Source organism: Cydia amplana, chromosome 2, assembly GCF_948474715.1.
Source record: "Cydia amplana chromosome 2, ilCydAmpl1.1, whole genome shotgun sequence".
In the NCBI taxonomy this organism is placed as follows: Eukaryota; Metazoa; Arthropoda; class Insecta; order Lepidoptera; family Tortricidae; genus Cydia; species Cydia amplana.
This window is the reverse complement of record NC_086070.1, coordinates 15,745,372-15,870,185: the sequence shown is the minus strand read 5'-3', so window position 1 is coordinate 15,870,185 and position 124,814 is coordinate 15,745,372. Positions and strand designations below refer to the sequence as shown.

The following is a 124,814-nucleotide window of genomic DNA, read 5'->3' as shown; positions in this document are numbered from 1 at the left end:
GTAAGAATATGCCTGATTATGAGAATTTTATTGACGCATAGATTAATTGTATCATGTGACTATACTATGTTAAGCCATGTATGTTGTCTAACTCAAAGATTGAAAAAAATGTATGTGAACCATAATTTGTGAACCCATATTCTTATTGTATTATACATACGTAGTTAATTTATGATTGACAGGTGTTTTTATCCATTAGATATCCTGCATTAAAGCATTAATAAGATCGATATTTAAAACCCATTGTCCAATAGTATGAGGCTTGCAATATGTAGTCAAGTATAATTTTTTCTGACACATTTACGTAAAAAATGTGTCAATCGCAAATTAGATGTAACCACAATACACTTAGGTACGCCATTCTTTGTACAACATCGGTACAGTAAGCAAATATTTGACTTTATATTTAAAAAAAGTTACATGTATAGAATACGAGTTTATTTGTTTCATAAGATTGAACTAATCTATTGTTTCTTAGCAAATCTGCACCCCAATAAAGTTAATTGTATTCTGTCTCAAAATAAATGCTAAATTTATATTAGTTACTTTAACTAGGTCTGTTCGTTTTCTTACCAATTTATTAAAGGGCATGGTTATTTTTATTTGAAATTGTTTTGCCTGATGTTCAAAACTCAGACACAGTCCGAATATAAAAATAAAAAGTAAATGAAATTTATTTAGATGACTATTACTGGTGCAAAATTGTCTCTTAGTTTATAGTTCATACAATAATTAGTTGTATCTAATTTTACAAAAATACCTACAATAAATGGTTAACATTTCATATAAATAAGTAGTGAGTATTGTGTTTTTATCTGCAACGTTAATTGTTTATTAATCATGACACTTATAAATAGTTGCTATGCCTAGTTTGTATATGTTTGGATATAAAGTGTAGCAAGAATACAAATTATAACTTATATTTTCGATACAATCATTTCACTCATTCGGTGTTATGATGAAAGTTGCATTTATAAAAAAGTTTACAACGTGTTTCTGTTTCTGGACAAAATTACTATATGTTAGTGAATGTAGGAAGAACAATATTCATTCGGTATTTTTTCAGTAATTACCTAATCACTAGCACGTCTGCTGTGGATTTTTAATAAGCACTGTCACAAGAAATGAATACTGTAGCCCGTGTTACTACGTTAACACAGTCAATATATTCGATTTATCAATTATTTCATAAAACGTTACATAGAGTTTTATTGATTTCATTATTTGTCCAGAGGATTACGCTGTATACCTAGTTCAAAATATTTAAGATGTAGTTAATTAACTATCAACAAAACGTGCAATTAGTTATTTTTGTATATTCATTTGGTATGCAGGAACTATTGGACTATAATTTAATGTCAATATGTTAGATTTTAAGGCATTTGATTTTGTTGTAAAAGCATCATGAGAATGCAAGTTGTAAGTTTAAAATATATCTTGATGTGAGAAGACAGACGAGGACATTATGTCAACACAAAGTTAGTGTTATATTAGGATAACAGATGTAATACATAGTTGCTTCCACATGTAACCGCTGTTCAATAAACCATTATGTTCACTATATTGTTGTTATTTCTAAAGTGCCTACAGGTACCGTGCTTTAGAGTTTGGCGCCGGCTTGAAGCATCTGTCTCTGTCATACTATTAGTGTGACAGAGGCAGATGCTATTTTTCGGCCTTTGACGCTGATGGCCAGACCTGCAGGCAAATAAAATGTACAGATCTCAAATAAAACTAAAAAAGTTCTAAATCGTGTTTTTATTGTTATTTGACCCTGTAAATATGTATATGTACATAATAAGTTGTAATGGTTACGTTTGCGTCTTGGTGCACTAAATATGATCTTGAAATAGAAGTCGCAATTAAATGTTTCATAGAGATGATTTCTTTGGCCCCTTATACAGATGTGCAAGTTGCGGAAAGTTTCCATAAAATTCTATAAATTCTCGGAAATTTCATGAAACTTTCACTAGGAAATATGGGAAATTTAAATTTAAAATTGGAAAGTTTCAATTCGCATACAAAAATGTAAGAAATTTTCCGCATTTTTCCTACGTTAAATTTTCGAAACATTTCGCAATTTTGGAAAGTTTCCTTAGGCATATCAGTAGCCCCTTATATCTATTTAAAGGTCATTGAGTATTTCATTTTAGTTAAAAAGACTGAAATTTTAATTAAACATCTATATAATTCTTTGGACTTTTATTTGTTAAATTACTTCCCTGAACACATATAGGGTGACTGCTATGGTTACTGGTCACTACATAGTAGGCCACTCTTAACAATAAGGCTTCAATTGGCTTCTTTCTTTCTGATCTGTGGGGAGTGACCAATAAATATCGCAGTCACCCTCACTGCCAGACAAAAAGTTAACAATTCTCCAAAAAACATGCGATATCTGTTAAAATAGGCGCTAGGTGGGTTGGCGAGGCCACATAACGATCAAGTGTGCGCCGAGCGCTTAAATAGGCGCCAGGGGCCAGGGCTGTGCAAAGTTTCATAATCAAACATCCTGAACTTCGTTTTTAGGGTTCCGTAGCCAAATGGCAAAAAACGGAACCCTTATAGATTCGTCATGTCTGTATGTCTGTCCGTCCGTATGTCACAGCCACTTTTCTCCGAAACTATAAGAAATATACTGTTGAATCTTGGTAAGTAGATGTATTCTGTGAACCGCATTAAGATTTTCACACAAAAATAGAAAAAAAACAATAAATTTTTGGGGTTCCCCATACTTCGAACTGAAACTCAAAAATTTTTTTTTCATCAAACCCATACGTCTATGGATAGGTCTTCAAAAATGATATTGAGGTTTCTAATATCATTTTTTTCTAAACTGAATAGTTTGCGCGAGAGACACTTCCAAAGTGGTAAAATGTGTCCCCCCCCCCTGTAACTTCTAAAATAAGAGAATGATAAAACTAAAAAAAATATATGATGTACATTACCATGTAAACTTCCACCGAAAATTGGTTTGAATGAGATCTAGTAAGTAGTTTTTTTTTATACGTCTTAAATCGCCTAAATACGGAACCCTTCATGGGCGAGTCCGACTCGCACTTGGCCGCTTTATTACTTAGTCTCGTCACTACGTGACGAATTTACAATGCAATTATGTATTATGTGTTCCGTTCCACGTCTGAGATCTTCATTGAGAGCGTAACGCCTCCGGTGACCGATAGATGCCGCTAGCGTCTATGTAGTCGCTCCGCCGCCTCGCCGTGACGTAGTTCCGCTTCCCTTTCCTGCAAACAGACGCCCGCCCCCCGCCACTCGCCGCCGCCATGTCATTGTTTCGTCGACCGTCCTGACCGATGGTCCGCAAATTTTTTTGCGAACATTTTTGCAGCATGGTGCTTTAAAAATTTCCGATCCAAAGTTTGTTCGATTAAATAGCGAGATATAGCCAGAGATCGCCACTACTAGTCTTTTGGCGGTCTCGGGATCGATCTTCCAACGGTGCTTTTCGATTCTACCCACTTTTTTCTTGCTAAATTATCTTTTACATGCCATGCTGCTAAAATCGTTACCGTTAACTCGCATTTTCGAGAGTAAAGTAGGAAGTGCGTCAACAAGTCGTTTCAAGTGTCGTTTGTTACAACGCGTGGTAACGTAAGTCGCTCCGCATCGGAGAGGAACGTGCGTCATCGTGCCTGCCGCGGGGAGCGGTACCGGCCCGGCGCCCCGGCGCCTCGCGCGCGCGGTGGGGTGCCGGGGCCGCGCTGCAATAGGATAGGTTTGGATTGTCTCAAACCATCTGGTAAGCCAGTTTAATGATATTCTAGCTGTATTTGGCGTTCGGAAGCGCATTGTGAATGCCTACTTGGACGCTAAAGCCCCGGTTCTCGTCCGATTACCGCAGGTGTCGGCCGAGGTCGGTGCCCGTGCTCGGAGCCCGGGAGTATTACCTCGTGTTGTTAGTTTCCGACGCGACAGTTCGTGTCGTTCGCCGCGTCGGCGCCGTCGACTTTCTCTTGCCGTCCGAGGTGACTCCGAGACGCCGCGACGCTGCGGGCCGGCGCCCGAAGTGTCGCGGCGCAGGCGCTTCCGGTCCGCGGGACTCCGAGAGACGTCACGCGCCCGCTCCTGTTGCTGCGGTCGCGGCGGGGGTGGATCGCGGACCTCTCGGTCCCGTCCTGGCGCCGAGGTGAAGGCGGACCGGACCACGGGGAGCACGCTACTGCATCTCGACTGCTCAAAGTGGAAGGAAGGTAAGTTACGTGGAAGCCCCTCTGTGGAAACACTACGAGTACAGCGGCGGGGCCGTTCGCCGCGCCGGTTGCCATCTATCAAGGCGTCGGGCAACAGTGCCGCCGTGATGTTGCGTGCAACTACGCCACCATGGTGGCGCCAGTCGCCACGCGCACGCCTCCCCCCCCTGTGCCGGCGAAAGACGCTACGGTGGCGCTGCCCGCCACGCGCATCGGCGCCTCCTGAGCCGGCAACGTCCATCAGGCGCGATGGCGCGTCACGCACCGGCGCCTCCCGAGCTGGCGGTGGCTGCCGCCACGATTGGCGCCGCCCACCTCACGCATCGGCGCCTCTTGAGCTGGCCGCCACCATGGCGCCTCACGCACCAGCGAAACAGTGGCGGGCCGCCACGATGGCGGCACCCGCCTCACGCGTCGGCGCCTCTCGAGCTGGCCGCCACAATGGCGCCTCTCGCCTCACCAGCGCCTCCTGAGCCAGTGGCGGCCGCCACGATGGCGCCGGCCGCCACGATGGCGCCTCTCGCCTCACGCACCTGCGAGCCGGTGGCGGGCCGCCACAAGGGTGCCGCCCGCCTCGCGCACCGGCGCCTCTCGAGCTGGCCGCCACGATGGCGCCTCTCGCCTCACGCACCGGCGCCTCCCGTGCTGGCCGCCACGATGGCACCTCTCGCGTCACGCGCCAGCGCCTCCCGAGCTGGCGGTGGCTGCCGCCACGATGGCGCTTCTCGCGTCACGCGCCGGCGCCTCCATAGCTGTCGGTGGCTGCCGCCACGATGGCGCCTCTCGCGTCACGCGCCGGCGCCTCCCGAGCTGGCGGTGGCTGCCGCCACGATGGCGCCTCTCGCGTCACGCGCCGGCGCCTCCCAAGCTGTCGGTGGCTGCCGCCACGATGGCGCCTCTCGCGTCGCGCGCCGGCGCCACCCGAGCTGGCGGTGGCTGCCGCCACGATGGCGCCTCTCGCGTCACGCGCCGGCGCCTCCCAAGCTGTCGGTGGCTGCCGCCACGATGGCGCCTCTCGCGTCGCGCGCCGGCGCCACCCGAGCTGGCGGTGGCTGCCGCCACGATGGCGCTTTTCGCGTCACGCGCCGGCGCCTCCCGAGCTGTTGGTGGCTGCCGCCACGATGGCACTTCTCGCGTCACGCGCTTGCGCCTGCCGAGCTGTTGGTGGCTGCCGCCACGATGGCGCCTCTCGCGTCACGCGCCGGCGCCTCTGCCGCCACAATGGCGCTTCTCGCGTCACGCGCCGGCGCCTCCCGAGACGTCGGTGGCTGCCGCCACGATGGCGCCTCTCGCGTCACGCGCCGGCGCCTCCTGAGCTGGCGGTGGCTGCCGCCACGATGGCGCTTCTCGCGTCACGCGCCGGCGCCTCCTGAGCTGTTGGTGGCTGCCGCCACGATGGCGCCACCCGAGATGTCGGTGGCTGCCGCCACGATGGCGCCTCTCGCGTCACGCGCCGGCGCCTCCTGAGCTGGCGGTGGCTGCCGCCACGATGGCGCTTCTCGCGTTACGCGCCGGCGCCTCCCGAGCTGGCGGTGGCTGCCGCCACGATGGCGCCGCCCACCTCACGCACCGGCACCTTCCGAGCGGCGGCGGTTGCCATGATAGCGCCGGCAATTACGTCGATGCTGCAAGTACGACGCTGTCGTCCTTTGCAATGGCACCCATGTTCTGTTCGTAAGAAAACTTACCTGCTGCCGTTCCCAATGATATCGCCAGCGGCCGTGTCGATGCAGCCCGCCAAGCCGACGCCGGCCGGGCGCCACGCCGCTGCCGTCCGGCGCCACGTGTGCCACGGTACCAGTTTTCCCTGTCCACATGGCCCCATTGAGGTACGCAGGCGCTTATAGCTATGGTGCAACAGCACGAGCAGACCGCTAAACTCTTGCTTTCGGTTAAGGATTCCTCCGTCGCCAAGGCGACGGCAGACAAGGTCCCGTGTGCTCCGCTCAAAACCGAGGTTGAAGGCATTGAAAAGGTTTGCAGTGCTCACATAATTATCTCTCTGCTTTCCCGCGCTCTCCAGCTTAAGTTCCGTCTTACAAAGACGAACTCGTTCGCCAAGCCCCTAATAAACAAAATGGGACAAATAAACCCGCTGCGCCTGAACGAGCTTGTGTTTCCGGTGCCAAGAGAAAGGGGCCAGGAGGACTCCAGCAGTTGCCATCTGTCTGTCTTCGACTTTATCGAAACAGTTTTGTTATGCAAAGCGCCAAAATCGATTTTAGACTTGATTTCATCAGTGCGATTTCCTTAAAAGCATGCTACCATGCTCCTATACAAGTTTGACTGAAGGTTTTTCGTTTTCTCAACATACAGACCTGCCTTGCTGCCGAGTTTCTCACAGAAACTATACTCGATGCCTCCTGTTCAGTCTCAAATTCGCAAACCTTAGTTTATGGAGATTGCACCGTCGTAGTCCTCACCTTATACCTGTAGTCCGTTAATAATGGTAGACAATGTACGAAGTGAGGCCCTTCAAGTGGAGAGTAATCGTTAACGGGCCGCACCTGCAGCGCTGACGACAGGAGTGTACTACAAACATACAACCGTTACTACGGTTGTCGAAAAAACTGCTGATGCCAGCAGATCGTCTATAGTTCGCGCTGGTTCCTTGCTACTTACCAGGTCGGTATAACCCCCAAAGGCGACGGTTTATCAAAAAGTCACTGCGTCCCCCGAGTGGCTGCTGCGCCCAGAAGCCGCCGAGCTATCTTCGCCTGATAGGCACCTTGTTGGTCGGCCTCTCCGCTTTCGAGAGCCCTCGCACTGTACCACGGTATGTCTTAATCGACTCTTTGAATTGCTACCACGACGCGTTTGGCAGCTGCCGGTGATACGACTTGGCATGGATATCTCCACCTCCCAGGCTAGTCTGTTTACTGTGACGGCGTGATGAGGAGAGCTTTCTCGCAGCTGTGGTAAGCTTGCAATTTACTGGCGGTCCTAGTGAACACAACGTCAGACCACCATCCCTTACAAGTCAACGACCTTAATAATCGAGGTGTAGCTCCTGTCAGATAGGACGCTCCAACACCGAGCCGGCGATAACCGGGTATTTCCGGTTCCGGTACTGGTTGTCTAGAAAACCAGTACCGGGGAGCACTCCCTAGATCGTCCCCTCGTCGAGGTCGCTGTACGCCCACAATGTAGAAATGATCTTCATGGTGCATCAAAAATGAGATCGACTGCCAGGTACCTCTATTACCCAGTGAAGTAGCAAGCTATCTCGGACATCTATTTCTATTCTCCATGTTAGCTTTTAGAATGATACTTGTTCAGAAGCCTGTAACAAGTGCTGTATGTGAACCACTATCGGACATAGCGAGACCAGCGCCTCCCAAACCACCAGCTTGGGACGCGAGAAATCTTATTCAAATTACTTGCCCTAACTTGAATAATCCTGCAACGTACCTATATAGAAGAGCTGCCGCACCTTTACTGTTAGCATCAGGCCGCAGGGTCAATGACCTTACCCTACTACACTGTAGCCCAGGCAATTACATAGATAACTTTGACGCTATTATTTTGTGTCCGAAATTCGGTTCTAAACCAGATAACGTGTCTCATCGACTGGACTCTCTTAGAAGCTTCGGAATAAAGTATAGACCCAGTAGGTAGTCTAGGTACGTCAACTTGTGAGAATTACACAAAATGTTAGGGGACACTGCGCTTATTTCCTTCAGACACAGTAGTCTCATCCAATCCGGCCTCGCCTACGATTGCTTTCGATCCATGATGTACTTAATCACTAAATTAGCTGGAAAACTATCCAATTACTTAGCGATATTTTGGCTTAAGTTAATTGGGAACATGACTTTCTTTAGACGATCTTATCGCCGAGATTCTGCGGATCGGATGCGATTTCGAATGAGAAATCTCTCAAACCAGTTTAACGTCAGATTCGAACCTGGGATTACAGTTTAAATTCTCAATTTCCTTTAATGCATCATTATAACGAGTTATTGTGATTTCATGGGTTGCAATAAGGCGTATATATTTATTCTTTCTCTGAGTTATATGACAGTAGGTGTAGCCCTAACGCTTGCGCGCCCGCTGACTCGCCACCAGGAGATAATAAACAGGTCTCAATGAAGATCTCAGACGTGGAACGGAACACATAATATAAAAATTTTACCTTCCAATAAAATTATTATTATGTTTCCTTCCACGTCTGAGATCTGAGTAATGCCTTCCTGGCAGGCTACTAGGCTACTTTTATACCGACGGTACTTCTCCTCAACAATGACATGGCGGCGGCGAGTGGCGGGGGGCGGGCGTCTGTTTGCAGGAAAGGGAAGCGGAACTACGTCACGGCGAGGCGGCGGAGCGACTACATAGACGCTAGCGGCATCTATCGGTCACCGGAGGCGTTACGCTCTCAATGAAGATCTCAGACGTGGAAGGAAACATAATAATAATTTTATTGGAAGGTAAAATTTTTATATTATAGTAGGTACTAATTTAATTACAAATGGTTTTCGCTATACTATTAGATAGGTTGTAAAACATGTAATATGTTTACATACACGATTTCGAATGGCTTTATAATTTACGACATCTTCAAACATTGATGCATGTCTAAATAATATACCTAATAATTAAAACTTCTTGGCTGGTGTCAACCCTGCTATAGTTCGTTTTTTTAGCATTAGAAAGAACTTGCAAGAAGGTAAGCGATCTTGACATGTCTTTTAATTGAAAAACGCTTTTTAAAAATCAAAAACTATTACTTATGAAAGCAGAAGAATATAAATGATCGTATTAGATTCATAATTGTTAAATATTTGCCGTAACTTATTTTTAAAATGTGTTTTTCAATTATAAGACACATCAAGATAAAAAAAACGAACTATAGCCATTGCGGAGGCATAGGGGGGGGGGGGGCACTTTATGTGGCCGATTTCCCGATGGGGAGGGGGAGGGGCATATAGTTAGTTTCAAATTTTATTCTATAGGGGGGCAGCATGAATCTAGTATTAAACTGGATTGGGCATGAGTGGTGGAGATAACTGACAGAACGGGATAGTCTTATGTATCTTATAGTATAGTAGCGAAAGCGCTATTATTGTTTGTCCGTGTCACAGTCTCACATATTTTTTGTTCCCCACCGTAAATTTAGTATGGATTATGGTGGGCAACAAATAAATTCGACCAATCATAGTGCCGCATTGCGTATGTTTTATCCCTCACGGAGGCACTCGTATACCACTTCTATAGGATGCTACCTTCTATGGGGGGCAGCCTTCAAAATTACGTGCACAACCAAAACAGATATATACAATTTCATTCATTAGTCATTACCAATCACACAGGAGATAGTAGAACAAAGCAATTAAAGGTTTATTTATGTACCTTAATTAGTTCACAATTTAATTATCCATTGTGTTTTACGTACAAAAAATTGCTTACGGCTACATCTCACTACGAACAATAGTCGAATAGAATAGCTAGCAGGATGTAGTGAATAGTTCGTTCCCATCGTATTTTCCCGGAAATAGAACAGATAACTAATCTACAGTATGAAGGCAATCAATTGTCTGTAAAAGTACTGTTGATAGTAGTTTTGGGTGGTCAAAGTTGTACTTTATAATTACCAGTCGAAATTGTCCCGCTGCACCTTATACCTTAGCAATAGAGAAATATAGTAAGACAAGAGTGCTCACTCCATACATCAGTTCAGACTATTAATTTCAGTGTCTACATCTAGCATCGAGTAGCGGAACTATCAGTACTGCTACTTGACAATAGATGTTCCGATCGGAAAGTCTTATCTCAATAGCATAACACTTTCCGGTCGGTGCTACATCTATTGTCAAGTAGCAGTACTGATAGTTCCGCTACTCGATGCTAGATGCTAATAGTCTTTTGGTACTAAAACTGATGTATGGAGTGAGCACTCTATGTATTTTTTTCTCTATACCTTACTTAGGCGCAAGCTTTAGGCACGCTGGCATGGCGACAAGTACTGTCCTACTATAACATTACTATCTATCTCAGGCGGTTGGTAATGAAGTTACGCGATGATTGATTTGCAAGTAGAAGGTACCAGAGTTTGGGACTAGAACTATAGTTCGTTTTTTTGCATTAGAAAGAACTTGAAAGAAGGTAAGTGATTATGACATGTCTTTTAATTGAAAAACACTTTAACCTTTTAACCGCCAGCAATTTTTGATCGTGCGTGCTCGTGTCGCCACCGACAGTAATTGTACCACACAGAGTAAGGTTGGCATAGTTACGGGAGTTATAAGGGTGGATCAACTATTTCTTGTTGTTATTCTGTCCGGTCAGCCTAGAGACAATAGTAGCATAGTTTGTTAGAAGACATTGTACACCGCCTTCTTCTGACACGCTTGGTAGACGACCCTCAATGGAAAGGGTTTATAAGTATCACAAAAAAGCGCGTTTAGTGAATTTAAATGGGTAAAAATCAGGTTTTAAAGAGTGACCCAGGAGAACGTAACCATGGCAACGAGTGACAAGAAAAAGTTGATTTACCCATAAATGTGCTGTAAAAACCAAATCAGATCTTTGTCTTATTTATCAGACTGTGGCGAAATGAGCTCGATTTGTAATGTCTTATATATCAGACTCTGGCGGTTAAAGGGTTAAAAATCAATAACTATTACTTATGAAAGCAGAAGACTATAAAAGATCGTATTAGATTCATAATTGTTACATATTTACCGTAACTTATTTATAAAATGTGTTTTTCAATTAAAAGACACATCAAGATTGTTATTTCTAATGCAAAAAAAAAAAAGAATTATAGTTTATAATATATTACAGTTTTACTTAACATAACACAAATCAGCTTCACGCACACTACCTGACCAACTTCTTAATACGCCAAGGTTCAAATTAAAAATAGGACAATTTTGTATGCTATGCCTTACGAGGTTAAACGGACGATAATCTTGAATGCATAGTAGGGTAACCTGGGGCCTATTTCTCGAACGATATTAGTCTAATATTATTAGTGTGTTGTCATGGCAACCCATACGATTTGACAGTTCATGGACTAAGGGCTGATTTAGACGGCGCGCGAACTCGTATGCGATTTTAGTTACATTGCGGACTGTTGGTTACGTCCAATTCAACCGACCGATCATAACCCGCAATGTAATGAAACTCGCATGCGAGTTCTCGCATCGTCTAAATGGGCCCTAATAATATTAGTCTAAGGCCCTGGTCTCCTATAAACGCCATCGGCCGCTTACAGCGTCTGCGTCACGATGCTTACTATAGAGATGTACTGTTGTGGTCTGTTTTAGACGTCGACATCAGCGTCTTTTTTGTTCAAAAACGTTGACGCTGACGCCAGACGCCGCGTACAGCATAAAATAGGAGACCAGGGCCTAATACCGTTCGAGAAACGGGCCCCTGCTGGTACCTATATATCTAGAAGGCGTAGTTATTCCGTATGGAGAGCGAGGTGTCGATGTTGAAGTAGTCTGGCGCGGCGTGTAGCAGCTGCTGGTAGTCGCGCGTGTACAGCTCGGGGTGCTGCTTCTTGTGCGCGTGCTGCGCCAAGTCCAGCAGCGGCCGCGACTGCTGCGCCACCGGCACCTGCCAACACAACAATGTTCTGTTGGCAGGTGCCGCAAATGTGCTCGCAAATATCTGAACTAAGCCTCTACAGGGTCATTTTTGGACCGTTAAGCCCTTGCTACACGGTCGCCGACAAGCCCCTCAGACCGCGTGGCCTTGGTCTGGACGGACCGTGTAGACAGTTGTTTCCAACAAAATTTGACCGAAACTGACCAAGGACAGACGGTTAGAAGGCTTGTCGGCGACCGTGTAGCAAGGGCTGCATATTGTGCGAGGTGATTAGGTAGGTCATACTGAACAGCTTTTTCTATGTTTCAACCCCAAAATCCCAAATAAAAATTTGACCTTCCCATAGAAAACGTCGACATCCACTCGATAAAAATGTATGAAACGGCCAAAAAATTTGTAATTTGTAAAATAGGACAATTTTGTATGTTATTTTAGTATAGTTTGTATTGTATGTATGGGCCTTACGAGGTTAAACGGTAGACCTTTGTAATGATAACCTTGAATGTATAGTAGGGTAACCTGCTGGTACCTATATATCTAGAAGGCGTAGTTATTCCGTATGGAGAGCGAGGTGTCGATGTTGAAGTAGTCTGGCGCGGCGTCGAGCAGCTGCTGGTAGTCGCGCGTGTACAGCTCGGGGTGCTGCTTCTTGTGCGCGTGCTGCGCCAAGTCCAGCAGCGGCCGCGACTGCTGCGCCACCGGCACCTGCCAACACACAAACAGGGATGATGACACATGTTGAATTTTATAACTAAATCTAGTTAAATAGATAGAAAATTAGCAATTTATCACAATACATTGGACATTTAAAAAATATATGGGAATAATAAAAAAATACAAGGCTTTAAAGTTTCAAAAAAAAAATTTTTAACTTCCAAATAGGAAAATAATAATGATACCATTCAATTCCTTCCATTTTATTCAAAAAAATATTGTATAGCAACCATACACATAAACGCCATATTTCACCGACAAAATCGCAATTTCCTTGTTTTCCATACATTACATGATGACGTCACGATGTATTGCCATTTTCTAAGAAGCGTTTCGTCAGTAAAGTGCGGGTGCCAGACCATCTTTTGTGACTTTTGTATTGCTTTAAGACAATGGATCCCATACAGACATTTGATCCTCAAAACAAACCAGATCGATTGATACCATTCATAAAAAATTGTCAAATACCCTATTACAATGTCGTACAGTCGCCATTAGATATTGGGAGCGGACAAGGTGTTCGCTAATATCTGAACAAAGCCCTATTATCAAGACGGTAAAGTGCATGTTTTTGAGCGCCTTGGCCGCTCCGGTATATTTGTAGCGACTCTCTATTTTACTCAATTTTTATTATGGTCTGATCTAGCTAGCGCAGTGATGGTGTAACCTGTAAACTTGTATAGTTTAAGGTGATCCTGATGTCTCGAATTTTTCAGGACGGCCCGATTTTTAGCTACCTATGGAGTTTGGTGTTGTCCTTAAATTGGGAAATACAGAGTGCAGCTAGCTGCAAAATTGGATGGACACAGTATTAATTAATTTATACATAGAGTGGCCATGCAATTTTACGGCTGGGCTAACCATACCTACATCGAATTATGATTATGAAAACACGGTTACATTAACAAACCTTGTAATAAAAAAAGCGATGAGAAATCAAAGCAATAAGTTTACATTATTCGAGAACAATAGTATTTTCACAGTTCGATGAAGTAGCCTAAGAGCCATATTCGAACTTTAAGATACGTCAAATACTACCTACATATTGAAACGATATGGATTGGATATGTCAGTGTCAAACAAGTGTCAATAGTGACGTTTCTTCAAACAAATACGTCACTTTTGACACTGACATATCTTGGTGATGTCTAATAGATATCTAGTTCAAAATCAGAATCGGGCCCTTAGTTTCCAACTTGCCTCCAAAGTGATCCAGAAATACTGCGTGTCGAAGGGATCGCTGTAGGTGGCCGAGGCCTGGACGATCGTGTAGGCGGGGCGGTCGTTCTGCGTGAAGGACGGGTCGGTCGGCGCGTCGTACGACCACGCGACTATGGACCCCGAGCGGGGCCACAGGGTCAGCGTGTTGTGGGCCGGCCCTGAAAAATATTATTATTATTTGTATCTCCGTTACAAACTCTCGGGTTTTTAAGCCCGGTCATTTTGGCGTGCGTGGGGATATAGATCCAACACGTAGAGGCCGTTTGGAGAGCTTTGATGTCATGTTGTTATTATTATTATCTCTATTTATTTTTCATCACAAGTTAGGTTATTTATAATATGGATATAAAAATAAAATAGAAAAACATTTACAAAAACAATACAAAATACTTATAAACATATTATAAAAAACCTAACCTAGGGCGCCGCCAGCAGCGGGGCAAGGCCCAAGCTTATTATTATTATTCTCTTTATTTATTTTTGGTCTTAAGTTAGGCTATTTTATAATATGGATATAAAAATAAAATACAAAAACACTTACAAAAACAATACAAAATACTTATAAACATATTATAAAAAACCTAACCTAGGGTGCCGCCAGCAGCGGGGCAAGGCCCAAGCTGCCGGTGGTCAGGGCTGCAGAGAGAGGAACCGGCGGACTATCCGCGCCGTGTCCAAGATCACCGCCTTCTGCATCTGGCCCTTGATCCAACCACCTAGCGAGAGTCTCTCAAGATGTTGGTCGAGACTCTTCGCTATTAGACCGTTCACTGAAACGACTATCGGGACAATGATCGTCGAATCAACATCCCACATGGCGGTTATCTCGTGAGCCAAGTCTAGGTACTTGCTGGACTTGTCCTTCTCGGCTTTCACGAGATTCTCATCATGGGGGATGGTGATGTCAACGAGCACGGCCCGGCGTTGCGATCGATCTATTATCACAATGTCAGGCTTATTGGCTACAATAGTCCTGTCAGTGATGACAGATCGATCCCAATAGAGCGTGGCACGACCATTCTCGAGAACTGGCGCAGGTGAATACTAATTAAGCACATTTTTTTTTTTTAAACTGAGCCATTAGTATTTGTTATTTATTTCAACTTGATACCTCCACGCGTTTCTAAGAATAACCCTAAAACAATTTTAAACTGAATAAATACAAACACTTGGTTTTAATTTTGTTTACAACAATAATTAATACTTCTGCATATCATAACGGTGGTCCAGTACATCGTGTTGTTTTTATCGACATCGACCAAAGTGTGTGTCCTCGCACTATTAAGCTGTCAACGCATTTTTGCTCTCGCCGGCCGGGGTATGGTTATGCTTATGAACCATATGCGTAAACGAGGAGGTTAGGTGAACCTTCCGCGCTAAAGATAAGGTTCTATATCGTATGATCACCGTGACTCACCGTCGAAAGCGAAGTGAAGCGTGCAGTTGGTGCCAGAGCAGAGCCTGCTTTCGAGCCGTAAGCTGGGCATCGTGGCGAACGCCGTGGGCGGCGGCATTTCGATGAACAGGGCTTCCGCGCTGGAAATAAGGTTTAAAGTTCAAGTACACTAAAAATTGAAATAGATGTCATAAATATATAAAAGAAAAAGTGACAGGGCTTTGTCACTTTTTCTTCCATGGTGAAGGCCGGATCAAGTACACTGTTTACTTCCATTGGAACGTAAGATCGATACAACAAGATTAACGAGTTCATAATCTTCGTGCACAATTCATTCAAATTTTATCGAGACGTCGCCCTAACGAGTCTTACTCACCTACCACTACTATGAAACTTTAAATTATCACAAAATATATCTCAAACTGGTATCAGTCTGTCTAATAGGGAGTATTACTGCAATGTTCTGCCACTAGAGAGCAGCTCTAGCGCACATCCTAAACCATAGAGTAACTTGTACTTTACATTACATACTACACCTTAAACAGTTTTTTGACAAGTTTTCAAAGATAATTTATTGCGATTAAATATGACATTAATGCATCAAGGCGGTTTGTTTACAGGGAATTACCGCGAAACCCTAAAAAAATAATTTCGTTATCTGCTTAATGCAAGAATGATGCAGATAACAAAATTTAGATTTTCGTATTTCGCAGTAGACGCTCTGAATATGCTAGTGGCTCCCCCTACGCAGAGTTTTGCGTATTTTTCCCTATTCGAGCGAGATAACAGTCATACCAAGCCAAACTTACACGAGTAAAAATCCATTTTTTTATGAAATACACGAATAAAGTATTGAGTACGTATACATACTAGGAATTCGGCAACCTGGTCCTGAACATCGGCAGATTGCAGAAAATGTATTGCGCGCAGTCCTCCGCCAAGTCAGCTTTCACTGTAAATAAGAGAAAACCGTTAAGCTAAGTCAATTATTAAAAAAACTAGATAGAGCAGCCAGGGGCTAAGGCCCCTCATCATCATGATAAGCCATGATGTCCTTATTGCGATTCTGTTTATGACCTAAACTGAATCGCTGAAGAATTGAGCTATATAAGTTATATAGCTCCGTCCTTTAGGATTTACATATGTCCTAAACAGAATCGCAATAAGGACATCCAGGTAAGGCCCCAGATCACGTAGTTTTTACTCTAGGATAGACCGGTCAAAGCGGCTTTCAATACCACTCGCAGTTAACCGTCCATTAAAGAAACGACCGGGGTCTTAAAACCTCTCTACCTAACTTTTATTGTCGTAGCAAAAGTGAAAGAGATGCTTAATGTCACAGGTCAGTCAGGCTTTGTTTATTGGCGTATTATAGTTGACTTCAACACTTAGTAAAAGCGGCCAAGTGCGAGTCGGACTCGCCCATGAAGGGTTCCGTATTTAGGCGATTTATGACGTATAAAAAAAAACTACTTACTAGATCTCGTTCAAACCAATTTTCGGTGGAAGTTTACATGGTAATGTACATCATATATTTTTTTTAGTTTTATCATTCTCTTATTTTAGAAGTTACGGGGGGGGGGGACACACATTTTACCACTTTGGAAGTGTCTCTCGCGCAAACTATTCAGTTTAGAAAAAAATGATATTAGAATGATATTAGATGATATTAGAATTAATGATATGATTTTTGAAGACCTATCCATAGATACCCCACACGTATGGGTTTGATGAAAAAAAAATTTTTGAGTTTCAGTTCGAAGTATGGGGAACCCCAAAAATTTATTGTTTTTTTTTCTATTTTTGTGTGAAAATCTTAATGCGGTTCACAGAATACATCTACTTACCAAGTTTCAACAGTATAGTTCTTATAGTTTCGGAGAAAAGTGGCTGTGACATACGGACGGACAGACAGACGGACAGACAGACAGACATGACGAATCTATAAGGGTTCCGTTTTTTGCCATTTGGCTACGGAACCCTAAAAAAGTGCAACGATAGGAATACGATCTTCTTTAACACATTCACTGCCCCCGACGCACATGTGCGTCCACCGTCATACAAATCTCAAATACGTGATAGTAAACTTACTTGACAATAGGTACTTAACTGTTTGTAAACTGGAATAAATATACGTATATACTTTAAAAACAAGATCTGTATAAGTCACATATTCTCTATGGAATGGTATGTAGCCGCCAGTTTAGCCGTTTGGCTAAGATTGACCGTCATAGGCCCGGCCCGGCTATGTCCTGTGTCCCGGCCCTGGTCAATATTCGTCACCGTAACGCCAGAGATGTTAATGTTGGTCGGAGGGGTTCACGTGTGATTGTACCTACCTTTGTATTTATAACAATTTTTCTCAAAAATGGATGGCAAAGTCGACGTTGCCGGTTAAAAAATAGGTCGCGAAGTGCGTAGTTTATGGTCATTCAAAAAATTAAAAAGTTATAAATTTTGCATTGCATACAAATTCCATTATTTAACGAGTTCCAAACTTTTTAAAACTTTAAATGGCCATATCAAATGAGGGCATAGGTCCATTAAACAGCCTAACAGATGATCAGCATTTATTATGATAATGTTGGTACCGCGACTATTTAGGTGTCTCAAATACGTTGGTGTATTTTCAGCAGAAAAATACACTTCTTTTTTTTTAAAGGCGGCAAGCAAATTTTTTTAATGGTTTTACTTTTTTCTGTGAGAATTAGAACGTTGCTTCTGTAAAATATTTCTATTTCTTGCAACATTTTTGAGAAAAGCACTATATATGACTCGGCTGGAAGGCTACTTGCTGGTTTCGGATTCAATTAAACGGACTCCCAAGGTCGTCCGTTTAAACCGAATCCTCAGCCAGCAAGTAGCTACTTCCGAACCTCGACAATAATGTACTATACCTGTGTAGTTGAGGCCGGAGTCCGCCAGAGCCCTCCGCATCCGGTCGATGGTGTAGGTATCAATCTTAGTCACCGTAACGCCAGAGATGCTGGTCGGGGGGGTCACCGTGTGATTTATTATTTCTGTGTGCTGAAAGTGGGAAAGGAGATGAGAAAACTTAATATCAAAATACATTAACTTAATTAGAAATTTGGAATTTAAATCCCCGTAGTTTTTACGTAATAAATACGCATATTATTCGTCCACTAAGTGGCCTTGGAGGCTTGGACCTTGGCAAAGATGTCAGAATTTTGGAGAGCAGCGCATCATGGTATACAAGATCATAGAGAAAAAAATACATAGAGTGCTCACTCCATACATCAGTTTTAGTACCAAAAAGACTATTAGCATCTAGCATCGAGTAGCGGAACTATCAGTACTGCTACTTGACAATAGATGTAGCACTGACCGGAAAATCTTATGCTGTTGAGATAAGACTTTCCGGTCGGTGCTACATCTATTGTCAAGTAGCAGTACTGATAGTTCCGCTACTCGATGCTAGATGTAGACACTGAAATGAATAGTCTGAACTGATGTATGGAGTGAGCACTCTTGTCTTACTATATTTCTCTATGACAAGATGGAGGTACTCACAAACCAGTAGTGGCGCTGCAGGCCGGTACCCGCAGCGTCATAGGGCTCCAAGGGCAGGAACATGATGATGAGCGCCGCTAGACCCGCCACTGCCGTTGGCAGCCACAGGCGCTTCCGGGAAAACAGGAGCTCGATGCCTGACTGCAAACAACGGGTGTAGGGGCGAATATAATAACGGATAATTGATGGTAACTGATAATAGTTAAACGGACCCAAAAAAAAACATAGTTTTAAAAATTCTGCATAAGAAAAAGGTACAAAATAATACTTTATGGAGAACATTTTCGCCTTACAATACAGATGGCGCCCTTTGGTTTCTTATACCATAGAGAAAAAAATACATAGAGTGCTCACTCCATACATCAGTTTTAGTACCAAAAAGACTATTAGCTTCTAGCATCGAGTAGCGGAACTATCAGTACTGCTACATCTATTGCCAAGTAACAGTACTGATAGTTCCGCTACTCGATGCTAGATGCTAATAGTCTTTTTGGTACTAAAACTGATGTATGGAGTGAGCACTCTATGTATTTTTTTCTCTATGGTGCTACATCTATTGTCAAGTAGCAGTACTGATAGTTCCGCTACTCGATGCTAGATGTAGACACTGAAATTAATAGTCTGAACTGATGTATGGAGTGAGCACTCTTGTCTTACTATATTTCTCTATGCTTATACATACAGTCTCCCTCGCTGCAGCTATAACAGTCGTTGCTTTTGTGGCCATGAAGCTTATGAAACCTTCATTAATTCATAAAAACAGAGTTTAGGAACATGGGAAGTAAAATGTATGCAAGGAATTATACTCACCACAGATAAAATTAAACAAATGCACAAAAAATTAAAAAATATGTATGTCAAAAATATGAACAAACTTAAATAAATACATCAGAAAAATAAAAAAACTATTTGCGCCCAACGTGGGGCTCGAACCCACGACCCTGAGATTAAGAGTCTCATGCTCTACCGACTGAGCTAGCCGGGCTGTGGCTTCCTTGTCGAAACTTACTTCCTCCTGTTTTTATTAACAGATATTATAGAACGACAGAGTTCTAATTTCTAGGTAAGTATTTTTTCAGTTATAAATATACTCATCTCATAGTAACGGGTTCAAATGATAAGAACATACAAAACATCAGAAGAGTGCTATTTTTACGTTTTGGCTTTACGAATTACCGCCCGTGGTTTGTCTAAAGTTTTACGTCTTGCCTTGGCCAGGAAGTGAGATTTTCTCCTCGCGTAGCGGGGAGAAAATTCCACTTACGGGCCTAGGGTGACGTAAATTTTATCATGTAACTGCTAAAATGAATACCAAAACCAACGATTAGCTCAAAAATCATCATGTCAAAGAAAATAAACATATATTGCTTAGAAATAAAGGAAAAGTGCAGCGAGATTAGGAACATCAGAACCGGTACGGACACCAGCAGAACTTTGAACTTTCCGTAGAACAGTGATCGCTTACCACAGCGCTGGTGACGAGCGCTGCCAACCCAAGATTCAGCAGCCCCACGAGGAAGTCAGGGGTGTTGCTGGCGCTGCGGCCCATCACGGGCAGCATCAGCGAGTTGATGCGCAGGCACAGCGTGAACAAGAACATCAGAACCGGTACAGACACCAGCAGAACTTTGAACTTTCCGTAGAACAGTGATCGCTTACCACAGCGCTGGTGACGAGCGCTGCCAACCCAAGATTCAGCAGCCCCACGAGGAAGTCAGGGGTGTTGCTGGCGCTGCGGCCCATCACGGGCAGCATCAGCGAGTTGATACGCAGGCACAGCGTGAACAAGAACATCAGAACCAGAACGGGCACCAGCAGAACTTTGAATTTTCCGTAGAACAGTGATCGCTTACCACAGCGCTGGTGACGAGCGCTGCCAACCCAAGATTCAGCAGCCCCACGAGGAAGTCAGGGGTGTTGCTGGCGCTGCGGCCCATCACGGGCAGCATCAGCGAGTTGATGCGCAGGCACAGCGTGAACAAGAACATCAGAACCAGAACGGGCACCAGCAGAACTTTGAATTTTCCGTAGAACAGTGATCGCTTACCACAGCGCTGGTGACGAGCGCTGCCAACCCAAGATTCAGCAGCCCCACAAGGAAGTCAGGGGTGTTGCTGGCGCTGCGGCCCATCACGGGCAGCATCAGCGAGTTGATACGCAGGCACAGCGTGAACAAGAACATCAGAACCAGAACGGGCACCAGCAGAACTTTGAATTTTCCGTAGAACAGTGATCGCTTACCACAGCGCTGGTGACGAGCGCTACCAACCCAAGATTCAGCAGCCCCACGAGGAAGTCAGGGGTGTTGCTGGCGCTGCGGCCCATCACGGGCAGCATCAGCGAGTTGATGCGCAGGCACAGCGTGAACAGGAACATCATCGCCGGAACAGACACCAGCATTTCTACGAACAGCTGCTGCCATGCTGCAACAAACAATGGACACTAGAAAGTTGATTTCGCGAGAGGTTAAGTTAAATTGAAATTATATCACTTCATCAATAAATGACACTGAAGATTTTAATAATAAACGACACCCGACACCTATAGCACAGAATAAGTAATAGTATTATCATACAAAACGGCCACGCACCGCCCTGCCCCGACTCGCATTACCTCGCCCCGTGCTCGTCCCGCGACATGAATCTGGCGGACGTCTGGCGTACTCTCAGTAAAGCGACTTACCCACACATACACAACGAAGCGTGTACATAAGACGTGCCGTGCACACATATAAACGCAAATGATTTTTGATGTATGGCGTGTCCGCCCTGTGCCTACAGATAGTGCGCAAGGACGCGGGCAAAGATGACGATACTCACGATATAGCAACTCGCCAACTCGCCATTGGCAGTATGAATCGCAATGCAACTAAAACTTGAAGCGCGCGGAACGACCGGCGGTTTAGACAAGCTTAGCGCCCGCATACTGTCGCGGCGGACTCGTGCTAAGACTACTAATTAGGGTCGGTTGCAGCAAACCATTAGAAGAGCGTTCGCTAAATTTTATCGTATGAAAAGTTTCATACTACACTGCGGATTGGTTGCTGCAACTGGCCCTTAGAGATTCAAATATTATGACAGTTACCCGGTACTCGTAGATACCGCGCCAGCATGAGTGGGATCACGGAGAAGACAGACATGAGAAACAGCGGCACCGCGATCACGTAGCGCATGGTCGTCAGCGAGGGGACGCATGTCATGACGAGGAGCAGCACGGCGAGGATGGTACGCGTTGCCGCTGACGCTTGCAGCGCGCGGAACGACCGGTTAAGAGAAGGTTAGCGCCCGCGATACTGTCGCGGCGCACTCGTGCTAAAACTACTAGAGATTCAAACATGACAGTTACCCGGTACTCGTAGATACCGCGCCAGCATGAGTGGGATCACGGAGAAGACGGACATGAGGAACAGCGGCACCGCGATCACGTAGCGCATGGTCGTCAGCGAGGGGACGCATGTCATGGCGAGGAGCAGCACGGCGAGGATGGTACGCGTTGCCGCCGAGGTTTGTAGCGCGCGGAACGACCGGTTAAGAGAAGGTTAGCGCCCGCGATACTGTCGCGGCGCACTCGTGCTAAAATGACTAATTAGAGATTAAATATGACAATTACCCGGTACTCGTAGATACCGCGCCAGCATGAGTGGGATCACGGAGAAGACGGACATGAGGAACAGCGGCACCGCGATCACGTAGCGCATGGTCGTCAGCGAGGGGACGCATGTCATGGCGAGGAGGAGCACGGCGAGGATGGTACGCGTTGCCGCTGACGCTTGCAGCGCGCGGATCGACCGGTTAAGAGAAGGTTAGCGCCCGCGATACTGTCGCGGCGCACTCGTGCTATAACTACTAGAGATTCAAGTTACCCGGTACTCGTAGATACCGCACCAGCATGAGTGGGATCACAGAGAAGACGGACATGAGGAACAGCGGCACCGCGATCACGTAGCGCATGGTCGTCAGCGAGGGGACGCATGTCATGGCGAGGAGCAGCACGGCGAGGATAGTACGCGTTGCCGCTGACGCTTGCAGCGCGCGGAACGACCGGTTAAGAGAAGGTTAGCGCCCGCGATACTGTCGCGGCGCACTCGTGCTAAAACTACTAGAGATTCAAACATGACAGTTACCCGGTACTCGTAGATACCGCGCCAGCATGAGTGGGATCACGGAGAAGACGGACATGAGGAACAGCGGCACCGCGATCACGTAGCGCATGGTCGTCAGCGAGGGGACGCATGTCATGGCGAGGAGGAGCACGGCGAGGATGGTACGCGTTGCCGCTGACGCTTGCAGCGCGCGGAACGACCGGTTAAGAGAAGGTTAGCGCCCGCGATACTGTCGCGGCGCACTCGTGCTAAAACTACTAGAGATTCAAACATGACAGTTACCCGGTACTCGTAGATACCGCGCCAGCATGAGTGGGATCACGGAGAAGACGGACATGAGGAACAGCGGCACCGCGATCACGTAGCGCATGGTCGTCAGCGAGGGGACGCATGTCATGACGAGGAGGAGCACGGCGAGGATGGTACGCGTTGCCGCTGACGCTTGCAGCGCGCGGAACGACCGGTTAAGAGAAGGTTAGCGCCCGCGATACTGTCGCGGCGCACTCGTGCTAAAATGACTGATTAGAGATTAAATATGACAGTTACCCGGTACTCGTAGATACCGCGCCAGCATGAGTGGGATCACGGAGAAGACAGACATGAGAAACAGCGGCACCGCGATCACGTAGCGCATGGTCGTCAGCGAGGGGACGCATGTCATGGCGAGGAGGAGCACGGCGAGGATGGTACGCGTTGCCGCTGACGCTTGCAGCGCGCGGATCGACCGGTTAAGAGAAGGTTAGCGCCCGCGATACTGTCGCGGCGCACTCGTGCTATAACTACTAGAGATTCAAGTTACCCGGTACTCGTAGATACCGCACCAGCATGAGTGGGATCACAGAGAAGACGGACATGAGGAACAGCGGCACCGCGATCACGTAGCGCATGGTCGTCAGCGAGGGGACGCATGTCATGACGAGGAGCACGGCGAGGATGGTACGCGTTGCCGCTGACGCTTGCAGCGCGCGGAACGAGCGGTTAAGAGAAGGTTAGCGCCCGCGATACTGTCGCGGCGCACTCGTGCTAAAACTACTAGAGATTCAAACATGACAGTTACCCGGTACTCGTAGATACCGCGCCAGCATGAGTGGGATCACAGAGAAGACGGACATGAGGAACAGCGGCACCGCGATCACGTAGCGCATGGTCGTCAGCGAGGGGACGCATGTCATGGCGAGGAGCAGCACGGCGAGGATAGTACGCGTTGCCGCTGACGCTTGCAGCGCGCGGAACGACCGGTTAAGAGAAGGTTAGCGCCCGCGATACTGTCGCGGCGCACTCGTGCTAAAACTACTAGAGATTCAAACATGACAGTTACCCGGTACTCGTAGATACCGCGCCAGCATGAGTGGGATCACGGAGAAGACGGACATGAGGAACAGCGGCACCGCGATCACGTAGCGCATGGTCGTCAGCGAGGGGACGCATGTCATGACGAGGAGGAGCACGGCGAGGATGGTACGCGTTGCCGCTGACGCTTGCAGCGCGCGGAACGACCGGTTAAGAGAAGGTTAGCGCCCGCGATACTGTCGCGGCGCACTCGTGCTAAAATGACTGATTAGAGATTAAATATGACAGTTACCCGGTACTCGTAGATACCGCGCCAGCATGAGTGGGATCACGGAGAAGACAGACATGAGAAACAGCGGCACCGCGATCACGTAGCGCATGGTCGTCAGCGAGGGGACGCATGTCATGGCGAGGAGGAGCACGGCGAGGATGGTACGCGTTGCCGCTGACGCTTGCAGCGCGCGGATCGACCGGTTAAGAGAAGGTTAGCGCCCGCGATACTGTCGCGGCGCACTCGTGCTATAACTACTAGAGATTCAAGTTACCCGGTACTCGTAGATACCGCACCAGCATGAGTGGGATCACAGAGAAGACGGACATGAGGAACAGCGGCACCGCGATCACGTAGCGCATGGTCGTCAGCGAGGGGACGCATGTCATGGCGAGGAGCAGCACGGCGAGGATGGTACGCGTTGCCGCTGACGCTTGCAGCGCGCGGAATGACCGGTTAAGTCCTGACTGGAAAAACAGTTTCATTTTTAGGGTTCCGTAGCCAAATGGCAAAAAACGGAACCCTTATAGATTCGTCATGTCTGTCTGTCTGTCTGTCCGTCTGTCCGTCTGTCTGTCCGTCCGTATGTCACAGCCACTTTTCTCCGAAAGTATAAGAACTATACTGTTGAAACTTGGTAAGTAGATGTATTCTGTAAACCGCATTAAGATTTTCATACAAAAATAGAAAAAAAACAATAAATTTTTGGGGTTCCCCATACTTCGAACTGAAACTCAAAAATTTTTTTTCATCAAACCCATACGTGTGGGGTATCTATGGATAGGTCTTCAAAAATGATATTGAGGTTTCTAATATCATTTTTTTCTAAACTGAATAGTTTGCGCGAGAGACACTTACAAAGTGGGAAAATGTGTGCCCCCCACCCCCCCCCCCCCCCTTTAACTTCTAAAATAAGAGAATGATAAAACTAAAAAAAATATATGATGTACATTACCATGTAAACTTCCACCGAAAATTGGTTTGAACGAGATCTAGTAAGTAGTTTTTTTTTATACGTCATAAATCGCCTAAATACGGAACCCTTCATGGGCGAGTCCGACTCGCACTTGGCCGCTTTTTATTCATTGATCTGCCTTGATATGTCTGTAACCAGAATGGTGTGCGCTTACTTTCCGCATTCTTCTCCTTGAGATTGCTCCATGACTTACTTTAATTTAGACATTGTAATGTTTTATATAATTGATCTATACAAATATTGCAATGCGTGCATGAAGTTTTTTATACATTATTCGTATTCTGGATAGAGCATATAGGACATCGTTCACGTTCTATAATCGATCTGATTTTTTGATACAAAATATAGGACCTTCGTGGCTTTCAAAGTACAAACCTTTTTGCTACTCCAAGCATCATAGAGTTGTGATGTTATCATGGCAACAAGGACATAGGGTATCCAGTATATCGGGACAGTTATCCACTGATGAGAAAGATATCTGCAAAAATTTAATTCAAGATTCATTATTAAATTTTTTCTCGCGTTTCTATAGTTAACACGCAATGTCAACTTCTTCGGACCACCGATTTTGTATTACTTCCTTGCTTTAATTACCCATTTACGACCATCCCATATTAAATGTGTTCTCGTAAAAACTGTGACAGGCAACGTATCTACATCAGAATCCGACATATGCAGCAAGTAGTTTGAAAATTCGTGTATATAAGCAAATCAATGTGAAGATGCCAACTTCAATGCGTACGTATGTCTGGGCGTTCGTAGACTTATACTGTCAGAACTGCAAACTTGAATTTATAAAACAGTCGGGACATATCGTATACGATGCTAGTGTAGTTTTTATCAATAAAGTTGGCCAGCTGCGTTGACCGTGTCATAGAGAAAAAAATATATAGAGTGCTCACTCCATACATCAGTTTTAGTACCAAAAAGACTACTAGCATCTAGCATCGAGTAGCGGAACTATCAGTACTGCTACTTGACAATAGATGTAGCACCGACCGGAAAGTCTTATGCTGTTGAGATAAGACTTTCCGGTCGGTGCTACATCTATTGTCAAGTAGCAGTACTGATAGTTCCGCTACTCGATGCTAGATGTAGACACTGAAATTAATAGTCTGAACTGATGTATGGAGTGAGCACTCTATGATTTTTTTCTCTATGACCGTGTACACGTAGGAGGGCTTAGGTCCCTTCGTAACTGGCGTTTTGTGTCTAAGCTTGTGAGACGGTAACAGAGAGAAGAGACGGTGCGGGAATGCTTTACGCGTGCAATAGAGTATTTAAGACCAAGTTCGGCCTGGCCAGCCACATTAGGGCTCACGCTAAACAACGTCCATAATATTTATTTAGGGTCGCCGTCATCGAAAACGATGAGGACTATATACCACGTGTCCCAAAATTCAACGATAAGCTGGCACCAGAAGATGGACTTGCTCATGACTAAACTCCGAGTCGTAATTAGATTCCAAAAAAAGCAAGAGAATGTTGCCACTGCAATAATTTGATTGTAAAATAGTAAATTCCTTTTTATAAATAAACACGCTAAGATAATTTATTTATTGGTAATTTTACTCCTACTATTTAAAAAAGTACTTTTATTTACTTATTTTTACATAAATACAAGACGCGCTAGTAAAAAGTGGCAACATTGTCTTACTTTTTTTGGAATCTAATTACGACTCGGAGTTTACTCGAGGAAAAAAAAGAAAAAACATATATCTAAATTTATTATGGAATTACAAAAAAAAAAAAATCGACACCCCTAGTCCCTAGTGGTATTTTAACGACCATGTCTACAATTTTTCTTTTTTTTTCCTCGAGTAGTCATGAGCAGGTCCATCTTCTGGTGGCAGCTTATCGTTGAATTTTGGGACACGTATATAGTTTCATCAGTACCTGAGTTGCGTGGTGGTGGCGCTCGTGATGAGCACGAACGCCAGCCCCGCGCCGATCGCGGCCAGCGTACTCAGCAACCGGCCCAACACCGCCCAGCCTAAGCCGCGGAACGTAGACTTGCCTGCAATGGCATACATTATACTTTGTTTAATAAAAACAAGAAATTGTTACAAACTTTAAAAAGAATAGAACTCCAAATCTGTGGAGTATCGAAAAACGAAAAGGAAAGTTTATAGATCTGACAAGAGAAATTAATCTTCACCATTTTATCTTAGACTTTATAAAGTGTACCTCACACCTACAATCAATTATTTGCTTAAATACTTAGTCTTTTTAAAAGAAGCATTATCTATAGTACGGCCCTTCTGAGGTGAACTTTTCGCTTCGAACCTTAATCTTTCAAACAAAGGCCATTGTCTCTATTATCGCAAAACCGCTTGCTCCCGACTTAGCACGTGCCAGTACAACATTCATATTGAAAAACAACCGGTATCGTCATAGTATTAAGGTTCAAATTTAATGTCACTGATATTCTATATATTACGTTTTGGTAGTGTAGGACGATAAACCGCCCCGAAGCGATACGGCGATTTTTTATACTTTGTTTAATAAGCCGTGTTTGGTATCGTTTCCGTATAATCGGTATCACATTGTCACCATAGAATATTATAAACTTAAATAAAATACTTACATAGATTGGAGTATCGAAAAACGAGAAGGAAAATAAAAATTATCATCGGTTTGGGTTTATAGATCTGACAAGAGAAATTAATCTTCACCATTTTATCTTAGACTTTGTAAAGTGTACCACATCACTCCTACAATCAATAATTCTTTGCTATCCTTAAATCTTATTAAAAGAAGCATTATCTACCCGAAAACAACGTTCATAATACGTAATTCATAATTTATTCATTTCTTTTATGGGTTTTACAAGATTTTAAAGTATTTACATGTTCCAGCATAAACCCCGTTGGGGCACAGCAATAAACATAAAGACTTAAAAAACTAATACTTAGAAACTAGCACACACTAGCAATTAACATTATTAAGACTTATAATTAAGATACTCCTTTATATTGTAAAATGAGTTTTCAGCCAAGAACTTTTTTAGTTTGTTAAAGAATGTTGAATCTTTATATGTTTTAGATCTGACGTTTGTACGGGATAGAGTCAAAAATGCTGCTGCTTGTATGTCAGATATAAGTAATATGTATTATACTCACGCACGCCCACGAGGAACACATAGTAGCCGACACTGATGAGCGCCACCACGGCCACCAGCGCGTCCACTAAGTACGCCGCCCACAGCGGGTACGCGATCATGAAGCTGTTCAGGTAGTCGTAGTACACCATCGTGGTCGGCTCCGCCTGGCATCATTCAATAGGGATGATGACACATGTTGAATTTTATAACAAAATCTAGTAAAATAGATAGCAAACGAGCAATTTATCACAATAATGTGGATATTAGAATAAAATATTGAAAAATTACAAAATTACAGGACCTGAAAGTTTCAAAATTTAAGTTTTTTTTAACTTCCAAAAACGATAAAAGTAAGGGTACCATTCGATTCCTCACATTTCATCCAAAAAAATATTGTATAGCAACTATATACATAAACGCAATATTTCACCGACAAAAACGCAATTTTCTTGTTTTGTCCATACGGGCGATGCGGTCCAGATGGGCGATGACGTCACGGCCTCTATCCGTTTTGTATAGGGCGTTTCGCGAGTGAAGTGCGACTGTCGAACTTTGACTACAATTTCTGACTTTTGTGTTACTTTAATGCAATGGGTCCCATATAGACATTTGATCCTAAAAACAAACCCGATCGATTGATACCATAAAAAAAAATTAGTCATGTAGCCTATTAAATCACTAAAACTTGCAACACAAACTGATTACAAAGAGTCTGTAAGTAGAATTCTTACTACGAGCAACGAGTTATTAAATAGAATAGGTATAGTCCAAGAAAAATTCGTGCTTGAAATTTGATAACGAAATAAATGTCACTGTTGCATCCCGTGCATAATGCGGTAACTCTGGTTGTCAAAAGCTGAGCTGACATTTGACAAGTCTGTTACCCATAGAAGGTAGGATCCTATAGAACTGGTATACGCGTGCCTCCGTGAGGGACAAAACATAAGCAATGCGACACTATGATTGGTCGAATTTATTTGTTGCCCATCATAATCCATACTAATTTATGGTGGGGAATTAAAAAAAATGTGAGACTGTGACAAGGACAAACAATAATAGCGCTTTCGCTGCTACTCCTACTGAAAGATACATAAAGACTATCCCGTTCGGTCATTTCCCCCCACCCCTCATGCCTGATCCAGTTAAAATACTAGATTCATGCTGTTACCACATAGCAAAATATTGAAAATAATGCGCCATCTAATTGGTAATAGTTGCAATTTATTAATATGTAGAATAAATGTTTTATAACTACGTCAGTTCGAGGTTTATTTCCTGCGATCATTTGCGAGGTGAAGATGTTTACCTTTTCTGCAAGTTCAGGCATGTCGGCCATGTTGTTGACGAGGTTGAGGAGCATGTCCCCGGCTGCCTGGAGCACGCCCGGCTGCAGGTTGGTGGGGTTGTCGTTGCGCGTGTGGTACACGTTACCCCATTTCGTGAACGCGATGTCGATGCCTGCCAACAGGTCAAATCAAATAAAACCTTTAACACAAGGAGACACAGGAAAGGGTAAAACTCTGTTGCTATCCCATGTTGGCTTATCAATCCAGATACCGCATTAATGTTGCAATTTATTTTATAACTACTCATTTCGCTGTTATATGGTTTTTTAAGGAATCGGGATCTCGCCTACTGCATGCCATTTTATAGTTTGGCAAGTGTTGTGGAACTTATCAGTGGACAATAGGCAGAGTCATACTGCCATATTGTGCTAGCACATGCTACTCGTAGTATAATACTAGTATGTATCATAACTCCAAAAAGAAGGATGAATGTAGGTTTTTTGGTTCTACTGTCGCTGACAAATATAGTTTGCCAGACTACAGTTTATTGGCGTTATTTATAAACGCACTACAAGCCTCAATCGTTTGTATCTGTCATTTTGACTTAAGTATTTGGGTCGCTTTACTTCACACTCGGGTAAATCCATTCGACCCTCTCAGCAAATATCTACCCTATTACCTTTTCTTAATACCAAAATCGCATAATCTGACAGATGGATTTACCCGAGTTTGAAGTTAGATAAATAAGGTTTGTAAAGTTTTATGAATAAAGGGGTAAATATGTAACTTATTCTTATATGAGCTAGGTACCCATTCTTACCGTAGAACTGTCCGTAGTCCCGCCATATCCTGAAGTCGGTGTCCGAAGGCACGAGCCCGGAGCCGAACAGAAACTCTCCGAACGACTGAGCTGAGGGCCGGTTCGTGGACTTGGCGTAGGCCCGGACGAGCCGTGAGTCCAACGTCTAAAATTAACGTACAATTATATTATAACTATACTTCGTTTTTTTTAGCATTAGAAATACGGTAAACAATGTGACAATGTGCAGTTTCACACTACCCTCCCCGTCCCAAAATCATAACTCACGGCGATCTTTCGGGAACGCCTTTCTTGATGTGTCTTTTAATTGAACACATTTTAAAAATAAGTTACGGTATATCGGATCTTTTATAGTCTTCTGCTTTCATAAGTAATAGTTATTGATTTTTAAAAAGTGTTTTTCAATTAAAAGACATGTCAAAATCGCTTACCTTCTTTCAAGTTCTTTCTAATGCAAAAAAAAACGAACTATAGCGACCCGCCCCGGCTTCGCACGGGTTAACAAATTATACATAAACCTTCCTCTTGAATCACTCTATCTATTAAAAAAAAACGCATCAAAATCCGTTGCGTAGTGTTAAAAAAGATCTAAGCATACATACAGACAGACAGACAGGGAAGCGACTTTGTTTAATATTATGTAGTGATAACAATATCGTTATTCTCTACAAAACTTCCTTGTATTAGAGCTTCTGCAAGAGATTATTTAATTTCATTTTTAGACTATTACGTAAGTAAAAGAAAGAAAAATCGAGTCATAAAATTAAACAATTAGGTTTCCGAGTTTGCACTATAATTTAAGGTTTGGAAGCTTACCATGTGGCATGTCAGGACATTACATCACGACGCGATCATTCTTTAACACAAGAATGTGATAGAAATCAGTGCCCAAGTCTACAGTATGTATCATCTGGTAAAGTTAGACCAAGAGAAGTCTGCAACGATTTTGATAGCACACTAAGTGCAAGTGTTATTTAAGTTTGATGTTTAAAATAACACTTGCACTGCGTATGCTATCAAAATCTTTGCAGACTTTTCTTGGTGTAACTCTCAAATGAGACGTAAGTAATTAATATTGTGTTGTGGGGGAGGTGGGGAGACGCATGCGGGAGAGGGGTTTGGATCCTCGCTCTGGGTTCTTCCTGGTGCAAAGGTTATCCATCGCGGTTCAACGTGGCAACGCAGCGAGCGTGATGGGCACTTTTGCATCGGGGGGGTCGCGGAGCGATTTTATCGGCTAGTTAAATTTAGTCTAAGTGTAATTTGTGTTTAATTTTTTAAGTTTTCTTGTATCTTTAGTTAGTTTAGATCGTATGTTTTTTTTTAAGTTACTTTGATGTGTAAATCTGTAAATCTGACATTATATAATAAATATTTAATTCCCGCAAAAATAATATTGTAATTACATACTTGGAAGACGTTGGCTTTCCCGTTCATGCCGGCAGCGTCCAAGTTGACGACGGCGGTGATGTTCCGCGCCCACGGGTGCTGCAGAAACGCGTGCGAGCCCTACAAACAAACAAACAAACGTAGATCTTGTAGTTCTTGGGTAAGCAAAACACCCCTAGTAGAGAGAGTAGGTAATTATAAGGTCACGTTATTTTGGCCCTGGATTACCTCAATCAGCGAAAGATACAAACCTCTGTAAACGAGTTTCGCCCGTTCAAACCTCTGTAACAGAGATTGTTTCTCCGTTGGCCTCTATAAGACAGTCTTGTACGTTTATTTTTGGTTGTTTGTAACTATCGTGGAGTTTGAATATATTTTTTACAATGCACTCGTAACTTAAGTCTGCCAAAAAGGGGTCCTTTGAATCTAAAAACGCGACCGTCACTTTTAACTTATTTATTTAAGAGACATTTACTTTGAAATTGACGTTCTACATGTTGTCTTGTATGTACGAGTATTATGTGTATTGTATACCAGGAGACCACTCTCCTCGGCGCCGTTGAATAGGAAGATGAGGTTGTGTTTAAACTTGGTGGTCCTCTGCGCCACCCGGTGTAGAATCTCTGCCAAGATCGCGCAGAAAGCTACGTTGTCGGATGCCCCTGCAAAAACAGAACACTAATCAGTCACAGAAGTCAGTAAATAAAATCAATCGTGACATAAACATAATTGTCGTGGCTTCCAACCTCCATGGCGACCCGACGTAAACCAACTGACTGACTGACTGATTGACATACATATTTGGAACTACCATGAACTACGGACATTTAAATTCAAAATTAGACATAACAACCACACGACAAAATACCATCAGTTCACGACGGACAGCCAGACAGACTGCTCAATAATCTTGAATAGGCATCCCCAGACGTGGCTAAGTAAACGGGCGAGGCGAAGTGTTTCAAATGATATAAGGTCAGGTGGGGTAAGAGAAAAATAGTTTATTTTGCTCGGGGCAAGAAAACCAGTAAAGTGTCATTCTATGGAACTTGCTAACTATGTAAACAAAAGTCACTAGTAAATTCATCATTCAGAGACAATTTCAATATGACGGTTTGTTTACATAGCAAGTTTCTCATGCCCCGGAGTTTCTCTTACCCCACTTGATCTCTTACCCCACCTGACCTTATACATTCAGTTACTCATCTATTGGAAGATTGGAACGTAACTTATTCTCTGATCCCCATCGTGCAATTCAAAATAGACCTTCTTACCCAGCGCAAAAGGCACAGAGTCGTAATGGCAGTTGAGCAGCAGGGTAGTGCCGAGCTCGCCGTTCGCTCGCACCCCGCTCTCGCCCTCCAGCAACGCGGCGATGTTGGACGCGTTGTAGTACCACGCCAAATAAGGTATCTCGTGGTCTAATTTGAAGGCACCTGGAAGAAAAACAGACAAAACCTTTAGGTTTGAAAATTAAAGTTAGCAAAGTAAAGTTTCAGATCAAACCGTGCCACATGGTAAAATATATCTCAATAAATAATGTGGTATAATCTGTGGTAGGCCTACAGCGCTAAAAAATATTGCGTGGCATATTGGGGGCGCGCCACAGAGTTATTTTCGTTCCTCGTGCTCAATGACTTGACACGCCAAGAAAACATGCCTTAAGCGGGAACGCGTAAAACCTTTAAAAAAATAATGAAAACCACTTTTAAATGGTGCTATATCGTACGGCGGGACAGTAGGTATTAAGTAGGTTTTAATATAACCTCCTGCGTACAAATTTTTGTACATATTCCAAAAAATATTTTGAACTTTCATTGAGTAACTAAGGCCACTAAGGGTTCCAAATTCAAAAACAAAACAAATGCTTCTGGGTTTCAGGAGGATAAGTACCTACTTCTTTTTTTCGAAGCATGCATACAATACAATGGTAGGTACAAAGTACAAAAGGGCGACTCACCACTAGCCGTCTGCCACAGCACCGTGACCGGGAGCGTGGCGTCCCTGGTGGCGTTGAGCAGCAAGTCTCGCAGCACCTCGGTCTGCTGCAGGTGGTACTCGGTGCCGGCCACGCGGGGCCTGTCACCCATCATTGTGTACAAAAGGGCGACTCACCACTAGCCGTCTGCCACAGCACCGTGACCGGGAGCGTGGCGTCCCTGGTGGCGTTGAGCAGCAAGTCTCGCAGCACCTCGGTCTGCTGCAGGTGGTACTCGGTGCCGGCCACGCGGGGCCTGTCACCCATCATTGTGTACAAAAGGGCGACTCACCGCTACCCGTCTGCCACAGCACCGTGACCGGGACCGTGGCGTCCCTGGTGGCGTTGAGCAGCAAGTCTCGCAGCACCTCGGTCTGCTGCAGGTGGTACTCGGTGCCGGCCACGCGGGGCCTGTCACCCATCATTGTGTACAAAAGGGCGACTCACCACTAGCCGTCTGCCACAGCACCGTGACCGGGAGCGTGGCGTCCCTGGTGGCGTTGAGCAGCAAGTCTCGCAGCACCTCGGTCTGCTGCAGGTGGTACTCGGTGCCGGCCACGCGGGGCCTGTTCCCCATTATTGTGTACAAAAGGGCGACTCACCACTAGCCGTCTGCCACAGCACCGTGACCGGGACCGTGGCGTCCCTGGTGGCGTTGAGCAGCAAGTCTCGCACCACCTCTGTCTGCTGCAGGTGGTACTCGGTGCCGGCCACGCGGGGCCTGTCACCCATGATGGTGTACAGGTACTGCAGAGCTGTCTCTTCGCTGAAGGCTATGTTCTGTTAATATTACGATAGTTTAACGCGACGCAAACTAAATATAATATTGTGTATATTTAAGCATTTTTCAGTGGTCAACTTTCATACCATTCAGTGCAATTTTCGTGTATAAAGGGTCAAGATTACGATTACGCGCAAATAATTCGGATATATTTCTTAAAGAATTTTATATATATAAAAATAAGTAACTGTTAATTCCAGCATAATGCCCGAAAGCACACCAAAAAGCACAATCGTCAAGAAGTTGCCGACGATCCTCCATTTCAGCCAGCCTATTATGGATAGCTTTATCCATCTTTATCCACGTGATAAAATAACTGTCACTGTTTAACACCGTGGGAAAGAAAGTGACGGACACCGTTTTATCACGCTGTCACGTAGACAAGAACGACCATCATATCCGTACTGGTGCCCTAAATGCAGATGCGAATGTCGAATCCACATATGTAGGCTTAAAATGACTCTCGCCAAGTCTAGCGTACAGGGCTAGATATATAACCGCGAAAATCGAAGTTCGCAAATTGTGGGCATTTTTCTCTGTCACTCTAATTACGCCTTCATTGAAGTAAAAGAGAAGGATCCCCGAAATTTGCGAATTTCGGGTTTCGCGGTAGCCCCCCAGACTCTTCTTAAACATCTGAATGAGGTGCTGAGTGAGATTCGAACAAGGCCTTTATCCTTTGCTCTTGAATATTGAACCGTCTTAAACTTTATGCAAGTACACTCACGTCTTTATTGAGGTCAGCATCCATCACGGGCCGAGGCATGTCATCCTCCACCCGCTGCGTCGAGTACGCCAACAGGAGATAGAAACCCAGCACGAGGATGATGAAATAACTGGGGACCTGATTCAGAAATTATATGCTGTCTGAGATTCACTATTTATTGTCAATATTATTAGTCGCATCTGCAAGGCTACCGCGAATATCGTAAATTCGATGATTCTCTGTCTGCATTCCAATAATTTTAGAGCGATAGAGATGAAGATTTCGATATCACGGTAACCGTCCGACAAGCAACAAGTCTACTTAGTATTAACTTTACCGATGTCAGCGTCATTTCGTGCAAAAGTACCTAGCAGTTAGGTACCTACTTAATAATATATTTCACGTCATATTATAATTCCTCATTTACACCTTATCAAGTTATACCAAACAACGTTGATATGCACCTTTAGCACCAGAGCTAAGTAAACAATAAACATTTAAACAAGTAGCTACCTAAAATCTACAAAAGTAAGTAGGTGTGTAAAATACACACAACTTTTACCTGTACAGTAGTCAGAGTCACATATTTTACGCATGCGAGACAATATGCATTTAGATATTGAAATAATATCGTTCATTGAACACGACCCTTATACCTAGGATATACACCTAGTGACTAGGAGCTCTGTTGTAAAATTGTGATGAGTGATTGTCCTAGACATATCTTTAATAGCAGGAGATGGATGATGGTGAACACTACATATGTATGTAGCCTGAAGCTAATACGTGGTGAACGTACAAATGACCAAATAATATCTACCTACATATACATACACGTATTACATTCAAAAACCATGATGGATGTATTTTTATAAAAGTGCTACCACACAGCACATATAAAACGATAGTTTACAATTACACGTTTTTTTTTATAAAACCGTAAATACCTAATTGTGAACTGCATTGCCAAATGTATATCCATATGTTTAATACAAAACATATAGAGTGTAAACTTAGCTTAAGTATTTTTATTATGTAACAACACATTTGTAGTTGCCTTAAAAATTTATATGGCAACCCTCGCTCTCTTCCTTCTCGATCCGAACTAACCGACACGTCCCGCAATCACTTTTTAAATTTAATTCTAAACTTCAATAAAAGTTAATTTAAACATAAAAGCGCATTTTTTTATTAATAAACATTTACAAGACTTATCAACACCCACCAGGGTGTAAGGACTATTGAGATTTGATGACTGAGGAAATCTATAGTGTACTAGGCTATTGGGTAAACGCGATAGATGGAAGGACACCTTATTTAATGAAACCGATACGTATGAAGACATGCAATGAATGAACAAGCATGCTGAATGTTTAATAATACCGGTCATTCTTGAATCATGCACGGAGTAAACACGACAAAAGCAAACTAGGTATTACAAGTACAGGCAGCTTCATGCATAATCAGAGATCGCTGTATTTCGCCCGAACACGCATACAACCCTGCGTTACATTACTCATTCAAATGGAGTAATTTAGGGTAATAATATCTAGTACATCGACAGTACAAAACTAGAAATACCTTCACCAGGACGTGATAGCACGGTATTAGTCAGTTGGTACCGTATTAATGAATGGAGTATTATTAACCCGCTGCCATGGCTTCTCCTGACGGTCCTCCGGATCCGGGACCTCATAGTTAATATGTGGACGATTCTGCAAAAATGGATCTTGTCATTTATGAAGTACAGTTGGCAGACACTTGTATTTAAGTATGTTCAGTTTTGAAAGAGATGAAGTGAATAGATTATTAGTTCCTGTAAAACGAAATCATATGATTAGATTTAGAGCGGACTTGTGAAATCAGTGGAAACCGTGCCATGTAGACCAGGGATCGGATACCGGTATTTTTTGTATGGGAACGGAAACGGTATTTTTTCGTTCTTTGCTAATTACTTCATTTCTAATTGGGCAATCTAATAATACGAAGCCGTAACCTAAAAACACAACTGAGTCCTACATTTCGAGTATAAAATAATTCGAAAAATATGGTTATTTCTAAGTTTTTGCAAAAAACCGGTTCCGATCCCTGATGTAGACCACGCCGTTATTTGACAATCAGAATATTAATTTTCTAGTAGGTACACAAGTTAACAAGAGAATTAAACCGAATCAAAATAATATTTAGGATAGATAAGGAGCTGCCTGTAACTGTTGACTCAAATACAATAGAAGCAACAGTTCAATAAAACAATAAATCATTAATGTATTGCTGTATAATCAAGGGCGCCGTGATGCCCGTGATGCATCATTACAATTCGAGTCTTTTCGTTTGAACGATAAAACACCGCCCATATCAGCCGTGGCGGATAAGATAGCACTCAAAAGGATGATCCTAGTTAATTCCATAATTATTTGAAGATCAATGCAACACAAATTCGGTATCACTTAAGGAATTCATTGACGATTTGATTATTGTCTAGTTTACACTTTATTGTCATATGCATAAGTATCATCGACGTGAATAATTTTACGCTATTTGAATCAAAATAGGTATATCGACACAAAACAGGTATGTACCATTCACGTAATAAAAGTATAGATTTTATCAATTGCAAAGGCCATAGGCAGGTATTAATAAAACGTGACGGTTCCAACGTTAGTCATAAATTTCAATTTCAAAGTGATTAAAACAACTAGCGCTAAATCACAAAATAAATCATCTTACATGTTTATACGCCTTGCCCATTTTTATTGCGATAAGCGTTAATTGTACGGTCTTAACAGCTTACGCTCACTGACTGACTATCTTTGAACTTCCTAAATCAGATTACAGCACGATATCATGAAAATCAATATTAGCCAATCAAATGAGATCCTACAAAATCATTTTGAGGAATGAATTCATTGAATTCCCAGCAAGCTGGAAATCGTTTTAATACCTTCATTTGGTCCTAAATGTGTGTAAACCATAGAGAAAAAAATACAACATTTCTCTATTGTATAAACTTGGTATAATGGTATAAACTGAGTCTGTTCCATCCCAGGAGGTGGTTAACGCAATTAGGACCAAATGAAAGTAATTAAAACGATTATCAGCTTGCTGGGAATTAATTCTTCGAAAAAAATCTAATTTGATTGGCCTACCTATATAAGTATGTATAGATGGTCAAGCAAATCTTGTCAGTAGAAAAAGGCGCGAAATTCAAATTTTCTATGGGACGATATTCCATCGCGCCTACATTTTTCAAATTTGCCGCCTTTTTCTACTGACAAGATCTGCTTGACCATCTATATTTTTTTACATTTTTGCCAAACGGAGATTAACACTTCCCTCGCCCGTTTAAATTTAAATTCAAAAAAAGTTACAATGATGTTTTTTGTTCTATTTATACTTGGTCAACCAGATCTTAGAAGAGAGAGATCCAGAGAGTAGAAAAACGCGGCAAATTTGAAAAATGTAGGCGCGAAGGGATATCGTCCCATAGAAAATTTGAATTTCGCGCCTTTTTTTACTGACAAGATTTGGTTGACCAGCTTTACCATCTAATCTTAAAAAATGTATTGGTATTTATAACGACCTACAGAGCCCGTACCATGAGTCACTGACAGTGTCAAAACTGACATTTACGCTATCGAGAACGTAATTTACTTTCTATACATCTCGTTTGCACTAATATGCGAGTACGAGCGAGATGTATAGAAAGTAAATTACGTTCTCGACGGCGTTTATGTTAGTGAAAAACTGGTAGCTGTACAGTGCTCGAATAAATTCAAATTTAGAATTGTGTGCAATCCTAAGAAGCAGAATGACGATATAGATTACATTTTGTGACTTATGTAGGTATAGGAAATACTGAATACGAAATGAATCACTGAAATTCTTACCTGCATTAATGAGTAGGTATACGCAAAACCTTAGGCACGCCTCTAGGTATAAGGAAGGGCCTTTGTTTATTTTATGTTACTCAGCAACATATTCTGACAGTGAGTCAAGTATTCCTTGATAAGTAGGTATGTATAATATTTATTACTAGGAATTCGTCAAAAATTTACACCCGGTAGAAACAAAGTAATAAGTTCAATATTTTAACATAATTGAAATCTAGGTAATATGTACATACCTACACGTAAGTCATTTAGTAGTAAAGAATAAAATTACTTCAGTTTACCTATTTACCTTCTTTAATTGGACAGTGTTATGAAATAAGCGATCAAGCGACAGTTAGTTCGCTAGCGCTTAGTTCGCTATTCCATAACACTGTCCAATTTAAATTCAATAACCTAGAATACGGTAGGTAATACGTTGTAAGTACTTCATTTGCAACTTGCAACACAACTCTTCGGACCCGGGTATGTCCTTAAACAGCGTCCAAAAGAGTGGTATGGGCACTGTGAATTTCATCTCGCTTTGTGTGGTAGGGCCACAGACTAGACATCCTCCAGACTGAGCATAGTAGCACTACCCCCTCGGCCACAAATATACGGTAGTTTTACTCCATTTTCGAGTCAAAGTGTCTTTGTGTGACGTCCGTGTCTTTGAACGGACCAATCACGGCACGGAACTCGCTCACTTCGTCCCCCGCACCCCAGTATTTTTGGCAGCATCGGTTTCATGAAATAATTGCTCTAAACTCCGTCTAGAGGATTCCTAGTCTATGGGTAGGGCACAGCACAGCAGATCTCTTTCCAGATCAAGAGCACAACCTAACTGGAAGTACCTCCACCTTACAGAAAACCGCAGCCAAATAACACTAGACCCTGCTCAGAGTGTTGTGTTCCTGCCGGTGAGTAAGGTTGCCAGAGCTCAACGAGGGTACGAGTGTTAAGGTCGGCAACGCGCATGCGCATGTAACACCTCTAGAGTTGCAGGCGTCCATAGGCTATGAAGACTGCTTACCATCAGGCGGGCCGTATGCCTGTTTGCCACTGACGTAGTGTTAAAAAAATTGAATTTGTATTTTCATTGTCATTACCATTGCACGCAGAGTGGCTCAATTTTTATCGATAACTATCAATAAACCCTGAGCCATGCAGAGTTAAGATAGGAAGGTTGTTAAAATTTATTGCACTAACGTAATCTATTTGTGACAGTTTTGAATCAACATATCAAAGTTCCGGGACCAAATTAAATAAGTGTAGGCTGTACATATTAGGTAGATTTCTGTGCGGAAAGAAGAGTCGTGGAATGTATGGGGCCCAATACATTTCACGACTCTTCTCTTTCCGCACAGAAATCTATGTGAGTTAGGCTTAGGCCTGCAACACACTTAAGGGGCCCACTGATTAACAGTCCGCCGAACGGTATCGGCCTGTCAGTTGTTCGGAACTGTCAACTTTTTGTTCTAACTGACAGGCCGATGCCGTCCGGCGGACTGTTAATCAGTGGGCCCCTTTAGCCGTAGTTGTACAAAATATTTGTGCTGCATGTCTTGCACACAAAAAAATACGTAACGGCCTGCCTACGTCTAATTTTTTCATTACATAAGTACCCTTTCGCAAATGTCCAGTCAGCGAAAAAATCCCTTTGACTCTAGAAAGACCAAAAGCTTGCTTCCGTATTTGAAAAATAAAAAGCTGTCACTGTCGACGACTTGCCACGTGGTTCTAATGGCTCCTCTACACGATGGGCCTACGCCGGCCACTCCAAGGGACGTAGCCATGCGGTAGAATGAGATGGCAATATCACTTGCTCCCTCTAACGCATAAATGCGTCCCTTGGAGTGGCCGGCGTTGGCCCATCGTGTAGAGGAGCCATAACAGATGGCGTTAGTGAGGCAGAAAGCTACATCGCACTTACGGAGTTATATATATATAACTCCGTAAGTGCGATGTAGCTGTCTGTATATATATACTCTCTACCCTTCCTAAAACTGGTGACCTACCGACATTGGACAGACTTGAAGACCTCAAGATCCTGATGACGCCGCCTCGCAGCAAGAACCAATTCCTCTCCTTGAGTGTGCCACCTAGCATGCCTCTGTACAGTCCTGTACATATGTATAGGTATATCCTGTAAAATATCTTGTAAATAATCATGCCTGGTACCTCAGCTTCTCTCTCTCTCTCTCTCTCTCTGCTCGCCGCTCTGACTTTGAGCAAGTGCGCTAGTCACACTGGCTCTGAGCAGCTCCGCTCGCCTGTAACTCTGAGCATCTTCGCTCGCCACACTGGCTAGCACACCTGGTTTCGCTGCACGTTTCATACGTCGTCGCTGACCCATCCGCTCAAAGGGGGGCTGATGTGGCGTCTCCTCCAGCTGTCACTGTCGACGACTTGCCACGTGATTCTAACAGATGGCGTTAGTGAGGTAGAAACCTACATCGCACTTACGGAGTTTCAAATGTCAATTACTATATATACTCCTTCTGACTATCTCTCAGTGGACTTCGTTCCCCAGGCATAACACTCGCCTGGAGAGAGTACTCTCTATTGCCCTCTCTCTACCCTTCCTAAAATTTCTTACATAAATCGTCTTTCTTAACTTTCTCGACAAATCTTGAAGAGGTGTAAAAACGGTAATTATGCTAAAATCACTTTGGCCCTTTTATGGTTCCTCTACACAATGACCCAACATGTTGGCGTGATGTATGATGAGTATGATGGGCCAACGTGTAGAGAGGGTAGTGGTGTCGGTTGGCTTATGGCGCGGCGAATGGCGATGGGATGGCCGCGGTGTCGGTTTTTCGGCACACATCAAAGGTAGTGGGCCAGCGATGGCGGTACGCATCTACACGTGGCCCAATCCACAGTGCGTGCTCGAACGCGGTCGAGTGTGGAGTGGACGTTTGTGCTCAGTGTCAATTTACAGTTTTTTTTATTAAAAATGACGAGTATGTGGCCTCATTATGGAAGTAATTAAGGAATAGGAAATTTACGCAGACAGTAGATTTACAATTTAAATAAATAAATATAACAATACATACTTATAGAGAAATAAATAAATATTAGATACATATTTAACTATACATAGTAAGTACCTACATTGCACAATTTGCGCAGCTATGTTGGTAAGCTATAGCTGCTCAAGCAGACCTTGTCAGTAAAAAAAGGCGCGAAATTCAAATTTTCTATGGGACGATAACCCTTCGCGCCTACATTTTTCAAATTTGCCGCTTTTTTCTACTGACAAGATCTGCTTGACCAGCTATAGTAACAAAATTAAATAAAAATTATAATATATGCTCTAAAATAATTTAAGCAAATTATAAAGTAACATGAAATTAAAAACGATAATTAATTAATTTAATTCTTAAAAAAATCTAACACTTTTTTTTCGGGAAGTAGGTATCATCAAAAAACTCCTGCAGCTTCTACGCCATTTTTTTTAATTACTTGTAGAAATTATTGGTACGTGGCGTGTAGATAAATTGCTGCAACGGCTAATGCTTCCACGTCCATCTTGGAAACCGGATAGATCACAACTGAATGTCACCATCGTGTAGTTGCGTTCCAACCATCGCATGGCCATCCCGCTGGCGCAGCGCTGGGCCATCGTATATAGAGGAGCCATTACAAAACAGACGGGATTTTGCGACGAGACATTTAGCGATATGGTTGAATTAAGACTGCTTATACCTACCAACCACGATAACTTTGCACAGACTTGACGTTACAATCTTACAATGCATACAATATATCCTATAGGAGCGTCATACTTGACGTAGCACTTGGCATGAAAACTTAGCGTGATCAGACTCTATCCTCCTAAGTGACCTAAGTCCCGAGTTCCTTTTAAAAGGACAAATTCAAATCAAATTTTGAACTATAATGTAATAAAACAAGGTTCCAAATTCAAAGCTACAAATCTGACTATCTAGCTCTAAGGAGGCTATCTAGCTCTCTTGTGTTAGCGTTCATCTTTCCGCTACTCCTTCGTAGCCCAGCCCAGGGTCCGCTATCATGTGCCCTTACCCACTTACCTAATTCTTCTAAGTTACTTACGCAAAAAATCACTAACAGAAGATGTGGGTTGATTAGATAACAATTTATCTCAAACTGCTCCCATCCATATTTTCAATCTTTTGGTTATCTTAAAGATTGCAAAATAACACACATAAGCTTTGTGTTTCTCATACAATAATGTCAATTTTATACTGTAAGACAATTTTAAAAGTACCTACCTAAATAAGCACACACATTTCTCAAATATGGCTATTAGCACAGTATAAATAATAGTACTAGGCACAGAAGATTCACTCTCTAACAAAACGTGTCTATTACGACAGATATGACCGCTAGTTGGCGCAAGCGCGAGCAGGGGCCCGTTTCTCAAAACCTTGTGCTTGTGCTCACAAGCGGATGTCACTTTTTGACAGCTTTTGTTAGAATGGGACTTCCACTTGTATTACAAGTTACAAGCTTTTGAGGAATGGGACCCAGGCGTCCGTTCAGTAGCGGTGCGCATCAACTACCATGACTAGACACCAAAATTGGTGTGGGCCACATGTACTTGTAGGTATAGTTTGTAGCTTTCTAGTAGAGCCCGAAGGCTTATCCTATTGTCTTATCCTATTCAGTAAAACCGCACGTGCTACTTACCTGCAAAAAAGGGTCTTAATTATTCCATTTGGCACCTGAGCGCGGGCTAGTCCAACGCTCAAAAAACCAGTGTAGGTGCGCTCTCCGATAACGCGCCATTGTTACGCATCTCGATGACAAATTTTAGACTGGTTCTGTAGCGTTCGACTCGGCGGCACTCAGTAACCGAAGTACTGACCACACACATCGTAACAAAATATTTATCCATTAGTTCATTTTGAATCTTATTGCAATTTCCATAGGAGTTGTAATTCAATTACCTGGGTAAAGTGAACGAGCGATTTTTTATGCAGGTGGTTGTGGCACGTGGCACAAGCGGTTTTACTAACAATAGACAGTAGGATTAGCCGTTGGGCTCTATTAGAAAGCTACAAACTATACTTGTAGCGACGCGACGAAACCGCGGAATGAGCCACGCCTGCTATTAGTGAAATCAAGTGTACACATTTAGGTACTTCTTTTATCATTTCTTTAATATTATTTTATACATACTATCAGTGCCGGATTTAGACATTTGCCGCCCGTAGGCTATGCAGATTTGCCGCCCCTATCCACCTCGCTTATAGCTTTTTAAAGTACTTTCCAATCAGAGGCCTTTAATTTTATAGGTATGTACAACACACCATTGCCATATTAAATTGCATATAAGGTGACGTCACTATTCTGGATACAGTGTATATGGGCCGTTTTTGTCACTCAATGACGATGCGACCTCGTTATATTTGCCTGATCTGATCGGCGATCGGTGGGTACCGCTGGGTTTAGGCTACCGAGTGTCAAGGTGCGGCATTGGCAGACATGCTGGATATAGCTAAGGCGTTCGGTCGGGTCTGGCATCGAGGTCTGCTCGAGGGACTATGCTAAACAAATGGATCGCTAACTTTTTGTCCGGTAGACGCATATGAGCCGTAGGAGACGGAAGCTGCTCCAATACTGTGGACATTACCGCTAGCGTTCCGCTAGGTTCTGTGCTATCCCCAACGCTGTTATTGCTGCATATCAATGATAATCATTGCTATGGAGACGACAGTACTAGAGATGCGTATTACACAGGCCGTGCCAATATCCCTGGTTCTGTGGTGCTGGAAAGTCATGAAAAGCTTGTATCTGATATCGAGAGCACTCTATCTATCGGAAAAATTTAGTGAGATTCAATACCACGAAGACACAAGAATCGTCGACCATCCCAAACTCACAAGCGATAAGCACGTAGGTAGATAAAAAAAAAGTAAAGTGGGCGATGGGTCACAAAGAATGTACGAGGGGTGTTCAAAATATTCTCGGTATGAGAATGAAAACAAACAAGTACGAAAAGTTTGATATTTTTATTTTTCAATATACTCCCCCCCTATGTTCATACACTTAAAAGATCGATCAATTATTTTTTTTAATCCCTCGTAAAAATATTTTTTATCTTTCGTGTAAAAATGCTCCTCCACTGCCGCCTTCAATGCTTCATCGTCAGAAAATTTATTTCCACGCAGATCCTTTTTAAGATTGGGGAGCAAAAAGAAGTCGCTGGGGGCTAGGTCCGGACTATACGGTGGGTGAGTAACAGTTTTAAACCCACATTCAACAATAGCTGCCTTGGCAATATGAGCAGTATGGACGGGGGCGTTGTCATGCAGAAGCAGAATACCTTTGGTTAACTTTCCTCGCCTCTTTTCTTTAATTACATCCTTTAATTGACGTAGAATGTTAGCGTAGTACTGTCCTGTGATATTTACACCTTTTTCTTTATAATCGATTAGTAATACTCCTTTCACAATCCCAAAATATCGTGGCCATGACCTTGCCAGCTGAAGGGATGACCTTGAACTTCTTGGGATGAGCTGAACCCTTAATGTGCCACTGCATGGACTCTTGTTTACTCTCTGGGTCATAATGATGAACCCAGGTTTCATCTCCAGTAACTATTCTTTGCAGCACCTCATCAGGATTTTCACCGCACAGGTCAATAAAATCGGAACAACAAGCTACACGCATGTCTTTTTGAAGCCGAGTCAGCATTCGCGGAACCCATCTTGCACTTACTTTTGACATATTAAGATGGTCATGTATAATATCATGTACGGTACCAATAGAGAGATTGGTTACTTGTGCTATAGATTTTACCTTCACTCGACCATCTTCCAATATAAGTTTTTCCACTTTATCAATATTTTCTTGTGAAGTAGCTACTACAGGCCGGCCAGGTCTAGGGTCATCTTCAATACTCTCCCTTCCGCGTTTAAACTCGCTTGACCACTTTTGAATGGTAGATAAAGAAGGAGCAGACTCACGGTAAACACAATCCATTTCCTCTTTTATGGTTTTTTGATTTTTACCCTGTTTTGTCAAGAATTTTATCACGCATCGATGTTCTAATTTAGTTAACATTGTCAATTCGCACATGATGTTCATGTTTGTTCAGCAAGTGCAGAAAAACAAAAGACTATCTCGGTTCGAATTATACTTTTTTTTAATGTCAATGAATAAACCTTAGCGGCCAGTAACGAAAGAAATTTTAGAAGAGGTCGTAAGATATCAATACCGAGAATATTTTGAACGCCCCTCGTACCAAAATGAAAAGGCGAGCGTAGCGAGCGCGAAATTTTTTCGGTAATAATAAGGCAATTTGATAAAAAACAGTTCATCTTTAGGGTTCCGTACTTCAAAAGGAAAAAACGGAACCCGTATAGGATCACTTTGTTGTCCGTCCGGCCGTCTGTCTGTCTCAATATAAAGGGTCTTGATATGACAGAGGGCGGCAATATCGACAAATAATGCTTGTTATTTAAATTTTACAAAAAAATAGGGGACTGGCCAGGGATATTTCTGGTCGACCCTATCTGGAAAGCAAATAAAATACTTATTTTTTTTACCCAAAATTGCCGCCTCCTAAAATCTGCCGCCCTAGGCTTCAACCTACTCAGCCTAGTGGTAAATCCGGCACTGCATACTATGTTTTTAGTCTTCGTATTACAATGGAGCTTACATGTTTAAATATAGCAAGATGGCAGCTATCATAGGCTCAATGGTTGTGATAATACAACACTGCAAAATAGTAACATTTCAGAAACCGTCATAATAGCTTAAGCCCTTTTATAAACTTTAATCACCTATTAAATCTAAATACATCCTAGACATAATTTAGCTACTTGTAGTTGAAGAAAAGTTTTTATCTTTTAGTTAGAAAGTTTGCTTAATAATAATTGATTATTATAATTCATTATTATTGATTTTTATTTGGATTGATCCATAACCAGAGAACAAACCTAATGAGTCATTCTTTCAGTGTGTTGAATTCAATGCTTCTTTACAGTAATCTTAATAAATTATCAAATTGGTAAAAATGTAACAATATATTGAATATAATTCCCAATAAAGTCTAACACTAACTGCCATATTCGAACTTCAAGATATTCACAAGAGACGGCACGTACTAGATCCATTATAGATACGTTGTAGTTTAGATTTCAACTAGTTCTTTTTTGCAGCACAATTCAGGCAGCCAATGTCACTTTTACGATAGATTGTGTTAGATATCTATTAGACGTGAATTCGATCTCCAAGTAATATCTTGTGGAAATCGTTCAAGAGTATCTCCAGAATCGTGGAAATGTCAAATTTGACAGGTTAGATCTTAAACATATCGTTATCGTATCTTGGTGATGTCTAAAAGATATCTAATAGATGTCTATTACAAAATCCGAATTGGGCCCATAGTCTACCTACAGGGAATGTGACCTCCATGTCTATATCTTAAATAGCCTTAATGATTAAAATACTTCACAATAACAAATAGAAACTGATACACAAATAATTAACTTACCCAAAGGGAGAAATTGCACCAAGCCATAAATGTAACACTTTGAACCAACAGTCTGAATACTTAAGTTTATTCATTACTCAGTGACGTTTTTATACTAACCGGATTTGCAAACTGTCTTAAATTAAAAAAAAAATACATGCCAAGTCTGAATCTTTATAATTATAAAAATATTTAATGAATAAATAAATACTTTTGTGACCGACAGAAAAATTAAATAAAAAAAACTGTTTATTCAATGAAACACCAACCAGTCTTCGACTTCACGTCGGTCCCAATAAATTTGAAGGGAAATAACTTATTACGTACATAAATCACGGCAATAATAAATAGCAAAATATCTCACCTTAGTCCTATCATTTCGTTTTAAGTGGTCATCTTGATCATCTCCTTCGAACTTCATTTTATTACTTGCAAAGGCAAAGGCACTCCGGTTTTTTACACATACAAAGTGTTTGTAAAACTTTACTAAATAATATGTAAACTTTATTTTTACACGCTATTCAAAATAGCACTTCGGAACTAAAACGTAGTGGTTATATTCTCTTTATTCGCAAGCGCCATATCCAAAGTATAAGACTGGATTTGCCGCGCTTAGTTCGCCCAATAAATAAAAAGTTCTTAATCAGTATTCTTATCAAAAAGTTAAATTGAGCCAAGAACGATTCCAATGTAGCATAGTTTGCCATTCAACTGACATTGACACTTGACAGATATAGTGTTACCAGCAGTAATTTAAAAACTTCCCTGGTTTTTATATGTGTACAAGAATAACTTCTGACAGAGAGTTAAAAATTAAAAGTAGCCGAAAACACCTCGCGTGATTTGTGCACAATCCCAAAGGACATAATGAATAACGTGCTGAAAATACCTAGGTGTATGTGTAGGGCATTTTATAGTATAGTGTGGTATAGTGATGTGTTCTTGATGGTGAGTAAGCTGCAGTGGCCGGTTTATATCAGTAGGTACTAGGTACTATAGTCTGACAAACACAATTTGTCACTCAGTAAGAAAGAACGAGGTACATTATACCTACTCATCCCTTTCTTTTTAACCGACTTCCAAATCTCAAAGAAGGAGGTTATCAATTCGGTTGTATGTTTTTTATTTTTTTTTATGTTTGTTACTCCATATCTCCGTCATTACTGGACCGATTTTGAAAATTCTTTTTTTGATTGTATGTATATGCATACAGATTGGTCCCGTTTTTGTCAAAACCCAGTTCTGATGATGGGATCCATGAGGAATCGAGGGAACTCCTCAAATCTTAAAGGCATACATATAGTGATTTTTGTGTTTTTATCAACAAATCAAGCATATACATTCAAAAACGCGGCATTTGATGAAGTGGAACTGCTGATGATGATCAGAACGGAACTCTTCAACGACGCATAGTACACGTTTGACGATTTGTCCTCTTCGTTATGTTTGTTAAGCAAGTTAGGTTTTTAAGCCATATTTATGTCAAGCTCAAGTTCTGAACATGGGATCCATGAGGAATCGAGGGAACTCCTCAAATCTTAAAGGCACACGTATAGAATTTTCTGTATTTTCATCATAAAATAAAGCATTAACATTAAAAACTGTCACATTTGATGAACTGGAACTGCTGATGATGATCAGAACAGAACTCTTCAACGACGCATAGTACACGTTTGGTGATTTCGAATTTCGACTTTGACTTGGACTGGGACTCGGACTCGGATCCAGATCCGGACTCGTATCCGGATCCGGTTCGGACCCGGACCCGGACCTGGACTCGGACTCGGACCTGGACTAGACCCGGACTCGGACACTGACCCGGACCTTGACCCGGAAAACCACTATGATACCTAAACTAAATAAACCACTATGATTACCTACCATAAAATGTAGGTATAAAGTATGAGGCCAAACCCCTCCCGCTCAAACCCCCGTACACCGCACCGCATATGCGCTGTTAAGTGGGTTATGTTAGGTTAGAACTGCTATCCTCACAGAACCGAACAAAAGTGGGTTAGGTTAGGTTAGAACTGCGAGCCTTACAGAAACGAAATGCTACTAGAAAAGTGGGTGGTTTTACCTCCTTTTCTACATAGCGCACCATCTACAATAATCTTTCACCGGGCCGCATAGTTTTTTTTTCTTAAAAATTATTGGTGCTAGTATGTACTAGCGTAAGACAAAGACAATATGATTTTCTCTGTCTATGTTTGAAATGAGACAGTCCTGGGTCCTGGGCCAAACTATAACTACCTTTTTAAACGTTTGCTAAGGTATAGGGGATAGGTCAGGGCGCGTAGCCAGCGTGCCAATCGTTTACGCTCCGTAGTGTATCGAAGTCATCTCTCTTTATAACTCTTCTACACTAGTGCGATAGTGACTGTTGCGTTTGTTCGCTACGGAGTGTTAACGATTGCACGTTGGCTACCCACCCTGGTTGTCATTGTCATATCAATCAATATGGAAGGAAACTTGGAAATATGAAAACTGGTAATTAAGTACTCATTGTTTTTATTTTATTATAATGTTCACAATCTAAGTAGGTACATTGTATAGTTTTATTAACTACAAAATAAATTAAAAGTTGGTAATCACGAAAAAAAACATTGTATGTATTGTACAGCAAACAACAAACTAAAGCAATGGTTGTTTTTCTGTAAAGTCAAAATGCTTATCCGATTATAAGATTGTACAAAATTGTGCGGGTAACTGTTTCTATTGATTTTTTTGTTCCAGGAATAGTTTAAGAAAAGTTATTTCAAAGGCTTGTGTTTACACTCATTATCATATGTTTTTAGAACAAAAACGCAGTTTATTTTGTTTACTTAAACTACGTTATACTGATTATTAAGTAGCTAGTAGTAATTATTCAATTATGTATATTATATGCAATTTTTACATTATATGTACATAAAACCTATATACATGACAAAGGCTAACAGATCTTGATCTTAGTTTAATTATGTAAAAAATACACATTACTTAGTCAGATATATGAAAATACATAAATTATTTAAAATTAATAAACTAATGGTAAACATCACATAAAAGCAGGTTATAACATATATTTGAATATTTTTAAGTTAACAAATATACAATTTTTGTTTCTTTTGATTTGAATAGTTCATATGATTTGTAAGTGTGACAGGGAGGAGAAAATTAATGAAGAGTCTTAAAGGTTAACCTCCATAGATAACAACATTCCATAGAAATGAGTAGTTTCGTCAAGTAGAAAAAAATCTATAAAATATCTGACGTAAACTACAACACGAGTACGAGTTTCCGAGGACACAGTCGTCAATTTAGGTAACAGGTACACTATCTTCCTTAATTTACTCTTCCCTACATGTTTGGGTTTGTTTATTTATAATGAGTTTTTTTTTCGCACGCGAAGCTCAATAACTTTACCATTGAAAATGTTTAGTAGGTACTTTAAGTAAAGTCTTACCAACACTAATAACAATGGATATAATAATTATTGGGTATTGCTCTCGTAGTATTAATTTTACTTATTAGTATTTGGTTATAAATCAAACAATTAAGTAGTCACGGGCTCCAGAGAAAGTACTCAGACGACAGATATCACCGGCAGATATAAATTTTAAAATCAATAACTTATCAAACCACGAATATAAAAATGAATAGGTACATCATTAATCTTGCACTATCCCCTACATTCAATTTCCATAAAAAAAGACGAAAATTTAACGCTAATTGTATGATTTCTTGTGTATTCCAATTTTAAAGTCCATTGAAATTTAAGCCTGACTGAAGTGAAAACACAGTGATAGGTATCCAACGAATGCTTGATCGGCGCCGTTAACATTTAATCTAATGTCATGCTATTTGCGAATATTTTTCCTGTACAACGCACTGTTTATTTTCAGTCAGACAGCACTGATTTTCGGGCCTTGCGGCCATTACGTTAGGGAGCACTAGGGTGAAGGCGGCAAGCTGTCATCACTCTCGAGGTAGGTCACGTAGTTGTCTTCACTGTGAGGCGGCCGTGGAGGGGGCAGCGATGGTACGTCGTAACCATGCATCTGTTGAGAATAACGCTTATATTAATACGCAGCATATACATATGCACATATCAGTATACATTTACATTTGTATATTAAGTACATAATATCTACTTGAAATATAACAAAAAGTAGGTACCTGGTTTACAAGCTGCTGAAAAGCCGCGCTGTGATGCGGCGCGCGATCTAAGTCCGCGTGTAGTGCGAAGTCCGACAACGCTTTCCAGGGCGGCTGATACGCCGTCACCTCCAGCGCCAGGCTGCCCGCCGGCTCGTGCCGCACCGGCGAGCCCGCTACGAGCGGTACGCCCATCGACATGTACCCCATGCGGCGGCCTTCCTGCAGTATAGGGACAGTTGATTAATTTGGCAATACATAATATAACATACCTATCGCATGTGATAGTGTAAGACATTATCAAAAAATTTAAGTACTCTGCACTTGCAACGGAAGTAACGGAATTGGTGTATAGCTGCAAAACTCCATTCTCGCTTTATGACTGAATTCCATTCATAAAGTACATATGCACCTTTGCAGCGGGGTGTATTGATTACTGCTTATAAATCAACTCTTGGCGTTTCAAGTATGGAATACCAGGTTATTATTATTATGCTGACGAATGACATTTACAGAATTTTAATGGATTTTTTTACATTTATTAGCTTACTTAAGTTTTTAAAACTATTAATTAAAAAAGTATACCAAAGGATAAATTACCACCTTCTCCTGCTGCATCTGCATTTTCAACTGTATAGTTTTTTTCTTATCTTTACAACGCTTGTTCTGGAACCAGACTCTTATAACTCTGGGACTGAGTCCAGTCATTTCCACTAACTGTTCCTTCATCAGAGCATCGGGGCGTGGGTTAGCCGCGTAACAAGTTCTGAAATATATCAACGAGTATTAACAGTAGTACATTTTTGTTATAAAATGGTTTTGAGAGATTAGCGTTGTTAGACAATACAAAGTACCTGTCTACCTGGCCGCGTAGCCAACGTGCCAATCGCTTATGCTCCGTAGCGATCGAAACGCAACTGTCACTGTCGCACTAATATGGAAGAGTGATAGAGAGACACAAAGCGATTCGATGGCGAAGCGCAAGCGATCGTCACCTTGGCTAGGCCGCCTGTTTCGTTTGTTAGTTTGGTAATGCGTTCCTAAGAGCACAAGTAATATATGGTTTGGTAATGCGCCATTAATAAATATCAGAGACAGTATACAAGCTGATTAATTGCATAAGAACCGATATACATTTATCATAGCAGAGGGCCTAGCGTGAACACGGATGTTCGCAAATTACGGGCATCTTTCTCTTTTACTCCAATGAAAGCGTAATTATAGTGATATAGAAAGATGCCCGCAATTTGCGAAATTCGGTGTTCGCGGTAGGCCCTCTGATACTACACGACCAATATAATTAGAATAGAATAGAAAATTAAAACAAGATAAATACCTAAGGGTGGTATTCCACCTATCCAATTTCTTTGTCCAATGTGTATTTGCCTCTCACATTTTGCTTAGTGAGAGAGTGAGATGCAATGCACATTGAACCAAGAAATTGGACAGGTGGAATACCAACCTAAGCGTATGTAGTTGTTTTTCATTAAGTACAGTGCGAACTCTCGTCGGTTTTCCATCTGCTGCAGCGGTAGTCCGCGCCCTGCCGCTTTTGTGGGACCCTGACTCACTGCCAGAATCTGAAATTCCAAATGAAATAAAAGTTATAAAGTCCGTCAATCAAATCTTGTCAGTAGTAAAAGGCGGCAAATTTGAAAAATCGCGGGTTAGCAACACTGTGTTCAAATAATTCCAAAACGCGTGTCATCTGTGTTTTATCTGTGGAATGTGGATCGTGAATGACAGCCGTCACCTTATTTGTTTTCATTTGGTTTTCATTCTGAATCGTTTCTGTTTCAAGAGATATTTCTGCTGTCACCATTAAATACCAATACATTAAATAAGAATAAGCAAAGCTAAGGGGCCTACAATGTACAATCATGCTCGTTGATGGTAAACATTACTGAAACAAACAAACAAGTACTGGAAGAACTCTTTCGAACTTTTAAGATTGTGTTCAGTTTTTTTGTTTTAGGGTTAAAAGGCATAAATAAAATTAAAACGTATGCCTAAATCTATCCAACAAGACCATAAATTGTGTCCTGGAAACCGTCCATAGGCCCACATGTCTAATATTTTCAGCAATCGGTTGTGACTATTTACAAAGGTAAACCTTTTAAACAGTATTAAGAGCCTTGATTATATCGCCGTTCTTTCGCAATATCTACCTAATCCATACATGTTTGTTGCAGGATTAAATCTTGCCCAATATAAGGCGTTCGTAGTAGGTAGTATCTCTTCAGACAATACTTACCTATGGCGGTTTATGTACGTGTACAACGCAACCAAGTCGAAAAGTGACCCTTATCTTATTTACCTTTAAATTAAATAAACACCCAAATATCAGTTGTTTTATTTTTAATATGTATATTGTACAATATATACCAATCAAAAAAAATACACAGGTATGTCATATTCATCCAGAACAGTACACTAATTTACATTATCAAGTGGCATATTATATTGTAAATAACAAATATATGCACTATCTAATTATCTGCATTTTGATATGATTTTATTTTAGTAAACTTAGAAGACATAGATAGGGAACAAATAGAATATAAGCACTACGATAGAGAGTTGTTTTTGATATCTTCAAATTTGTTCATCATTTTGATTAACATTGTTTTAACATCGCTTTTAAATTGTCCGTCCATGTTTTAATTTTTTTCAATAAACCGCGAGTGACAATTTGAATTGACGTACGCAGGGCGCGCTCAGCGGAAAAAAAAATCTTTTGGTTCGATGTACATTGCTGCTTTTCTTAGCGCAATACTGCTCTTTGAGTGTTGCCCTACTTCAGTTTGCTTTACATTGCTACTGACAAGATTTGGTTGACGGACTATAACTAAAGCTGCTTATAATACAAGTTTAATATTTTACCCGATTTTTTGATGTTTTTTATTAATTGGCAATACCACGCTTTACGTCAAAGTCAAGCGTCATCGTCAAATGTAAACAAAGTTTGATTTTGATCTTGCAAGCGCTACGCTAATGTAAAGCTGGATAATTCGTTGTTAGATTAAGTTACAATAATTGGCACCTAAATAATTAAAGTCATTCTAATTTTGAAGGGTCAGCAAAGGGTTGAGCCTCTTTCACACCTACGCTAATCCTGGCCGGACGGGGGCTAAGTCCAGTAAGTCCTTTGTAAATGTATTATTCGCCGGCTTGTGAGCGCGTGTCCGAGAGATTACTAATATGCAGTCAAAGTGTTGTTTATTATCAGTAAGGGAGACCGAGCTTTGCTCGGAAAACATATAAAATCTCAAAAATTAGCGTTTTCCCAGAGATATGACCTAGCTAGATCGATTTTTCGCCCCCGAAAACCCCCATATACCAAATTTCATCAAATCGTTAGAGCCGTTTCCGAGATCCCCGAAATATATATATATATATGTATATAAATATGCAAGAATTGCTCGTTTAAAGGTAATCAATATGTCACTGTATTATTGTTTACCAGTCTACTCTTATCTAGTTACTTATCCCCTAACTTTTTATTGTAGCCAAGTTCTTTAAGTGTTCAATTTAATATTTGCGGTAAAAATCAAGCAGGCGTTTTATTATTTAATTCACGTGGACTGTGGTCCGCGTTTTTTATGAAAAAAAAAGTGTTTTTGGTCTAAGTATTTTTGTTTTATGTTTGACGGTCAAGAAACTAACCACAAAAACAGACAGAATGTACAAAACAAAAATAATTGTACGAAATTGTATGAAAACTTATCTTACATGCATAGGTTTGATAAGATATCATCTGAAGATGAATCCTGATTACTTATAGACTAATGAATGACCCAATAATCGATCTAGATAATTATAGCTGGTCAAGAAAAATCTTGACAGAAAAAAAAGGCGCGAAATTCAAATTTTCTATGGGACGATATCCCTTCGCGCCTTTATTTTCAAATTTGTCGCCTTTTTCTACTAACAAGATCTGCTTGACTAGATATTTAGATTTATGACTGGACGTCTGTCTTTGCCCTAGGCGACTATTCCGAAGCCCGAATGTCTAAAAGAGTTATTAACTTATTAGAGGCGTAGAGATGTTTCTATCACAAATGTCATGTTGTTAGTGCTTGACAAAATAAAAACATCGACAATCCTGTTATCGATATGTACCCCTTCAACGGTCTCTTATTTTGACGTAATTTATTTCTATAAATACCTATGAAGAAATTTGTTATTTTTGGTTAACTTTCGCATTCCACCCATCTTTTTCATACTCGATGTTAAACATAAGCTTGTGTCTCTCTTACAGCTAAGTAAAAGTATAAAACTATAAATAAAATAGGTCAGGTTGAAAAAATCTAGATAAATCTTTCATCGACACGGGCGAGAGTCTAGACATGTGATACGGTACCTGTATTTGTTTATTATTTTTAATGTGAAACAGATATGTTATAATCTCGTCTACATACGTCTGATTCGATAGATACCACCAACCGATAATAATATCTGAGCACAAACAATGAGAAGATAAGTAAATCTAAGATTATACCGAAGGGAAGAATTTCAATTCTATAATAAGTGCCGTTTTGTATTTTGTACATACTTATTTTTCATAGTTTTTAACCTCCGAGACCCAGTACCACTTGGCAGCTGGATGCATTATAAATTATAATCTACGGAATCTGCCTATGCCTAATGCACAGTTGCACAGTCTAGGTGGGGCTGAATATAATTTCAGTTCAATAAGAATATCCCCGTTCCAACCACTCACATATGGTCCTCCAGTGCAAGTAGGCTTGCGAAACCATCACTATTTGAATGCCATTTTCATACGTCAAATTCATAGAAAATAAGGCTCCAGTCTGTTTAATTATGTATACGATGTCCATATGCATATGGAGGCTTGGAGGATACAACTAAACGGAGTAGCCATTAACAGGCTTTCCCCTCTGTCGAAAATAGGCGGCCAACGGTCATACACAATGTATGGACTGACGTTTATCTGACATGGCTATTTTTACGTTACGCATACATTTGACGTTCCCCTCCCCCGCAAAAATCGGCAGACTGTTTTGTACAGAAAATTACAGACATGGCGTCTCCGTTTGATTATATCCTCCAAGTATGGAGGTAAGCACCTAAAGTACCCCTCACACGTGTCAAACACGAGGCGTTAATACTGCGTGGACGTGTGAAATGGAATTTATATCGTCATCATAATAATTATTGAGGCTATTTCATCTATGAACAAGGTAAGTAATAAAGTGTTCCTTCATATTATCTTGTCATGTAAAGTTAGATGAAGTCAAGCCAAATTAACTTCTAAAATGTAGAGCCTTGTGTGTTTTATTACCAGGTACTCTACTGTAGGGAACGTTAGGAATGAAAGCGGCCGTATGCTAGTCAATTATTTACATTACATTACGACGTAAACTTTGCAATAGAAATTACGCGTTAACTCTCTGTCATGTGAGTCTTAACAGACTAACGCGTAAGAGGTAACCCTCTTCACAGTTTAACCGCTGAACCGATTTAGATGGAATTTGGTTTGCAGATAGGATCTTCATTATACTATAGGTATCGCTACATTATCCGAAACTGGTATCTGTTACAACAAAATATTATATAATTTCGGATTTAGCGGTGTGATAAACTCCTGTAAATAGTCCCGAAAATTGACTCCTAACATTTCAATCATGCCGATAGCTACTGTGGGCATAGGGCATAGGTATCACAATAATTAATAATGTGGTTTTTGTAATATTACTAGGTATTTGATGTAGAAGGCCAACTGTGGGAACCAGCGTCGGCAAGATGAAAGCGCGGCGTGCGTTTGTCGGCGCGTGTAATCGTGATACACCAATCACTGCGCCATCGATATCGATAGCCACTTTAGCTAGGGCTGCCACTAAATGTTTCAAAATCGTTTACGTCAACAGTTGCGAAAAATTTCGATACTCTTAGAACATTAATTATAGAGCACTTTATAATTAGATACTTTATTAATATTCAAAGCATTTGTTATGAAACTTATGAATCATTTATAGGTACATACTCTAGAAAAGTAATAAAACATTTAGTTAGGTACTTTCACGAAACAAAAATAAATATATACTCGTACCTGTATTTCAAGTAAGTATGTAGATACTTATATAGGCACATTCGGTTATTATACATTTTACATACCTACAATCAGAATACGCCTCATAGTCGTACCGTACTATAAAGTTGTCTTTACTAAAAAAACCGGCCAAGTGCGAGTCAGACTCGCCCAACTTTTTTATTTTGATATTTTGAATATTTTATTTTATTTTTTTGTATTTATTTTTTTACAAACTTATAGTTGAAGACTTGCAGTGGAAGACGATGTTACTTGCTAAATTTCATAGTTCTAGGTCGACGGGTCCGGGCAGCACCCTATAAATTTTGATTCCCTTGAGAGTGTCGAAATATGTAAACGTTTTTTGTGGCATAAACGGCCGTAACTTTTTTTACGTTAACATAGCAGTTTGATTTTTTTTACAGCTTCAAGTAGACCTGAGAATCTATATTATGGTTTTAATTTCAACTTGATACTCGATTTCAAAGCTTTCCCGAGATAAAGGGTGTTGACAGATAGACGGACGGACAACAAAGTCCTATACCTGACCTGATATTTTATTTTATTTTGCAAGTTGGAATGACTCACAACGCTAGTGTCAACCCTACGTTACAAATCTGTTGTATCACCAAACCGCGCGATAACTGTCTAATTACTCGTGTACCGATAACTATCCCCGCGACACTCCAAAAAACTAATTTCTATACAATTCCTTTATTGCGGTTATATGAGGCTTATTGAAAAAAAAAAAATAACTTTGAAGCTGGATAAAGTAAGTAAAGTATTTTGTAGGGAATGGTTTCGAAGTACTACTTAAATTGTGGGGGTTTTTAACGAGATATAAAAAATGTGTGTAACATAGTCGTAAATTAAGAATTCTTTTTTTTTTTTAATTTTGCCTAATTTTAACTAGAATGGCTAAATCGTTATTCCGAATTTTTTTACTTCCGCTCTCGCTGAATATTGTTTTGGGATTACCATTTTTAAACTTTCAGAATTTCGTATTGAACTTTTTCAATTTGTTCATTTTAAGGATTTTTTTTTACACCCGGACATACAACGCAATTTGTGTGTATAATATATGGTATTGTTTTTGGTGTGGTTGGTGTGGTTGCTGTTTTTGGCCAGTGGTATATAATTCAATATAAACCGGCAACCGGACATAGAGCCCAACTCATATGAGTTGTTGTTGCTAAGGGTGGGATTGTTGTTGCTCAACAATGTGCAATGCTTGTGTTATGGTAATATGAGTCTTACTCACCAGACATAGAGCCCAATTCGTGCGGATGGTGTGAGTTGTTGTTGCTAAGGGTGGTGTTGTTGTTGCTCTCGGCGCCGCTGCCGCTGCTCGTGTTGGCAGTCTGGAAGGAGTCACTTCTTTAGTTATGCTCCTAGTGCCTAATAAGCATCTTATTCTTGTTACCCTTATAAGAAATATATCTAGGTAGAAAACCATAATTCGACATTTAGAGACTTTATACATCTCTATGTAAAACTTTAGTTTGATTTGATATTTGCGGCTTAGTTGTATTTTATAATTGTTGATGTGTTTTTTTGCTGTAAGTATGCAAATTCCATGTTGACGTGTAAAAGTGCCCTTGGGCCTTGTGGCCAATTTGCTGAATAAATGTTGATGTTTGATGTTTGATAAATGTTAAAAGATATAAAAGTGAATGGCTTACCACATACGTACCTTTTCTAAAACATCGTGGTCTTCTCTACAATATAAAGCACCGCCTTCTCTCAACGCGAATTCGTCTCCTGCAATAATAATAAGTTCCGATTTTTATTTTGCTGTCGAAAATTTTCTTTTTAGATTTAGGATAAATGGTTGAAGGTGCTTTGAAGAGCTCTTCATTCTGGGCGGAATAAAATAGAGATCAAAATTTTCCCAAAAAAACTGTGTAATTTTCCGCTGAGTTATAATACCATAACGTTGCTGGGAAATTGTATACGATGCTTTATCTGACCAAAACACATACACTCTCATATAGACTTTTTGGTTGACCACTAACCTATTATGGCTCCTCTACACGATGGGCCAACGCCGGCCACTACAAGGGACGCATTTATGCGTTAGAGGGAGCAAGTGATATTGCTATCTCATTCTGCCGCATGGCTGCGTCCCTTGGAGTGGCCGGCGTTGGCCCATCGTGTAGAGGAGCCATTAGGCCTGAACAGTTTCGAAATACCTTTTTTCTACTCGACGACTGCAATGCTTGAATTAAGACTTCGTATACCAAAGTGAAATCGCATACTTTTTTCACTATGGGACCCCAACTCAACTATAATATTTATTTCTATACAGTTTAGTCAACTATATTCATTTCGATACCGTTTAGTCAACTATAATATTCATTTCGATACAGTTTAGTCAACTATAATGAAATTGACCAATCGAAAGCGCGGAGCAAGTACCAGGGGGCGCGGGGCGCGGGGCGCGGGGGCCGGGTCGCGTACGAGTATAAAGGTATCGCGGCTGCTCGAGCATCTTAGCTGTATACTTTTGGTTTTTTTACTTACATATATGATTCTTCTACTAGTTTTAAGTATTTTTTTGTTGACTCGTAGAAAAAGTATTGTATACAATAGTGATATGTATAATCAAGCTTTTCAATCTCGTACCTTTACTTAGGCAACTCAGCAAGCTTCGTTGCCTAAACACGGTACTCGACTGAAAAGCTCTCCATTATATCACGATTGTATAAAATACTATTTCGGAAATTCAAACTACATACATATGTAGCTAGTGATTATACTTGCATTTTATATCGTCTGCATGGGGTTGTACTAGTATATGGGCTATGCTGAAGGGAAAAACCTTTCATCACCCAAAATCAATGATTTTCCTTTTTAATTTCGAATCATCCATCGACATTGTGACATAATGGTCGATTTTTGCTGATCAGTGATAATTTACCTACGGTGTTCTCACCTTGCACTTTTGCAGCTCGCTGTACTTAATGTTAATATGGTTATTATGATTATTGGGAGAATAGAGGAGCGACGGACAAGATCAACAAGCAAAATCCCATTAAATTAATTACCAATTTGCCTTGCTCAACCCCGGAGATAAAGTTAGGACATTAATCCATCTTGCCCGCAACTTAAGGGCAAAACAGGAAGTCTTGAAAAACTATGACTAGGTATGAGAAGGGAATTCACTTTTAAGTACTTCTACGCAGAAGAAGTGGCTAGCAGAGGTTGCTATATTATTAATACTGACCAGGTATTAGTTGCCTCGCGCAGGCGCAACAGCGAAAGCAGTCGATGTGGTAGATTTTCGTCTTGGCTCGCATTACGAAGTCGTTCTTGCTAAAAGACGACCCGCACTTGTCGCACTTTGTACCGAATAACCTGCGAGACAAAGACAACATTGTGTTAATAATGACTTTCTTACCTTAATTATTGTAAATAGAAGAAGTAGAGTTATAATTTACTTCGTTTTTATATTAAAAATAGTAAGACCAGTTTCTAATTTAACATATTGTTGTTTATACATAGGGTGGTAGGTGTAAAATCAACAATAGAAGTTGCGATGCAGAAAACAGTGTTTGTTATATGTAACAAGCACAAGCACAAGCATGGCACAAGCTTTATTCTGGGTATGGGATATGGGTGTACTATATATCTACTGTACGTGATGCCTGAAAATAAAACTTTATTTATTTTATTCTTCAATTCGCATACAATTTTCAATTCTTCAACCGTGTTGGCTACTTTTGCTTCTCACAGTAAAGTCGCCATCAGATATATCAAAGAGGCCAAGGTGCACACAAATATCTGAAGGAATCCTCTAAACGTTACAAACGTTAAAGTGCTTGTTCAGATATTTTTGAGCCCCTTGGCCGCTCCGATATATCTGATGGCAACTGTACCAAAAATAAGTCTAGATAGGTTCCTACATATCTACAAGTAGAGCCAGCATTTACGTTTACTGCCATCGATCTCACACAGCACAAAACGCGCCGTTTTCATACCCCACAAGAGGTTTACATCAAAATAAGGAACCCCATTGTAAATTCTCGTCAGCTACGGAACCCCAAACCCCTAAGCACATTTTGAGCGAGGTTATTGACCGGCACTTAGCGGATGAGGCCGCCCCAATCTGGCTAAAAGCATTGCTCGCTAGGGTTGCCGATGAGGGGGTAGGTTTGAAGAAAAATATTCATATTTAAATATTGGAGTTGTTAACCGTGAAGCCGTTAATAGTTATAGTTTCCTAATGGAATAGATATTATTATAGTTACATCAGGAATTGGTACTTCGTACTTCTTTATTCCGTTAAACATTCTAGGTATTAGCGAGTTCATGTCGCATAAGTAACGTTGACGTAGAAAATTAATCGATTTATGTACGCATTTATTTTTTTATTCCATATTTAATATTTAGACTATTATTTTTATTTTAGATGTGAGTAGCTAGGTACCTACCTACGTATTATCTGCATAACCTTAAGGGAAATAGGCCGGCGTTTGCGGGAGAGAGGTGGTGATCCTCGCTCTGGGTCGTACTTGGTTCAACAGGTCTCCATAGCAGTTCAGCGGGGGAATGCTGCAGGCATTATGGGGACCTTTGAGCCAGGTACGATGCAGGGTGGGTTATTTTAGGCTTAGTGTAGGTTAAGTTTTATTGGAATTATTTATAGATTTTTTGTATTTTTACTTATATTTGATTACCTTAAGATTAAAAAGAAATATTTATAAAAAAGGTACTTTTTTATGATATAGGAGGCAAACGAGCAGACGAATCGCCTGATGGTAACTTTTAATTAAACTCTAACATTCTGACAACCCTAGCGAGTGACGAATTTCAGGACAAAAGCAAAAGCAAGTACGAAAGAGTTCCAAACGCTTCCGTATAAATAGGACCAGGGTGCGGCATTATATTCACGTTTCTGTATTCGCTATTGGATCTTTTCGCTTTGTAGGTTTCACGAAATTGAAAAAAAAAACAAATTTATATTTAATAGTCACAAAAACATTAGCCAGCACCGGCATACCTTACAATCGTAGTTAGGCGTAAATTTAATTTTTAGCAACATAAACTAATATCGGACATACTTAGATATATTGTTCATGCCAAGATTCATGTTGTTTCAGCATATCGTTTTAAAATGAGAGCGTAACTTCGTTTATACTTATTTAACTGTAATGTAGGATGAATTTCTGCAATAGAATACAAACAAGGCATAATATGGTTAAACGTTAAACGTGACGCGCAAAGCCCAATACAGGTATTTCAGGCGGTCTGGCATGACTTGCGTTCTCGCGCGCGACTGGTAGACCGCCTGGTGGTATAACTGACAACAACCATTTATAAACTACACACAATAAACTGTAATTTAGGAACATACAACCTCCCTATACATATAGTGGCAGTCTGGCAGAGGTAGACCCCCTTCCCTTCCCCCTTAAAACGTGTTTTACACTACTATTTCTCGGGCCCCATGTATCTGGAGTAACCTGCCTCTACCTGACCTTACCTACCCCCCGGTACTCCCTGGTGTACTTAGGGGGGTCGTTCTCGCATTTCGTGCAAATCGGTGTTTTCGGAAATTTACCAAAAATGTGGTGGCGTTTTCAAATATCTGTTAATGCAAGGTTGTAACATAGGGCCTAAAGTATATGTCTCTCCAATGAACAATTCTAAAAAGGTATGTATTTTCTTTATATGTACAATTAACACCCAATTTTTTCATTCATCTCTACATGTAACGCGTGAAGATATAACTTTGACCTACATTTTAACCTTAAGATACTACTAATAGAAAATTCGTTGTTTGTTCAATAAATGACTTATTTAGTTATGTTTTAAATCGTATAATATTAGAAGCTAGAAATAAATAATAAAAACTATACAGCCTTATAAGTGTATGGTTCAAGTAATTTCTTCATTACCGACGTGAGAAATAGATTAGCTATATTTTGCTATATAGCGAGGGTATATAGCGCCTACCGCCGATGCAACACATTGTTCGTCAGTCAGTTGGCCGTGTGATCTCGTAGTGGACGACCGTGTGCCGCTGTTAGCGAAAATATATACGATCTCTCGGGTCGGGAAGGAGTGTGGTTCTCGTTAGTCTTCATCGCCATCGCGTGATTTATACAGTAAGTAGCAAGTGTACATTATTACAATTATACGTAATGAAGTGTTTTAGTGTCGCCTTTCAGATGGTTTATTCTGCAAAATTAAGGTCTGATGCCAACTGATGTAGGCGACAAAAACTTCCAAAACTTCATTCATATCGGTTTCATTCACTTCTTTTCCTTCCAATTTTACTGGGGAAGGTAATGAATGACTTAAGAAGGTAATGATAATATATTCGAGGCAGTGCATTTAATGGAAAGAGGCTTAGTTATTATAAATATTACGTTGTTATAAACATTTAAAAATGTATATGATAATAGGGGAGCCCAACCGGGGAGCCTTTGTAGTCTAAGATGGTCGACCTTCACCGATATGTCTGACGTATGAAACTTACATATTATGAAAGAAAATATGTTCCTGAACATAAATAAATAGGGTTGCTTAAAGAAATATGGTCAAGACTATTTTTAATTATTTTTTGAAAAAAAAATTTTTTCTTCAAATTTCACCGATCTGTCTGACAAACGAAATAAGTTCCAATGGAAAGTATACAACTTGTACAATATAAATCAACTAGGTTGCCTATCTTTTTCCGGTCACTACTATATGGTTGTAGGGTTGCTTGCGAAAATCCGGTCACAAATAAGGGTTGCCAGGCTTTTAAATAAAATAAGAAGGGAAAACTTTTAGCGATAACTCATAAACGGCTTAACTTATCAAGTTTGTTTGAATGAGATGAGAGAATGAGAGAAAAAAATTACATAGGTACAAAACGCGAATGATTTAAATATATTTTGTCTATGCTAATTTTTGAAAATTTGAAAACTATGTTTTATGTGATATGGTGCGCAGATGATCAAACCGACTTAACAAACACTTGGGGTTGACAATCTCGACTTATAATGATGATAAGTAAATGGTAAATGTACCATCTAGCTTGAACATTATAAGTTGAGATTGTCAACCCCAAGTGTATCTCAAGTCGGTTTGATCATCTCCGCAGTGCTTAAGACACATGTTTTTAATATTGTTGATTTTAATTGGTGTTAATTTTCTTGAAATGCAGTTTTTTATGTTCGATTTCATAAGTTTGTTTCATTACCGTCCACTGATAAAATTACCATCTCGGCCGAATTCATTACCAGCGCGTAGTTCATTACCAGTAGCCTTATTAAATGAAAAGTAATAACGTTACAAAGGTGCCTTTAGCAGAAAAATGTTAATAAATGAATCCACAAATTGACGAAACTCAAAAGTTTACCATTTAAAAGAAAAATTACAAATCGAGAGAATCTCACCGATTTGCACGAAATGAGAGAATGACCCAGGGACTAGTTACACCACCCTATCCGAGAAATAGTGTAGTCTGAAACGCGTGTTAGTCTACTTCAAAACAGTGCCTGGTTATTTATAGGTACACCGATGACTTATTACAACATTAACATCTGGTCATATATGATAATAAAAATAATAATCATATGTTTAAAACGAATGAAATATAATACTTTCATACTGTGTGTACAGTTCTGTCAAATGTCAAAAGATGATGTGTACCGTGTGAGACGCAGCTGCGAAATGTGACCACACACAGTGTGATCAATAGCTACTAGAATAATACTAGATAGCTACTCGTAGGCTGGTATAATATAGGTTATTTATTGTATTATTTCAACGTTTCCCTAGAACTAAACTGTAAACGCGAATGGCGTCTTAAAAATACAGGAGGACAATTCTAACTTGATATGATATGATGTCATTCAGATAACATTTTGACATCAAAATGTATATTTATTTTGATTTGCAACATCATTTAATAAAATAGGTATAGTAACGGCACCAGTCATGGGACATTTAAGAGGAAATTTGGAGTATTTGTGATATTTCCCTGATACATGTAAAAGTTCTACCGCTTAGCTTGTTAAAAGATGAATATCCTATCCTTCTTTCATGTTTCAGGCGTGTTGTATCAAAGATACTGCAGTTAGTTTCCACATAATTAATAAATTAAAAGTATGTTTTTTTTCTCCAGTCATGGACACCAAAGCTCCAGTAATGGAACCCCGGTAATGGACGTGGATCCAGTAATGGGCCCCCTATAATGGGCATACCCTATCAGTATAGGATATTGGAATAGGGAATAAGTTTTTGGCAAAAAACTAGTTATTAGTCATTTTTGTCACCCGATTGCATTGTCATCCGATTTGCATACGTATCCAAAATTTCAACTCAATCGGAAATCCGAAAGTGGCTCAAATGCCATTTCCAAGATTTGAACCACACTAACTAATACAGGGTGGATTTTCTTTTTGGGTCAGTGAGGGCAGCTACCAGATCCCGTGCTGCTACGAGAAAACGGTCTTAGAAGACCTTCCCTCGATTTCAAATTAATGAAGATTGGCTTTTACAGATTTTGGAAAAATCATACAGGGTGCGAGGAAAAGGTAATTTTTGACAAACTTTTTTTTTTATGCCAATCGATCCCATTCCTATTGAGGATCAAAAGTTTGTATGGAACAAAATAAAATTCCGGCTAGAAAAGCCACAAATCGAGGAAAACATTTCCCATACAATATGTATGAAAATGAAAACTTATATTTTTCACATGCTATTTTTGTATGCCAATCGATTCCATTCCTATCCAGTATCAATAGTTTTTTTGGGGTCAAAATTAAATTTCACATTTTCTCCATAGTAAATGTAAAGTTTTTATTAATTTGTGGCTTTTTAGTACATTATCGTAAATTGACCCCAAAGAAACTATTGATACTAGATAAAAATGGAATCAATTGGCATAGAAAAATAGCATGTGAAAAATAAAAGTTTTGATTTTCATACAAATTGTTTGGGAAAAGTTTTCCTCGATTTGTGGCTTTTCTAGCCGGAATTTTTTTTTAGTTCCATACAAGCTTTTGATCCTCAATAGGAATGGGATCGATTGGCATCAAAAAAAAGATTGTCAAAAATTACCTTTTTCTCGCACCCTGTATGTTTTTTCCAAAATCTGTAAAAGCCAATCTTCATTAATTTGAAATCGAGGGAAGGTTTTCTAAGACCGTTTTCTCGTCGCAGCACGGGATCTGGTAGCTGCCCTCACTGACCCAAAAAGAAAATCCACCCTGTATACAAACTAACAGGGCAAGTTAAATAAAATTTTGTAAAAACGATATTAATTTATCCGAAGTCCGAGAAGACCTCCTGACATAGTTCGTACGAGTAACTACATTATACTTCTGTATTGTTTAAACATGAAATTACGCCATGGCAAGCATCATTATGTAAATTATCCCATCATAGGAGGTATGCAGTTTTACAGCTCCTATAATGGGATTGGGCAAAATACCACTATTTTTTATACATCTCTAGAGTCACAACATAATGTGTTGTATACCTTATCTCATGGTAAATGCAATTAACAAAACACATTCTAGTTTACACCAAGTAATAATAAATTACAATTTAATATATGAACTCACCTCTCTTAGCGAAGTTGTTAAGAATTCTTACTGGTTATTTTTTCCAGTGACACGACAACTTTTGGGTTGGCGCCAATTTCTTAAAAATTAACCGAAATTAATAAAAAGTCAAACTTAAACAGCTCTATGACTCTTATTTATGGTAAAATATTGCCAGTGTTTATAAACTACTTTTACATACTTATTTTAGAGGATTTGTGGTTTTATATCCCATTACCGGTTCCACGTCCATTATAGGGTCCATTACGTTATCAACTCTATGTGTATTGAAGTACCTAGTATAATTTTCAATTTAACCTAGAGTGTAATAAAGATAAGGTAAGGGTTTAGCAAAATAAAATTATGTCTAAGATTCCTGTTTGCGATAAAAGCTTAAATGAAGCTTTTGTTTACACAACGAAAGTCGCCAAAACGGATCGAACCAACAGTCCGTCAATCAGACCGCCGGCGCCTCTTTTTACTCCACACCAAAGTTGAATTCACTAAAATAACCGCTAATGTTTATCTTTTCACCCTTCCATCTCTCGCGGGTAAAATATAGAATTACACACCAACAACCCAATATTGTCTATGGTATTAGGACTTTACGAATATCTCGACCTTGTTACCACGAAATAAGTGTTGAAATTTCACGCATAAATTCAGAAATGAATTTCACGACGGTAGAATAATATTTGTAGTCTATACTCTGATGTGCCGAAGAGAAAACAAACGAGGTTTGACTGAGCATTATGTATTTTGGCGCCAAAACAAACGTCAGTTTGACAGCACGGCGGGCGGCGGGAACCTGATATGTCTATGGTATGTTTGTTCCCGTTTACACCGGCCGGATAAGCGGGTTTTCGATTACGTTTTTTTTATCTCATATATTTTCTGTAAATAAGTTGTAATGTTTTGGTTTACAAAGCTGCGTGTCACTCTACTTACTACCTATAAGTACCGATATTTGAGTAATTATAAGTTGTATCCTAAATTGCGTACCTACAACAACGGTGACCAGGTAAGTACGTGACATCGAATCAGTCATCTATAACTTTTCTCATTTGGGTATATGTCACCGTAAAGTTGTAAACACTCGTCATATTATAATCTCGCTAGTTACATTATAAAGTGACGGTAGGGAGATTATAATCTAACCTAACCTAACCTACGTTAGATTATTAGGGCGAGCGAAGCGAGCCCTATCACTATTCGACAAACTATGCATTCTTGTGGTACACTTTACGGAAAAACTATCGCACTTATAGGTTTGAAATTTAACATAGTAATTTAAATTCATGTCTAGATGTGTTATCAAACATAAAAATATCATTTTATAAACCTAAAAAAATAAAATAAAGGAAAAACACTTTGTATTACTACTAGCGCCATCTGTTAGAAAAATTATGAATTAAAATTCGTGCTAATGTACTATGTGCTAACAACGATGAATACAAAATAGGGTTAAAATTTTAGATTCTGACTTTTCTGACCCATCTCGACCGCTCGGTTTGATTCCCAATTTAGCAATTAAGTTTCTCTGAATACTGGAACATTCAATCTTGCTGTATATTCACTGCGGAGGTCAATTTACTCGCATGTTTTGTGACGCCGATGAACTGATCAGTCATGTTGTGTTAGCAAACTTAAATCGGGTATTTTCAGTTCGAGAAACAGTTTTAGTGTTACTATTGCTTGGAACTGCCAAAATTATAAATAAAGATAAGCATATTAGGCCGTGATTTAGGGCCGATACAGACGGACTACAACCCGACTGCAACTTGTATGGAAACTGCACGCCGACTGCACGCCAATTGCAACGTCGGCGTGCAGTTCAACAAAATGACCCAGAACCCTGGCAGTACCTAGTGGAACTCAGGTTTGGTGCAACATAGGCACACGCTGTTTTAGTAATTCGACACGTCTTGATGAGCACTTGGGAGAGCAGTACGATAGAGCTGATGCTGAACCCTGGCTGTACCTAGCGGAACTCAAGTTCGGTGCAACATATACACACACTGGGTTGGACATCCGACTCGTCATGATGATCACTTGGTAGAGCAGTACACAAGATAGCTGATGCTGAACCCTGGCAGTACCGAGTGGAGCTCGGGTTTAATACAACATATGCACACGCTGTTTTGGTCATCCGACTCGTCTTGATGAGCACTTAGGAGAGTAGTACCCAAGATAGAGCTGATGCTAAACCTAGTAGAACTCAGGTTTGGTGTAACATAGATACACGCTGTTTTAGACATCCGACTCGTCAGAATGAGCACTTGGGAGAGCAGTACCCAAGATAGAGCTGATGCTGAACCCTGGCAGTACCTATTGGAACTCAGGTTTGGTGCAACATAGGCAAACGCTGTTTTGGTCATCCGACTTGTTTTTTTGAGCACTTGGGAGATACCCATAATAGAGCTGTAGCTGAACCGGGCAGTATTTAGTGGAACTCAGGTTTGTCGCAATATAGGCACACGATGTTTTGGTTATCTCACTCGTCTTGATGAGCACTTAGGAGAGTAGTACCCAAGATAGAGCTGATGCTTCAGGGTTCACCCTGGCAGTACCTAGTGCAGCTCGAGTTTGGTGCAACATAGGCACACGCTGTTTTGGACATCCGACTCGTCATGATGATCACTTGGTAGGGTAGTACCCAAGGTAGCTGATGCTGAACTCTGGCAGTACCTAGTGGAGCTCGGGTTTTATACAATATAGGCACAATCTCTCACGATAGAGCTGTTTCGATACTCACGATAGAGCTGTAGCTGAACCCTGGCAGTATTTAGTGGAACTCACGTTTGTTGCAACATAGGTACACGCTGTTTTGGACATCTCACTCGTCTTGATGAGCACGTAAGAGAGCAAATTATACGTAAGTTTATCTGCGGAGCAGCATGATTACCGCCAGTAGGTGTCCAGACGGGATAGTTTTACGCTCAATTGTGTGGTGTGGACGCATAAATAAATTCAAGGACATTGGCTCGCTGACCAACATTATATAGGAAGGCTTCCTTGCAAAAAGTACTGGGCGACCGTGTACGATGTAGTAAGCGCTAATGAAATTGTATATTACGTGTGGATGATATTGGCAATTTGATTTTGTCGTCTGCACATGTTTCTAATGGACAATTAGAAGCGCGGAAGCGCTGGTGGCCTAGCGGTAAGAGCGTGCGACTTGCAATCCGGAGGTCGCTGGTTCGAACCCCGGCTCGTACCAATGAGTTTTTCGGAACTTATGTACGAAATATCATTTGATATTTACCAGTCGCTTTTCGGTGAAGGAAAACATCGTGAGGAAACCGGACTAATCCCAATGCGGGCCTAGTTTACCCTCTGGGTTGGAAGGTCAGATGGCAGTCGCTTTCGTAAAACTAGTGCCCACGCCAATTACTGGGATTAGTTGCCAAGCGGACCCCAGGCTCCCATGAGCCGTGGCAAAATGCCGGGACAACGCGAGGAAGATGATGACAGGTTTCTAATGGACAAAGTAAAAGTTGTAACAGACAGGCGTACCGGACAGCGCCCGGGGTCCAAATAGTAGGTAAGTATATTTCTATTTGCTCTCACTTATCGATCGAACATGGAACAAGACTCAAACTGGATCAAAGTCGCGGTCCGGTACGTTTAGGTAGAAAAACTCCGCGAGCCCTTACAAAGCTCTGCTTTTTGCTAGTAAACTAACGGGTTCACAATCTTACGGTGTCATATATAAGCAATTAACAATCCAGATATATCCTCATATTATTAATCATAAAATTTATGATTGATTTTAATCAAGTGGCTAAATTGCAAAACGTTCTTTGGGTTCGGGTCATCGCATTATCGCATATAATGACCCAGTCACAAAATGACCCTTTCAACAGTTTCAACCAGTCGGTTTCGTAATAAACCATCGGCTCTTAGTGTATCTACCCACTTAAATATTAAAACATTACTCTAAAACCATTTTCCTAAAATCACAAAAAACGTTAACTTAGATTGGTAACTCTTTCATTCACCGGATTTATTTGTTTATTTTTTCATCCAATCAATCATTAACAAGCAATTACAAAATTGACAGGATGTACTTGATCGGTAAACCATAAATAATATTGATTGTAAATGAGTATGTTTCCGTTGTTTATCCGAGTCCGTCACTGGCGGGGATGGTCCGGAGAGTAAACAAATGTTTCCGCTCGCTATGAACAAGGGTTATTCATGAGGTAGGTAGGTATTTAGGACCTATACGAGATATTGGTAAACATAATTTTGCATTTATCGAAGGAAACTTGTTTTCGAAATTTTGATTTCTGAGATAATGTATTGAGAACAGTTTCTATTCCTTTAAGAATTCTTAGGATCCACTTTAGTACGTACCTATTATATTTTTACACCTGGGTGTGTAGCCAACATGCCAATCGTTTACGTTATCGCGAACGAAACGCAAATGTCACTGTCGCACTAATATGGAAGAGTGATAGAGAGACTCAAAGCGTTTAGTTAGGTATCGTAGCGCAAGAGATTGTTACCTTGGCTAGGCACCTTGGGCACCTCATACAAATTAACTGTTAACTAATCTACTAGCAAAAAGCAGAGCTTTGTAAGGGCTCGCGGAGTTTTTCTACCTAAACGTACCGGACCGCGACTTTGATCCAGTTTGAGTCTTGTTCCATGTTCGATCGATAAGTGAGAGCAAATAGAAATATACTTACCTACTATTTGGACCCCGGGCGCTGTCCGGTACGCCTGTCTGTTACAACTTTTACTTTGTCCATTAGAAACCTGTCATCATCTTCCTCGCGTTGTCCCGGCATTTTGCCACGGCTCATGGGAGCCTGGGGTCCGCTTGGCAACTAATCCCAGTAATTGGCGTGGGCACTAGTTTTACGAAAGCGACTGCCATCTGACCTTCCAACCCAGAGGGTAAACTAGGCCCGCATTGGGATTAGTCCGGTTTCCTCACGATGTTTTCCTTCACCGAAAAGCGACTGGTAAATATCAAATGATATTTCGTACATAAGTTCCGAAAAACTCATTGGTACGAGCCGGGGTTCGAACCAGCGACCTCCGGATTGCAAGTCGCACGCTCTTACCGCTAGGCCACCAGCGCTTCCGCGCTTCTAATTGTCCATTAGAAACATGTGCAGACGACAAAATCAAATTGCCAATATCATCCACACGTAATATACAATTTCATTAGCGCTTACTACATCGTACACGGTCGCCCAGTACTTTTTGCAAGGAAGCCTTCCTATATAATGTTGGTCAGCGAGCCAATGTCCTTGAATTTATTTATGCGTCCACACCACACAATTGAGCGTAAAACTATCCCGTCTGGACACCTACTGGCGGTAATCATGCTGCTCCGCAGATAAACTTACGTATAATTTGCTCTCTTACGTGCTCATCAAGACGAGTGAGATGTCCAAAACAGCGTGTACCTATGTTGCAACAAACGTGAGTTCCACTAAATACTGCCAGGGTTCAGCTACAGCTCTATCGTGAGTATCGAAACAGCTCTATCGTGAGAGATTGTGCCTATATTGTATAAAACCCGAGCTCCACTAGGTACTGCCAGAGTTCAGCATCAGCTACCTTGGGTACTACCCTACCAAGTGATCATCATGACGAGTCGGATGTCCAAAACAGCGTGTGCCTATGTTGCACCAAACTCGAGCTGCACTAGGTACTGCCAGGGTGAACCCTGAAGCATCAGCTCTATCTTGGGTACTACTCTCCTAAGTGCTCATCAAGACGAGTGAGATAACCAAAACATCGTGTGCCTATATTGCGACAAACCTGAGTTCCACTAAATACTGCCCGGTTCAGCTACAGCTCTATTATGGGTATCTCCCAAGTGCTCAAAAAAACAAGTCGGATGACCAAAACAGCGTTTGCCTATGTTGCACCAAACCTGAGTTCCAATAGGTACTGCCAGGGTTCAGCATCAGCTCTATCTTGGGTACTGCTCTCCCAAGTGCTCATTCTGACGAGTCGGATGTCTAAAACAGCGTGTATCTATGTTACACCAAACCTGAGTTCTACTAGGTTTAGCATCAGCTCTATCTTGGGTACTACTCTCCTAAGTGCTCATCAAGACGAGTCGGATGACCAAAACAGCGTGTGCATATGTTGTATTAAACCCGAGCTCCACTCGGTACTGCCAGGGTTCAGCATCAGCTATCTTGTGTACTGCTCTACCAAGTGATCATCATGACGAGTCGGATGTCCAACCCAGTGTGTGTATATGTTGCACCGAACTTGAGTTCCGCTAGGTACAGCCAGGGTTCAGCATCAGCTCTATCGTACTGCTCTCCCAAGTGCTCATCAAGACGTGTCGAATTACTAAAACAGCGTGTGCCTATGTTGCACCAAACCTGAGTTCCACTAGGTACTGCCAGGGTTCTGGGTCATTTTGTTGAACTGCACGCCGACGTTGCAATTGGCGTGCAGTCGGCGTGCAGTTTCCATACAAGTTGCAGTCGGGTTGTAGTCCGTCTGTATCGGCCCTAAATCACGGCCTAATATGCTTATCTTTATTTATAATTTTGGCAGTTCCAAGCAATAGTAACACTAAAACTGTTTCTCGAACTGAAAATACCCGATTTAAGTTTGCTAACACAACATGACTGATCAGTTCATCGGCGTCACAAAACATGCGAGTAAATTGACCTCCGCAGTGAATATACAGCAAGATTGAATGTTCCAGTATTCAGAGAAACTTAATTGCTAAATTGGGAATCAAACCGAGCGGTCGAGATGGGTCAGAAAAGTCAGAATCTAAAATTTTAACCCTATTTTGTATTCATCGTTGTTAGCACATAGTACATTAGCACGAATTTTAATTCATAATTTTTCTAACAGATGGCGCTAGTAGTAATACAAAGTGTTTTTCCTTTATTTTATTTTTTTAGGTTTATAAAATGATATTTTTATGTTTGATAACACATCTAGACATGAATTTAAATTACTATGTTAAATTTCAAACCTATAAGTGCGATAGTTTTTCCGTAAAGTGTACCACAAGAATGCATAGTTTGTCGAATAGTGATAGGGCTCGCTTCGCTCGCCCTAATTAACCCACAGAAAACCACAAATAAGAACTTTCAGAAATAAGTAGGTAAACAAAAAGAGGTTTTTATGCTTTGTGTTTTATTATGTCGGTAGAAATTAGTAATCGGTTGAATCGGTTCTCATTAGGTATGTATTTTTAATAATTGACTAACTATTAACAAGCCTGAAGTTTCATCTAAAACCGATGCACCAGTCCAAACATTTCGCTCCTGTAAATAGCTAATTCCCGGCCTGTAACCCAAGATGGCGGAATCAGGTTACGCTAATAGCGGGTCGGAAGTTACGGGGGCGGCCGGGAAATCACCGCTCATTCAATTTGGGGTTACGCTTCACTTTGCTTTCAAAAAGAAACTGAACAATTATAAGTCGTATATACCACATGGAAAGGGCCAGACGGAGACCGCAGACCAGTACGGATATGATGGTCGTTCTTGTCTACGTGACAGCGTGATAAAACGGTGTCCGTCACTTTCTTTCCCACGGTGTTAAACAGTGACAGTTATTTTATCACGTGGATAAAGATGGATAAAGCTATCCATAATAGGCTGGCTGGAAGACCAAAAGGGAGATGGAAAGACGAGATCGTAGAGATTGCCGGGGAAGATTGGACAGAAATAGCATCCGATATAGAGACAGTTGGAAATGCCTGGACGAGGCCTTTACCCGCCGAGGGGTCCACACCTAAACAATGTGTTCAAATTTAATGACATTATATTCTTACTGTAAAATCAATATTTTCTTAATTAAATGGACAATTTCTAAACAATGGAATAATAATATAACTACGCGAACGTAAATAAAAATAATAAGTTATTAAAAAAGAAATAAAAGGTTATTTGTTAGGTACAGAAATTTACAAACTTAATATACTTAGGTAAATATAAAAATTAATGGTATTGTATGCATTTAGGCCATAGGTACCCGGCTGAATGTATCTAGTACGCTGCTGGCGTTCCCTCTTTGTACCGCTAGCGAGATACGCTGGATTAAAAATGCGCCGGACCTGGGGTCGCCGCTTTTCTCTCGTAGGCGTTGACCTAACTTTCTTATGAATTTTTTAGCATCAGCACACCAAGGTTTCTATGGCTACTGGTACAAAATCGAAGGTCGGCTCCAGATTTGAGTATTTAACCCGTTTTAGTTTGGCGGCGTTTTCGGCAGCAGCTCCAGCTTTGTGCACCGTGTAGCTGAGATGGGAAGGGGCAAATGTGCTTACGCACGTCGCGTCCCAAATGAGGCTGCGTCCTCGCTCCCATGGGACCAGCGTCAGACCGTCTGGTCTTTTTCCGTCGGTCCTGCTTAAGCCTTGGGGCTCTAAGACACAGGGCATATTCGCAGACACCAGTGCACGACGAATAATTTCGTTAATGCACTGGTGTTTGGAGAACCTACCGAAAAGAATAATAATAATATTTTAGAACACTATCAATTTTAAAACTATTTTAAAAATGCATGCTAGTTAGCAAGAAATAATGCTATGTAAGATTTTGGAATAATAAAGGCTTTTTTATTTTTATTTTATTATATAGGCTTTAAACTGTTTTAGGTACTTCATTTTATTATGATTCTAAATTTTAAATGTTCTAAGTACTACATACATGTCTTATATCTTGCATTTATCTCTTATCGAATATGTCGTCAAAATAGAGTATGTTCGGAAAGGGAAGAGTCGTGGAATGTATTGGGCCCCATGCATTCCACGACTCTTCTCTTTCCGCACAGACTCTAACATATTTTACCAGTGTTTTTGTCACATCCCTAATCTCAAGTCATCTTATAGAAGGAAAAATAAGTTTAGACATTTAAGTTTTAATGTATTCCAAATTTTTGTTAAGTGAATGGAGGCTGTGTCGGCATCACTTAGTTTTCGGCACTGCCGGATTAAATTTGGATGTCCTAAGCATTTCTACATCATGTTTCCGCCGCTGTCCCCAGGTTCAGCTATTAAACAAACGATTCCTCAGATTAAGTGCTTACTTAATAAAGAGGAGAAAGAGGGAAGCCTCAATTGGTATACGGATGGTTCCAAGAAAGGCAATGATGTAGGATGTGGGATCTATGGTGAGAGACCTAAGCTCAGAGCTAGCGTCAGCATGGGCACACAGGCCTCAATCTTCCAGGCAGAAGTCTTCGCCATCAACAAATGTGCGGAGATCAACCTGGATAGAAACCTGAGACACCAGCATATCTACATCAACTCAGACAGCCAGGCTGCTCTGCTGGCACTAGAATCTCTTGAGTCAAACTCAAAACTAGTCCAGAACTGTAAATCAAACCTAAATGCACTGGCTAACTCCAACAAAGTCATACTTAGATGGGTACCAGGGCACTCCGACATTAACGGAAACGAAGAAGCGGATGAACTTGCTAGGAAGGGCGCAGACACACCCCTGGTCGGCCCAGAACCGTTTTGTGGAATCACAAAACGGGACGCATATTCTCTGCTCAACAACATGGAAAAAGCGAGAGCAATCGATTGGTGGAAGTTCGTCAGAGGACAAGAACACTCGAAAGCTCTAATCAAAGGGTTCAACAGCAAAACTGCTAAGGAGCTTCTAGGGCTCAAAAGACACAAAACTTGCGCGGTGACTAGAATTTTGACTGGACACTGCAAGTTGAACAAACACATGTTCCGAATAGGGAAAAAACAAGATGCGACATGCAGGTTCTGTCAGGAGTCAGAGGAGACTGCTATGCACATTCTCTGTTCCTGCGGACCACTAATGTCCAAAAGAAGTACCTACCTAGGGCGACACATACTGGAACCCTATGAGGTACAGAGCATTACGGCCCAAAGAATCTGGAGCTTCCTGGATTCAACGGGCATCAGTAGTGAACTTCAAAGGGCTGTCACAATAGATCATAGCTTGGTCGAAGCGACACTCAAAGGCCCACAAAACCCCAATAATAAATACTTAATGATTAAAATATTTAATTCCGGACCAATACGACTTTCAACCTTCAAGAAAAGAGCGTACTCCCATCTTAAAGGCCGGCATCGCACTTACAACCCCTCTGCTGTTGCGGGTGTCCACGGGCGGCGGTAATCGCTTACCATCAGGTTGCCTCCTATATCATAAAAATAAAATTTGGCACTGGTTTTGAGACAATTTCACGGCATGGTTTTTGGGACTTGGACTTGGATCTTCAACTGACCTAGTATAGTCCCGCTTGCAGTAGGTCTTCCCGTCCCTGACGAAGCACGTGCAGCTCTCGTCGAGGAACTGGCGGCACTCCTGGCACTTGAGGCAGGCGGCGTGCCACTCCAGGTCGGGTGCCACCCTGAGGATGTACTGGTCGTGGATCTGCCCGCCGCACCCGACGCATAACGACAGCCGGAGCTTTTCTGTAACAAAAAACAACGATAATTAACTTGCCAATTTATTACAATTAAAAACTTGGTTTATTTTAGAATTAGATCTTAATTGTTACCTTGAAGGAAATATACAATACCTATTATGTATTATGAGGGAGCGAATTCTTTGCCTATTATTAAGACCAACATTCTTAACCCAAGCCTAATATGACACATTTTTAATCAGTATTTGAATTATTTTGCAAATAGAAATACCTATGTATATCTCTACAATTTGTGGTTCGACCTAAATTATCTTTCAGTCTAGGTAATTGTTCTACATATAAAAGTATACCTCAGTAGAAACCTTACCTTTCCTACCTTTTTGTTAAGCTGTAAGAAAATGGCTTTTGATTCTTGATGCTTGTACGGATCCGTTAGGTACCTATTATGATACTGACTGTAAACACTAGGCAATAAGATTTCGATGTAATAGCCGCTGATAGAATAGCAATGGTGGAATTATGTCGTGTGCCTACTAAACTGCCGAAAATGTATCCGATCCCGATGGAAACAGCAATTTGTTCTCAGTCGTCGGAGCATCACTTAATAGTTATGATATTGTAATGGCCGAAAATCTCAGACCATTTTAAAATAGACGAATTATGCGAAACATCATAATACCTACGTCAATAATAAAAGAATTATGAATAAATTATACGCCTGATCGATAATTTGAGAGGGCGTGGCGACCGCGCCCACGACGGAGCCGAGCGCAGTGGGGTGTCTCTGTCACACATAACGTGCTATATTATGAAGGTTGTATAAGAATATAGTATAGTGTGGTATAGTAGAATAGTTTATTGATTGAGGTTTTCCGCAAGTATTTGTCGTAGGAACAGGGAGCTGCGAAATTGTATGCAGAAATTATGAATGAATTCATTGATAAAGTCGTGCATGGCACTTTTGCGGCTGATGGTAAGTACATCAGACAGGTGTTTTTGATTTACATATCAAGAGTTATGTAATGTACCTATAAAATCTCTCAGTAAACAATGTTTGTACCTATATTTAATACCTATTGACGGCTATTTTGTTCATCCAGTTAATAGTTATTACTTTCGTCTCGGCTTGTCCGTAACATAAAAAACAGTGATATCATCATATTAGGATCAGAAATTATAATGAATGGGTGACCCCTAATAATTTCTGAGTATGTACTTTTAAAAAGTAAAAAAAAGCGCTTATAGGTGACATAAGTACTAAAAACGCTTACGTAGACTAATATAAAGTGACCATTATATCGGGTTTATATTTTATAGTACCTAACAAAGGTGTTTTATGATGTATTTGGTCACAGGCCTTCACTATCTAGATATTTGACGCTGACTGTACATGTGTTTGTTTTCTTCAGGTTCAGCAATTCGCTTGGTTGAGGCCATTGACCGTCGTGGCTCGAACAATGCGGAGAGCGAGGTCGACGATTCGCGGTGCGCGGGAGTGCAGCGTGACGGAGCCGGCGTACGCGCAAAGGAACCATGCACGAGAGAAATAATGAAATATGTAAGTAACAAACACCTGTGTGGCTACCACCAGTTTGCAGTTGGCAGTTTGGTTCTATGCATCTCGCTCATACTCGCATATTAGTGCGAGCGAGAAGTATAGAAAGTAAATTACGTAGACGTTAGCGTATATGTCAGTTTTGACACTATCAGTGACTCATGGTACGGGTATAGGTATTATTATTGAGCGTAGCCTAACTTGTTGTTTGCTTGGCTAATAAATTTGATAAATCCTGTCCATTTTTGTTAATTCTCAATATCAATATAATTAAGATTATACGTAAATAGTTTTCAATATCTACTTGTCAAGTAGTTAAGTAATTTTACTATTATGTGCGTTTTGTAAGCGATACACAACATGCAAACAAGAAGTTTGCATTGCTCGTCTTGCTTAGTGTTACAATATTTATATATTACTGTTTTAATGATTAGGTATATTTTATAATTAATTAATTACCTATTAAAGGGCCTTTGAAGATAACATGAAGGTAAAAAAACTAGGTTCACTAGGTGAAGGCAATATATGTGTTCATAAATTTGCTAAGCCCGTTTCTACACTTGTAAGTTTTACTTACGTAAGTAGGGACAAAGCTATTTGTTAGAATGAGATAACGATATTCATCTCTCATTCTCTAGTATAGCTGTGTCCCTACTTACGTAAGTAAAACTTACAAGTGTAGAAACGGGCTAAGAATAAATGGTTGGTTCCATCTCATCGAAGTCGGCCCCTCGTAAACCTGCAACGGTGCAGTAAAATGCTAAAACCTGCTTAATTATTTTAATTATTAAGCTTTATTTGAGAATCCTTTCGCATTGTATTAAAGGATGTCGTAAAGCAAGCATTATTGCTTTAAGATAATAAGTTTAATCCAAGAAGCCTTTTTAAGTTTTTTAGCCGACCTTAAAAAGGGAAACATAACACTAAAAATAAAATTAACCTTATAAAAAAAGAAAAAGCTACTTTAAAAAGGATAAAATAAAATATTATCCCTTTTATACATACTACATATGGGCCGGCGACAGTGTGTTGAAGATTTGGCTTGGCACCGACTTCAAAAATGTTAGTTACTGTTTGAATTCCTTTTTAGGGTTCCGTAGCCAAATGGCAAAAAACGGAACCCTACGGAACTATAAGAACTATACTGTTGAAACTTGGTAAGTAGATGTATTCTGTGAACCGCATTAAGATTTTCACACAAAAATAGAAAAAAAAAACAATAAATTTTTGGGGTTCCCCATACTTCGAACTGAAACTCAAAAAATTTTTTTTCATCAAACCCATACGTGTGGGGTATCTATGGATAGGTCTTCAAAAATGATATTGAGGTTTCTAATATCATTTTTTTCTAAACTGAATAGTTTGCGCGAGAGACACTTCCAAAGTGGTAAAATGTGTGTCCCCCCCCCCTGTAACTTCTAAAATAAGAGAATGATAAAACTAAAAAAAATATATGATGTACATTACCATGTAAACTTCCACCGAAAATTGGTTTGAACGAGATCTAGTAAGTAGTTTTTTTTTATACGTCATAAATCGCCTAAATACGGAACCCTTCATGGGCGTCCTACTCGCACTTGGCCGCTTTTTTTTAATTAACAGCTCTCTTCTAGAAGAAAAGTAAGTATACGTACAAACGGGATATTTTATATATTAGGGGACCTAATATCAACCAAGAACGTGCCATATACCAACCAGGGGTTCTCTTTCTTAACAACAAACGAGTAGGTACCTCGTACTACCTCATAAATATTCAACTGTCGAACTTCTAATGACTTGAAACATAAAATTTGTAAAAACATTCGAGGGACTAATATTAAAAACTCAATTAAAGGTTGGTATGTGAAGATTGCAAAAAACTAAAAATGTTCTTCTTAACGAATGCATGTACCTCGTCCCATAAAGCTTCTTTTTAAAACGCCGCCGAGGAATTTTGCTACAACGAAACGGCTTATATTCTAACGAATGACGTGACATAAACGTTCATGATTAATTAAATTTAATGATTAATTTAACGATAACATGGCCTGCGGGGGCGGTAAACGATTCCTGTTTTATGTTTTGTAAATGGCAACATTGGCGACACGCTTGCGTCGGATTTACTGTCACGCGTGTCTTTACTGCTGTCAACACAACATATACATATTGAGTATGTGAAAAATGTGTCCATAGGCCACGATGTTCGATTACTGTCCAGTGGGCCACCAGTTTGTCCGCCATCAGCCCATCATCGTTGTACAAACAATTGTGACGGATTTAACTTTACACTTGATGCCTACTTTTGACAGATAAAAATGTCTTCACACACTCTTCTTCAAAAACAGTAAAAGCGAGTTTTCAGAAAAAAGTGTAGGTATCTACTCAATTATTAAATAGTGTACCTAACTACTAACTGTGTAATCAACTTTTTGCCTTTTTTTATTTAATTATCGTCACAAAACTGATAGTATAGTGATTTACTTTTATTAACAACTCACGCTAATTGGGTACACTATTTTCTGAAATGAAAACTCCCAAAAAGCAAGGCCGGTGTGATTATATTAATGCAGCTGATTGTACGACTCTGTGAAATACAAAGAACATTCAATATCAAAAACCGGCCAAGTGCGAGTCGAGTCGGACTCACGTTCCAAGGGTTCCGTACATTAAGTCCGACTCACGCTTGTCTACACATTTCTAATAGGTTTTCCTGTTATATAAATAAATAACTATTTTGTGTATTTTTTTTTTAAATTTTAGATCCATTAGTTTCGGATATAAAGAGTCATTTTTTGGCTATTTTCTTAAATAACTTATAATGTAGTTTTTAATTGTAGTTTATATGTTTTTGCTTATATTACTTACTTTACTTAGAAAACTTAACCTTAATAAACGTGCTTTCTACTTCTAACCTATTTATTTTAAAATTATAGAAAAATATATTTGAAATTCTCAAAATGAGTTCATTCATTTGATATGTAACACGATACGATATACGATATAGTTTGAAAAACTTTATTTTATAACTTTTTCATTTGACCCTCAAAAGTGGCCCTCATGTTTAAAATTCATTTATTTACGTTACAAGTCTGTCTTTGGGTCACTAATTTACGTGTATCAACTTTCAACTTAATTGGTCCAGTAGTTTCCGAGAAAATTAGGCTGTGACAGACGGACAGACAGACAGACGCACGAGTGATCCTATAAGGGTTCCGTTTCTTCCGCTTTAGGTACGGAACCCTAAAATGTACAAGGAGAACGAAAAACAAGGAATCCTTAAGTAATTTTTTGCACAATATTACTAATTAAAATAACGTTAAGTAAACTGTAAACGTCTACCTAATTAGACAAACAAACATGGCGTGGCGCTACAAGACGGACAGGCGGGAAGGCAGTTCATAATTTAAATAATTACTCATTTGATAGACAAGTGCATACATTATTAATTACTTGTTTTCTTAGTTAGGATCCGCTATTTATGAAATTCTTACAGCGTTACTATATTCACGTGTGTTAAGAAAAATGTTTCAGGGCTGGATTGTAAGTTCTATTTAATTACATTGTATCTATGTAGGGGAAAATTTAAATTACTTAGGTACCTCCTACGTTAAATTTAAGTTTTAATTTATTATTTAGAATTAAACTGTGTTTTGCATTATTTTCCTATTTGCTTAATCAAATGTCGTTATTGTATGTTAATCTTATACAACTTGATTATATTTTCAATATACAATATTTAAGGTGATTTTCCTCGAGACATACGGCAAACACGTACTATTTATAATAAAGAACAGAAAGAGGATAAAATTAAAGGACGCGTTTTACTACGGTTTTTCTTTCCCGTTCATGTAAACATAAAAATTCTTAGATAATTATGTGACATTGTTTTAAAAGTCGTTAATAGGTAGTTAAATAATTAAGTATCTACGTTTAATGTTACTGTGTACGATGAGGGCTAGTCAGGTAAGCTAGTACTTTAGTTAAATAACAATCGTAAAAGTTTTACTACGAGATAGGTAGTAGAGATTGGTAATAGATAATAAAACCTACCGCCACAAATGACGCAGATCGTTAATGGCTCCTCTACACGATGGGCCAACGCCGGCCACTCCAAGGGACGCAGCCATGCGGTAGAATGAGAGAGAGATAAATATCCAACCTTTTACGATACGTATACATGCCAAATTATCATTTATCATTAGCATCAAACATGCTATATTCGTAGATTACAAAGGTATTAACTAGAGTATTACGTGGAAAATAAACCTAGTTAATATGAAAGAATATGGAAGAGGACAACTTCGAATGAGGCACAAAGATAGAATGCCTCATAAAAAAAAATGACCAGGGCGGTCGATGTGACAAGTACCTGCCTGTCCTACCTATGTGTGAAATATTGGAACGTACAAAATATGCAGTGCAGTGCAGTCCAACACATTTTGCACGAGTAGGTTCCTAAAAAGGAAGTAGTCACTTATGGACACCCATTTTTAGGGTTCCGTAGCCAAATGGCAAAAAACGGAACCCTTATAGATTCGTCATGTCTGTCTGTCTGTCTGTCTGCCGTCTGTCCGTCTGTCTGTCCGTCCGTATGTCACAGCCACTTTTCTCCGAAACTATAAGAACTATACTGTTGAAACTTGGTAAGTAGATGTATTCTGTGAACCGCATTAAGATTTTCACACAAAAATAGAAAAAAAAACAATAAATTTTTGGGGTTCCCCATACTTTGCACTGAAACTCAAAAATTTTTTTTTCATCAAACCCATACGTGTGGGGTATCTATGGATAGGTCTTCAAGAGAATGATAAAACTAAAAAAAATATATGATGTAAACTTCCACCGAAAATTGGTTTGAACGAGATCTAGTAAGTAGTTTTTTTTTATACGTCATAAATCGCCTAAATACGGAACCCTTCATGGGCGAGTCCGACTCGCACTTGGCCGCTTTTTAGAGTTCAGTACCTCAAAAAGAAAAAACGAATTCCTTATAGGATCACTCGTGCGTCTGTCTGTCCGACCATTCCCCCCCCCCCTTTTTTTGACAGGAAAATCTATTAAAAATGTACAATCAAGCGTGAGTCGGACCTAATGTACGGAACCCTTGGAACGTGAGTCCGACTCGCACTTGGCCGATTTTTTTCGGTTCAAGTTTGAAGTCTCCCTAGGCAAAGGCTCCTGGACTCCGCCTATACCTACATATTTCGTCAGCCTGGAGCACTAGGCCAACTATAACTGATTACAAATAAAATGAAATAGGTGCCTACTAAGGTATATTACAGTAATTATTTATAATGCCGATTAAGAATTGATTTAACGTGCACAAGTACCTAATTGGGTAAAATTATGTTATTTAAACACTTCTATTTAATTTTGTAATTTGCATATGTTTTTCATCATTCAGAACATGTTTTATAGATAGTCTAAGATCCGGCATATATGGTCGACCTTCACCGATCTGTCTGACGGATGAAACTCACATATTATGAAAGAAAATATGTTCCTGAACATAAATAAATAGGGTTGCCTAAAGAAATATGGTCAAGGCTATTTTTAATTAATTTTTGAAAAAAATATTTTTTCTTCTAATTTCACCGATCTGTCTGACAAACGAAATAAGTTCCAATGGAAAGTATACAACTTGTACAACATAAATCAACTAGGTTGCCTATCTTTTTCCGGTCACTATTATGTGGTTGCCTAGTTTAAACAAGTGAGTTTTTATCGATAATTGCACTCATCTGTCTGACGCTTGAATTATACATCAAAATGATGATAATTTTATTGCGAATACAGTGGCATAGGGTTGCCTGCGAAAATCCGGTCACAAATAAGGGTTGCCAGGCTTTTAAATAAAATAAGAAGGGAAGACGATTTTTAGCGATAACTCATAAACGGCTTAACTTATCAAATTTGTTTTAATTTTGTTTGAATGAGTTTTGTAAGTACTATTTTTATGATTTTTTTAATATTTTTTGGATCGATTTTTCAAAAGTTAGAAGGAATAACCGTTTTTTGTTCTTTCTAAATTATTATTTCCGAAATGATTCACTTTATCAAAAAATGTTGTTTGCAGACCCCTATTTATTTTGAAAGGCCTATCCAACAACACCCCACACATTTTTTGATAAAGTGAACGTTTTCGAAAATAATCGCTTCTAACGAAACAAAATGTAGGTGAGCATTATTTTTTTCGTTTCAACCATATGATGTGGGATATCGTTGGATAGGTCTTTTAAAATTAATAGGGGTTTCAAAAAATCATTTTTTGATAAAGTGAAAATTTTCGGAAATAAACGCTTCGAAAGAAACTAAATGTGTGTGGCGATTTTTTTTCGTTTCATCCTTAATGTGTGGGATGTCGTTGGATAGGTCTTTTAAAATGAATAAGAGTCTTCAAAAAACATTTTTTGATAAAGTGAACATTTTCGAAAATAATCGCTTCTAACGAAACAAAATGTATGTGAGGTTTTTTATTTTCACTTCAACCCTACGATGTGGAATATAGTTAGATAGGTCTTTTAAAATAAATAGGGGTCTTAGAAAAACATTTTTTAATTAAGTGAATGTTTTCGAAAATAATCGCTTTGAAAGAAACAAAATGTATGTGATTTTATTTTTATCGTTTTAATCCTATAGTGTGGGGTGTCGATGACGTTGGATAGGTCTTTAAAAATAAATGGGGGTCTGCAAACAACATTTTTTGATAAAGTGTATTATTTCGGAAATAATAATTAAAAAAAAAACAAAAAACGGTTATTCCTTCTAACTTTTGAAAAATCGATCCAAAAAATATGAAAAAAAAAATCATAAAAATAGTGCTTACAAAACTCATTCAAACAAAATTAAAACAAACTTGATAAGTTAAGCCGTTTATGAGTTATCGCTAAAAGTCTTCCCTTCTTATTTTATTTAAAAGCCTGGCAACCCTTATTTGTGACCGGATTTTCGCAGGCAACCCTATGCCACTGTATTCGTAATAAAATTACTATCATTTTGATGTATAATTCAAGCGTCAGACAGATGAGTGCAATTATCGCTAAAAACTCACCTGTTTAAACTAGGCAACCACATAATAGTGACCGGAAAAAGATAGGCAACCTAGTTGATTTATATTGTACAAGTTGTATACTTTCCATTGGAACTTATTTCGTTTGTCAGACAGGTCGGTGAAATTTGAAGAAAAAAGTTTTATTTCAAAAATTAATTAAAAATAGCCTTGACCATATTTCTTTAGGCAACCCTATTTATTTATGTTCAGGAACATATTTTCTTTCATAATATGTAAGTTTCATCCGTCAGACAGATCGGTGAAGGTCGACCATATATGCCGGATCTCCTACCTGCGGAAAGAGAAGAGTCGTGGAATGTATGGGGCCCAATACATTCTACGACTCTTCTCTTTCCGAACAGACTCTATCTAGTCTAACTTTATCTGACTACTTAGTCTAGTTAACTCAACGTCAGATCGACAAGAAACTAGGACCGCAGATTTTAATTTATTTGTTCTAATGAAATACGATACCAATACGGCATGTAGGTATTTTATGATATTTTGTCTAATTATGTGTAGGATAACATGTTTTATTACTTTGCAACAAAATTGCTTGTCTATAAAAGATGAAAATAAGTAACATAGCTAGCCAAAATAAAAAAATACTAACATGACTCATCGGTATTATGATTTATTACTTAGAAAACTTAGAAAAACGCAGACGATAATAGTGCCAAATCACATGGTGAATTATGGAAGATTTTCACCAGATATTAAGTTCTAAAAAAACCGTTTGATCACTTTATATAGTACGAATGACATCATCTTGATCCGCTGGATTAATCAGCACGAGATCTCGCGGCGTAATCCATAGATCTTCGCTGCGTGCGCAGCACATTGTTTGTGTTTGGGTGTGCATGTCCGTGTGTGTGAGGCTGGTTTTAAAACGCGTGCGTTAGAATTTATTGTGTCAATAATGAGCTGACCGCCGCCGCCGTGTCGCGTGATAGGGCTGGTGGCGCAAGTAAAAGTGAAAAATTTATTTATAGAAACAGATTTAATAAGTTCCTCCTACCGTATATATGCAGTAAGACGGTAGGAGTAAACAGTAGAATTTAAATGTGATCGTAGATGTTAATTTCTATTTACTTACATATTAAATCAATGTATTCAACAGTGGCATATATGTACATATGTGTAACAATAGGTACCTATGTAAGTTACAAATTTCCACATCTTTCGCAATTTCCTCGATTATATTAGTTCAGGTTTTTTTCCAGTTCATATCTGAATTCGTTTGTTCACAATTTAGTCCAATTGATGGTGTGGGTGACCCCACAGGGTGACTAAGACAATATCCAGGCAATAGGTGCTTAATAGATCAGGTAGTTCAGAAGGGTCGCAGAAGGGGTTCCGCACGTCGTTAATTAAAATAAAAAATAAACTACCAAGACGACATCTTTCACGTTCAATAAATTAGGTACGTCATACAGTGGCAACCCTAGGTCCAATAATCGAATCGGGAGGCGGCTCGTTCAAAGACGCCGCTATCGGCTTATCTTCACGACCATTATATGTGCGGGGCAGCCAGAGAGACTACAGGTGAAGTGCAATTATTGATTAACATACATTATGCCTTTTTGGAGATGATCACAACTTATGTACCCGGTCTATATTACCTGTCTTGCCTAGTGGGAGTAGTGGGTACTATGACCATTGGCCATGCCTATAGAGCCGATGGCCCCGGGTTCAAATCCCGGTAAGGGCATTTATATGTGTGATGTGCACGGATATTTCTTTCTGAGTCATGAGTTTTATTTTTCAATGTATTTAAGTACATATTATTTACATCTTTGTCTCAGTATCCACAACGCAAACCTTATTGAGCTTACTGTGGTCAATTTGATTTAATTATCACTGTTAGTTAACTTATAGACTATAGGTACGTACCTAAGTTACTCCCTGATCCTAACTAAGGTAGGTATACGATGGAAATTCTAGGATAAAACTTGGTATACTTTATATATATTAGTTTCGTCGGTTGTATAAAGCATAATATTACGGCCTCAATTTAGTTAAAGGAGGAGGTATTTACAGTCGTTAGTAGTAAGTATTTTTCTGGAATCTGAATCTTAATTTTTTGTTGCGAAAATAAGCCTAAATGAGCTGAATAATTAACAAGCGTTATAGACATTCAATTCAGATTCGCCGCATCGCCGGCAGAGATAAAATTAACATAAATGAATAAATAACATTCGAATTAGGAAACAAGTTCGAGAGCAATAAAATAAAAATAATACAAAATAAATAACATAAAAGTCGTCTAATAACCCAATCAAGAAACTATAGTAAGACTCACCTACATTATTCAGGTTTTATTTCAATTTTAATAAGTGAATCGTGTCTTACTTGAGGTACCTAAGTTTTGCAGGCTTTGTAAGGCTAGCCGTCTTCGAAAGTTATAAGACAGCGTTTGGATATGTGTTCCACGTGTTTTCACTTGTGACCAAATCGTATTTTAGCAATAATAATCTTAGGTTAGATACTTAGCCACTGTATGCATAGGTCACCTCGTAGTGTTGTCTCCTCTTACCCAAAGCCGCCAAAGCGCGCCGCGTGTGTACTCACCACCTTTGGACCAAAAGAGACCAGCCCTTTTTTGTTTTTAAAGGTTTTTTAATGGACAGGGTTCGGCGACGTGACATGGAGCTACTTCGGAGTCATTTATGGTCGAAATTACGAGACAAATAGAAATCGAGTCAATATCCGGCAATGTTAAGTAGCATTCGATAAAATACTATGTGTGACTTTTTTGGGAGTAATACCGGTCAGAGTTTACAAAGAATCAGATTCATTATCATAAGAATTTGTGGAATGATTAAAAACGCTGAATTAAGTAGTTACTTTCAATGATTGTCTCGAAAAAATAATAATTTGACAATTCTGAATTGTTGTTAAGTTCTGTATCGGATCGGAGCAAAATTATATCTTTCGTAAAACTCAGTATTAACACGCAGAATAAATAAAATAAGGATATACTGTCCACAGTACCGATGTCCGACTAAAAATATCTCGAATCAACCCTGTAATGTAAGTCCTGAAACCAACCTAGTATATCTGTCTTCTCATAAATAATAGGTATTCATCAAAGCACCAGATTTGGAATATTCCCATCGCGTCTCTAATTCAATCGAACTGTCTACTTAACCGTCTAACTGAGACCTCTTAGGTAGTTACATCTATATATAATCGGTGGGCACGCTTTAAGCTGGTTCATCTAAGACGAACGAGTTTCTCGTGCTTGGTATGCAATGGCCATATTGGGCCTGGTAGTTTACTACCAGACACACATTAAGCTTATCTCTAGCGCGTCGGTACATGCGCCACGCTTGTGGAGAAAGCTCAGTCTAATATGTGCCTGTTTAAACAGTTTCCTGATCTTGGGTTGTGTACGAAAGTGGTTTTGGATGCACAGGCAGTGCTTGATCAACCCGAATTTAATCTATAAGTAATAGACCCAAGGGCACTGGCGTATGTGAATGAACGTTTGACCTCAAACCTAAAGATAGATTTGTTTTGGCCTGAGATCTTTAAAGAGCGATCATGATATGGTATACTCGTAACTACTACACCAGAGTAGCAAACTCAGTAGGTAAATTAGATAAATTAGTCTCAATCAATTATATAAATTTACATGTATCTACAATTCTATACATTCGTCTCTGTCCTCTCTGTAGGAAAGGCGAAACAAAACACCAGAATCCAGCTCAAACTGCTCGTCAAACAAATAAAGTCGACTTAACACTGTCAATAGCAGTCAAAATTCCGCGTTGGGTAAAAGAATTACGCATGCAATTTGTATAGGATATAAGTTGATATGTGACGGGATTTTGACCCGTATGTAATTTCTTGTTGGTTTAAAGATATTTGTAAAGGATGGAGGTAAAAATTAGCAGGTCCTACCGCGGTATAGAGTAAAGGGCTGCGCCGGTAATAGGAAGGGCAAATATGCGAGTAAATACAGCGGACGAAAATAGCTTATTGTTGGACTGTTTGCCCCGGTTAACATGTTCCATATTAAGTAGATAAGTTGAACTTTGCGTCTGCACTGTAAGTGAGAATTATAAATTGTAGCGTAGAACAACTGCGTGTAACTGTGTACTTACCTAACTAATTAAATGGTTTATATTTAACACGATATATTGAGGTGAACGTTAGATTTTACGGCTCTTTCCCATTACCTAGATCTAAAAGTGATTACACATGATCACTTAGGCAATGGCAACCGAGGAGCATTTGTTGGACATTGTGCCGCAGGCGCGGATTAGGCGTGAGAACTGAATTCTGCGAGTCACTCTGAAATGTTATCAATGCATCGATATGTTGGTAACGCCGCTACCGTGCGGTGTGGGCCAGGGAAAGAGCGACTCGTAGTCAACTTGTCAGCGTTTCTGCTTCCGGGGCGATGCTGGCGGAGGCGGCAAGTATTAAGGTTGTAGCTAACGGCCCCTTTAGCTTAGTTGATATTGATATTTGTTAGTGATTATGACTACCTAAGAGGCTGGTAGAATACCTAGGTTGTCTGAATTTCGAGAAGGAATGCCATTCCTTTATATTGTGGTGACTTTTGTGCCATAGCCCCAACCGCAAATGCAAGATGCAAGTTCACGCCTAAGTACCTATGGCCCGGGGACCGAAAGCTTTGTTTACTTTTTGAATAAAATTGTAATAATGAAATTTTATGAAATAAAACAATTTAAACGGATAATATTGCCAAGGGTGATTCATTAGAATTCAAAATTCATCCTAAAGTTGTGATCCCTTTACCCTCAATGGTCAACGGGAAACTAAGGAAAAATATTTCCTCTGCCAAAATTACAATGTGCAAAAGTACCGACATACATAAATAATGAACAAAACTATCAAATGCTGCAACTTGTTTAAACTTGATCGCTTTTCTCCTGGCCCCACAAGATCAGATAAAAGTCCCGTGACGGCTGTATCCCCGTCTAGATGGCGTCACTGCGTCAAAGATGGAAGATTACAGGGCCCGATCGATTGATTTGTCATTTAAGTCATTTTACGAGCTGAGGCTATCATGTAGGTACATTATTAATCAGGTATGAGAATGAATTTCTTATGAAGGTGATTTCAGTACGTACCTACTGCACTTTTAACAACAAAACTTCCGTGAAACACAGACAAATTATTTAATAGGTATGTATATTAAAACGGGCGTGTCTATGTCGAGCGCTAGGTATTCGAATTAAAATACGTGAGTGACCCGTTTTAATATATTTAATACGTACTGCACTTCTAGTATAACGGTTGAAATACCTACTCTTATAAAAATATACAATCAATAGCTTTGTGTAGTAAAAAAAAAACAACGGGGTGCACTCCGGGAGTGCCGGCAGAAGTGAAAACTCAATGACTAATCCAAAATGTCTGCAGCACTATGTATAATTGGCCCATCCTCCTTTCTATTGAAAAACTTTAGTTCCGAAATTGTAAAGTTACCTTGCAGACCTCGCATCTAAATATATTTGGTCATGATATTTCGAGTTTTATTCACCAGTACTAGAGTTCACTTTTATTAGCGATTTCATCAAGATGTAGCTTTATTGAATTATATTTGAGTGATATAAAGTTAGAATGTAACTGTGAGTTCCTCGTATTTCAGCTCGTACAAGATTAGAACATTAAGCTTTATTGCTTAATATAAAAGTCCAGTTTTAAATAAATGACCTGATTATGATACGTTATGACACTTATGACTAAAGTTCTTTGGTAAATAAAAACGAAACAGCAGGCTCAGACATACATTTTCGCCGCGCGGTAGAAAGAGAGGGTTACGTCTTACGTCTTACGGTCACGTGACACCTGTTACGAGTTTAACATTTTTTCCCCATCACAAAAAGTGCACTGCGCCGCTAAAGAAGTTTTCACTTCAAAAATATTACTTACACTAGTAAAGAAAATATATATGTAGTTCCAAACGTCAACCCTCTCGGTAGGTCGGTACAATATTTGGAACCGTTGCTTTTGCTTGTCACGGCAACAATAGCACGTGCTCTCCAACTACTTAGTTTCTTCTTATTAGGTATTTGAAGTTAATGTATCGCCGGAAAAAGACAATGTTTAAAATTACCTACATGTTAGAGCCATTTCAGTGTTTTCGATTAACCCTTAAATAACTGATGATGGATTAAGAAGTTCACCATAAAAACTGGAATAAAATATCGGAAAGCCTTAAAGTTTTTAAGTTTATAAATACTTTATAATAGTTATTTAGCGTACAATAATAAAATACTGTGCTACAAAATAAAATATTGAAATCCGACCAATCTCAAATCAAAAACTTACTTGACACGATGTTTCTATACCACTACCACCAGTTTGACACTGACATAAACGCCATCGAGAACGTAATTTATTTTCTATGCATCTCGCTCGTACTCGCATATTAGGGTAAGCGAGATGTATAGAAAGTAAATTAAGTTCTCGAAAGCGTTTATGTCAGTTTCGACACTGTCAATGACTCATGGTACGGGGCTTGTCTCACTTATAAACACGCTTATTAATACGAAGTTGAAACAACATGCCAATCAAAGTACGTGGGCTAAAGATCCCATCGTCGACTTAGCGACAAGCCCGGTAGGACGTCGGATTATCGGGACCGGGCTTAGCGGCCGGGGCACACTAGGCCCCGTGTACATCCAGATGAATAATTATTATATGCGGCTTGACTGCATTACTTCCGTACGTATTAACCCTTTTCCAAATAATTCAGGTTTGGAGATTCATCTGATGATAAGTCAGATTTCCCGAAAATCCTTTTGAACCGCAAATCTTGGTGCTCTAAGGTTGAAATTCTATTGGAACGTATGTGGTCAAAAATCGTACTATGCCTAAAAGAGGGTTAATTACGAAGTTTAGATCTGGTAAAGGACCTGAATATCTAGGATATAATCTAATTGCACTTATTTCCTAGCCAGAATCACTGGGACAAATTTAAGCATTAAGGAGGTATGAAATTGTGCAAGATTAAGCGTTAAAATCCTTCTATTTACTTTAACCTGGCCGCATACTAATTTTATTTTAATAGAATTTCAGTCTTCGTAAAATTTAATGAAACCGAATTAAAAAAAATCTGTAATTATGTAAAGCATAATCACAAATGCCGGATGCAATATTATGTATTGCATATTCTTATTTTTTGTCAATTCTGACCTTCATAGATTATCATCTAGACCTCCACAAATACACATAGGTAGACGCCGGTAACTGATGTGCGTTGCGTTGGAAAAAAATTAAAAATAAATACTAACCTGTATCGTGTTACGTTGATTTAGTTATTCCATATCATTTTGTGAGTCTAAACTTATTTCATACAACTATAAATATAAATAATCGCCTAGTGTAACACTGCCGTAACTAAAAAAAGGATAAAACCTGACCAGTAGCCGGAAAGGGTTTTATGACAACGTGAATGATGGATAAAAAGTTGATCGCAGCTTCAACTTACCTACAGGCATTATAAAATTTCTCTAAAAATATAACATATATTGAATATACCCAATTGGCTGTATGCGAAGTGCATGGTACGGGAAGTGCAAGATACGATACGACAATGCAAGGCTTGGGAATGGAACTAAATCTTCATACATTTGAACTAGATAATAACCGTTCTAAGGGTTTGCGTAATGGGCATTTTCATTTTAACTTGTACCTACTTTAAAGCGCGACTTAAGTTATGTTTAAGTCACGTCTAACTGTCACTTTCATGACATAATGTACCTATGGGATTTTACATTGACCGTCAGAGTTGTGACGAATGCTACCGACCCTTAATGGTAGGTACACAACACATTTATGTGAAAACGCCCTAATCCTACGCAATGCGGATGGATTATCTATCTAATACTGAATTAATGAAATACATAAGGAGATATAAGTTCGAATTTTAATTTTCACCTCAGCAGCTCGAACAAGGGTACTTTGCTACTTAAAAACAGTGAGCAAAATCGCATTTTGCTCACTGAGTGAGACAAAATGAGCAAAATGCGATTTTGCTCACTGTTTTTAAGTAGCAAAGTACCCTTGTTCGAGCTGATGAGGTGAAAATTTAATTGTTGGTATATCTTAAGAAAACATGAGTGAATAGAGGTAAGTGATGAAGAAGGAATATCTCAGATAATTTATCTGTGAGTAATCATTTATCTATTTGTGCAAGCTATAAAGAATTGCTTTTGAAGAATTGATTGGCTCTTTACAGACTTTTCTGACACCTGTAGGCTAAGCACAGGAGCGCCGCGACTATTAGCTAGGGCCAACTGTTTAAATAAAAAAATACTCGTTCTTATTTCGTATTTAGTTTATGGGTATTTCCATTAATGAATACCTAATGTAATTGCAAAATAGTTCAAAGATACTAATCCCGACTAATATTTGTATTTGACTAATTAAGAAATCTGTGCCAATCGTGAAAGTGGATCTGAATTAATAATTGCGCCCACTATTTTCGACCGTTAATTAAATATCTGGAACAATATTTGCTGTTTATTCATTACAAATTCCTTCGCACTTAGGGACGTGACAGACGGACAGACTAACGTTCCCACGATTAGCAAATAATCGTATTGAATGACGTTTTTAATTGATGAGAGATGTGTGAGAAAGGAATTTCTCAACGAATCTGCTGGTGTTGGTACGCATTGTAAAAACGGGAGATAAACAGTTTTGATAAACAATGTTATCTGAACCGGTACATACTATGTTGCTAACTTTACCTTTAGTTGTAGTACATATAGGTATACGATCGTTTTGCACGCACTCGCTTAATACATACCTTCTCCAACTAACATGTAACAAAAATGTTACAGTGCAACGTACTGATTATATGTATAAGTTTAATGTACCTATGTGTTTATTACATAATTATCCTTACCAAAATCCAATGTTAAAAATCAAACTGTCCCCGAACGAACAGATTTAGAAATCGAAAGGGAACCAAACGGGTTATTCTTAACAATATAAACCGTCTTATCTCGCACGTAAATTCTGTCAATTACGAAGGCAAGAGACGAGATTTTTGCTTCGAAAAAAGGTTTTAAAAAAACGCCGCCGCGCTGCCACTGGCGCCGGCCACAGATAACGCTTTTTCAAACATTTCTTTTGTTTTTTTTAAGGGACATTATAGGTCTTTTATGGGGGACAGAAGATAACGTATGTCCGAGTTTGAGAGTGTTTTGTTGAATAATCGGCTTTGATATGAGGAGGTAAGGCACATTACAGAAATAGTGAACTAGGTATTGAACGGTACATGTGTGTAAACCCGTTCGTTCGGCGACATTTTCACAACAAGTTTTACTGTAGGCATAGATAATATTTCTAACATTAACATACTGCCATAATTTCGATGGTTTAATTAATTGTTAAAATTGTTATTAGAGTTTGGCATTCGTAGGTTGGCACACTGTTAGGGCCATTTGCACCAACCACATTTGACAGACTGATCAATGTCAGCCAGCGCGCCCCGGCGCTTAACTATGAAACTTTCCATACATAAAAATTTAGCGAACTCTTTAACGATACAAACAGTTTGGTGCAACCGACCCTTAGAGTTAGACCGAAATAACTAACATTTTGGACAGCATGGACTGTGCAAGTGTTATTTATCATAATTGCATAGAAGTTGGACGTTTCAAATAACACTGGCACAGTTTGGGTTATCAAAATCACTGCAGACTTATCTTGGTCTAGCTCTAGTTCCATTTTTTTCCCTTAACTAATATTACTGTAGAGATATACCTATGCCTCCATTTGGAAAATTATTCCAGGCTGGCAGATACTTTTGGAGCGTTGTTTCAACCGCTACTAATGAAGCTGTCTATACCTATAGTAATTCGTGTTGGCGAATTTATGTTCTGCAAATGGTTATTATATGGTTTAATGATGCCTAGATCTAACATACAGGGTAAGTCAAGGTGTTTCAAGAGCATCATTAAATACCAGATTTATAACATCGCAACTACATTGATATTAATTTACTAGTATATTAACAAATCGTCCCCGGGTGATTTAGCTGATATCTGGCTTCTACTCGTTGTACCTGAAATTTTATTAGTATTACAAGTAAATATGTATGTCGTAGCCAGATCATAGATTTTAGATAATTTCTTGAAATGCCATCATTATCTATAGAATTGATCACTTCATGATATGGTTAGGTTAGATTTGACTTTTTACAAGCTTTTATTTAACTTGCCCTGTTAGCTAGTGTGAGTCAAATCTTGGAAGCTAAATTTGACCCACTTCCCGATTTCTGATTGAGCTGAAATTTTGCATACATATGTAAATCGGATGACAACGCAATATTATGATGATATGGCCCATCATGGAGCTGATCTGATGATGGAGACACCATCACCATGGGAACTCTGTGTTAAAGACAACGCAAACTTATTGTGAAAATGAAAATGAAAAAATATTTATTAACTAAAAGTTTACAATTCCTTAGGATTAACTTTGGTACTCGCACTAGGCACGCCTGTATCGCGGGGACCAATACCAGTAGTAGGTAGTTGTAACAAAAGTGTTATAACCGGTTGTGTTTGGGGTTGTTGGAATTGTCTGAAAAGTCTGAAAAGTACAGTCAGCGATAAAAGCTTGTACTAAAACTAGTGTCCGACCGAAGGTTCGGTTTCGGTTTCGGCCAGTTTCGGCCATAAAATCATGTTTCGGCCGTAGTTTCGGTTTCGGCCAAAAAACGGCCGAACCTTTCGGCCGGGCCGAAACATACACAATGGTACTTCGTTCTATGAAACTAAACTATGTGACAACAGACCAAAAGTTGTGGAACAAGTAGGACTACAATATTAATACATTATGCTGATTTATGTATACAGAAATTACTTAATCGGTTTATTATTAAACACAATTCCACTAATGATGGGGCCACTGAACGGACGACGCAGTCTTAAGAGGCTGTCAATTAAATACCTAAAACGCGCGCACTGTCTAATTGTCATACCCCGCAACGGAGCTAGCAAAACCGTAGCATATGACAGTTTTGTGTCAGGGTTGGCGATTATGATGAACCATTTTGCTTTAACTTTATTGTATGTAAGATTAATAAAATTGATCGAGAACCTTGTTGACCCTCTTCTGATAGTTCCAATATAACCCGGTTTAATTTACTGTCAAATAATATAAATTAACAGGTCAATGTCAATATTAGATGCGTTTCAATGTATCTGTTATTTTATTTATAAAATTACGGTTTTTTGCATTTCTTTCAAATATTAACATGGAATTTTCATTGCTTGAAAATATTGGTGTGTTTGAAAACAAAGAAAAAAAATTTTTTGTACTTTAGTTTATGCGTAGTAGTGATAACCCTGACGTACAACTGCTACAGATTTGCTAGCTCGGTTGCGAGGTATGCTAATTGTATCGTAGTAAATGAGATAGCACTGTCGCATGTTACTGGGCCTGAGCAAGGGAATACATAATAAGAAAACTCATCATCTTCCTCGCGTTATCCCAGCATTTTGGCCACGGCTCATGGGAGCATGGGGTCCACTTGACAACTAATCCCAAGAATTAGCGTCGGCACTAGTTTTTGCGAAAGCGACTGCCATCAGACTGACCTTCCAATCCAGAGGGTAAACTAGGCTTTTTCGGGCTAGTCCGGCTTCCTCAATGATATTTCGTAATAAATATCAAATGATATTTCGTTATATAAGTTCCGAAAAACTCATTGGTACGAGCCGGGGTTTGTAGTGTTTGTACCTGCGACCTTTGGATTGAAAGTCGCACGCTCTTACTCACCACTAGAAAAGGCCACCAGCGCTCAAGGGAATTAATAAGAAAACTGTGGAAAGAAAAATAAATGTGGATTATTTGTGTAATATTACTCGTTAGCGGTTTAGGTACAAGTAAATGTTTTGACAAATTGATTTTAATTTCAGACACATAACATAAGTCAAGAAATAAAGACATTAGAACCGTTTAATGGTAATTTTAAGACCAATCTTTGCAATTATTTTCTATCGAGCCGATGTCGTTCAATCATGTATCGAGTGCGGCCACGGTCTTAAAATATAATAAATATTATCATAGTATAAATATATTTTTTGCTTTACTAAATCAAATAGTTTTTCTTAAAAGGCGCTACCTGCGGTTTTCATCGTTTTTTGACAAGTTTTGAATCGTATCTCCTACTTTTGCACTACAGATAGATTTTTATAAGACAAACGGCTATCGGTTCTTCAATCTTTATCTCCATTATTGTCTACCGGATTTTGAAAGAAATTTATACTATTTTATGTTTTTTTAAACATTGTCTAAAAGAACACTTTTTCCTATCTAGATTGCTGTGAAGGATATTACTTATACGAAATCTACATATTTGGGTTCGTCTTTGACGTGCCGTGAAACGCGTCTAAGGTTTTTATTTTAAACGAATTAACACAAAAGTTATGGCCAGAAAACCAGTTTTTTGGCCTTAAATTGTTCAACTTTGATGCCAAATATGACAATGAACTTTGAAGTAAATATGGAATACTATATTGCTTAATATGATAAGCTACAAAAAACATAAGAAAACTAAGGGATTTAGATCGAAGGTCATTGGCGTGGCGGAGCCCCTTAAGTAACATCAATTTCAAGGACATTGTGTGTTGACAGCCTCTTAATATGAGTTAAGCGGTTTTATGTAATTTTTCCAACCATTTTAACAAGTCTTCAAAAGTTTCGGTTTCGGTTTCGGCCGAAACTAGAGCCAAAGCCGAACATTCGGTTTCGGTTTTGGCAAAAAAACATGTTTCGGTCGGACACTAACTAAAACTTATCCAATTTTAAGATCTGGCCACGACATACCTATGTATATAAATATTATTAAAACACGATAACAACACAAAAAGCGAGAGACTTTTCATAGTAAGTATTTAAAGAAAAAATACTGACCAATGAAACACACGAAAAAATAATCTAATAGAGCAAAACCGAGCTGATACGAACGCCCAAATAACCGAAACGATTAAGAGCAAAATATTTTACAAATTGCCGCCCATTTTGACAGCTGCCAAATTATACTGACAGCTTCATAACTTTTTCTAAGGCATACGATGACAATGTACCTTTTTTGTCATTTGCAAAATATTTTGAGTGACATGGTGTATTTGTTTTTATATAGGAACTTTGCTTACTGTTAAAGGCTGACAAAGGTGGCGCCTTGGCCTTTGCACGTGCCAAAGAAATGCGTCATTAGGTGAGCCTACCTGCTAATTTGTCTTTGTCCCGAGGAATTTATTAAGATTTAACTGTTCAGTTTTTACAAATTTTTTGTTGGGTTACCTATATCTTTTATTTTAGAACTTTTTCATTAGTGATCTGATGTTATTGGAATTTCGCATTAGATAAAATGAGTCATTTCAACTTTCAAAATAATTTGTTATTTTCGTGTTTGCTCCCTAAATTTAGGTCACTTAAAGATTCGACATTTTTTGTGAACTGAAAACGAATAAAACTTTCGTAAAAAACATTGCTCATACGTTTGGTTTATATGAAACGTATGCGTACACGTATATGTATAGCGATGTCCCGATCGCAAACCGGAGTGACGTACGAATTCATATACAATGCACTGAAGACCGCCTTAGTGTTAAATAGTGACATAGTCGAATTGGCAAAATTTAATAAATGGTAGAGCTATTACTAATTTTGGTTGTTCCCGGACCGGACCCGAACGTACCTATTTATGTTTGATCTCTTTGTTTGACGTGTATATGTTGCAGGTAAAACTACTTTTGACCAACATACTCAGTCAAAAGCTGTTTTGCCTGTTTTTGTCGGTTAAAAGTTCTTTTGACCAGTTCACACTTTTGACTGCGACATATATATGTATCTATCTGTATTATATGAAACATGGACTTATATTTAATTGACGGACGGTTGAAAAAGACCTAAAAGAAGCTCATTTAAATAAAGACGTAGCGCAAGATCGCGCTAGATGGAAATTGAGGACAAAGAAGGCCGACCCCAAGTAAATGGGAATAGGTCTAGCAGGAAGAAGAAGATGGACTTATATTTAATATGAATATAATTCATTGTAGGTACTTCATTGTCAATTTTAATTAGACACTAGTTTGATTTTTTATCCATCGATTTGGATTGGTAATTGAAAACTAGGTAAATAATTCTGCAGAATATTTTGCTAATCTGCTATTTACAAGGTATCTACTCATCACTTCATAAGATTTTACTTAAGTACATAGTTCGTTTTAATATTTGCTTGAACTTCAGTTCATGAGATCACAAGGTTAGCATAATAAAGCCTAAATAGGTTGTTTTAAATAATACTTCTTAGACAAAAGTAATGTCGTATTCAATTGAAATTTGATCCTTTTTGGTAAGAATATATCTTTGCCACTCGAATGTCAATCCTATTTAAAATCCTCGAGGGTGTGAATTTGTTTAATTGTGATAAGAAAAAAATGGAGGCGCCATCATTTTTGTCGCCAACACCGGCGCGTCGAACATCCGGAGTTTTTGTTTTTTTTTATAATCTTGGGTCGGTGACCATGGCGTTAAAATATTGTCCATGTGTAGTTGCCCTAATGATTTATTGTGTACTTGTTGTGGCTGACGTTTAGGTTTTTTTTAGGTAGCGGTCGGGATAGGATAATTTCCTACCTAAGAGAAAGTTTAGTGTGAGTAATAACATCCGGAAGTCTAAACAAGTATAGATCATTTTCTTTCTTACCTAGTTGCATATTTATTTTGGTACCGAAAAATATATTAAAGAATTTGCTAGGTACATAAAATATTAAAAATATTTTTTGCCAATGCCATGATAAATATAATTAGGTATGTCAAGTAAACTTGACAATTGTTTTTAAGCTTGATATTGTAGAGATCGTTTAATACGTACCTATACATTTGCACGCCCTTTTCCTCACCGCTAAAAGTTTTAAATTGCGTGAACTTGTTTTAAAGTAAGTAATTTCCAGCCAGTTCAAAATGGCATTTTTTGCTTATGATGTCCATATAGCCAGTCGTCCACTCAGGTCTGACGCCTCGTGTTTTTATAAACGACCTCTCTTTGAAATTTGTAACCTTAAAATGTTGTTCTCTGAATACTTAGAAAAAAATTGACTGAATGAAGTCAAATCAATGCAGGATTGATGCGGCTTGTGTAAATAAAAGTTGAAAATGTTTACCGCTTTCAGATCTTCAATGAGGTCAATAATTTTGACGTGAATTAGTCATCTAAACTAAAGAAGTCAAATCTTACGGAGGAGTCAATAACATTTCATATTGAGAACACTTGGGACTCGTTTATGAAGTTACCTCACTTTTAATTAACATACAAGTATATCTCTAAATATCAATAAGGCTTCGAAAATTAACGAAATTAAAGCAAATGTAATCAAAGATCGAAGATCCTATCGGTGACAATTTGACTCCATAAAAGACCTTAATTTTCCGCTCCAAACTTGACAATGTTTAAATAGTCGTATCCTCGTGTGATATTTATTGTAAATGTTAACTTATTTCGATTGCAATAGAATTGATTTTTGAAATTTTCGTTTAAGGTACCTACGAGTTTGTAAAATGAAGAACCCGAAAATGTCCCGAACGTGGTCTCATTAAAAAAATACTTGGCGCCTTAGCTGACCGAAAAGAAAAAATAAATAAATTTGAAGGCATTATGGTTTAATTGTTTTGGGTTCCGTATTTGAACTATGTACATTAAATATAATTCATTGGTCATCATAAAACTACTTAGAATGGAATGGCAGTAGACAGTACCAGACAGTACTAAGCCGATTGTCGCCGATAAAATCGTCCATTTAGTTATTTGGCATTGAAAATCAACCACCGTCTTCGCTCAACAAAAAAACTAGCCGCCCATAATGCCAAAATGAAATTTTCTTACGTACTTATGTTTATGTCTCGTTAAAAAATACAGTTTTAACAAATTAAAAAAATGTGATCTTAGATTGATAACATGATATTGTTCTTCATTTGGATGAAATGAAGAATTTTTTTTTTTGTCAAACTAATTAATCGTTTGTTAAAATAAAGGTTCCTTTTGTACCTTTTTGGTACGGAACCTTAAAAACAAGGTTCAAACTCATTGAAAACGAAGTAAAAATACATAAAATAAATTATAAAATAACATATTCTCAAAAGAAGATTCCTCCTTAATATTAAAAAAAATACTTACATGCATATTTTTTTAAATCTTAAGTTAGAATCTCTCTTGAGAATTATAGGTACCTGCATAAAATAACAAATGCTATATTGTGTAACAATTTTTTTAGAAAAATCTACTTGTGGCAACAGGGTTAAAATATTTTTTCTACTCCCGTACCGTACCTTTATTTGTCATTTAAAAGTTCGTACACACACCTTTAAACCCCTATGTTATAGTTGTCAAGACAAGTCTTTAGTCTATTCCCCAAAAAAGTATTTGTGCATACACGCAGTATCTTTTTGGTACTTTTACGATACTTCGTGTAATCACCACTTAAAAAATATTGTATGAAATACATTGTTGCCAACCTAATTTTAATTGTCATCTCTGACTAACTAACTAGTAGAAACAATAAAGTTGCTTCAGAAATCAGAAACGCGCATATGACACCCGTAATATAGCAAGATCCATAGACTACGAACACCGCTTAGCGTGGCTTGTTAGTCTCCATAGGCTACCGTGGCCAAAATCGAGAAAAAAAACTATCCAAAATTGTAATTTAACTAAGAGCAAGTACCAGGGCCTCATGAGTTACAAGGTGTCGCTGACCAACCGGCCGTGGGGCGCGGGGCGCGGTTGGCCAAAATCGAGAAAAAAAACTATCCAAAATTGTAATTTAACTAAGAGCAAGTACCAGGGCCTCATGAGTTACCAGAAGGTGTCGCTGACCAATCGGCCGTGGGGCGCGGGGCGCGGTGGCCGGGTTTGGTTTGTTTACCTACATATATGTCCTATATGATTCCACTTGCTTAAAGTATTATTTTTGTTGAATGAAAAATATTTGTTTAATTTACAATATTTTTTCAAAGTAAGTGCTTGGTCGTAGAAAAAGTATTGTATGCAACGTTGTTTAACTGAATCAAAAAATACTCGTGGCATCTTTATTAACAATTTTCGGCTTCGCCTCAAATTGTTACTCACGCCACTCGCCTTTTTTGACCCCTCTTAAACAACGGTTGCATAAAATACTATAAAATGTCATAAAGATAAAGCACGTCCGAAAAAATCCTATATTCGATTTGTGGCTTTTGTAGTAGAGTACAGCTACCTACGCTAATCTAGTTTTCAAAAAAACTTGTAAAGTAAAAAAAGTTTAGAGCAATGTTCAGTGTCTACACAGAACCCTCTCGCAGCATCCCTAAGTCTTACGGAAGTTCGATGTTAAGATAAATCTGATCGGAATCAAAGGGCCCGCCGTACTTAAGCCCAGCATCCGAAGTACATTTGAATACGATGCCGAACTAGGCAATAACTCAGTAAAGTTTTATTTACCAATTATTTTTTCAGTCAGGTGTTTGGTGCTCCGATACCTAAAGTAGTTAATTACATTGTTATCTAATGCCTATTTAAATTTAGTTAAATCAAAATGGGTAGTTCTACATCTTCCCGTCCATCGAAGTGCAAGGCTTTGCCAATTAATATTAGACGGTATCTATAAGTGTGAACAAAATAATGTTTTGGGCACAATTTTTTTTTTTTATGAACCTGATTAAAACTATTTAAACATGCTTAGTTTAAAGTAGTTACTTTCAACATGCTTGTAACTTTTAATTTAATTAGCCAATAGAATAAATCACCGCTCATAATAAAATGCCTTACAAAGGTATATCTACTCCGCGTATTTATATGCATTATTCTGACTTTTATGGAATATACACCACGTCGTTGAATCCTTTTACTATTAAATTACCTTTTTTTAAATAACTAATAGGCTAGAACTGATGTTTCCTTACCTTAGTGGTTGTGCCAAATAGGCGTTTTAAATAAGTATGTATATTTGTAATTAACCTATTTATGTACAACAAATATTCATTCATTATAATAATTACTCAATATTTCCCCGGGGACCTAGTAGGTACTGGAGTCCTAAGAAAAAAGCGAGGTATCAAAATAGGGTTGCCAGATCGAAAGGCGCTATTATCGGGAAAAAATATAAATTTTTCGGGATTTTGGGCCTTAAGTCGGGAAAAAATAGCATTCAAATTAAATTAATTTTATTAAAAACAACGATATTTTACATTATTGGCACTACGTCAGCTGCTCTGCCCAATCTCGCCGCGCGCGCGCGCGCGCGCGCTGACGGGCTCGACGCGGGTCGCTCGCTCGCTCGACGACAGTTCTGAACTTGAAATTACTGTTTTATAACGTGAAGCTGTTTTTCGGGACAATTTTCACTTTGTCGGGAATCGGGAACACATGCTAAAAATCGGGAGAATCCCGCCGAATCCCGACCATCTGGCAACCCTATATCAAAACGATTTGAAAAGAATGAAAAGGTATTACCCATCTATTCAATGCTCTATGGGGAATGGATACTCCATAACGGGGACACCCCTATGGACTACCCAGGGTCATATCTACTTACTTACTAAATTTTTAAATTCATGTATATTCAGAAATCTATATATATAAATGCAAGTGTCCTTTATACATATTTATACGAAAAGTGCCCCAATTCACCAGTTGTTAAATATGTAAATATTTAACAACTGGTGAATTGGGGCACTTTCTTGGGATATTACTTCCAAAGTATTATTTTATTTTATTACTTGTTCCTTTTAAATGCCTAGCGCTGCGCTAAGCGCTGGTGGCCTAGCGGTAAGAGCGTGCGACTTGCAATCCGGAGGTCGCGGGTTCGAACCCCGGCTCGTACCAATGAGTTTTTCGGAACTTATGTACGAAATATCATTTGATATTTACCAGTAGCTTTTCGGTGAAGGAAAACATCGTGAGGAAACCGGACTAATCCCAATACGGGCCTAGTTTACCCTCTGGGTTGGAAGGTCAGATGGCAGTCGCTTTCGTAAAAACTAATGCCCACGCCAATTACTGGGATTAGTTGCCAAGCGGACCCCAGGCTCCCATGAGCCGTGGCAAAAAATGCCGGGACAACGCGAGGAAGATGACTTGTTCCTTTTAAATCTATACAATTAAATGATCTTTAAATGAAACTGAGTGAGAAGATATATTTACGTCAAAAATATCCATTTCCATACTAAGTATATGTAAGTACACAGTACACGTGGTATTCAGATATTTTTGTGCCCCACTTTGCCTGACATTAAGTATATTTATCTGATTGTGACTCTATAATGTAGGCCGGCTACTAAATGCCGATGCAAATTACGTATAAAGTTCATTATCTACAATTATTAATAGCAGTGTTCAAAATTCAGAATAAATATCTAAAGGGCAATATGGGTAACAATATCACATGAACATTTTGTAGCATATTGCGGAGTGATAACGCTATCCAAGTTTACTACCGTCGCTTTGTACTAGCAGATATCGGTAATTCCGAAACATATGTTATTCTACGACCCCTATATAATACCGTGTTTAAGGTCCGAACACAGTTCAAATGTTAAAAACAGTAGATTGACTTAACCATACCTGAGCATTTCTCAAAAAGTTTGTAATGTGTAAGGAAATCTGGTAACAAAAAAAGCGGCCAAGTGCGAGTCGGACTCGCCCATGAAGGGTTCCGTATTTAGGCGATTTATGACGTGTAAAAAAAACTACTTACTAGATCTCGTTCAAACCAATTTTCGGTGGAAGTTTACATGGTAATGTACATCATATATTTTTTTTAGTTTTATCATTCTCTTATCTTAGAAGTTACGGGGGGGGGGACACACATTTTACCACTTTGGAAATGTCTCTCGCGCAAACTATTCAGTTTAGAAAAAAATGATATTAGAAACCTCAATATCATTTTTGAAGACCTATCCATAGATACCCCACACGTATGGGTTTGATGAAAAAAAATTTTTTGAGTTTCAGTTCGAAGTATGGGGAACCCCAAAAATTTATTGTTTTTTTTCTATTTTTGTGTGAAAATCTTAATGCGGTTCACAGAATACATCTACTTACCAAGTTTCAACAGTATAGTTCTTATAGTTTCGGAGAAAAGTGGCTGTGACATACGGACGGACAGACAGACGGACAGACAGACAGACAGACATGACGAATCTATAAGGGTTCCGTTTTTTGCCATTTGGCTACGGAACCCTAAAAAGGAATGTTTCATACAAACTTTCTTGGACATTTAGGGAAATATGGTGGAAATTGTTCAGCTTCATGTACTTTACCAGCATACCAATTTTTATAGAAATCTAAGATGTGATCGAAATGTACAATTTTTTTGAGAAATGCTCACCTATAAAATAAATAATAAGACAGAAAAAAGTGTTTATATTAGCACGGGGGGTTAAACGACAACTTTAATTAGCCCCTTGTAAAACACAAAATATTTCACCACACCAATGACGCGAGGAAAATAGGTAGGTTAACCCTTTTTCCACACAAACATTTTGAGTAGATAGCCTCCTATGGCGTTTAACAGTCGTAATGAATGTAACTAATGATTCGGATTAGTGATTACGGAAAAATACAAAAAACTTTAGTATTTCAGGTCCTGTACATATTTTGTACTTTGTCGAATTTAGTGGTATAAGTAGCACCTACCTTCTAACTATAATATGTGACATCATTTGTATTGAAGAAAAGATAACCGATTTTTTTAATAAGTCTATATACTGGAAAACATTGCATATGTATTGAAATGTTACTAGAAAGTCATTGGTTTCACGGTTTGTTAGTCAAGTGCAAACTTACATATATTACGGAACCAAAAGCCGTGGGTGGTTGCTGCAGCATAAGTACGCTTACAAACTATAACAAAAGCTCCTCATTGCCACAAATTTGCATGCTACAAGCTAGTGCACACAACCTGCAAATAGCTTCTCATAATTGACTTTTTTAACAAATTCTATGTACTTAAAACTTATAACCCTTTACCTATTTATAATTTATAAAATAGCATAGCATAGGATCAGTAGACACCCACACTACAGCATATAATAATCGTTTTTTTAGTTAGAAAGAAACTAAGCGCTAAGGCTTTTAAAGTAACTGCTTACCTACATTTTTATTAGAGACACAGTGTCACTAGCATCAGAAAACAATCAATCGAGTCTTGTCGTAGGCGACTGTTTGTGTTTTATTTTGGGACGTTCATGAAACGTGGGCGGCGGCAGCGTAGCTACTCATAAAGACATTACAGAGGTGCAATTCCAAGTTTTTGAGATTATGATTGAAAAGCTTGTAACACCTTCAGAATTACCTATCAAGAAGGCGTGGACATTAAAAAATTAAACGCGTTTGATTCAAACCTTTCAACCACGCTTTGTGTTTGGGAGATTTTCTTGGCTAGAGAAACTCATATATGTACCACGTTTACCTAATACGATTTTCCGCTTAAAACGCATTTTTACTTACTTAGATTTTGCTTCAAAAAAGCAAGCTAGCAGAAGCAGCTTATTACATGCAACGACTTATGGTTGTACGGACAAATAAGATGACAGAATCTCCCAATAGACCAACCTGTTTGAAGCCCATACTGGTGTTGGGCAACCGAGGCGCACAGTGCTAAACACAAGTCAGCCCGCTTCCGGCTATAAAAGGCCATAATGTGCCCATCATAGGTGCCGACACGCGGAGGCCCGTGTCCAGAGGACGAGTAAGGGTTAATAACAGGTATAAAATTTGAATGTTATGAAATTTTAAAGGATTACATGCTTAGGTTTCCAGAATAAAAAGGAAGTAAAAATAAGTACCTTATACCTATATCTGAAGTGGGGAATATGTTACCCAGTTAACATTTATTATTAAATAACGACTATTATTAAATGTACCTCGAAGTGAAAAAAATAAACAGAAATTAAGGGAGATGACCAACTGGCACTTAGCTTTACCAAACCGCATTGTTACAAATCCTAAACGAAATCGCAGGTAGCGTCTTATATCGTTGTCCAAAAAGCACGTACTGGCAGCCGATGGCAGTGGCAGTCAGAGATGCTTAGTTTAGAGGTGCGAGCTACTGTTCGCACCCCTATAAACCCGAGGTGGTCCGGTTATACCTGGCCTGGCCCGCCGCTCACCGCTCACCAAGACACCACAAGTGGACAAAAATTGTAGTCTAATTTATGTATGAAGCTTAAAGATGTAAGGCAGTATACCTGCAGCGCCGTGGCTTGCCTATTTTAACTGATTTTGACAAAACGGTTATTGTCACTAGTACCTACATAGTAACTACTATCGCCCACACTGTTAACTGACAGTTCGTAAACCTTATTACAAAAGGCATAAGGTCCACCGATGGACTGTTAAGAGTGTTGCTGTTTGTACTTACGCCCTTACGGGTTTATCATAAAAAAGCTAATTTGCCTAATATTTTTCTAGAATGTTATGTCAAAGAAATCTCGCGCAATGTTTTTTGAACATGGTGAAATTTCTGTTGCCTGTTACTAGTTTTTGAAACTTTATCGTCGGCCAACGCGTTTTTTTTGCACAATTTTAGTAATATTTTAGTAGCCAACAAGAAAAAAATAGGATTTAACTACTGCAATTTCCTTTTTAACCAAGTGAAGAAATTCCAAGCAGTATTTGCGCAAACGTTTAGCGCAGTAATAAAGCCGCGCAGGGGCAAACAAGCTGAAAGTGGCCGGACCTAACCCTGGCCAGCTTAGGTGACTATTAGCCTCTAAGTGAATTCAATAAGAGCTAAATTAGAATGCCCTCTGTCTAAAGATTATAAATACAGATATGGCTGGTTGGTATAGCTGGACAGACGTTTTTGTCAGACTGTGTCACGGGTGGTCAGCCTTTACGACGGTTAAGTCTAAACTTTTACAGTATAACTAGGAACATTTTTATTTTATTATGAGCAGGCTAGGGATTAGGGATAGGGAGTAGTTGTGTGGCAGCACTTAGGGACTTTAGTGCTAAGTTTCCCGTTTTTTTAACGTAGGTATTGAATATTACTTACATAATATTAAAAAAAAACTTTATGTTTAAGATTAGGTAAAATGAATTTCAGTCAAGTATGTACATGCATCTTTTAACTACATGTATAAATCTGCCAACATATTTATTGCTACAAAAAACATCCCTAGACACATATATGTATATAGCAGCGTCAGCAAGTGAGCCCCCCACCAAAGGAAAATAGTTAGGTACCTGATTAAATAAATTGAAAAACATTTTATCTCGCAATTCCCGCATGCACCAATAAATAAAAGTTACGGGAGGGCAAATCAGTCTTTCCTGATTTATAAGAGGGGTAGCATTATTTCAGCTAATGTTGGCATTAGGGTTAGACGAAATTTATGGAGTAAGTTTCCGCTAGCCCTAATATTGCATTGTAAATGTGTCTGTGTCTTTTGTTTAATTGAATGTAGGTACCTAACGAGTAAGGGTAACATTCCATTTCTGACCGCAGCTGCACTACCGGTACTGAACGCATCGCTGTTACTGTCAATTTCCATATTAAAATGAACAGTAGTGCAGCTGCGGTTGGAAATGGACTGTCACCTTAAAGCGGTAACAGCAACAATCATGAGATGTTTAAGATAAAATTTGGAGTAACTACTTTTGATATTTCCGAACTTAATAGACAGAATTACCCTTATAGGGGTCAAACAGCCATTCCAAGGGTTTCAGAGTTTGTAGTAAAAAACACTATGCTTTTAAACTAAAAAGTAATAATCAACTGTAAATTTAACTTTATCAACTTAATTTTGTCCAGTAACAAACTATCAATATATATTTTTCTACTCGTCGACTTTAATTTCAACCATTAAACTTCGTATACCAAAGTATAATCCCATACTTTTCACTGTCAACTAAAATTAATTTGACCAATCACGTGTGGCGACAGAAGTTAAGAAGAAAAGTGGCGGTTAAGAAGAAAAAACCAAAGGATAGAACAAAAAACATCAACGAGCTTGTTTTTCAGTACCTAGATAATGTTGGTTGTACATTAGAAAAACTGGCCATGTCCGAGTCGGACTCGCGTTCCAAGGGTTCCGTACATTACACAATTTTTAACAATGTATTTTTATGTGAAACGTGAGTGAAATGTCTATTAAAAACCCGTTAGGAGTCGGATCAAAAACTACGTAATTAAGTCCGACTCACGCTTGACTGCACATTTTTAATAGGTTTTCCTGTCATCTATAGGTAAACATCTATTTAGTAAATTAAGTATTAGTAAATTAACTATTAAGTAAAAATTGTAGACCCAGTAGTTTCGGAGATAAAGGGGGAATGGTCATTTTTTTCCTATTTTCTTGAATAACTGCTAAACTATTTATCTTAAAATGATAAAAAATATATATTTGAGATTCTTACAATGAGCTCTTTCATTTGATATGTTTGAAAAACTTTAATTTTTAATTTGCTCATTTTCCCCCCAAAAGTGGCCTCCATATTTAAAATTCATTTGTTTACGTTACATGTCCGTCTTTGGGTCACAGATTTACATATGTGTGCCAAATTTCAACTTATTGGTCCAGTAGTTCCGGAGCAAATAGGCTGTGACATACGGACAGACGAACGGACAGACAGACGTACTACGAGTGATCCTAGAAGGGTTCCGTTTTTTTCCTTTTGAGGTACGGAACCCTAAAAAGTATTATTTTAGGTGACTCATAGGAAAAATATTGTATACAATAGTGATATATTATAATCAAGCTTTTTAATCTCGCATGCACCCTACTTAGGCCACTCAGCAAGCTTCGTGGCCTAGACACAATAGGTACTCGACTGAAAAGCTCTCTATATCACGGTTGTATAAAATACTAATTGGGGCCTAAGCCGTATACAGGATGGTCCAAACATAGACGTCTAAATATTTTTTTTAGATTCCTCACATCGTGGTATATCAGAACATACCCCATGTATGTTAGCCGATTTTTCGTAGTTTTGGAGTTATGAATTTTTGAACTTTTAAATTTGTTAAGAAAAACCGGGAAGAACCAATTAATTTATTTAAAAAAAACGATTGAACTATTTTCTCGTAATGCATGTTAATTATAAGATGTAATTATTTTTGAAAAGATGTGTCCCACCGAGTTTGTTGCCGGTCCCATATTGGGATACCCTCCTCCAATTGAGGGGGGATTTAAATCTTCTCGGGGCAGAGGTGTAGGGTTGGAGCCGGTCTACCTAGCTTTATTTGACGTTCATAAGCGCATTGTAATTATGCCTGCTTGAATAAACTATCTTTTTTCTTTATCTTTATCTTTGAATGTTTCTTTTTGTAACATAATCCTTTACAAACGGCGCAGTTGTTAAAAAAACAACGGGTTGCACTCCGGGAATGCCGACAGAAGTGAAAACTCAATGACTAGTCCAAAATGTCTGCACACTATGTATAATTGACCCATCTTCATTTCTATTGAAAAACTTTAGTTCCGAAATTGCTGGTCAGTGAGCTTGTTTAATATTCGAAATTCAAATTTGTAGCGTTAATTGTTTAAAACTCGAATAGAAATTGTCAACTTACCTTGCAGACCTCGCATCTAAATATATTTGGTCATGATATTTTGAGTTTTATTCACCAGTACTAGAGTTCACTTTTATTAGCGATTTCACCAAGATGTAGCTTTATTGAATTATGTCATTGAGTTTTTCTTTATTGATTTAAATGCCATCTCAATGAGTGGCCATCTAAACCTTACGGTCACGTGATCGCCTTACGCTGTCTCGAGTTTTTCATTTTTTCCCCACCTCAAAAAGTGCCCAGCGCCGCTAAAGAAGTTTTAACTTAAAAAAAATCAGCATCCTCACTTGACTGCGAGTTAGAAAAAAAAAGACAAAAGTTCAATTTTTATGTTCAAGCAAGTCAAGTTTATATTTTGCGCATACCTAAATAAAAAAAATAACAAGCAATTTAAAGGACTTTTGGTTATTTTGGAACCTGCTGCCTAAGTTTTTTAAAAGGTCAAGAAAGTGACACCTAATAGTCATAATTTGTCATGCTGGAACGTAAAACTTTGACTTTTGTCTTTTTTTTTCCAACCCGCAGCCAAATGAGGATGTTAATTTTTTTTAGCAACTGCGCCGTTTGTAAAGGATTATGTTACAAAAAGAACCATTAAAATTTTTTTATAGTTTTTTTTAAATAAATAAATTGGTTCGCCACGGAATTTCTTAACAAAAGTTAAAAGTTCAAAAATTCATAACTCGAAAACTACGAAAAATCGGCTAACATACATGGGGTATATTCTGATAGCCCACGATGTGCGGAATCAAAAAAAAAATTCGGACGTCTATGTTTGGACCGTCCTGTATGTGTAAACGCAGGACATCAGATCATAATATGTAATGCCAAATAAGTGTAGTAGAGCACTATTTATCTAGCTTCGTGTGGTAAGTAATATAGGTATACCTAGGTTTCTATAGGTGAGTAAAGTTCTTCCAAGTGCTCCCAAAGAAAAATCATTGTTAGCTTATAAGGTCGGCAAGGCGCGTGTCTAGCTAGATACTATAGGTAAGTACAGTTGCAAGCGCCCATAGGCTGTGACTATATAGGCGATGACTACTTAACATTAGGCGGGCTGCACGCTTGTTTGCCACCGTCGTGATAAAAAAAGGTTAGGAAACCAACGATATTTCACTTTAACTTAACGTACATCTTGCACAGTGGTTCTCTTGAACGAAAAACATGGTTTAATTAGATGACGAACTTAACCCTTTTAGCATACGCAGCCATATGTGTAGGTATGGCAGTTATAACATTCAACTCTATTGTAATCGAATACAGTTTAAATTTAAATAAATATTTTTATGCATGCAGGAAGGGGTTAATTACTTAATTCTAATAAGAAACAATGAAATCTAATATTTGTATTAAAATATTTGTATAAAACTAAAAACTTGTATTAGTTCGATGACATTATTTTGACATTTATTTTTAAAAAGCAGAGCCTACGAATATTCGTATAAGTAAATATTTTTTTTTGTCAAATTAGTTTTCTTTGTACCTACTGACATTGTTTTCTAAATTTATTTAATGTTTTTTTTTTTTCAATATTATTTCCTTCTTTTCTTCAATTACGGGAAAACATACATGTTGCAAAATGTATTATACTCGCATTTTGTAAAAAAAAACATGGAATTAAGGGCGAACCCTTCGATTGAAATAAAATCTTAATTGGTGTAGCATCAGCTGTTTAAAAGCTTCTTCCACAAGTACAGCTGAATTTATATAAAATTTGTATCTTAACTAGTTGAAGGAAAATCGAATAAGAATCTAACATTTGGCGGACTTACAGCCTGAAGGCATTTTCATACAGTACGATTTTTCAATGGTTGATGTACGTATCCAACTAAAGCATTACACGTAAAACCAAATAGTAAAAGAATTATAAATATTTAAACTTTTGGCAGGCTTTTAAAGGCTTTGGGCAGGGGATCTTGGACATACTCACTGGGCATCATCTCTACGTGGCTTGAGGTGTCCATGAGGTTGTGGTGATGCAGCATGTCGGGCGGGGACTGCACCAGCCCGCCGCCGCCGCTTGCCATCACCATCACGCCCTCGCTCACCGCCAACTCCGTGCGACAACGTTTTACCTTCTTCTTAGCAATCTTGACGCCTTATAAGACTATAGTTAAGCGCTATTATTGTCAGGTGGACACTTAAAAAGACCAAACACTAAGGTTGAAATAACTTAATACACCAAAATAGTATTCACTAGTTTTAATTTTTGAGGCACTTCGACATATTTTTTTTTACAAAAATGTTTTTGTACGGACATGCGCGTCCTGTCGCGGCAGCGGCCAAGCCCACACTGCCGTGCTATATCTATAATTCTATGGATCGACGCCAGAGCGCATGAGTGGATCGACCTTTTCGCTTATTGGTTGGATTTTAGAACGCCTTTTGAAAGCGACTGATTCTATTGGTCGCCACCTTACTGTTTTTCCGCCCCGATCGACGGTACCCTCACAAAATGGCGCTTCCCTATAGCCTTTTGATGCTTTTTTGAACATTTCCTTCGGTAAAAAATAATCCGGTTCGGATATAATGAGCATGATTTATGGTTTTGATCCGTGAGCTCCTTTTTCTGACTTTATTTTTTAATCTGACCATGTTAATCTCTCGTGTTTTAGCTGGTTTGTTTTTGTTAATCGTGACTTGATTTTTGCTTGTTCCATCTCCAGTGTTTTTTATTTATTATTTTGCGCATATTTCGTTATGTTCAGTGCCGAGTTCAGATGTGAAATAAATTATGAAAGTAGGTACCCACTTTAAATCAGTGTTTACGGCATAAAAATTAATATTGTTTGTGTGCAATATTTAGATAACACATTATAATATTTAGATTCTTCAATAATTTTTAAATGAAAATCTGGAAAGTTTTCAGGAGCATAAAACTAACATTAGGATCTCCCTTAAATTTGTCAATATTTTTGTAGGTACTGTAGCTACTAATTTTATACTTGCCAGTTGCCTATTACCTACCGGCTGTCTTAGAATAATTTATTTTTCACAAATCAATACTTACTTTGCGTAAGTTGAAATTATTATTAAGTATTTTATTTAAATAACATTTCACACATGTATATTTCATTCTTTTGTGACTCTGCCGAATAGTTTCATCATTAAATACCTAATCATTTTTTAATTAAGTGTGCAAAATTTTGGACCAGAATGACTAAAAAAAAGAAAGGCGATCATTAATTCCCGTCTAATTACTTTGTCAACGTGTGAGGGCAAAAACTTTCGGCGCCAAGTGTTCGCGCCAAACGTCATTAGGGCCATAGATAAGACAACAGATACGAGTAGACTATCTTCTGACTGCGCAGATGACAGATAAAACGTTATCTTTTCTATTTCCGAAACTTTTGCAAAATGTGGTGGAATCGCCAGATTAAAGAGGAAAATTATATCTTAACCAACACCTGGTCTATTTTTTGTATTTAAATAAAAAAATATATCATAAAATGAGTACATACAGTCTATTATTTACACAAAATTGGACAAGTAAGTAGGTAGATACCTACATTTATAGAGATACTAAATGTAAATAGCCAACTTCATGTAGGTAAGTAGGTAGATACCTTATCGCGTTATAAAAATATTTTACAGAAAAGTACCAAAAACATTTTTTAAACTGTTTATTATAATAAAAAATTCAAATTTTATAGACAGACTTAGCCTAATCTACATTCTAATAGATGCAGTTATTGCAGTTTTGTCCAATAACACAAATTAAGTAGGTACCTATATTAGGTCATGAACATAGTTTTATCTTTATTACAGTATCTTTATTCAGCTATTTTATCTATTTTAGTCACTGTCATGTGACAACAAGGATAATACCTTCTAAAAATGGTATTACCCCCTTTAACAGCTAAACTCGACCATTCTATTATGTCTACGATGTACCGTTGCGTTGTATTTGATTGTTTGTTTTACCGATATTAAACTTTCGTGAGACATATTTTAAACTATTTAGACGACACGACAACAGTTTCACTCACTTGAATTTTTAGTCGCTATTGGCGAAATGTTTCGGGCCCTTCAATAGCGACTAAAAATTCAAGTGAGTGAAACCGTTGTTCGTTTTACGTTTGTATATCGACGAGACGTGATGAACACCAAATCGATGCACCCCTTACGGCTTACGCAATTATCAAAGTATTCCATTTACGACGCGCCGGCGCCGGGTTGTTTTTGCTCGTAAACCGTGACACATTCCGCCCAGGTGACTATCTATACAATATATATCTATAGAATCTATACAAAGATGACATATAGACTTGGTTTTGTGACACTAGGAGTGACAGTAAATTCAGGTACAATTCTTGAAGATATTCTACCGTAAAAGAGTAAATAAATATGGTTTTTTTTAATTCATATTTTGTCTCGCTAGATTTTCTTCCTAAACCACTGGGGTCGTAGGTAAATATTTATTAAATATTTATCGCATAGTTGTAAATTTAATATTTTTTAATTAATTTAACTTGTGTCGTTCGTTATTCCATGGTAAGGTGGATATAGTCCGTCAAGCCATTTCCGTCAGTATAAAAAAGCAGCAAATTTAAAAAATATAGGCGCAAATGGTTACCTTCCCATATCAAATTTGAATTTGCGGCTTTTTCTACTGACGAAGTTGTTTGACAGACTATTTATGCCCTAAATTGCCCTTTTCAGGTCGACACATCACATCACAGGATAGGTTCTGTCGATTCTAATAAATCAAGAACAACCGTAATAAGTTTTTGGCAAAAATTTCATTTTTGGTACAAGCTTTTATCGCTGACTGTACTTTTCTTACAACAGACAACTAATACTCATCGAGACAATTCTAAAATACCCTAACACAATTAGGTTGCGTTGTTCCATCAGTCCATCACAGAGTTCCTATGGCCACCTCCTGTCTCCATCATCAGATCAGCTCGATGGTACCATAATATTGCGTTGTCACCCGACTTACATGTGTATGCAAAATTTCAGCTCAATCTGAAACCGGGAAGTGGATCAAATTTAACTTGCAAGATTCCATTACATAGTTACATACAGGTCGACCTAAAAGCTTTGTACAAACTTTCTGGAGAATGATCTACTTTATAACTTAAACAAGTAGGTACCTATTTATATTAAGGTCAGGGTGGCCAAATCCGTCCAACACATTGATATAGTATAAAGAACTGGATACCCAATCAGCCGCCAAAAATGGCCCCACAAAAGTGATGTCAAAACAGATCATGCATTACTTTTTCGTTTAGTCTTGTTTGAAACGCTCAAATGTGAAGTTGTCAACAATTACGAAATGTGCCGTTAAAATATGTAAAAATAACAATGATAAAACAAGGAAAAAGGATGGAATGTATTTCTTTCGGTTAGTTCTTTGGATAGCATTACATAATTTATGTAATCTGGTGGTAATTTTATGGTTTTGAATAAATTAATTTGTTAGTACCAAAGAAGGGATGTTAAGGAACAAAAATCTAATGAGTCGATGTGAGGTCAATATTTTTTTATATTTTTATATGGAATTCATAAGAAATAATATTATGTTTAAATTCAAAATTTCCAAGAAAACCTATGCGACGTGCAAAGTGGACTGCTATTTAATTATAGCAAGAGATAGGGGTGATGCAGTTTTAAACAAGGCAAAACGGCACTTGTGTGTTCGGCCCATTTCCCTGTTTCCGACATATACACCACCAATAAGGGCTTATATCGACTAACTGTAAATGCTAAACCTGTCGGAACACAGTGACAACCACAGGATTTTTTTTATAAAGTATAGGTAGACTATAAAAAAAATCCAATCAGTATCTAAATGTCCCCGTGCACCCGCGCTATGAGTAAATGTAGATCTTAAATACACAGTTATTTAATAAGTAGAATTTATTTCAAGGAAATTAGTATTTAAAGACGTATACTTACGAATTAAAAATTTAATTTGTTTGAATTTGAACCACGAATTAATTTTATTTGAGCTCCCGATTAAATTAAATTTGTTTTATTTATTACTTCAATTGGTTTTCCTGTACAGTAATACATATTAAAGTGTACCAAAGTGACTCCATTCGTTCATTATTCTCGTTTGACGTTGTTTGACGTAAATACGTTACGTTTAGTGCCATCGGACTAAATTTTTTAACAGTGTTGGTACTTATGTTTGCAAATTTGACACTTAATGCTTACGACATTAAGCTCTTTTCTGTACGAAACATTTATCTTGACTCAAAATTTACGTAAGCGTTTTTATCATCAATGCAAATGGTGCGAAACGTCATTGGGATCCACATTTCTTGACGTTTTTGTTCTGCTTTGTGTGTCTATTTCTTTTATATTAAGTCAGTGGTCCAACAACATTTGTGGCTATTCTAACAACAGTATGCACTTGCTGCATGACTCGATCGATAAAGCAGAGAGCATATTTAATACCAGTAGTCAAAAACAGATAGCGCTTAGTCGCCAGTAAATGGAAAAAAACGCTATTAAAAGTTCAGGTGCGCTCCGAACTCGATATCAAGCTGAGTATGCTACTCTGTTTTGTGAAGTTGGGATGAGACGATGTAAGTTAGGTCTTAATGAGTATGTTTATTATATTGTTCGATATACATATTTATCGGTCTCTTTATCCATTTTACGTTATAATCAATTGGTGAAAAACTATGGGTGGTTAAAATTTGTGTTTACAAAATTAGCGAGTGGACAAATCCGTCAATTACGAAAAGGCAAAAATCGTCATGTGCCGGTGTTTCCCTATTTCATATATTGCCTTTTTTGATTTGACTCACTTAAGTGTAACTCATATTCATGAGAGGTGATGCGATATTCTTACTGAATTGTAAAATTTATCATATAAATTCGTCGTAGCTTTCGTAGATCAACCTATATCTGTGCTGTATTATTTAAAATTAAAAAGTAGATATTATTTTTAAAGTTTTTAAAAATGTTCATTACCCCTGAGTTTAAAAATAGGACGGAATTGCCCCAAAAAAATATATTTGGCAATAAAATCTAAAATGAACTTTAAATTGAGTTCGCTAAGGTTTAGTTTCGATTAAGAGTAGGGTAAAAGCACCAGTGGCCAGCCAGGTACCAGTAGTCAGCCTTTTGAGTCGTTTATTGGTCATAAATATCTGGTATATTCGTTTAAACAAATCACGAGTACTCAAATAGGAGCTTTGATTCCTTATTGGTTAATACGTCACACGACAGGTGCGGTGAGGGAACGGGGGGAAGAAATATACTCGTTCATAAAGGTGTTGTTTGCCGACGAGTGCAATAGTGTCATGTCCGCCATATTTTTTACTGCACGTGGTGTTCTCTTAACAGGCAAGAAAAACTATGTTTTAATGTTAAAAGTTATTGTTTTTGTTAATGATTGGTTTATTTATCAGTTTATCTATTAAATTGCATTATATTTGAATGAAAATATCAATTATTCACTTATAAATTGAGGGGGCTGGCCACTGGATAACACTTTTTTCCAAAGAATCCAGTGCCCAGCCCCCCACGGCTGACCTTTGGGTTATTCGTTTATTTTATTATTTTCGAGCCAATGCGACCGTTAGGACCGTTAAATTTACATTTTCAAATTTAGTTAGGCATGCCCTAGTCAATTTAAAGTAAAACCCAGTAGTCAGCCGCATTTGAAATAACGTTTTAATGCGGCTGACCACTGGGTTTCGCTGATCCAGTACTCAGCCATTGACCTTGCTTGGTACTTCGCCGCCAAAAATATGTCCAGATTTTTATACCTTATCTCATTGAAATAAGGTTCATAAGTGTATACATATTTTTGACGTTAACTATACATAACTATCGTTTTCCTGGTCGGTATAATATGACGTTGTTTATTAATGATAAAATGATAATTAGATCTGAATAGACTCGTTTAATTATTTTTTACCGAATACCTACTAGGAACATAATTATATATTAGGATTTACCTCGTTAATTTTTGACGGATTAATTATTAGAAAATAAATATTGCGATTCTTAGTTTGCAAGAATAGTGTTAGTTAAGTACCTATGGGCAACAAATTTCATGTCATAAGGATTGTATGTACCTATAAGATTTTTTTATTTTATTAAATAAGTAAACAAGTAAGAATACATATAAGCAAAAAAATAATAAACTAAAATTAAAAACTACAACTAACTACAATAACAATAACTAAAATTATGAATAAAAAATGGATATTATAACATCATTGATTTTGATATATGCAAAAAATTATTAACTAAAATTAAAAACTACAACTAACTACAATAACAGTAACAAAAATAATAAAAAAAAAATATTATATAATATCGTTGATTTTGATATAAATATAAGTGATTTTGATCTAATTATTATGAATAGTTTATATAGGCTGAGTACTGGGTACACAGAGGCTGCTTACTGGATTTTGGAGGCTGACTACTGGAGAAAAGTGCCATTTTTTGTTTAAACTTAATTAGAGATATTATAAAGAGGATTGTTATTTTTTTAAATATTTTGTTTTAAAACTATGATAAACAATTGATCTAACCATGTCATTTGTTTAATTATCCGACTAATCCTGTAGAAATGCCGAACGTTCAAACTTAAAAAAGTCGTTATAAGGCTGACTACTGGTGCCTTTACCCTATAGTGGTATTTATCCACTTGACGTATATGTTTGTAATTAATACGTCACGATCCAAGATCGTTGGTTGACGGAAATGCCCCAAATCCTAGGTAAAATCCGTCATCTGACATGTCTTAAAAAAATCATATTTAAATAACCAGCAGTACTAGCAATTTAATATAAGTACCTTTATATAGCTAAATAAATGCTATTACAGTCATCAGGTTTATTAAAAATTAAATATCATCGTAGTCATGGACCTAGAATATTACGGACGGACTGTCACCTAAGACAAACTGTGACACTGCAATGGCGGACGGTTTGAATGTGTGCGTGTAGACGAGTGTTACCATGTAACACAAATTCTCCCCTAATGGTGAAACAATTATTTTTAATATCGTCCTTGTTTTCGAATAAAAAAATTGGGACAGTTTTACCTTAGACAATAAAAAAGGTGTGTACGTATCTGATTTTATAGGTCTTGAAATTCGCAATATTGCACAATTACTTTGTGCAAACATTATTTTCAATACCTAATGATCAGGCCTCGGAGTTTTTTTAGCACGGTAAGACTAAGGAGAGCTATGGAGTCTTTGTTAACATTAAAATTAAGTTCATACTCATACTCATCCTCATTAATTAAGTACAAGTAAATTATGTACAGCTCTAGACCTAATAAATATCAGCGATCATCACAATAACGAAATACGTAACTATATATTCATGACATAATGTGACATCTGATTTACTCATACACATATTTAGGTAAAGAGGTTTAATCATAAGTGGCCTATCACTTAAAAAAGTACTTAAGACATGCAACCTATGATTATAAACATTGGTAATACGTATTCGACATATTAAAACGATATTCCATAGATATTAAAACTGTTTATTATTCATTAAGGTTGATATAGAGCTACAATATTTTAGAATAGTTATGCATTACTCTTCCTTACGTCTACAAAACAGTTCGTTCACACATAATGGGCAGTATAAACGTCGTAAGTCGCATTCATGGGCATCATTTTCAAGACACCAATATCAATATCTTAACAGTAATTATAGTATGTAGGTACGTTAAGTACTTAAATAAAATATTGGAGCGATGACACTGCAATATGGGTAATATAATAATATTAACATACACATATACATATTATTACTTTTTTATAATATAACATTTAATTAAATATATGTAAACAGAATTAATTACATATAAGTAGTCTAAGTATTTATAAAACGATTCGGACGAACTTAATTAATGAGGATGAGTATGAGTATGAATTTAATTTTAATGTTAACAAAGACTCCATAGCTCTCCTTAGTCTTACCGTGCTAAAAAAACTCCGAGGCCTGCTAATGATACTTAGCATCGTAATGAAATCAGTTCGTCATGTTTTTTTAATTTATACATTTAACTTGAAACATATCTGGTTTTCAACAAAAAAAATATAATACATAACAAACAAACGTTAACTATCAAACATGCATGTAAGCGTCTAATCTCCTTAGTATCGGGAAATTACCATACCGACCTAGTTTGAAATGCACAATCAATAATTTAACCATTTACCTAAATGATCTCTTAATACATAATGATTTAATAAGAAGGGTATCAATTACCCTACTTTCGGGAAATTACCCTATTCATGTTACTGGTCACACTCCTGTTTTGCAGTTTGATAATTTATAAACAACAAATTATCGTGATTTTACGTACTAATTGATAAACTTAAGTATGTAAAGTTATTCCGTGACTTTTTTTCTTTCGATCGGTACAATTCTAGCAGGATTTAACTACGCATGCCGGCATATTTTATATTTTTCTTCGACATGTTTACTTCAATGACGTTTCGATTCGTCTGACGGCAAACTGGTGGATGTGGGCTGTCAATGTGTGTGTGTCACACGCAGGGTGGGGCAGTATTTCAATTACATGTATTTGAAATACGAATTAGTATTTTGTATTTGTATTTCAAATACTACCTCAAAAGTATTTTGTATTTGGTATTTCAAATACTGCACTCACATGTATTTAGTATTTTGTATTTCAAATACTTCAAGCTTCAAAATACATTTCTATAAATACATTTTATTAAATTCTATAATCCTAAAATGTCTAATCTCTCGCACAAGCTGTGAGCCGACCGCGAACCTCCGATCCAGCCGAGATACAATTTTCATTGGCTGGATACTGGATCTATATTAGGTCAACTTCTGCGTGGAACTTTTCGTTTAAATCTAGGGGATAGGGTCATTGCAGTAGTTTCCGTCCATGCACTAGTTTTCGACGACTTGACGGATTATCAAATATATATTTCATTTTTAATTTACTACTTTTTGCGAAATCTTCATCTTCCTCGCGTTGTCCCGGCATTTTGCCACGGCTCATGGGAGCCTGGGGTCCGCTTGGAAACTAATCCCAGTAATTGGCGTTGGCACTAGTTTTTACGATAGCGACTGCCATCTGACCTTCCAACCCAGAGGGTAAACTAGGGCCGTAATTGGAATTAGTCCGGTTTCCTCACGATGTTTTCCTTCACCGAACAGCGACTGGTAAATATCAAATGATATTTCGTACATAGTTCCGAAAAACTCATTGGTTCGAGCCGGGGTTCGAACTCGCGACCTCCGGATTGCAAGTCGCACGCTCTTACCGCTAGGCCACCAGCGCTTCCTTTTTGCGAAATATCATTGTTATATGTAGACAGATATATTGCTTAGACGCCTTAGACATAAGGATTGAAATCAGTCCAAATTTGTGCAGGAATGTAGGTATATATTCAAATTTCGTCAAGTGGACGTAAACTAGAGCTGGACGAAAACTAGCGCAATGACCCTATAAGTTTATATGAAAGGATATTCGTTAACGTTAAAACTAAATGCTAAACAAAAAAATAAATAAAGGTATATTTTGTAATTGAAATACATTATTTTAAACACTGTAATTTGTATTTTGTATTTCAAATACCCGTCACCAAAGTAGTTTGTATTTTGTATTTCAAATACTTTTAAAAATGTATTTTGTAATTTGTATTTCAAATACGTGGAAGCCAGTATTTTGCCCAACCCTGGTCACACGTAAATACTATGAAACTGGTGGATATTGGAATCACAGTTGTGTTGTAAGCGAAATTCTGTCCGTAATATTATAGGTCCATGATCGTAGTTATGACCAGGCAAAGTGAACTTATAAAAAAGTATGACGGAAATGCCCTCATTGACCTTACATTGTAAGTACTTACCAGAGACTAGTAAATATTCAAGAGGGACAGGACAACCTCCAAACAACACCGCGTTCCTCGCCTGCCCCTTTACTATGTTTTATTTTAGCTTTATGTAGTTATACAAATAAAATCTGTCACCTACTAAACGTTACATCTTCTAAAATATTATAAATGTAATATCCGACATTCCTATCCGTGTCTTGTAAGTACGCCCAATTTCCTAAGAAAGTAGGCAACCACTATAAGAAGTCACCCTTTTAGAAAACCTATAAACCGAGCATTTTTCAAAATAAGACAAAGATCCCCAAATCGCAGCTCCTTCGCCGACTGGAAGCAGGGCTCGGCAGGAAACGGAAACGGCCGGAAGCCGCTGACCGGAACTGACGTCCGCCATCTTATTGATTGCGGCTAATTCATTTCGCTTCCGTGCGCTTGCATCGGGTTGCGATAAAATTCGGAAAATTAGTTGCCATTTGTCGTTTATACCCCAAAACTAGTTTGGTATAAACGTGAAGAGTTCAATATTTAACAATTTATCAATAATAGAAGACGAATGTGGTACTAAAAACATCTTCAAATCAAAAATTAAGAAGTTGCTAATAGGTACAACGCATGAATAATAAATAGGATAGGTCAGCCATTCTCAAAGTGTGTTCCGCGGAACCCCGGGGGGTTCCGGGTTCCGCGACACCCCTGCAGGGGTTCCGCAAGAATTTAGAATAATTTAAAATAATAAAATAAGCATAATTATTATGCTTATTAATAAAAAAATACACTTCTAAAAACTATTGTTGTATTGTAGGGTTCCATCAAGTATTTCGCTTTCCAAAAGGGTTCCGTCAAAAAAAAGATTGGAAACCGCTGGGATAGGTAAATATGATATAAATACAAAGAATACTGTGTTAATATTATATAATTAGTTATGTATTAACCTTAGTAATAGATATACATAAGTTAATCACGTAATTTAGATTAAGGTACATACTAACGTTGAAAATTAGTGCCTCATTTCGCCGTTAAATGTAAGTTTGGCGAACCTAATATAAGTTTAAAATGTACCTACCATACTTAAAAAAAAAACTTTTATCGAAAAGAGCTGTTTA

General features: G+C 38.9%; 2 protein-coding genes and 1 non-coding gene across 4 annotated transcripts; all 3 read right to left on the bottom strand.

Moving 5' to 3' along the window:
• Positions 1 to 12,304: 12,304 nt before the first annotated feature.
• LOC134656387 (endoplasmic reticulum metallopeptidase 1-like) lies at positions 12,305 to 48,101 on the bottom strand. The gene is made up of 23 exons (XM_063511910.1): positions 48,030 to 48,101; positions 36,955 to 37,047; positions 35,348 to 35,470; positions 34,433 to 34,625; positions 33,828 to 33,977; positions 33,142 to 33,303; positions 32,402 to 32,529; positions 31,889 to 31,987; positions 30,479 to 30,623; positions 29,679 to 29,830; positions 28,392 to 28,536; positions 27,166 to 27,286; positions 25,645 to 25,747; positions 24,568 to 24,760; positions 20,872 to 21,053; positions 20,484 to 20,684; positions 20,096 to 20,263; positions 18,631 to 18,771; positions 17,997 to 18,126; positions 15,970 to 16,051; positions 15,121 to 15,239; positions 13,683 to 13,861; positions 12,305 to 12,473 (listed from the first exon to the last, which is right to left on the bottom strand). Exons 1-23 carry the CDS (start codon positions 48,084 to 48,086, stop codon positions 12,306 to 12,308), a joined length of 3,234 nt encoding a protein of 1,077 aa, XP_063367980.1. The 5' UTR covers positions 48,087 to 48,101; the 3' UTR covers position 12,305.
• Positions 19,543 to 19,615, bottom strand: Trnak-cuu (transfer RNA lysine (anticodon CUU)). Its single transcript has one exon. It is a non-coding gene; the product is annotated as a tRNA-Lys (tRNA).
• A 3,163-nt stretch (positions 48,102 to 51,264) lies between the features above and the next one.
• Positions 51,265 to 114,637, bottom strand: LOC134658396 (insulin gene enhancer protein ISL-1). 2 transcript variants are annotated; one of them, XM_063514091.1, is made up of 9 exons: positions 113,827 to 114,637; positions 77,612 to 77,801; positions 61,084 to 61,214; positions 59,551 to 59,618; positions 59,119 to 59,218; positions 53,268 to 53,385; positions 52,409 to 52,571; positions 51,827 to 52,027; positions 51,265 to 51,708 (listed from the first exon to the last, which is right to left on the bottom strand). In XM_063514091.1, the coding sequence occupies exons 1-9, from the start codon at positions 113,927 to 113,929 to the stop codon at positions 51,601 to 51,603; spliced, it is 1,182 nt and encodes a 393-aa protein (XP_063370161.1). In that variant the 5' UTR covers positions 113,930 to 114,637; the 3' UTR covers positions 51,265 to 51,600. The 2 variants fall into 2 exon arrangements, with proteins under 2 accessions (XP_063370161.1, XP_063370153.1); XM_063514083.1 differs by having other exon boundaries at positions 52,406 to 52,571; positions 113,827 to 114,636.
• Positions 114,638 to 124,814: the final 10,177 nt, after the last annotated feature.

Excerpts from the sequence above, each read along its gene's own strand:
- LOC134656387 (XM_063511910.1), bottom strand. The coding sequence starts at position 48,086 with ATGAAGTTCGAAGGAGATGATCAAGATGACCACTTAAAACGAAATGAT. Across the intron at positions 37,048-48,029 it reads AACGAAATGATAGGACTAAG|AATCGTCCACATATTAACTA; the intron begins GTGAGATATTTT and ends CCATTTTTGCAG. Across the intron at positions 16,052-17,996 it reads CTCCGGCCTCAACTACACAG|TGAAAGCTGACTTGGCGGAG; the intron begins GTATAGTACATT and ends TCTTATTTACAG.
- LOC134658396 (XM_063514083.1), bottom strand. The coding sequence starts at position 113,929 with ATGGTGATGGCAAGCGGCGGCGGCGGGCTGGTGCAGTCCCCGCCCGAC. Across the intron at positions 59,219-59,550 it reads ACCACGATGTTTTAGAAAAG|ACTGCCAACACGAGCAGCGG; the intron begins GTACGTATGTGG and ends GACTCCTTCCAG. Across the intron at positions 52,572-53,267 it reads AAACAACTACATACGCTTAG|AACTTGTTACGCGGCTAACC; the intron begins GTTGGTATTCCA and ends GATATATTTCAG.